This window comes from Glandiceps talaboti, chromosome 16 (genome assembly GCF_964340395.1).
Source record: "Glandiceps talaboti chromosome 16, keGlaTala1.1, whole genome shotgun sequence".
Taxonomy (NCBI): Eukaryota; Metazoa; Hemichordata; class Enteropneusta; family Spengelidae; genus Glandiceps; species Glandiceps talaboti.
Window position 1 is genome coordinate 12,750,747 of NC_135564.1, and position 144,179 is coordinate 12,894,925.

General features: G+C 35.2%; 5 protein-coding genes and 1 long non-coding RNA gene across 9 annotated transcripts in view; 4 read left to right on the forward strand and 2 right to left on the reverse strand.

Annotated features, from left to right (window-relative positions):
* Nucleotides 1-17,493, forward strand: part of LOC144447343 (uncharacterized) — a 17,582-nt gene extending 89 nt beyond the window's left edge. The window contains exons 2-11 of the mRNA XM_078137311.1: nt 6,178-6,316; nt 7,744-7,825; nt 8,468-8,596; nt 8,952-9,012; nt 9,633-9,695; nt 11,789-11,834; nt 12,486-12,576; nt 13,085-13,157; nt 13,773-13,846; nt 14,401-17,493. Of these exons, the coding sequence (XP_077993437.1) occupies nt 6,178-6,316; nt 7,744-7,825; nt 8,468-8,596; nt 8,952-9,012; nt 9,633-9,695; nt 11,789-11,834; nt 12,486-12,576; nt 13,085-13,157; nt 13,773-13,846; nt 14,401-15,864 (2,222 nt within the window). The 3' untranslated portion in view covers nt 15,865-17,493. The remainder of the gene's footprint in view (nt 1-6,177; nt 6,317-7,743; nt 7,826-8,467; nt 8,597-8,951; nt 9,013-9,632; nt 9,696-11,788; nt 11,835-12,485; nt 12,577-13,084; nt 13,158-13,772; nt 13,847-14,400) is intronic.
* An 8,068-nt stretch (nt 17,494-25,561) lies between these two features.
* Nucleotides 25,562-26,636, reverse strand: LOC144447287 (uncharacterized). Its single transcript, XR_013482010.1, has 3 exons — nt 26,545-26,636; nt 25,930-26,069; nt 25,562-25,612 (listed from the first exon to the last, which is right to left on the reverse strand). It is a non-coding gene; the product is annotated as an uncharacterized LOC144447287 (long non-coding RNA).
* Nucleotides 26,637-33,981: 7,345 nt separating this feature from the next.
* On the forward strand, nt 33,982-54,294 carry LOC144447442 (exocyst complex component 2-like). 2 transcript variants are annotated; one of them, XM_078137472.1, is made up of 26 exons: nt 33,982-34,091; nt 35,041-35,280; nt 35,998-36,168; nt 36,629-36,764; nt 37,139-37,182; nt 37,955-38,024; nt 38,867-38,991; nt 40,843-40,920; nt 41,736-41,881; nt 42,407-42,488; nt 43,468-43,570; nt 44,200-44,312; nt 45,117-45,238; nt 45,503-45,553; nt 46,307-46,479; nt 47,032-47,153; nt 47,839-47,909; nt 48,761-48,844; nt 49,166-49,225; nt 49,653-49,717; nt 50,365-50,419; nt 51,198-51,314; nt 51,699-51,840; nt 52,241-52,481; nt 53,039-53,098; nt 53,548-54,294. In XM_078137472.1, exons 2-26 carry the CDS (start codon nt 35,163-35,165, stop codon nt 53,657-53,659), a joined length of 2,661 nt encoding a protein of 886 aa, XP_077993598.1. In that variant the 5' UTR covers nt 33,982-34,091; nt 35,041-35,162; the 3' UTR covers nt 53,660-54,294. The 2 variants fall into 2 exon arrangements, with proteins under 2 accessions (XP_077993598.1, XP_077993599.1); XM_078137473.1 differs by lacking the exon at nt 33,982-34,091 and having other exon boundaries at nt 35,242-35,348.
* A 1,041-nt stretch (nt 54,295-55,335) lies between these two features.
* Nucleotides 55,336-75,132, reverse strand: LOC144447386 (low-density lipoprotein receptor-related protein 12-like). 3 transcript variants are annotated; one of them, XR_013482021.1, is made up of 11 exons: nt 74,891-75,132; nt 73,446-73,496; nt 72,901-73,045; nt 70,600-70,796; nt 69,314-69,454; nt 67,250-67,587; nt 66,324-66,462; nt 65,232-65,348; nt 63,597-63,836; nt 60,366-63,086; nt 55,336-60,271 (listed from the first exon to the last, which is right to left on the reverse strand). XR_013482021.1 is itself a non-coding variant. In XM_078137389.1 (10 exons), the coding sequence occupies exons 1-10, from the start codon at nt 74,973-74,975 to the stop codon at nt 62,218-62,220; spliced, it is 2,319 nt and encodes a 772-aa protein (XP_077993515.1). In that variant the 5' UTR covers nt 74,976-75,132; the 3' UTR covers nt 55,336-62,217. The 3 variants fall into 3 exon arrangements, 2 of the variants coding, with proteins under 2 accessions (XP_077993515.1, XP_077993514.1); XM_078137389.1 differs by having other exon boundaries at nt 55,336-63,083; XM_078137388.1 differs by having other exon boundaries at nt 55,336-63,086.
* Nucleotides 75,133-90,701: 15,569 nt separating this feature from the next.
* On the forward strand, nt 90,702-103,677 carry LOC144447524 (E3 ubiquitin-protein ligase znrf2-like). Its single transcript, XM_078137570.1, has 5 exons — nt 90,702-91,208; nt 99,039-99,134; nt 99,709-99,814; nt 102,611-102,673; nt 103,068-103,677. The coding sequence occupies exons 1-4, from the start codon at nt 90,854-90,856 to the stop codon at nt 102,666-102,668; spliced, it is 615 nt and encodes a 204-aa protein (XP_077993696.1). The 5' UTR covers nt 90,702-90,853; the 3' UTR covers nt 102,669-102,673; nt 103,068-103,677.
* A 5,876-nt stretch (nt 103,678-109,553) lies between these two features.
* Nucleotides 109,554-144,179, forward strand: part of LOC144447038 (ran-binding protein 9-like) — a 37,216-nt gene continuing 2,590 nt past the window's right edge. Inside the window, exons 1-12 of the mRNA XM_078136909.1 lie at nt 109,554-109,749; nt 129,373-129,484; nt 134,346-134,398; nt 135,247-135,414; nt 135,851-135,873; nt 136,360-136,461; nt 136,640-136,722; nt 137,947-138,059; nt 138,979-139,593; nt 141,836-141,987; nt 142,761-142,872; nt 143,659-143,812. Coding sequence (XP_077993035.1) covers nt 109,554-109,749; nt 129,373-129,484; nt 134,346-134,398; nt 135,247-135,414; nt 135,851-135,873; nt 136,360-136,461; nt 136,640-136,722; nt 137,947-138,059; nt 138,979-139,593; nt 141,836-141,987; nt 142,761-142,872; nt 143,659-143,789 — 1,860 coding nt within the window. The 3' untranslated portion in view covers nt 143,790-143,812. The remainder of the gene's footprint in view (nt 109,750-129,372; nt 129,485-134,345; nt 134,399-135,246; nt 135,415-135,850; nt 135,874-136,359; nt 136,462-136,639; nt 136,723-137,946; nt 138,060-138,978; nt 139,594-141,835; nt 141,988-142,760; nt 142,873-143,658; nt 143,813-144,179) is intronic.

Sequence of the window (144,179 nt, forward strand, 5' to 3'; positions counted from 1 at the left end):
TGTGTGTGTGTGTGTGTGTGTGTGTGTGTGTGTGTGTGTGTGTGTGTGTGTGTGTGTGTGTGTGTGTTTTGCACAAAAGACCAGTCTCAGGTCTGTGGCTGTACATAAGTGACTGCATATATATATATGTGTGTGTGTGTGTGTGTGTGTGTGTGTGTGTGTGTGTGTGTGTGTGTGTGTGTGTGTGACATTACTGTCACAAAACATGTAGAAAGGTCAGTGACCTTACAATGCAAAACTTAGAATACATAAAGATTACAAACTAAAGAAGTTACAATCTTGATAACACTGGTAACATTTCATGTCTTGAACACTTTAAAAAAAAAATACACAGACAGTTTTGAGACTATGTCTTTGTCTTTTGACAACAGAAACTGGACAACCAGTCGTATTTGTTATGTACATATATACATTACGATGTACATTTAAAATCAAGATCTTATAATCTTCAGCATTCTAACATTGATTCATGATCAATAGGTTTCATCCATGGACCATGAGGGGTAACAAAGAAAGTTGTTGTGTGTGACATTATCACCACTGTTGTCAGGGTCAATTGTTTTCATAGCAAATACCCCAAAAGGGATGATGGGATGGAAATACCAGTATAATACAACGCCCTCTTGTGGTCATATGACAAGTCTATGTCCTTGAACCATATAAAGCTGGAAAACGCCGAGTGATTTAGCCAAAATATTCTAGGTAAATTATTTATGCTCAGAGTTCAGAACTGATAAAAAATCTGTCACACAAACTTACTTGAGTGGGTTCTCATATTCACTATCAACACTATATATACTGTCATACACTCTTACTTTAGTGGATCTCAATATTCACCATCAACACTACATGTATATTTACTGTCACACAGACTTACTTGAGTGGGTCCTCATATTCACTATCAACACTATCAGCATCACTGTCAGCATCTCCCCTCCATGCCTGGTCTACCAATGTGGCCTCTCTATCACTGTCACTATCACTAGCATACTCTGAAAGTTTTTAAATACACACAAATACTGAAATCATCAAAATTAAGTCATTGAAAACACAATATTCTTAAACAATTGAGCGTTTTCATTTCAATTTTTTCATGCTCTTCTCAAATAATACCAAAGAGTTAGAATGAGATATGAACAAAGCAAAACAATACTTGGTAACCATGTTTGGTTAAATTGCAATAGGGGAAGTTGCACACCAGCCATCTTGAATGGAGCATTGTGGGAAGTAGTGTTATTCCCATTATTTACATCAATCAATCACCGCTGTAAACAAGGTCACATTGTTTGTAAACATGAACAACCTAGTCTGGGTTACATGACACTCGCCAGAGGGCTCTACTTCTGATCATCCCAGAATAGGTATTACCATAACTAGAAATTATATAGTCTGGGTTACCCAGACCCTCTCCAGAGGGCTCTACTTCTGATCATCCCAGAATAGGTATTACCATAACTAGAAATTATATAGTTTGGGTTACCCAGACCCTCTCCAGAGGGCTCTACTTCTGATCATCCCAGAATAAGTATACAGTAAACTACAAACAATCCCAGTCATTGCATCTGATAATCAATATTTGATCCCAAATAAAAGCATTCTGACACAAAGTCTGACCTGTAAAACTTTCTAAGCTTGGAGGAAATTTCCTTGCTAAATCTGAGTAATGAAATGTCGTAGGCAATGTAACTTAACATGATACACATACCAATAAGCTGCCCAGCTTGTGAGGGTACAACTTCTGGTGGTTGTTTAGATGACCCAGGTCTATAGTAATCTAAATGTTGTAAAACTGTCTCTGGATCATCGCTGGGTTTTCTCTTTCTACTGGCTTTCTGTCTCCACATTGCTGCCTTGCGATTGTGCTCTCCACAGTACCTGTAATGTTCACAGAAAACACAATGCTAGAAGAAGTATTCAGACCAAGAGACCTGTTATTAACACATGTACCTAGTGAAACATTTCCCTAAGCTTGAAATATATGCCAGGAACTGTTGCTTTATAGCCATACTTCTGAACATAAAACATAAGAATACCGTAAGCTATGCTTCAATGGAGTTTGACAATAGCCTCAGCTGTACATAGATGGAATGGATGAAGTAGAATAGTGTCCACACATTTACATATGATACAAACCTCTACCCCTACAATCCTATTCAGTTTCATGTCCCTACCTAAGGAAGACATAACTCCACGACATGTACAGGAATAGTAGACCTACAAGTACTGTACTTATTGTTTTGTACATCTAAAATTCCATGTTCTTGCCAGCTTTGGAATATTACGTGCTTACCTAACAAGTTCTTGACAGATTTAGAAAGCATGACCCTCTCCCATGGGGGTATCATGTTGGGATAGGTGACACATAAAAATTGTGGATATGAAACCACCACAGTCAAACCTGAGATAGGACTTACAAGACTTGTTTGTACCCTGTGAACAAGGCACTAGTATGGAGAGAGGATACATCGTAAAATACCAATAATCTATGCTACACACTTGATTAGTTGTAGTATGTGTGTGTAGCATAGGCTGTTGGAGCATCATAGTCAACAGCAGCTTACAATCTACAGAGAAGGAGGATAATAAAAATACAAACTTTCCAAAGTATCAAATACTCTGCACAAAGACACTGTAAACCTGGATACTTTTTATCTTAGTCTTCAGCTAGTTCAGACTTATATTTTACTAATTACCAGACTGGTAAATGTGTATATCTAAAAGAAGACATTTTACTCACTACTTATTTTTGCATTTTTATTTTCCAGCGAAATAAGTGAAAATAAAGCGAAAATTTCCAGGTTTACAGTACATAACCATATGATTCAGTGTATAAACCTACCCATCTTTCTTGTCTACCTTTGGTGCAGCATTGGTACATCGTTTACCATTCTTACTAGATACAAAGTGACACTGTTTAAACGGTGCATTTTTATCTTCTAAGATATGTTTTATACAGTAGTCATAGCCTTCGAGATGATTCTGCATACAGTTATGGTGAGAATAATTACAGAACACACTTTCACTTTTCTTTCTGCTACTCAAACTTTGCTTTGTCCGAATCATACTGAGCTGGTTTGTCTTGCTCCTGTTAAGTAAAAAGAAAACATATCACAATCATTTTGAAACCAAAATTTTTTTTTTTAAATTAACTTCATTATGGAAATCACCACAATTTATTTTAATGAAATAGGCAACATAATATTTAATTTACTTTTTGAGCTTAAAGCTACTGTTGCAGACATGAAATGCCTTAATACATGTAAAGAAAAAATATTTTATAGCCAGACTGTAGTCATATTACATTTTGAGAGATACTAGTATTATACCTGAAGTGGATACATGTTATATAACTATACCTGGGTTTTTTTCATAGAATTTTTCTTCTTTTTTAAAACATAATAAATGTTATTCTGCTTGTTGAAGTAAACAATATCACTGAGTAATCATACCTTATCAAAAACCCACAAATTTACAATTCATTGACGGTCCATACTATGATACTACTAGTTATCTGTATTGTTTTTAGCCAGTTTATGTCGCCATGGTATATTCCCAATCTGATTAAAATCCAATGTAGTGTACACTCGCTATTTCTTTTTGGCTATCATGTTTACTGTCATGTGTTCTTTTGTGAGCGCTCGTTACATATATCTCTCACAATACCCTCGTTTTTCCTGAGTGAATTCACTCAACCAATGAAAACGCATAATATGTTGAAACACACAGGTACAGAACTTCAGAGCGCTCTGTTCGAAAAAACCATGAGCACAGAACACAGACAATGTTATCATTATTGTTTGGTCATTCTCTTTCTTTCAATTTCGAACGTTGAGTTTTAGGACGGATTCTGGTTGGCTACTCGTAAGTACGAGATTGGGTTCAGGAAAACCTATGGCATTGTGTCAGATGTATGTAACGAGTGCTCACCAAAGAACAAACAACAGTAAACATAATAGCCAAAAAAGAAATAGCGTACACTACATTAGATTTTAATCAGATTGGGTATATTCCATTCAATCTCTTGCAAGTTATGCGAGATTGAACATAATATACTCTAAGCACTGTAAACAAGCTAGCATTGTTTACACATGGACGTCAATAGTGTACACAATATATCATGATTTAGTAGATATGTAATTTCGCTAATTTTAGAAAGATTGAACTATTGCTGGTGAAGGTTTGGTGTGTGTTTTCAACACCAAATCTAGGAAACTGTTACAGCTAGCCTACTCAAACATTTTTCTGCCACTTTTACTAATAGTCTACCAATTTGCTTTAAAGACATCATCATTTATTTCAACAAAATAAGGTCACGAAAAAAAATCATGATTTTTTTTCATTATTGGCATTAAAAAAAACCAAACAGTAACATAATAATGATGATTGAAAATGTGAAATATTGCCAGTATTCCATAGACTGTAAAATCAAACTGCAACACAAAGTTTTAGTGATCCTAAATAGACATGGCAGAATAATCTGAGAGCACCAAAGTTACTGTGACTTAGCCAAAATATGAAATAAGGAGGTATAGCAGCACTCTTGGCTAGCATCTACACCATAAATGAAATTTTCTGTTTGGCTTCAAAAAAATAATTTCTATTTGAAGACATCATTAATATAATTTTTTTTCTCCAGAAAACAAGGGAATATTATTATAACACATTAAACAAACAATTTATTGAAATATATAGATATATGCATATATGTATATATATTTACATATACATTTCAATAAACTATTTGTTTAATGTGTTGTTTTCTGAAAAAAAATACCGTTATGTGTCTGTGTGTGTGAAATTATTTGTCTGTGTCTTCTAGGTTTATTAATTGTAACATTTTAACAATGGTAATATTGTTTTGAAAAACATACAGTATTTGGAATGAGCTATTTGATAGCATGGTTTGGTAAATAATTGTTACATATTTCACAATTTGGGAAATTGTATTTTGAAATAATCACAAGCATCTCACTGTATTATATTATCGCGTAATTATTAGTACAACATTGTGATCAGAAACTGATTTACTATTAACTAGTTTCTGGGTCACATTGCTAATTATACTGTTTTCATTGTACTAATGTTTACCAATACTGTCATTGTTTTTGGATATTTCTCATTTTACACATATTTCAAAATTGTGTACATCACAACAGCATAAGACAAAGGCTAACATGTTTCTTACAGTATGTCTAGTGTTTTAACAGTAAATGTACTAATTGGTTGACACAGGGATGAACCCAAGAAGAATTTGTTACACCATGATGGTTACACTAGCACTCAAAATGTTTAGGTTGGTTGAGAGATAGACAACAACGGCTTGATCAGCTGGTTGACCTGTTTCAAAATTCAAGTCTCACTCTTTGAACTGAAAAATGTGTGAAAAACTCACTTGACATGGAATATGAATTGTTTCTTCGATGTATTTGTTGAGACAGAGCAGTCCTAGCAGTGGCAGATATGTCTGTGACCACGTTGTTGTACAGTGGTGTGTATGTGTATGCCAAGCCTATTATCTGCGGACGGTATAATAAGTTGATGACGTCTCGTTTGATCACATGATGGTGCATATTTGATTATGCCCACGTCGCCATTAGTATGTTGAGTCAGCTCTGTCCAAAAATGTTTGTCCTGTCACAACCAGGACATGAACATGCACAAAATCTATGCAGATCACAACTTATGTCGACCTGGAATGATTTTCGTGGGTTACTTACACAGATGGATGGATGCCGGTGTAATTTTTTGGCGAATTCGCCTATCCTTTCTCACAACGGGAAACCTGCCCTCTGTGAATTCTCGCAATATCTCGCAAAAATTGCTGACTCCGGCAATATTATCGCGGTATTATACGGGAATTCACGTGGAATTGGCGATTCTTCCAGGTATCTAACAAGTATTTATAACATTGGTTTTGATTGGTGAAAATCATTCGCGTTCTTTTGGATTATATCGATGAATTTATTTATCGGGAAAATAGCTGGATTTATTATCATTCATATTTATTGATTTGAGATGGCTCAATATGAAGTGAATTGCTATATACCCTATTCTCAACATACACAAACCGAAAAGGTTGACAACCTTACTATGAAGGATGGGCCAATCAGAGGGCCCGTTATGTATGGGAGTTGGGATTACGTCTGTGTGTCGCCATACCGGGTCTAATGGCGGCCGACCCTGCACGATGGTACTTCACCAGAGAACAACTTCTGAACGGTCCATCGCGGAAACATGGAATCGACCCGGAGAAAGAACTTTCCTACAGACAACAGTCCGCCAACTTAATTCAGGATATGGGTCAACGGCTCAATGTGTATCCTTTTCAAAGTGGAAATCAGGGTTTGAATTTGAGTATCAAAATGGCGTCACAGTCACCGCGTGTTGTCTTGCATTTTGACCGTAAATTTCCTCGACAGTCTAGATTTATTGTTGATAGTATGCCAATATTTCGTGTCCCGAGATTCTTTATGTACTAAGTTTGATGGTGTAATTGGTGTTGTGTAAAATGGAACATGTTAAACCTCATAAAAGTGCGTTATGTAAGTGACCTTGAAAGTCATGTGACCTCTAGGTAGCTAACACGTAGGGCTTCCTAGAAAATGAATGAAAATGAAACACTCACACAGGTAAATGTCTGTTAACGGTAGGCCGACCTTCTATTTCAATATACTCATAATTTGTTTTTGTATTTTAAGTAAATTTTGTAATGATTACTAAAAGACAGTGTTGGTGTTGTGTGAAATGGTGAGTTAAGTAGGCATGCCAACAAGACAGAATATTTGTGTGAATATTTCGTAAATTAATGGTTATCGCTCTTTTTTAATTGAAAAATAAGTACAGTTATATTATATCCAAGAACAAGTATGAAACCCTTATCATTGTGAATTTAAATACTGGGAAGTGAAGTGAACAAATGTAATAAGCAGTAGTTAGTGAGTATGGTGGCAAATCTATCATTTATTCTTTGTTTTCCAGTAGGGTAACTATTTATCATTGGATTTCAGTAAATTCTTTCACTGTACAACACTATTTGGTAAAATTATTCTCATTATGTTGATATACAAATCACATAGTTTGCATATTACTATTTTATCCCAGAAAATCTATATTATGAGTACCTGATATGATAGTAAATCTTGTTGTATTTTGACATCCCATTCTCAAATTCTGTTTTCAGTCTCTTTATTGGTAACAGGTTCATTAATTCAGACTGACAACAAATCATCTCCTGTTAAATTCTCTCACTCTAAAAACATTTCTTGCCAGAATATTGATAATTATGCAGTTTCCTACAGCATGAATGTTTTCCTACTGTGAAAGAGCTTCGATTATTCTCATAGTTTATGTCATGAATTTATGGTAACAATGGTTGCATTGAATTTGTGAGAGACTGCAAATAATACAGCTTTTCAGATGCGAGTTTCCTGTGAAGTTACAATGTAAAGCCATGTCATATTGTGCCTTTGTATAGAATGAGTATAAAATGTCATGGTAGTCTTGTTATAAAGATATTCACAAGAAACCAGAGCTTCAATCAAAAGTACACAAGTTGTATATTGGAAATCTCTAGTTTATTTTATTTTTTGTTGTATTTTTTTTGAGTGCTTAATCTTATAGAACATACACAGCTGTATTTGTATGGTGGTCACAATCAAAGAGAGTGGACTTTTGTTTTGTGCCTGGTTTATTTTTCATCTTGTTTATATCTTCATTGTTTATGTCCTTAACCTTTACTAATAGCTCTCAACTATGCATCAACACCGCCATAGTTTACATGCATCGCTTCTATGTGCTTCATTCCTTCTCTAAATTCCACCGCAATGTAAGTATGTTTACCTTCAAATGGAAATTTATCTGTATTGGTAAACCATAGTATGGAATTGAACTTCATTCCAAATACAAACATGAACATTTTACCAGAAATATTTCACTGTAATACACTTCAGTCTTTGTCAACAGATTGACTCGCTATTCCACACACTTGACCTATATGAACATGTGAGGTGATTAAGTCTAAAATTTCAGGTAAAATTTTCCTGTTTGTGCTTGGAACAGAAGTTCAATTTGATACTACTGTAAGTATATATACATTTAGTTAAAACTGTTTTGGTATGATTTCATGAAATCATCTGTCTGGTACAAATTGCCACAAGTATCTTCTTTCAGTGCTGTGTGTGTGTGTGTGTGTGTGTGTATGTCTGCCTGTTTGTGTGTGTGTGTATGTCTGCCTGTGTGTGTGTGTGTGTGTGTGTATTCCTAATATAATTACTTCAGCAGGCTTGCATCAAGTGTGAAGTTTTTGAAAATGCACTATATCATCAAAGCTGTGAATTATGAAAACTTGTGTATTTTTTGTTCTTAGTGTGTTTCAGTGAAAGTTGTCAGTTGAGAGTGGAACATATGTCAAAGTATCCTATTCTTTATACATTCATCTAACCATGGTTTCACATGGCTTGACTTTCAGAGCATATCTCCAGCATGTCTGTTTTTAGCCGCCAAAGTAGAAGAACAACCAAGAAAATTAGAACATGTAGTTAAAGTAGCACATATATGCCTCAACAGGGATGCGCCATCACTGGACCCACAGAGTGAGGTAAGCTGCAGAGGTTCAAATTTAAAAAGGCCGGATAGATTTTATCATTTGTCAAGTATGATCATATTTAATTTATATCTGATCAGTAATGTCAGTCGTGAGAAATTGAATCATTAATGTCTACAGAGACAACAGACAATAGCATGTGATGTCACAGTGCTAGATTTTACAAAAGTTAACAATCCGCTGCCATGACATTTGTTCATTTCTTTCCCTGTTTATGATTATGAAACTTCAGATTTTTTTTATTTGTGGAAAAGAATCTAGCCATATCAACCAATTCTTATCATTTCATGATAAAACTGCCATTTTTACGTAAAAATTAACTCATTATCCTATGTTCCTATTCTTACAGACCTACCTGGAAAAGGCCCAAGCGATAGTTATTCTAGAAAGTATATTATTACAAACTTTAGGTAAGTAACTGTTGATCTTTTAGTTTTGGTTTCAAGGACAAGATAAAAATCAAGGCCGAATTTGATAAAGACACTTGTTTGTGGTCACATTAGGGTTGGCAAGGGGTATGATTAGGGTTAGCCCACCATTAATTAAAACCCCAATGTAATGTCAACAGTGACTCAACAAATTGAACATGGGCAAATAAAAAGTATGAGATGTGTAATTTGGTCAATGAAACGCTTCTGCATTGGTACCACAGTCCTCAAAATATAAGTTAGAACTTCAAAATCACAATTTGATTTCCTTATTTTTCATTGATTAAAGTTGTGCATGTATGATTAATTACTCCAGAGCTTTTTTTCATTCGTTCAGGTAGAAAATACTTTTGACATAAGTGTGTTGTTACTGCTGTTCTTCCACGAATAGTGATGATGCGTCTTAGTTTACTTCCGTTGCTGAGTGGAGACATATATTAGGAATTATTTTCGGAAAGATATGAGGCATTTCACTATTTACAGAAAATATAATTGTAGGTCAAAGCCAAGAATGATTCTGGATAACTTGGGATTGGAGTAACTTCAAACTAAATATTCCAATATTTGAAGCTAAATGTGAATATTTTGTTTGTATTTTTCAGGTTTCAATGTTGCAATAGATCACCCACACACGTACGTAGTCAAGTGTACCCAGCTTATACGAGGTATGTGTACTCTGACTGTCATCTCTTTCTCTTTCAGAGGATCTAATTCTCCTTTGTTTCTTGTTAGCAGGCAAATATCGTTGCTGAAATCTTGCATTATCTGTTCAGTTTGATTCATATCAAAGAAAGCTGACAATCATTATAGAACATTTCAAAGTGAGATTATTCCATGTAATTCCATGAATGTTGTACTGACATGGCTAACAAAACATTTGCCAGATGAACACCTCAGAAAGTTAGGATCCAAAAATGATTGCACCTCATGATGCCTGAGTGAGCGTGTACTTGCGTTATTTACACGAGTTCGTGTTCTCTGTAGCCATACTTTCATGAGCAAATGAATGAAAATGCAAGAGAATGAAAATTTATTGTGCAAATCATGGAATTAAGTCAAATTTTCTTACTGAAAAAAAAGACAATCTTCATGTAAAATCATGTCGTACCTCTGGACCAAGTTCAAAAATTGAGTTATGCAATGTTACATAATGTGTAATGATGTCAGAGCATACTCCTATGGTTAGGTATATGATGAATATATGTATGAGTACACAAATCAATACATCGATTGCAAATCTCACTGTATATGCATGAAACCAATAGACATAACATTAACTGGAAGTATGGAAGCAAACTTCCTGCTAATATTATTCCTATGGGCTTCACACATGTACAGTGAGGTTCATGTGATTGTGAAACAAATTTAGAACTTTTGACAGTGTAGCTGTTTACCCATTAATTAATTCTTGTTGCAAACGTTATGTGCAATGACATTTGCCAATGAGTGCAAAGGTTTCTGCATTCCTTTATTAAATCTTGTATTAGATCATAGATGATCTTGGTGCTATGAAAATCAAAGAAAACAAAATTGTAATTGCCAATATAAATGTGAGCAGTCATCTTGTAACATTCCATGGTAGTATGCTCTGAGTCAAATCGCTTAAATCACATGATGTCTTGGTATATCACCACTCAACTAAAGTACTTTGTATCGACTTCAGTAATAAGGGTGTACAGTTCCCCTCAATTTAATTCAACCTTCTTAGAAGCCTCATGGTGTGGCCAAATATTCACGTTGTTTTTTGTACTGAATTACCATTAGAACTACAGATGTAGACATTCAAGTATGCATCTTGGGGTGTGTGTTTTTTAATTGCAAATTTGCAAGTACAAGTCTTGGTGATATAGAGATGCCATTGTGGTACTTTTGCTTGACAAAGAATTGATGGCAGTGGTATATCAGTCAGCATGATAGATGTGATTAGCAGGAATGTGTCTGTTATTTAGAAGAAAAAAAATTGTTTTGTTCATATGCAGCCAATAGTTGCTGTGAAATAGACAAGAGTTCACTGAATTGCAATTGAAATCACAAACCGTCACTGTTGAAATTTAATCCTGATTCATATCAGAATTTTTCAGAACTGCTATCACAACTATTTTCATACTGACAATAACTCTTCTGAGTTGTTACTCAGAGCAGTGCATAGGAATTGATAGGTTTACCATGTTCCATGTGTCAATTCTGACAAATTAATCTATAACATTTCAAAAAAATAAGAATACTGTTTTTGTGTGATTTAAGAGTCACATCAGATTTTGTGTACAAAGTATGAAATGCTTACAACCCCCCCCCCCCCCCTCAAAAAAAAGGATGTTTATGTGCAATGTGAAAGATTTGCACTGCTTAGACTTGGAAGAGTTACACTTGTACCAATGCCTCAATTCTTGGCTTTTTTGGTATAAGTATTTTGGGTTGACACTGCAATGATGTCTTATATACCTCTGTGTTGATGTGCTGTCACTTACTGACCAGTTTACAGTCATATGATTACCCATGTTACATAGTACTATACACAAATTGAGTGCTTACACCAACTCTTTCATTCCCATCTGACTTTGATGTAGAGCTTGTTGTAAATGCTGTACATCAAAGTGAGATCGGATGATGAAAGAGTTCAACAATATATGAAAGTGTGAACACAAATAGTGTGGATATGATTTATTTCAGCATTATATACCTCTTGCTAATTGTTTTCCTTTTTCTCCCCCTTGGTGATTGTCACGGTGTCTGCTGTGGTCTCTGCCCCATGGTGCAGCGAGCAAGGACCTGGCACAGACAGCCTATTTCATGGCGACCAACAGGTGGTGGAGCCTTGCTTGCCTCTTCTTAGTAAAAATTGTCAACGAAAACCCTCCCGGAAGTACTGTTTGTGCTGCCCACCAACTCATCATTCTTCTACAAACACTTTCCCTACAGGTTTCATGTTTGGCCCTTCCCAAGTGACAGCCACTCACAGTAATCCTGAGGGTCTTCTAAAAACATAATATATGTGTTGAGTAGTCTTGTGAGAATAGTTAATAAACTGTAAATGTCTCAATAAAGGGACCCTAAAATGTCCCTAAAAAGAGGACCATACATGGTCAGGGAAGAGACAACATTAACATGTCCCAGTACTGGGACTATAGTGTATCCATTTTTCTTTTTTCATTTCTGTGAATGTTTAGATCTATTAGAGATTTTCAAAGACAGTTGTGTAGATATAATGTACAACGACATTCTGTATGCCACAAATGAAGTAATCACTTCAGCTGGAATATTTTGTTAAAATACTGATGTTTTTGTTATGAAACATTTAAGTTTTTATTTCCTCTATGAGAATGGACTTGCTGTCTTGGAGATTTGACACTCTGAAAAGTTGATACAACTGTACACAAGTTACACAAGTCACTATCACCATAGTGATATGTATACAATGAAGTGATTTTTGACACAGGTATAACTTTGTCTTGCAGCTTGCACCTGACCACTTTCTGTCTTCAACTAAAACCCACCTGGGTTGCCTGTGTGTGTATTCACCTTGCTTGTAAATGGTCCAATTGGGAGGTAAGGCACTTCTCTCATGTAAAATAACAGAACCCCATGACATGAATGCCAGTGTGGAGTTCTCAAAGTGCTTGCTGTGTTTTCTGCAACTGTCCTTTCACCTGCAGAGTGAATGAAAATGCAGCAGAAACACTGCTTGCGCAGGTGCAAATACCCCTGAGTACCCACTATGGTAATTATGCATCATGGGGTACTGTTAACTGTTACATATGTTTATCTGTAAGAACAAATTTCATGAAATATAGTACAGTACGGGTATGTAATCAAGTTTTCATTTTGATGCATGGACTGATGTTCTGTACACATCTTTCCTTTGATAAATCTGACCTAGTAGTTTCAGAACCGTATCATGTTGTCAGCTCTGTCCAAATAGTAGAATTTCTCTTCTCACACTCATAGGGTCAATCAATCCTAACATAAAAGCAAACAAGACCTGTTGAAACAAAGTGGCAGTTACTGGACCATCCATAAATATTGGTTATTTACTGTATTAATTGTTTTCTTACAGATTCCACTGTCCAGTGATGGCAAACACTGGTGGGAGTATGTAGATACTACTGTAACTCAGAAAAAATTAGATGGTAAGTGAACTTGCAAGTATCATCAAATATGGATTGCGCTCTGTGAAGGATTCACAGATTTGTAGAGTGATGTGGTGTATTAGGTTCAGTGTTTCTGCAAAGGTTTGGGAACCAATGTTGTGGGGGGGGGGGGGGAGATCTGGTAAAACTTGGATATGATTTTCCGTAATTTGTACTATAATTTTGTTTTGGCATCTTATTGCAATAATTGGGGAATTTGGGTAGACTTAATGTAAATAATAGAAATGGTGTGGTTGATGAGAATTTACATCCTAACATTGGCACATAAAGCAACGATCTTCAGAGTGATGTGATGTGATGTGATGTGATTGTGATGGGATGTGATGTGATTGTATGTGATTGTGATGGGATGGGATGTGATGTGATGTGATGTGATTGTCAGAGATTACAAGTGGAATAACGCAGCTTTTGCAAACTAAAGTCAAAATTATGTAAATGTGTTATTGTTGCCTGCTTTACATAAAACTATCTAAACCAAATAAGCCTCTTCCATTATGAAAGTAAAATACATTGTTCTTATTTATGTCATAGCAAGTTTGCCTTCCTCATACTGGCTGTTTTCTCATCTCAAATCTTTACTTTTTTTATTTCTAGAACTCACGTCAGAATTTGTACTAATAATGGATAGATGTCCAAGTCGACTCAAACGGAAAATACATATTACAAAGGTAAACCTGGAAAATGAATCTTGCATTAACTCGTCTCATTTTTGCAGTCACTAAACACATTAGTTGCACTATAACATACAAATTGATAAATATAACATGCAAGAAATTGGAATTCAGGACATTGTAGTGGTTAGATTATGTAGATACAGGTATTACAGAATAAACATCCACCTATCTAAAATTGTTAGTTCATGTAATTGGGCGTCAGCCGTACAGAATTTAGACATGAATTGTTGAGTCTTTGCATGTGATGACATTGTAATTAATTCTCCATTGTTAGAGTATTCTTTCATTGGAACTTTTAAAGGCTGTCCTGTCATGTTCAGTGTCAGCATGGTTGTGTTTCAAGTGAGCTACACAGATCTGGAAGATATACCCCGGTAGTAAACCATGTGTTTACACAAGAGCTGTGATTTTCAAAACTCGTGTTCACTATAAATTTGCACCTTTACAGACCATTGCATGTGGTGTGTAATGTGAAATTAACTAGCAAGAATACTTGAAAGGTCACACTTACCAAACTTACAATGGTTTGTTTTTTGTTATTCTTTCAGGGGAGCAGTCTACCTGGCATGCCTAAGCAATCAAGAGCTGAAGTATCATCCGCAGAAAGTTCTCCTGGTCTTACGCCAACAATGACCTTAATATCCTCGGATAAACCACAACCTTCAACATCAAGAGCCAATGCTGAATTCAGCAACCATGATAGACAAGGAAAGAAGGAAGTTGAGAGTAAAGAGGGCAAGGGAAAATCGGAATCACAAAAGACTTACCGGGAATACAGAGAGATGAAGGAACGTGAAAAATTAAGCAAAGTGAAAAGCGAGTCAAACACTGCCCATCCAGAACACAAAGATTACAAACGTAAAACTGGAGAACATACACATAGACTTGAACAAAAATTGCACCATTCAGAGAGTCGACCACACTCAAAGGAACATAGACAAACTGAACACAGGCCACAGCAGCCAAAACAACATGGCCAAGAACATCATAGAGGTGTTTCTGCTTCCTCTGACTCACAACGACATCACAGCTCCAGGCCAACTAGTGTTGAACAACTAAGTATTGGAGTTGGTGAACACCTCAGGCCGCCGACTATGGAAAACCAGCACCATAGATCTAGCGGTGAACACCATCACAGAAGTGTAACAGAGCACCGACAACCACCTACCAGTGGTAAAGATAGCAAACACAGGGAGCATAAAAGTCATAATAAACATCCCACGGAAGCTACTCCAAATGGAAACAAACTTCTAAAGGAAAAGGCTATCCATGTTAAGGGTGAGCATAAAGAAAGACCATTGGGTATGAATCCACATATTGATTTGCGTCCTGATAGCCACCCTGGGAGTAAAGAAAAGGAGCGACACCATCATCACCACCATCACCATCGACAACAGCAAAAGCACCACAGTTCTAGTGAGAGACATACTCCACAATCTCAAAAACCTCATGGTTCTGGCAAACGACCACACAGTCCATCTCCAGGTTCAGTCCGAATGGCTCGTTTGCAGCAACATGGGAAGTTGTCAGAAAGTCACATGCCATTAGTGTCTCCAGCTAAAAGGATAGCTCTGTCCAGTGGTTATGAAAGCTCTCCAGCCAAATCAAGCAGCCTTACATTACCAACCAGTCAGTCTCTTCTGAGCCTGCCGATGCCACCGGAACCAATGATGGCAGAAGGTGATATCTTACAGCAAGCCTTCTCAACGACGGTTATGAATGAAAGTGTCACTGAAGCCATGAGGAGTGAACCAGACCTAAGTACATTTCTGGGTCAGTTCCACTCAGATTCTGATATGTACAGGCAACTACAGCATTCACAGCATTCACAGCAACTACCGCTCTACGCACACCACCATCATCATCATCATCAACAACAGCAACATCGTCATCAACCACCACTGCCTACTGGTGATGCTAACCAACCACCACTACCTCCAGGACCACCACCACCACCTCTTCCAGCCAGTGCACCCCCTCCTCCACCACCACCACCACCACCTCCAGAATAACGCCAGTGAGGCAAGACGGACGGTGATAGGCTCACTTTTGCCAAAAGTGTAGGATTATAAAAAAGAAACTGAAATATACTGGAGCAACATATTACATTTACTTACAAGAGTTACTATTGATATTGGATAGATAAACAAAAGAGCATTGATTGTTTAAATCGATGAACATATAGTAATTATGATAGGAAATACCACTAGATGAGTAAGGAAATCACCAGAAGATGGAGGAACGAAGCCACTGCTCAGTTCAAAATAGAGGACATTTCTTAAAATGCAGTCTATGCGTAAACTAAGCATTTGTAAAAACAACTTCTGAAACTTCTGGATCAATAATGTTTAAAAACAATATACATAGATAAAGGCACTAAAATGCACTCAGTAAGCTTCCAAAGCAGTGTTTTTTTTATATTGAACCTCGCATTCAAAGTCAAGTTTTTACAGTGCTTTGAATAGACAAGTGTCTTTGAAAAATGTAAACATATATGACAAACTTATCATGACTTAGTAATTTGAAAGAGTATTTATGATGATGTGGTTTTCATGCATCCTTCAAAGGGACATTTTTTGGTAAATCATGGAATCATAGTGTATAGTAATGCAATCATGTTTCTCTTTTTTTTTTTCTTTTCTTTTTTTTTTTGTCAGTGTTTTATTTGTTGCAGCTGGTTGTTTGTTCTGTACACTTTAATATCAAAGTTGTCACGTTTTAAACAATTCTTTCTTTCCCTCTCTAAATGTTGTCGCATTTACTGTCGGAGTATAAACATTATAGAGAATCTCTTAATTTGATATACTCATTAATTCAGTGTTAACAGCTAATATCTGTTTTGTGTTAAGAAAAGAAACTTTTTGTCCAAGTTTTTTTTATCCTCTTGGCTTATTATCAAAGGGGATCATCAAAAAACATTACAAAAAAAAATTCAAAAATAAGATAAAAGCAAAACTATACAGAAAATGTGATTTGATGACATACAGATACACTACAGAGTAGTAAACTAGCACTTTGTATATACTCCATTCTTTAATTAATGACTTGCCAATGTACCGAAAGACATATAGCTAGGGAGTGTGCTAAATGGTAAAAACGGACACTTTGAGAAGGTATAGAGTTTTTTGGTCAAAGGAGACAATGGCACAGAAAGTGTCATCAGATTTTTATTTTGTAAGTAGTCGAGAGAGAGATATCAGCGCAATCATTCACATAGCGGTTAAATTATTAACGTAATCGTCATCACAAACTTTTACAAAAATCTAGTGTTGAGAATATGTATATAAAAACTTTATCTCAGGCAAAAGTGTAGGGGTCATATGCAGGTCAACTGAGAGATGAGAGAAACACTGAGCTGCACCTCAGACAGTACCTTTTGTAAGAAAACATTTTTTTTGTAATGTGACTCGTGCTTTACAGAGTAAAAAAAGAAAAAATACTAAAAAAAAAAAGAGAAAAATCCATATATGGGAGGAAAAGATGGTAGGGAAAATATGCAACATTTGCATATGTTTAAAGTCGAGGAATTTTCCCTGTGCATTTTTCGTCATTTCATTTACTATTCTATTAAGTTATATATTACCCATTATTTTGTATCCAAAACTAGAACAGAAGAAATGGGTGAATAAAAATAAAATTAAAAAAACTGCAAACAATTTGTCATGTCATGTTTTATGATGTATGTAAGGCTGTGTGGTGGGTACTGATTATAAAACTCAAACTGGTGTAACTGGACACCTTAATCTTCATATTTTCAATTTGATTATGTCATTCACACTGAAGCTTGTATGATTTTATAGAAATCAAAATGCTAGTGATGTCCCAGAATTTACAATTTACACATGGACATCAAGCCAGTGTACTTGATTCATTAGGGACTACACATGGCCGTCAAGCCAGTGTACAGAGTAACATCATCAACTAGTTTTCCAGTAAGTGTTGGGTGTATTTTACATTGGCAAATATCAATCCCGTGCTGTCATAGTTTATTGTGTACAAACAAATACCCCCCTCCCATCCCAGTAGAAACAGGATTAACAAAATCACTACCCAAAGTTGGTTGCCACTGATTAGGTGTTGACTTATTTCATCAAAAGGGCAGAAAATTAACCATGAATTGGAACTATGTTTTTTACAGGGGTTTGATTCTTGCTCACTTCTCTCGTTGCTTCATCAAAACACTGGAACCCTCTTTTATGTGATACAAAATTAGAAACATACTCATTACAAATATATAACCATGTGATCTATTTGAAGATTTGACAATGGTTACATTATGCTATGTTTAGTTGCTTTCTCTTCTCTCTCTTCATACATCATTACATGTCTGAGATTAAAATGTACGTGAAACGAGGATCGTCTGTTGAGCAAGATGTTTATTTTGACATAATAATATAACATACTTTATGATAGATAAAACACATTACGAATTGAGTGAAAAATATCACTCCTGGCCCTTCCACCACATACCTAGGGTTTCTTCCTTGTCTGTGCTTACACCGAGCTCCTTGGGGAAGTACTTCTCATTTGCATATCAATCAGAGATTTTGGAAAGTTGTGACATCACTGCAGGCACAGACAAGGCTTCCTTCTAGAAACTCTGCCTGTTGATCATCAACAGTATGTATCAATAAAGTCTATATATGTAAATAACAGTGTTTTGAAGATCTCTGAAATTAGAATGCAGTCAGACAGTCGGCGCTTAACATGCATTAAACTATTGATGTTAAAGTGGCCATACGGATGAAGATTGGGTATCTTTTTTTTTTTCATTTACAAAACAATTTTATCATCGCTTCCTACTTGAAAAATCAACGTGATACAACATATACCAAGTCCTTGTTTGTAACTCAATAAATTGCAAAAGCATACTAAATGTGTAAAATATTTGTTATTAATAACAAACATTTTACACATATTTTGGCTTTTTGCAATGTCATAAGTGACAAACACAGACTTAGACAATGTTGTTTCACATGATTATCTAAGTAGGACTCCATGATAAAATTGTTTGATAAATTAAAAATCTAAAAAGAAATACTCAATCCTCATCCCCATGGCCATTTTAAAATGTAAAAAAAAAACACATTCAAGTGACTACGAAATAACATTTACATATTCTTTTTAAAAAACTGAAAAAATGACATTGTACTTTTATTATCTTCAAGATTATACCACCAAAATGGGTAGAGTTGACTTTCAACATCTAGACATTCACAAAGTTGGAGTCAAAATATTTTTAATACAATGTATGCATTTTATAAAGTTGTCATCAGAATCTGATTATAGGTCACATAAACAGATTCAGATTGTAGGTCACATAATCAGAATTGATTCTCACTCTGGCATCACATCTGAAATATTTGGTGTGAAGCAAAATTTTTACAGATCTGATGATGAAAGCAATATAAGTCACCATCGTCAGATACTGTGAATCTAAGGTCATTTTTAGCTGATTCTGATTCTGATGCACACTTTCACATTTTCTGTGAGTCTGGGTACTGACTGCGAATCGCTCAAAATTCAACTCTTACCAAGCAAACTCGTACTCCTGCCTAATACATGTATATGTATTACATTGCTGCAATTACTCTTACAAGTGTTACTAAGGCCTAATAAAAAGTATGATGACATTACATGCACTGTCTTTTCATATTACACTTCGTCACAAACACTGATTAACTTAAAAATGTTACAAATTAGTCTAGTTCATATACAGTATACTCACAGTATAGTCAAAGTTGTTTAATATTCTAGAAGTTCTGAGATGCATGAGATGCAATTTAAAATTCATCCACAGCCACTCACTCAATTTAGTACACTGTAATGTTTGAAAGGTCTAGTACTAATCTGGTTAACAATTCAGTACACTGTAATGTTTGAAAGGCCTAGTACTAATCTAGTTAACAATTCAGTACACTGTAATGTTTGAAAGGTCTAGTACTAATCTAGTTAACAATTTAGTACACTGTAATGTTTGAAAGGCCTAGAACTAATCTGGTTAACAATTCAGTACACTGTAATGTTTGAAACCCCTAGTACTAATCTGGTTAACAATTTAGTACACTGTAATGTTTGAAACCCCTAGTACTAATCTGGTTAACAATTTAGTACACTGTAATGTTTGAAAGGCCTAGTACTAATCTAGTTAACAATTCAGTACACTGTAATGTTTGAAAGGTCTAGTACTAATCTAGTTAACAATTTAGTACACTGTAATGTTTGAAAGGCCTAGTACTAATCTGGTTAACAATTTAGTACACTGTAATGTTTGAAAGGTCTAGTACTAATCTGGTTAACAATTTAGTACACTGTAATGTTTGAAAGGTCTAGTACTAATCTGGTTAACAATTTAGTACACTGTAATGTTTGAAAGGTCTGTACTAATCTGGTTAAAAATTTAGTGTACTGTAATGTTTGAAAGGTCTAGTACTAATCTGGTTAACAATTCAGTACACTGTAATGTTTGAAAGGTCTAGTACTAATCTAGTTAACAATTTAGTACACTGTAATGTTTGAAAGGTCTAGTACTAATCTAGTTAACAATTTAGTACACTGTAATGTTTGAAAGGTCTCGTACTAATCTGGTTAACAATTTAGTACACTGTAATGTTTGAAAGGTCTAGTACTAATCTGGTTAACAATTTAGTACACTGTAATGTTTGAAAGGTCTAGTACTAATCTGGTTAACAATTTAGTACACTGTAATGTTTGAAAGGTCTAGTACTAATCTGGTTAACAATTTAGTACACTGTAATGTTTGAAAGGTCTAGTACTAATCTGGTTAACAATTTAGTACACTGTAATGTTTGAAAGGTCTAGTACTAATCTGGTTAACAATTTAGTACACTGTAATGTTTGAAAGGTCTCGTACTAATCTGGTTAACAATTTAGTACACTGTAATGTTTGAAAGGTCTAGTACTAATCTAGTTAACAATTTAGTACACTGTAATGTTTGAAAGGTCTGTACTAATCTGGTTAAAAATTTAGTGTACTGTAATGTTTGAAAGGTCTAGTACTAATCTGGATAAAATTGCAAAAAACAGTAATTACAGTTGTCATGCAGGACTGTGCTATAGAAATATTGGTCCAGAAGAAAAGAATAATTTGGTGTACTCCTTATGGTTTCACTGATAAGACCACACTAATACAACCCATAACACCAAAGTAAAGCGTTTTCTGTATGTACCACAATCATTTATAGCATCCAAATCAAGTGTACAAATATATTGTTTCATTTGCTAATTGACTACATTAGAAAAGCCACATGCTAGGTTCATAAATAAACCAATTGAAACAGTATACTTTTACACTTGATATGAATGCTATAAACCAGTGTAGTACATAGAGAAAGTGCTTTACTTCAGTGTTACCCATTTTTAGGTGAACATGGGATTAAAACCCTGGCCTTTAAGCTTCTGGCAGTGGTGTAGTTGAGAAAAGTGAATATAAAGTAGAACATACATCAATATGTTATTAAGTATGAAAATATAGTGAATACAATACTGGAAAATTGTAATATGCGAAGCTCGTGGCAGTGGCATAGTTGAGCAAATGTATGTAAATGAAATTGCATTAGTGAGTGAAAACACCTGGCGGTCATACAACATAGAAATAGCCTGTTTATATCCTTATATGTGAGTTTGCTTCACTGGCTCACTAACCACCTTTAATTCTAGCAATGGCAAATGATTAATTTAGCCACGCCCCAATGTCAGTTATCAGCATGCCTGTTTGTAGATATTTACATAATATTTGCTATATGTAAATTATGTTGCTCTTGTGCTCATATCCACAAGGGCACATTTACATATTGATTTAATTTGAATATAGTCAATTAGGCTGACATATGTTATCACTCCCCATTGTGACCAATCAGTTTTGAGTGCATTTTTTTAAAGCAATCAGTTTGAATGTATAATTTCAAACAACATTAATTGTTTACCATTGCTAGAATACAAGCAGTCAACAAAACAGTAGAGCAAAAATACAGATCATGTAAAGGCTAACATAGGAAAAGTAGTACAATACATTAAACGTAACTACAAGCATTTAATACACAACTCTTATCACTTATCACTTAAGAGCTGTCTTGGAGTTTTTGTATAATTAACACTAATTGTTGATTTTCAAATGAATATTTAGAAAGTAAAAGGTTTTTGATTAATAAATGTTCTCTAATAGTCAGTATTCAAAAATCACCATCCAAATCCTGTCTTACACTCACCAGATCAGATAGACTGCCAAGATACGTTGTGTCACACTGCCCTCATCAGCCTGTTCTAAGCGGTTGACTGATGTGTGAGGGCACTCCGTCACAGCATACCTTACAGACTACAGATTGGATAGTAGACAAGCCTGTGACTGGACTTTGGGCTTAATAATTACAATCCAGATTTTAGTAATATAAACAATATCCCAATTAAAACTTTGCCATTTACTTTTTATAAATGTTAGTAATATATGATATATGTTATCCCTTGATCTGAACAACTGTGTAAATTATATTTGTATTTAAAATGTCAATTTCCAAAAACTATATATCTACTTGAATATATCAACAATATCACTTTTAAAATCATGATTAAATTGAGTTGTATTTTACCCATTAACAATTTAGTTTTTTTGGTTTTGATATTCTGCTGTATTTCTTGGCAACCTTGGATAATTGAGTCTGTTACTGATAAAAACTTAGCTAAAAAGTTCCTGATAGATACAAAAAAATATATTAGTAGGTGGAAGCATATGATAGTTGGATAATGTTAAAATAATGAAGTAGAACCTCATCTGTCTTGACACAAGCTTATTTAACATTGCAACATTTTACTGTCTTGCTTGACAAAAATCTTGTTACATTTTACTGCCTGGCTGGACAAAAATCTATAAAAATTGCTACATTTTACTGCCTGACTTGACAAATTTTTATAAAAATTGCTACATTTTACTGTCTGGCTTGAAAAAATCTAAACACTGATACTTTTTATTGTCTGTTTGAACAAAAATCTATAAAAATTGCTACATTTTATTGTTAAGCTTAAAAAAAATCTGGTCAACATTGCTATGTACATTTTATAGCAACAACATTTTTACCAACATTGCTACAGTTGCTATGCAAAAGCTACCTATCAGTGATATTGCACCCTTGAAAGACTTAAAATGGCAAAATTGTACTAAATCTTATATTTGGTCAAAAAGCTAAACAATATATGAAGCAATGTTTAATGGAAGATTTTTGTTGCGTTTGACAATGTTTTGTTTCAGGTCAACTGGCATCTATTGTAGTAAAGAAACTATGTAAATAGCTAGACTGTAAGATGCATTTTGTCAATCTGACCTCACTGGCTTGCTGTGAACTGATGTGTGAGGGCGCTCTATTATGGTGTACCTTACAGACTAATAAATATCATGAATACATGCATGTCTTTCTTATCAAATCATTTGTTTGATATTGTATATGTATAGGCTATTTTTGTCTTTCTTTTATTTCTCCGATCGATACCATGACATCTTTCTTACCATTTCTCCAACTGTTGCCATGGCAACTACATCTTTCCTTTATACAAGATGCTCATCACATTATCGGAATTATTTTGTGGCAGATGTGGATCCTATAAATAAGACAATATGAAAAAAAATGCTCAGTCTTCACCATGGCAACAAAACAGACAAGATGAAAAAAAATGCTCAGTAAGTCAGATATTAGTGTCTTCACCATGGCAACAAAACAATAAACAGTACAAATTATGAAATTTAAAGTGTGCAGTCCACAACTTGACAATCATACATAATTATTGTGATGAGTACAGTTATATCAAACAAAGCAAAACAACAGAACTGTATTTGTGTCAGAATATTTATATAAATATGCTTTCATATATATACTAGTATTATGATGTGTGTATGATTGTGTGTATGATTGTGTGTGTGTATATATATATATATATATATATATATATATATATATATATATATATATATATATATATATATATATATAGACTTAATTGTAAAGAATGTGGATATGTTGTTACTCATTATTCTTTTGAATTAGGTCATTAGGTCTATAATGCTCTGCTATTTATTTTTCATCAAGCACTGTTCTCTCTAGTGAGACACTTATAAGTTATATGAATATGTATATATATATACATTCATATAAGTGCATGTCTCACTAGAGAGGCAATGCTTGATGAAATATAAGTACCAGAGCATTATATATATATATATATATATATATATAAGATAGAGTATACATTATATATTACATATTGTATTTTTTACTGGCATGCTGGTAACAGGATGAAAGTTAGACTGTGCAATATGTGATGTCATCCAACCCTTTCAGTTCTCTATTTGCTGGCTGATTGGTGGACACATAGCTTACAGATTAGAAGAAAGCTAGTCAGGAGTGTTGGTAACCTTTGGAATTAATACGTTTAGATGAGATATTTTTGTTTTGATATCATACATATAAAAAGTGTAAAAGTGTGTTTAATACATTCTCTAACTATATGCATAATATGTCTGTGCCATGGCGGTGTATGTATGTGTCCCTGGTTCACATTTCCAATACTAAACTAAATATAACATTGTACTTACACGTCTACCACCTGCTGTTGAAGAATTTCCTTTTGCTGTACCCCGGCATCTTTCACCAACACATGCTGTTAAAAATCAAAAGACAAGAACACATTCTATGTAGTCTAGAGTTCTAAACTGGTACAGTATTACGTATTACTAATACCAGTCTAGTCAAGATGGTTGTTCAAACACATATATCTGTGCTCCCCCCAACCGTGTTCATATAAACACGATGACGTCGCATCACCACATGATTTTAGTTTAAACAGACCGGAGGTGGAGTCCTGGTTGGACATTTGAATATCAGTGCAGTCCGTGAAACGTTAGAAAGGTCAAAAACGTTTCTGTATCAAATGGATATTAATGAGTGATGACGACAGCCTGTCAGTTTGCGATGGATAATTACTACTGACACATGCCCTTTGCGCTTCATTCACCACAGGGGAGCACCACAATTTAACACCTTTTGTAACCATCTTGACAAGACTGGTATTAGTAATGAAGTTTTTAATACGTAATACTGTACCAGTTTAGAATTCTAGACTACATTCTATGCAAATCAGATGTTGTGCATACATGGTATATGTTATCCTAAAGCCATTTATGAAGTACAGGTCAGTGTGCCCTCTACGCACACAATTTCTAGTGACACACCAAAATTTGGTGTTCCCCTATCTCTTACTATGTGGTGACTCACAAGAAATTAAAGTTTTTCTCATTTTGACTCTCAACAACAAAATTTGGCTATCATTAGCGGGCACTCTCAGCCAGGTACAGGTACACATAAAGCTATAGATCATGACATGAGATTGCAAACCACTTGTTACTATCAACTTCCCTTTTTAACATAAGAATAATATTTATGCAGGAAAATGTCTTTTTTCATCTGTGTAAAGGCATAAGACTACATTTGTTAGATTTTAGCCAAATTAATCTCTCTACAAGAAATATACTGACAACATATTAATTTACTCACCTCTGTCTTCAATCACAATACCAGTTTTTTTCTTTGTGGCCTGACTACGCCACAGCCATGTCCCATCTTTTTTATTTGCTGGTGCAACTCTCACTATCATTTCATCCTCATTAAGTGGAGTTGTCGAATCAACAGGTTTCCCATTTGAATCCAGGAGAGTAAACCATTCCAAGATAGCCAATATATCATCGGAAGAAGAGATCTGAAAGAAAGAACAATTGATTGGTCATCTAAGAGTACTTCTCATTTTACAGTAAGTTGGGCAGTTGCAAATGCTACAGTCTCTACAAGCCTCACTCTGTGGTTGTAAACTGTTGACTCAAGTGAAATAATTATATGAAACCTTGATTATTCTAGTGTAATGCATGCCTTTGGCAAAATAAACATTTTTTTTTTAATTTTGCCTAATAGTAAACATTCTGTTGGGGACCCCCTTACCATGTACAAGTGACTTGGAGGACCATTTCTGAGACAGAACCATGATATGGCTGCCTTTAAGACGCTGACATATTAACCTACCTTTGATGACAGCCTTCGTGCCAGTTCTTTGTACGTTGTACCCTTTGTGCACTGTATGTCACATGGGAATAGTGATTTAGATACACTCTTCTTCAACATCCATTTTTTTGGAAATTCCACTGTGACAACGACTTGTTCTTCTGAAATATTAAGAAAAAAATCATTGTTTTTAAAATACATGATTCATGTCTTCATTGACACATTTTGTTTTGTTTTAGTCTGTGCATAACCCACATCGTGGAGAAGCTTAGTAATCGGCAGTTGATTTGCTCTTTTGTCCACAGTTTATATATATTCATAAATTTATCTTTGAAATAACACCTTTTTATCTCAGATTATCCTCACCAGAGACATCCCGTCTCACCTGACATATTTGCTACGGTCACAGCGACTCCACCAACTATGCTAAGGTATAGTTTGAAGAGATAGGCTATTGTCATCTGAGATCAACCAAGCAGTCACAAATGAAGAGATAGGCTATTGTCATCAATCATACAATCACAAATGAACAACTGAAAGAAGCATGAAAATATTTAATTTCAAATTTCAAATTTCCAAACAAGAGGGGTTTCCAAATTAGAAGTCAGCAAACTTATATAATAAGAAAATCAATACCTTTGGAGGCTTTGGAAAGTACAAATGGCACTGTTTGTACTGGTTCTGGAGATACCACGTTGAATGTTTCCTCTCCCTTGACATCACCAACTGTATATTCCTTACCAGTGTGTCCAATCCATGCATGTGCCATTTGATATGTAGATGGATCAGTGGCACTGATGGATTGGTGTTCTGAGGGAGAGCATGATGATGATGGGCTGACTGGTGAAATATGTTTCTGTTCTACGACTGAAGACAGCACAGTTGTAACCTTGCCACTGATTGGATTGAATTCATGATGTGATACCTTTTCGTCACTTTGTTGTTTGTGAAGTTCGTCTATATCATCTGCAGCTTTGAGAAGGCGCTGTTTTAATTTCTGTTGGAAATCTTCACTTTCATCACCAGAAGTTGTATCATTTGGTTTTACATCTTCTTCTTTGTGTTCAGCCTTCTTATCAGCCTTCTCATCAGCCTTCTCATCAGCCTTCTCCTCATCTTTCATACTGTCTTCTTTCTTCTTCAAATCACCATCATCAATATCTTTCTTCTCCTCATCTATGCCCTTCTCATCACTTTCACAATCCATTTCTTTGTTCAACCCCTCGATCTTCTTATATTTCATCACGTCTTCTTCCAATGTCTTCATCTTTTCTTTCAGTTGATGAATTTCTTCGATTTTCTTCGCTAGCACACCATCCTTCATAGCTGACTCAGTTTTGATCCTGGCAATCTCATCTTGGAGGATACTGGTTAGTTTTGATACCGCCATGTCTACCTCAATATTTCTATCCACCAGCCCTCTTGGGTCATCTTTTAACTTCAGAGTTAAGCTTTCGTTTTCTTTCTCCAAGAACTGACATTTCTCCATCAGCTTCTCATTGTCATTTATCAACTTCTCTTTCTCAGACAAAACTTTTGTCACCGCTTCCCTAACTGCTTCATCCTTGTCTTCATCTAATGATGGGAGTTCTTTCCGTTCTTTCAAGATTTGCAACTCTGCTTTGGTAACTTTCAGGAATTCTTCAACCTGTGAGCATCTAGTCTCCACCATTTTTTGCACGGATTTAGACCTGTATGTACTGTCTTCCAACTCTTGCATATTCTGAATAAGTTTGAAGTTTTCATTTTCCAGTACTTCCATTTGTTTTGCTATTATGTCATTTCTCCTTACTTGTTTGTCCAACTCAGCTAACACTTCTGACTTCTGTATCTTTACATCTGTAACTGTCTCAAATCCTTCAGTGACGTGTGCTTGATGTAGGTTTGTTTCTGAAACACTTTTTCTGATTTTTTCTGTGGAGCATAAATAAAATACAACATCTATTACAATGAAGTTTCTAAAATATAAATTTTTATTACAGCCTGTTTATTGTTTGAAAGCATATGCAGGGAGCTTGTGTGGTTATTATGTCTGTCTGTCTGTCTGTCTGTCTATCTATCTCTGTCTGTCTGTCTGTCTGTGTCTCCATCTCTTTGTAATCCTTTGTTTAACACTATATCATAACTTTGTAATGAACAAAGATCTGCTGATGGGACTAAAAAAAATCACAAGTGGGGAATGAAAGAAATACAACATTTTAACACCTTCCAAATACAAAGTGTAAGCTTATTAGTGTGAAGTAAGATCATTATCTGTAATTTTAAAACAGTCTTCTAATATATTTGAAGAAGATCGTACCCATAAATGTATGTCAAAGATTATGGATTGTTGAAATACACAATTTCAAAAATATATGCTAATAAAATAACAGCTGTCATCTACAAAAAACCAAAAACAAAAGTTAATTCTCTTATTCAGAATAAAGTCACACCAAAAAGATGTTAACAAGCATTTTTTTGGAAAGTTTTTAAAACACCGTTATTGCATTTATGACAGTGCTAATAGCTACAGTGTAATTTCTTTTCAAATGATTGATAAAATTTGAAAACAGTTGCAAGTCCTACCTTCTTCTGGTGATGATCCAAGTTCAATCCAGCCATCCTCATCATCCAACATAACAGCAATGACATTCAATGAAGTTAACCTTCGAGTCCTCTCTGTTACCATGGTTTTCACCTTTTGGATGATGTCACGATCTGGTACTTGGAATGTAAGAATAACACTGCCTGGCCGGACACCAACCAGGTTGATGTATCTTCTTGGAATTCCGAGTTCTATTTCCAAGAATACCCGGAACTGCTCAAGTGTCATTCGGTGAAAGTTTGCCAATTTTCCAGCAAATCTGAAGTTGACAAATCTATGTCCTTTTCCTGAAAGTGGAGATGAATAATTTCAAAACTATTAAGGAGACCAATTTTCCTGAAAATCAAATTTCTTAAAATCTCTCCAAACCTTGCCATATGAAAGCTTGTTCACGGTATTTGTGAAATAACAAACAAAATTTTGAGATGCAACATTTTGTTGTCAAGGAAATCATCAGTCTTTTATTTTGCCATGGTTACACCATAATCGGCAACCATGTTGGCTTATTATTCACCTCATTTAGACTATTTCAAAAATTTATATAGTGATGCCTGATTTTTCGTCTTTGATTTCAAATGAGAATGGGTTCTAGTTTTCTTGGACAAAGTAACAGCAAAACTTAAGATTTTTAACTCCAAATCACACATTAAAATGAAGTGGCCATGTGCTGCACATATTTTCTTCCATAGTTCATATATTTTGGAGTGCTCACAAAGAAGAGTTTAAAACTAAAAATCAACGGTTTCTGTTCACACATGTAACTTTCATAATGTTGAAATTGTCAAACCATAAATGATTCAAGATTTCACAAAAGTTTTTGAGAAAAAATTATTTGCTTTTTGTCCCGATTACTTTCAAACACAGTAACATGTCAAACAGACAAGCATCAGTCTGTTGAAATTATCCAGTATTTCATGGCCAGAATAAGAATCAGAAAAGAGAAAATGTTTTGTGACAACCTTTTGTATATACATTTGTTTCAATCTATTTTTGTTTTGTACAGATTTTTTTTTCACAAATTATGTATGAATTCAATTTTTTATGTAAGATTAAAAATAAATATGTAAGACACGTTAACTGTAATGTGTAAAAATATGAAACTAAAGATAACAATGCTAAGAAAATAATGTAGTACTTACGTTTGCGTTTATTTGGTAGATGGAAACATAATGCATTAGAAATCTTCCTTGCATAATCCTTAACTGTTTTGAACAGATCACCCCTCTCAATTCGCCATAAAATGTACTCTAAATACAACAGGTTATTGGGTGATAAATATTCCTTTCTTTCCAGACCACGCAGGAATTCTGTTGTCGTTGTCATTCTTTCAAGCAATGCGTCAGGAAAAGCCACCTCACCAGAAGAGAGAGGGTCTGCAATTAGAAGGACAAAATTTTAGTTTGAAACTTGGCATTTATGTCAAATGTACTTTATAATAAATTTAAATACACCATGTGCTGGTTATCAGAAAAACAAAAGATTGCATAATTTGGCCACTAGGAGTGCTGTTCATAAAAAGCTGTTGGACCTAAAGTGATGGCCATGATAGTCCTTTGAATGTATCAAGTTTTTCCCATGAAAGTCAAAATATGATGATCTTTTTTTTTTCAAAAGAGGCTATAGTACTTTACTATCCAAGAAGTGCTTCAAAACAGTGCCCCAAGTGGCCAAACTCTACAAACTTTTGTTTTTCTGATAATTGGAACATTGTGTATCGTGAAAGGACTATACCTGTAGATGTAAAGTTATAATATGAAAGTAAGGCTACCAATAACCAACGTATGGTGTGCTGTCTGTATGCATATATATATACTTATAAATATGATATTATAATATGTAAATTACTAAATTATTCATTTTTCTTCCTTACCTTTGTGAATCAGTAGTTTAGCATCTTCAAGATTATTAGCAGTCATCCCCCTACTTACATCCAGCAACATGCCATTGTAATTCATATTTGGTCCTAAACTCTCGTGGTTATCTGCAGTTTGTTCATCAAAGTCTGAATCGCTGTCTTCAGACTCGATGACATCATTGTCATTGTAGTCTGTTTGACATTCGGCATTAGTGTATTTACCATTAGTCTTCTGAGCTGCTTGTAAAATATGAAGCTGTTCTTGTAACTCCTTTGAAAATTTTTTCATACGTTCAATCTCTGCATCGAGATGTTGTACGTACTGCTTACTCAGTCTGGCCCCCATGTCGAAGTCTCGGTAGTTGAAAGCTGCAACTTTTTCCTGAAAGTGTCAGGATTCAGTCATTGATGTCAAAATCTATTTGTGGAAACAAGTATGAAAACTCTACATTAAAAATATTTTTGAAAAATAAAATGAAGAAACATCAATTTCCATTGACAAAATTTTTGTTAATTTTCAAAATGTGTTCTGATAACCCTGTTTACATTGTAGTGGTAATACAGCTTACATTAATCTTTGTTTTTCAAGCAAGACTACAAATAAGAAAATTATCAATGTCAAAATAATAATGTCATAAACCAAACCAAAAATTGACTAATTTAAAACAGAGTGTCTCTTTAAAAAATGGTCATTTGTGCAGGTTGTCATGGCAACAATTTTATCTCTAGATTTGAAAACACAATCGTAACGTCATATATTTTTTTAACTAAATCAGGAAGCACAGTTTTTGACCACATCACACTAACCCTAGTGCAACTTCACTGGCTTCCAGGAATTCATCCAGCCAAATTTTATACTTTATTTTATGGTGGAAATGAATATGAACGATGGACACAAATAGCCAGGGAATAATAGGTTTTTACAGCGTTTTACATAATGCGTATTTTGCGTTCCCGATTGTCGTACTTGCACTTGTAAATCACATTGCAAAGATCTGCATAATTTTGAAAGGGATTGAGACGAGTTGAAAATGGGGGGAGTTAATATTGGGGTGAGTCGAAATGGGACAAGTTGAATTTGGGGCGAAGTGAATCGCAACCACAAGTAGCACAACCCATGGAAGTACAACCCAAGTAGCAAATTACACGGACGGAGCACATATTGCCCTATCAGTGTATCACTAGCTGTAACAGCCGCATGGGCGAGAAATTGTCAGTTGTCAACTGCCGTTTGTTGACATGAATCTTTCATCATGCTCTACTATGTATATTGAAAACCGTGGGTAGAGATGTCTCGCTTTGTTCACGAAGGAAATAAAAACGTTTATGAACACAAAGCAAACATTCGCACAACAAAGAAAGAGGAAATTACTCCATTGCGTACCAGGGTTGCGTGTACCTACCCTCCTTCCAGATGGTACAAATGTTGTCCTTCTTTTGATCGAATGCCCCCTTCACCTCTTCTTACGTCATCACAGTGGAAGTTTAGTAATCAGAATCAGACTCGCAAAACAAAACTACGACAAAACGTCCGTCAAAATGGGCACTGCACAGGCTGTGAACTCAGACGAGACGCGAACTTTACAAAATGTAATTGTAAGGTCAATCAACGATTTCAAACCTACCTTGTACCCCCGTAATATACGTGATATACCGTCCGTTCCTATCTTACTTTGTTGACATGCTGTTGTCTGAAAGACTTGCAATAAAATAAAATCGGTTTATAGTAAGGGACTATATCATAACATGGCGCAATAAAAATTGATATCAGTTTCGGGGATTTCCCAAACCATAGGAAATGGTCTGATCTGCTGATGACGGGGAATTTCTTGCCGAGTTAAAGCGCCAACACGCGAAGAGAATAAGAAAGTGTCTTTCTGCTAATCTATTTTGACCCTCTCCAAGCAAGTCCTTTCAGCATAAACTTTTCGGTATTGTCTGTGATTTTTGCTTGTTTTTTGTTGTTGTTGATAAATTGATTTATTAGCACACATCGCCAGAATAAATTTACTCAGAAGATTTGTGATCTGTGAAATAAGAACTAAGGCCCACATTGTAAACTAGTCAACCAACCATGTACCAAGCAAGTTTCTACTAACTAACCAACCAACCAACCAACCAACCTACCTACCTACCTACCAACCAACCAACCAACCAGCCAACCAACCAATCAATCAATCAATCAATCAATCAATCAACCAACCAACCAACCAATCAATCAATCAATCAATCAATCAATCAATCAATCAATCAATATTAAAATCTAAACTGAAGATTCAATTAATCCTGTGTTTGCTGCTTCCCTACTCTTAGTATTGCTAATTTTATTCTATTCTAGGGAAAATGGGGAGAATTCTAAAAAGTAACTGTATCATTGTCGACGGAAAGCCATGACCGGTAATTTGCAATTGATATTCGAACACATCTCCCATTGGATATATGGGAAGCAAAGCTACCTACGGTGAACGGATCGAACGGACGAGATGTGTTCGAATATGAAACGCACCTGAACTCGCGATATTCTGTGAGACTTTGAGAAATTCGAACATAGTTACCATGCACAACGAAAGTTGTCAATGTAAATAGAACGTGGAAATGCCGACTGTTTATGCGGTGATAGCAATTTGAAAGTTGTATATCGTGTATATCCACTTTTATTACCATGAAAATTATTTTCCAAAGACGAGCTTCTTTGTCAATGTTAACAACATATACTAAGGTAAGATAGAAATCTCTTTTCTTGTCAAATAAGACATCCAAAGCTATATTATATTTTTTCAATACCGAATTCACACATTTCCTGCATGTTGAGGTGTATTGTTTGGACGGACAATTCATTCCCTTTGAAATAGTTGATTAGAAATACCATTAAACAATAGGTTTTGCATCTTTTTTTGTTGTTAAATGATATTTTTCAACATTAATTAGTTATTGGTGAAAAGGGGAATTCGAATAAGACGAAATATTCATAATTCGTCAAGCACATCATTGTTTAGAACTAAATATAATAGTTTTGTCTTTTCAAAGGCATTGCACAGCATCTCTTTCAATATATATTATTAAGAGTACGAATGCTTTCTGGTCTATATTTTTTATTTGTTTTGAAAGAAATTGTCAAGTAAAAAGATTACACTTGTTACTTTGAGAAGCGAATTTAATCATGTTCTTCCCCTCTCTCTCTCTCTCTCTCTCTCTCTCTCTCTCGCTCTCTCTCTCTCTCTCTCTCTCTCTCTCTCTCTCTCTCTCTCTCTCTCTCTTTCTTTCTTTCTCTCAGCGAGTTACACATAACAACGGTTACTGCTACCGACGGCATTGTTCGGTCGTGTAACAATATACAGTATGCTACGTAACTGGTGTGCTGACGATAATGGGTTAAAAAGGAAGATTACAAAACATTAGTAATATGGTCAGAAAACAAGATTCCAAAGCTCAGAAAAGTACGAATGTTGGACTTTTCAAAAGGTTTTCTATACTCAAATTTTGCAGTAGTAAGTTATTTCTATACCTTTACTAGTGGATGACACTAAGCAATGTCGTCTTGTCTAAGATAGAGGGCGACATCTCCATGTGTTTGTACTTGTTTATCATAATAGGTCTTTCAAAATAATCATCAGGTTCAAGACACCAATCAGAACGATGTTGTGGTGATGGCTCTGTGATGACAACATATATTGTAGAGAAGCAAGAGGAAGTGGGGTAAGACGTCGACTAATTCTGTGTGAGACTGGAATAAAGATAATTCAGGTAAGTGTTTCTATCGTACACAACAGTTTTGAACGTATGTCCAAAAACAAATTTGACTTGAGTAAAAGTACTTACATAAAACCTAGTCCTGCTTGCATACGGAGGAATTCGGGACTCGATTCTGACAATTGTCCCTCCCCCTTAGTCAAGTCAGTAATACAGACTCGTGCACCGTCATGGAAGCAGGACTACATAAAACCATACTATACACAGTACTGTACTAGTAAGTAGAATATAGGTACATTTCAATCTTCAGCAATGATTCCGTCCCAAAACGTATCAACTCAGCTTGCACCCCTTGAAAGATTGTATAACATTGTCTAAATTCTGTTAGCGGTCCACCTATTGTTATGAATATAGTGTCCATATTTCATTTTAAAGACATCAACATTGTGTGCATTTTATTTTGTATTTATTGTATCTTTATTTTAATACGTATGGATCCACGTCACCGTAATTTCTCTACGTGAGATAATAAAGTTTTCTTGTATCTTGTATCTTGTATAATCAGTTACTCTTATAAAGTGCCATTTCCCACTACGATTTCGGTTCAGAGACGCTGCATAGTTATAATGATCTTTTCACCTGCCATCACCCCATTTACATATTATCCCATCACGTGACTTCATAGGGAAGTGCATCATAAACATGATAAATATTTAGATATAGACGTATACATTCTGGTTTATCGAAGACGAAAATATGGTCTGTGAAGACGGTGTCTGTCAAATTTCAAGGTAATATAAAACAAGGAATTTCATTTTTTTTTTTTGCATAATCTTCTAGCTTCAAGAATAAATAAAACGTTTATGATAATACGAATGTGTAATAAATTGATTTATTGTATTCGTCAGCAAGAAAATTCCATAGTATGAAATTCTGATGTTCAGTCATTACGTTCATGTACAGATATGTTTACAGCTCGATTCTTATGTTTGGACATTTCTAGATACCGCCCTCTATGGCATATATATAGAAAGTAAGGTCAAATGTCAATAATATTAGTACAGGAAGTGGATCGAATCGACCGAAACCTCGATTTTCAGTAGATGACAGGCACTGAATAATAATATGAGGAGAAGCAGAGAACCTCCGAAAGTGACAGGTTTATCCCCAAAGGAAGGACCACCGGGAACAAAAGTCACGATTCGTGGTGAAAATCTAGGCGTCAACGCACGGGATCTTATCGGTAAATACATATGAGCAATTAAATCGTCTGACAGTGGCACTGACACTCAAGTGACAGACGAAATTTTGGTATGTTTGATACATCTCCGATACCGCAATTTAGTATAGCAATCAATGAATCTAAAAATCGGCAATGTGGTCGCTCCTCACAGTAATTTCGACAAACACAGTTAGCTCTTTATCGGCAAGCATATAATATTCTGAACTCTATTAATTTTTATGAGACAACACCTTCTGTTCTGGCCACCGTGTTGATGCAAAGTACGTGAACATGAGAACCTATACATATGGTGTGTAAAACGGTGTATGGTACCATAATTCAACAACAGTCACAGGAACTACGACTTATCAACATAATGATGATATACAGTTTAAAAGTAACTGAAGACTCCAGTCAGTTCAGATACACAATACATTATAAAGGGGACATATAGAATGGAGAATTTGTATTTATTTTGGATAAATTGTTCATGATAAAACAATTTTACTTTCATTTCTTCATAACCTATGCAATGTCAAACAACATCTAGTTTGTGTTTATAACTCAATAATTGCAAAAAATCTAACAAATGTGTTATTTTGTTTACAAAATACTTCCTGTACTGTTCATACAATAATAGTCTTTTTCCACATTTTAAAATTTGAAACATTTGAAAATGTTCTTTGAATATTTGTTGGTTTTATCAGCACACATTCACTCACTTTGCTTACTTTATAGGATTGACAATATGTGGAATGAATTGTTTGATGTCAGCTGAGTGGATTTCACCTAGCAAGATCATTTGTAGAACGGGATTAATCCAGGGTAAAGGTGATGTCATCGTACAGACTAGATCAGCTGGTGTAGGAACTTCTACCGTCACATTTGCTGGATATATGGTACAAGTAGGTAAGTTGAAGACATAACCAGTGAGCCCTCTAGTGTTGGTGTTGGGAGTCAAAATGATTACCACTGGCATTTCTTGTGAGTCACCACATGATATGTGAACACTACATATTGGCATGTCACTAGAAGTGTGTGTCAGTGGTATGTCAAATTGACTTAGAGGGTAGACTGGTCAACCCATCACATAGTAAGAGATAGGGGAACACTACATGTTTGCTTGTCACTAGAAATTGTGGCACGCATCAAACTGACTTAGCAGGGAGACTGGTCATCACACAGTGAGAGGTATGTGAATACTACAAATTTTTTTTTTTTTGGGGGGGGGGGGGGGGGGGTTGTGTGTATCAGTGTTGCACCAAATTGAATTATGTACAATAAATATAAGTATCGTGAATAGTCAATTGTGTAATGTGTTGACTTCATCCTGTATAACACAGTAAACAATCAATCTCATGTATTCTAGGTCCAGTACAAGACTCAGCTGTATGGATTGATGAGAGTCGAGTGACAGACGCTAGATTTCCTGCCGTACACAGACCATCATCTCCTGGTTTATTGGAGGAAGAAAATCCATTGGGACTTGCTGATGATGGAACAAGGTGTGTAGAGGTGATTTCAATTCTATTTGCCCATCAGTCTGACTGTGACTGACTGTGATTGATATGCTTGCTGTATGTGACTACTGTATGAACGACTGTCACTCTGCCACTCTGTCAGCAAGCAACCACTTTGTATGCTAACTTATGAAAAGTTATATAACTTATAAGGACACATGAATGATTTACTATTAATGATTTATGGAAATAACAGGGACACATAATTGTGAACTTATTGGTAGGAAATTTCCTTTTTATTAGGAGAAAACAGGTTACTATATTTTAGGATAGAAACCAGAAATGGCAATCAAAATATATTGAATTTCTGATTTTTTTTCTCTTATTAATTGTTAAATTTTGATTCAATTGTATTATAGGGGTCAAATAGGTCATGAAGAGTTGATGGAGCTATTTCCACAAGGTAGGTTCAATAAATATTACACAACAATATGATAAATTTGTACAACCTTACCCTAGACAGATCCATACAACCTTACCTTAGACAGATCCATACAACCTTACCCTAGACAGATCCATACAACCTTACCCTAGACAGATCCATGGATTCATGGAATGCAGAACACGACTTCTCTAAAAGTAGAATACTAAAAAGAGTTTGTATGACATAGAAGAGAGACATGATATAGATTGGGGTGAATCATCATGGGATAGTGAACACTGATAGGAACTCCACATTGTTTTGGCAAGGTTCCAAGCGGTGCAAAGCTCCTAACATCATTTACTTACCCATGATGCCTCAGCCCAGTGTAACACAGAGCTCTTCTGAAAAAGATTTGATGGCTTTGGTAACTCTATGTCAGAGAGGTTGCACAGGGTAGGGTCAGTGACAGTTGGCATTCCTCTCTCTCAAAGCATTAGTCTAGCTGGTAGATCCCTGGACAATTCTGCCAACTTGAAATAGTACCAAAGGTGATGTCAATTGCCTACCTTAAAGATTCACCCAAAGGTACTGTCATCCCCAGCTTCTGTTCAGCAACTTTCCGAGTGCAGATATGAGGTCTTACTGCAAGACTATGTAAGTATAAGAAATGCTGGTAAGACGAAACCAGCCAAACGTTTTGTTCTCCTTTGAAGTTAACAACAATAGTATTCTACTAAGATTGAAGGTTTCTGAGTTTTTTTGAACATTCATAAATTATTTTTAAAATGATTTGATTTTTTTCTATGAACAGGAAGTGACAATATTGAGGCAGACGATTTTCTTCCAGTTCGATTTTTACTCCAAAACCACCAAGGAACCAGGTAGGACAAAGCAAGTCTAATCTACCTAATGACAGTACAGAGTTGGATATTTAGCTGTGCAAATTGGATTGCTGAACACGATACCAAGTTATGGTTATCATATTCAGAGAAACAACTATGACATCCTTATCATAAACATACTATAAAGCCTTTTAGTAGCTGTGTTCAGAGTCTCAGTCCCCATATCATAACTACTCACTTCTGACTGTGGACCATCGTGTCTTGGAAACAATTTGTAATAATAAGTTGTGTCCTGTTGTTTTGAAGACACCAAGTCATGTTTTGTGACAATAATCTATCTGATACAGTAATTTAGTCTAACTTGTTCTGAGGGCTTCCACACAGTGGAAAGTCCACAGCTGTATAATAATTCACTTGTAAAAAAAAAGTTGTATATAATGTAGGAGTACTGTGCATAATCCATCATTCTCCTCATCGATGGAGATCTTAAGTCCCTTTGTCAGAGTAATTTTATTTACGATTATTTGTAGGTGTACATGTACAACATATTTTGTTTCTGCAATTATTTCCAAAATAATCATGTTTTCTGTATTTTGTTTCCCTGTTTTCCTCCACTTTAGACTGTAAACATCTCTAGAATTATTATCTAAAAAATAATTTCATAATATCTCAGTTTTATCAAATGATTACAAAATTTTGTTTACATCGTAAAAATGTTGCCATAGTTTTGATAAAAGAATAACAAAGTTTTGAAAATTTGGGATTCCCTTCCCAAAAAGTTTTTTTTTTTGACTGCGAGTAGAAATTTCATTTGAAACTGTGTTTCTCTTTACCAGTAAGTTGATTAAAGTATTTATGTTTCTGATTTTTTGATCTGTTAGTTTTGATGACTTGAAAGCAGGACTTCAGTACTTGAAGAGAATATCAGAGCAGAGATCAGGGGGTCCCCTTGCATTTATGAAAGCCAATGTGAGTGCTTTTATGGACTGCCAGGACTCTTTAACAGGTAGGTGTAATTCATCAGAAATTGTTGAAATGACATTAAAAGACTAGTTTGCTGTTGCCAAGATGTATTGTGTGTATCTCACCATGCAGTACCATGTATTCTGTACATGCAGGGACGTTTGCATACACCACTCAGAGGAATGGTTGTCATCTGACCATTTCCTGGGTTTGCCAGTAAAATCCTTCTCTGTCATAGATGGCGTTTAGTCTTTGTTCTATAATATCACTCACAATTAAAGAGGTCAACATGTCTTTCCATCATTTCCTGATAAATATGTTATTTCAAACCCTAATAAAGACGAAACAAACCTAAACGTAACAACATAAATGATGTCATCTCATACAATGCATCTTGGAACTGGACTCACTAGAATCATTCACACGTGATTGAAAGGAGAATCAACATTGTAATGTCAGTGTTATAGACAGTTATATCAAATCAGTCCACTGTTGTGTAAAACTATCATACAGGTCAGTTAACCTGAATTATATTATACCAGTATATTGATGGTGGAAATCGAGGGATCTGATTGGTCTAGACATCGAACTAGCGCGTCTAAAACGAGTGATAATGCACTGCTGGTACGATAATGCACTGCTGGCACGCGTCCAAATTTTGTTCCTCTACGAGCGTTGAGTTGTAGTCCGCCGTGATACTGATAGTGAACTCTTCGAATTGTCAGAGGAGGATTTTCTCTCAATGAGACAATATTTTATGAGAAATTATGAAGGAAATTTCGAGAGCAACCCAGTCATCGCGTATTTGTTCAAACCATCGCCTACTACATGTACTAAGGTCAAGGCGCTATAGCGCTAGGCATGCACGAGATCGGTCCCAGCCTCGGCGCGGCGGGGTTGGAGTGGAAACATTGGTGAGCTGTCCTGTCCTGTCATAAAAATGAAGCAAGTGAAAGAGGTTACACTGGCCGACTTACCATTAATCTAAATAGAAATTTGTCTGGGATCCTGTCCTAGAGTATCAGTCATCAATCCGAGAGGGAAATCCTCAAACCCGAAAATCTACTGACGTAACTTCCAGTAATATAAATACATTGTAAATATCAACCTGTCTATCATCATTTCACCGAGTCGCGAATTCAGCCGGGAACGATCGAAGCACGCTGTATTCAATAAACCACTTCAAGTTTATACCTTGAGTCAAACAGGTTGTTTATTCATCACTGTGCACTTTTAATGAGCCGATCAATGTACAGATTATCCCTAGAAACGACGAGCAGATAAAATAAATCCAGTCGCTGCACGACGTTCACATTGAGGCCAAGATCAGCTGTCTTGAAAAGCAGTGTTATTGTTATGCAAATTAGACACAGAGGCGCATATGAAACGAGAAAACGTTATTTCTTATCTTGTTTCCGATATTTTCAATATACTGGTATAATATAATAGCGATAAACCACCCCTGGGGAAGGTATACCACTCGGTTTTGACCAGTGAACTCAATATATGCACTCGCTATCGCTCGTGCATATATTGAGTTCACTGGTCAAAACCTCTTGGTATACCATCCCCAGGGGGTGGTTTATTGCTTAAATATATTCATAATACTGCTACAGGTTATCGCTACTTTGGTCTACAAAAATCTGACAGTCATTCATTATATTGTTTGTTTGTTTGTTTGTTTGTTTGTTTGTTTGTTTGTGAAGAACTAGGTCTTTTGTCAATGATCACTGATTCAGATTTCAGTAGAGATATGACTTGACATCAAATACTTCAACTGTAATAGGCATTATGTGATTATTTGTGCCAACTTTCTGTTGACGAAATGACTTACATTACACCTTAATGTGTTGTGTCTTTTACTAAAATATCACATGAATGAATTCTTTGACAGCCATGCATACCAAATTGGAAGGAGACGATGTGTTGGGAAGTCCATCTATTTGTAGTAATCTACAGGAGATATTAGAAAGTAAGTTATACAGTCTTTGACAGTAATTCTATGCTACAAAATAAGTTATGCAGTGTTTGACAGTAAAGACACATTGACTTCCACTCCACACGCTACACATACATTACCATAGATATGTATAAAAGTGGACCTTCTTGTAAAATGCTGTTGAAAGTACCAAAGCCTGTCCTAGAAGTAGGCCCTACTCTGTTTGATAATGCAAAGTCTTTTATAGAAAGTTAGCTATAGTAGGTTTGATAATTACAGTCAGTTGTAGAACATAGTTATGCATGCAGATTGATGCTTCACTTACAGTTTGTTTGATGATTTACACCTTATTTTAGAAAGTAAGTTTCACCAGCTTTGATTCTCCAATACCTACTTTATACATTATCTTTTAGTTTACCAGTCTCAAATTAGTTTAAATTTGATATGAAGTCTTGCTATGTTTGATAATCCATAGTCTTTTGTAGAGAGTTATTGATAATTATACATTATCACCATATTATCTATTATAGGATGTAATGATAACGCTGATAAACTATTTCAAGACGTTTGATAATTCTCGGTCTATTGTAGAGAGTTATTGATAATTATACATTATCACCATATTATCTATTATAGGATGTAATGATAACGCTGATAAACTATTTCAAGACGTTTGATAATTCTCGGTCTATTGTAGAGAGTTATTGATAATTATACATTATCACCATATTATCTATTATAGGATGTAATGATAATGCTGATAAACTATTTCAAGATGTTTGATAATTCTCAGTCTGTTGTAGAGAGTTATTGATAATAATACATCATCACCATATTATCTATTATAGGATGTAATGATAATGCTGATAAACTATTTCAAGATGTTCTCAATCGTAAAGATAAAGCTGACTCCACAAGAAATGCATTGAATGTTCTCAATAGATTTAAGTTTCTATTTAATTTACCAATCACAATGGAGAGAAACATCCAAAGAGTGAGTATTCTTACATGGCTAGTATTTTAGATAAAGTGACTTTGGTTACAAAGAGTGAGTATTCTTACATGGCTAGTATTTTAGATAAAGTGACTTTGGTAACAAAGAGGGAAGTTGGGTAAAATTTGTACAGAGATTTACTTACCGTGTACCTTGTATTGATTGGCATATTATGCACCATAATTTAGGTTGGGAATCCCAGTAAGAAAGGGGGGGGGGGGGGTGTATGGCAGTAATTTTGTAAAACTTGCATAGGTTTCCATATTTTGTATTAATTTCCATACCGTTTACCATAAAGTTTAGTTGGAAAGCCATTAGTTAAAGAAACTTTGTAAAACTGAAATAGATTTTCATACCATGTACCATAGCATTAGTCAGAAACCTGGTAAGAAGAGAGAGAGAAATTTTGTAAAACTTGTATTGGTTTCAGAATTTGTTGTTAATATGTTGATATTGGTAATTGATGTGATATTCTAAGCTGTTGTAACTATGTTGTAACCATGACAACCTAACTTGAAATTTCAGGGTGACTATGAAATAGTGGTGAATGACTATGAAAGAGCTAAGTCATTATTTTCAAACACAGAAGTCCAAGTATTCAAGAAAGGTAAGGAAGAAACAGTATCATGTTACCATAGTAACTTGCTATAAGTAAGGTTGATGGCCTTGTCTTTAGGAAAAATATGCTGGAAGAAACAGTATCATGCATGTTGCCATAGTAACATAACTAAGGTTGACTCATCTTAGGAAAAGTATGCTGATGTCATCAATTATAAACTGGTTTTGAAGAGAAATGTAAATGAGAATCCTATAATTCAGTATGATTTGTATCACTGTTTATAGCCTGAGACTTGTCTATCAGGTTTGATGATGATGATGTTTCTCCCACAATGCCGAGCATCATGTGATGATCTGCAGTAGACTTCAGCTGTACAAATGCAAAAATCTGGTTTTTGAACTTTGTGTGTTTACAGTCGTCATGTGACAAAAATAAACACAATATTGAAGATTATGACAATAATTTTTGAAAATTCATTTCATAACCTTTCTAATGATATTTAACATACATGTACAAAATTGAGATTGAAGACAACATCTTGCAGCAAAGTAGACAAGTTGGGTACTATGGAAAAAAGGTGTCTCACTACCTTAAATACATGCACAGGGTTTGAGTCTTGGCTATTTAGGCAAACAACATTGTCAATACTGATAACCAAGTCTACGGGCTATATTTGTGTTTAAAATAAAAACTATGTACATGACTTATGTTTTATGTGAAGTATGAGATTTTGACATTGACTGACTCTTAATAGGGAATTTGCAAACCCGCCATGTTGAATGTTGCATCATGGGAAATGTGATAATAAATACTAATCAATTAGTATTGTAAACAATGTTGTTAAATTGTTTATAACCACCAATGATCAATTCATATTTAGCTTGACCAGTATGGGAGGTTTATTTCATCGGTAGCTCCAGATAAGACATTACGATAACCACAGATAATCCCATAGTCCTTTGCATCTGAGCATGCTCAGCCTGGATTGCAAGATCCCCATTGATTAATCTATTGTATCTTGATACAGTGTACCAAGAAGTAGAAAGTAGAGTCAGTGAGTTGAGAAAACAGTTAAAAGAACAGTTAATGGCATTACCAGCTACTTTGGATGATCAGAAGAAAATTATCAGGTATGATAACAATTACAATAAACCACTGACATTTTTGCCATTAAAAAATTTGCTATTTTACAGTCTTCAACCATTTCCCAAAGATCAATTTTTACTAATTTGTAATCCTGGTGTAATGTGTTTATATACAAAAAAATGCTTTTTATCCACTACATATTTTCATGTTTTTTGTTTCCCAGCAAAATAAGTGAAAATAAGTCTTTGGTGAAAGTTTTGAGGTTTCCAGTACCTCTTGAATTTAACATGCCCTCTGAGTCTTGAACTTAACACAGTATGTACCATGGAAATACAAGTCATAAACTTTTTGCTGTTATTTTGCTCAAGAAGACACCAACCAATTCTCAGTTGAAATCGAGTAGAAAAATTAGAAGAAAATTTACAGATGTTAATCAATCTTTACAAAGTCCACTAAATTTTTGCTCAACACAAACACAGTTTGTTATACAAAGAATGACACAAGATACTTGCAAGTTTTCCAGACATTACAATGATTTATAACTGAACATTTTTATCTGCAAAATAAAATGGAGCCAAATTGTGAAAATGTTTGTGTTTCTGCTAAATATTTTGTGTGTTTAGTGGTATGTGAGATTACTGTCACGTTTTACAAAAAACACATGTATTTTCAGATATTTAGTAGATTTAGAATGTGGTGGAGATCCAGCCTGGGAATGTATTCAAAACCAAAAGAAATGGTTAACTGAGTTATTACTACAATGTAAAGATGAATATTTACAAGTTGGTAAGTGTAATAATAAACCAAACATTCAATTGTACTTGTTATTAGTACACCTATATGTCTAGTCTGTAAAGTACGTCGTGACGGGGCGCCCTCAAACATCGGTAGTGTCTGTGTCATTATGTTAATGTCATTATTGCACACAGTACTGACCAGTGATTACTTTCACTGTGTATAGGTGTGTGCATACTGGTGGTATTTGCACTGTAGTGTGCTGAAACATTACAACCCATAACACCAAAGTAAAGCATTTTCTGTTTGTATCACAATCATTTATAGCATCCATATCAAGTACAACCCATAACACCAAAGTAAAGCATTTTCTGTATGTACTATAATCATTTATAGCATCCATATCAAGTACAACCCATAACACCAAAATAAAGCATTTTCTGTTTGTATCACAATCATTTATAGCATCCATACCAAATGTAAAAGTATACTGTTTCATTTGCTAATTGACCACATTAGAAAGGCCACATGCTAGGCTTGTAAATAAACCAATTGAAACAGTATACTTTTACACTTGATATGAATGCTATAAACAAGTGGAGCACATACAGAAAGTGCTTTACCAGTGTTACTCGTTGTTTTGCATACCTATATGCAAGTGAGCACATACCACAGAGTGCCATTTACACAAAATCATGTTCATAGTTGTAAATGCTTTGATAAAAACACAAGTCAAACATTACAACTGTTTTTACCCTCTGTTTCTTCAGATGCCAGTTTTCAGAGATATTGTAGCCATTAAATTTCAGGTTTTATGTGAAATATTATAAAAGTTTTATTTTTCCAACTTCCCAGAAAAATTTGACTCCCCACATAAAGTGGCTTTTCTTGAAGATTTGGTTGAAATCATGGAAGACACAATACCGGAATTCTGGAAACTCGGACAAGCCTACTGTAGTGGGGAACTGTATGCAGAGGTAATTATTCAAATATATATTATTATGTTAATATATTCAAATTATATTCAAATATATGCATATACATCAAAATGGATGTCCTCACCAAACTTTGGCCACCACCATCAACATATAGTTACGATATATACACATATAAGTGATGGGTACATATGAGATTTTCAAGTTGGTCATAGATATTGGTATATACCGTAATTAAATTATATTGTTTTTTTTTGTTACATTTCTAATTCTAACAATATATGAATTGATTTGTTACGTTAACAGAGTGGTCTGAAGTTTGTACAGTCAGACACAAATAGAGGAACTCTGTTCAAGGTAAGATTTCAAAGTAATGTAATAGTGTGGTTAATGCTAGCCAACAGATGCTGGGTTTCATATACAGAATATGCCAGATTATGAAGTTTGTCTCGTATGTCTGTTAAGTAGAAAAATTGGATATTATCATGATTGGGTGATTTTATTTCTAATTTATGGTGAAATTTGCAGTTGTGATTTGTGGAGTGGTTACAGTTTATAGTGGTCTGGGTTATTCCATTTTACAGTCTGGGTTATTCCATTATACAGTAGGTGTGTAAGGAGTAATGATTGTACACTTCTTTGCACATGTTGTAAGAAAATGTAATACAAATATATGCTACAGTTTAATGGCTGTTGTGTTGCTATGGTGAATTTCTGATATCAAAAATAAAAGTGACTCTCATAGCATTAGTATAATAAACAAATCATATATACAATAATTTATATTATACATTGTTAGCAAAATCCTGAATTCAATCAATCAATCAATCAAAAGACTTTATATCATGCCAGACTCCAAAACCATACTGTGAGAGGGGGTGACCGATGTGTGAGGGTGCAAAACCATAGTTCTTTGAGAGGGGGTATTAGGGTGCCCCATCATGTCGTACCTTACTGACTATGTTCAGTGATGCCAAAAAAAGGGGTCAATCCATGCCAAATGCTTCTTTAGCTAGATATAGCTTCAAGTTTTCCCTGAAAGTGTTCAGATTTGATGCTTGCCATAATGTCCGTATTTTTAATCCTAAATTCTTGATCTTATTCCACTAGAAAATGATGTCTGAAGTATTGAGATGTTTTGCGTATCTAGTCAGAGCTGCGTTTTTACCGCAAACACTGATCAAACTACGTCAAGAGGAACGACAGAAATTTGGTATTTGGAAACCTGAGAAAACACAGGATAGCAGCTGTGCTTGGTTACCTCACTGTGTCCGTATAATGAGGTCAGGGTCAGATTCCTTTATGAAAGGTTATTTTGATTGGTTAGGAAACAATGTAAAGGAACGACATGTGTTGCCTTAAGCTGTGTTTACAGTGATTAGGATAAGATCTAGTTGTGTATGTTGGGTTGTTGATGGTCAAGTGGTTAGCTTGTGTACTTCTCACCAATACAGTCTAGGTTTGAACCGACTCAGCCCTGGCTGGGTTTGAACAATAAAAATGAACTATGTCTGTATATTAGAAGGGTACGTTTTACTCTACTGAACAATGCAAGTTTTCTCAGGATACTCTGAGTTTCCCCTGCTTTAACACTAGGGCACTGCTCAGTGGCGACCATTAAGCAAATTTCTGAATTTACTTGGACCAATGAATGTTATTATTATTATTATTTTCCAAACAGCAAAAACTTTCATTTCATTTCACCCTGGATCTAACATTCACTAATTATTCCCAGAAATAAAAAACTTGTGTTCACCTATTAATTTTAGTAAAACTACATTTTATATTCTTATTTTTTCCAATATTAATGCTATGTGTTTTGTTTTGATTTCCAGATCACTATTGAGTTCATTTAATAGTCTAGATATGCCAACAGAACCACTGCATCATGTTCAGAATTTAACACTAGCTCTGAGATCTCACTGTATGACGTCTGTATTCCAACAAGCCACAGAAGGTAAATATTATTTGATTTTACTGTCAAACTTACACTTGCTCAGGTCTCTCAGCTTTTTTCATACTTTATTTGAAAAATTAAAAAAACACAACTTGGTTCTTTTGTATGAACAACAAATAAACATCTCCTACATGCACCTAAGTACAAGCTGGAATCTTATGGAGGAAGATCGTTTTCTTCTGCTGCGCCTCGTCTGTGGAATGAACTACGAATTGAAATTCGTGAACAAGTTACAATTAGCACTTTTAAAAAACACTTAAAGACTTACCTGTTTTCTAAAACATTTTGACTGTACAGCGCCTTTGAACTCTTGTCATAGTGGAATTGGCGCTATATAAATTGCATCGATTGATTGATTGATTGATATGAAATGACAACCTATGAGTGAGTGATTGTGAAACAGTGAATGTGTAAACTAAGAGACTAAAGTATAAAAAAAAGTTGAGGACAACATCTTAAAGAAGTGAATAACAAACTTAGTAAGACAGTGAGATGCACCATGAATATTCATTGTTCACCTATTACATATGAAGTTCTGCTAATTGCCATGAAGTATTATGGCCCACTGCAAAAATCCAGTTAACTTGGGAGATTACAGATCAAAGAATCAAATTTGTGTTTAGTTTGAAATTCAGTCATGTTGGATATCCTGTCAGCTGATGACTTTTTGTGTTTGATATGACAGATATTAAAGCACTTTATAGAAGAGAGACTTGGTCACTACAAGTTGATGAAAACAGTGGAATTACAACCTTGGTAAGTTAACTATCTTTCAGTCCTTACTGTCCAACTCTAAATATGGTGTGTCTAACTCTAAATATGGTGTGTCTAACTCTAAATATGGTGTGTCTGGTCCTTACTGTCCAACTCTAAATATGGTATGTCTAACTCTAAATATGGTATGTCTAACTCTAAATATGGCATGTCTGGTCCTTACTGTCTAACTCTAAATATGGTGTGTCTGTTTCTGATAAACCATGGAATCACAAAAACCTTTTACAACTTTTTGCAAATTACCATTCCATTTCAAAGTGTATCAAAATTTATAACATATCATTTTCATGTAGCCTTCAGTGATTGGCTTAGATCATATCACATGGTATGGACTATTGACCCATAGTGACCTCAGTTTGCCTATAGGGGTACTAGTCACATTCTCTTTTCCCAGGGGTAATATTCATGTGGTATGGAGGTCTTATCAGGGATTTGTTTTGACTATGGAAAGAATGCAATGTATGTGTATGTGTATGTGTTATAAAACACTTATATTACCTTGCCTCATTTGGGCACTAGTTGACGCCATATAACCCCTCATGCTGTTATGTCACCCTCAGCTTTCAGTTTCGGGAAATAGTTGCTGCATAACAGCCCTCATTGTAATAGACATCTACTAGTGCCCAAATAGCCAGGCAATAAGTATATAATATAACATAGTATCAACTATAGCATATGGAATTGAAATTGAACAAGTACAAGGTGATACTGTTTTGACTTTCTTGTGGTGGGACATGTGATACTTTGATTTATTGGTGTCCTCTTTGCTGTATAAAATAGTCAAGAAGTCAAAAATAGATAAACAGTAATAAATGTTTTCTTGTTACTTTCAGCCTCTTTTGTATGAAAATATCGTCATAGAAACTGTGCAATTATTAAAAGAAGTTGTCGTTGAATGGAAGGCTGGGGCAGCTGATGTAAGTATATACATGTAAAACTTTCAGCTGTTGTAGTATCATCAAAATTTGGTGGTGACACCAACCCTTAGATAGGAAAGAAAGTATGTTATCGTATACCCAGTATTGATTCCAGTGCAGTTCAATGGAGAACCACGCATCGAACCCAGGCAGTAATTTTCCATGTCATGCCCGGTACACTTTGCCCAATTATGGCAAATTACACACTCATCGATATCCATTCACTCAGTGATTTGGCTTTGTTAATTTCTTCACTATTTTTATGTTTTGCGAATAAAGTATTCTACCTTCGATAACGACAGTTGATACCTTTGTCTTCAGATTTTCAAGGACCCAGCAGTTCAGAAACAGACAAGTAGACTATCCATTGAAATGTTAAAGGTATGTGTCATCTGTTTAATATTTCATTTATATGCTATTGATAGCAGGGAGGACAGCCAGGTCTTTAAATTTTGTGAAAACAATAGTGCCCCCCCCCCCCAAAAAAAAAAAAAAAAAAAAAAAAAACACACCCCAGATACAAGTTTGAAAATTTACACCCTGGTCACCTCTACATCATTGCTTCTGTGGTGCAAAATATGAGTCAAAACATCGACATTATTTTCACAGATCTTACAAAGCTATACTGAGGTAGTTATTTCATTTTCCTATACTTTCTTTGTTTAGCCAAAAAATAATCGTGATCTAAGGTTCTACTCATCTTTGACTCGTAATGACAAGGCCCCTTAAGTCACTCATGTTTTCCTTTGCTGAACAAAGGAAACTATAGGGAGTAGTAGTAAATACTCTGCAATGTCTTTCTTTGTAGGCGTTTGCAACGTGTCTGGAACAATTGACGTTTAAAACTGATGTTGAAGCCGATTCTCAGCAAGAGTAAGTCATCATTTTAACTACAATTTGTACAAAATGTGTCCCACTAGGAACAGAATCCCTAATATTTTGAAACTTTTATAGTACTATGCTGTTTTCATAGGATATTTTCTCATCACTGAAATTTTACAGATTATGCCGTACCACAAAAACATATGCCGGAGTCAGAATTGACTAAACTATCATCAATATTATACTTTAAAAAAATCAAAATTGTTGTAAAATAACCAGCAATGTTGATTTCAATTTTGTATCACTACCATTGATATAACAAGTGTATTGATTTATGGTCAAATACACTAGAGTGTGATATCAGAAAAACAAAAGATTTTAGATGTTTGGCCACTAGGAGTGCTGTTTGCAAGCAGTTTTTAGGACAGAAATTAGCACCGTGACAATTGAGTACTCTGATTACTGTGTTTCAGTTTTTAGTAACTCACAGAGTTGTTATAGCCAGATTTTGTTTGACTGCTTCATGTAATGCCTAAGGGTGTTAGCCCTCAGTGACATTTACAGAAATACAAGTATATTTATAGTCAAATTCCATAGATGGCTCAGGTAATGGACGACTGAATGTCTTTCAAATTAAACTTTTATAATTTACATTATGTAGGAATTGTTATGTGATGTGTTTTCTTTTTTAACCCCAGAAACCAACTAAGTTACATGGATAGTGCATTGACTGTAGAAAATCTGCCAACAATGGTATGTATCTTATGTACGTAGTAAACCTTACTGATGACAGGGTTGTAATGCATCGCTATGATTGTTATATTAGTATGTAAACATGACTGATGATGACTGTTATGTACATATCACAGTGGCAAATAGCATGCTGTCTAATGATTTTTGTTTTGTTGTGAGTCACCACAAGGTTGCATTTCTTGTGAGTCACCACATAGTAAGAGATAGGGGAACACCAAATGTTGGTGTGTCGCTAGAAATTCTGTGCATCAGTGGCATGTCAAATTGGCTTAGAGGGCACACTGGTGGCAAAACGTGCATAGATTTACATACTCTGTATCATTAGTTTGGTGGTGAACCCCAGTAAATCTTCTTTGGAACTCTAGTAGATTTACCGATAACAAAGACACTGGTTTGGAAGAGCTGCGAAAACTAAAGGGGAACACTACTCCAGGAAATAAGGGCTTTTTCATAAACTGTGGTTTCTAGAGTGCTTTCATCATTTTACATTACCAACAACTACTTGCAAATTCAGAGAAACATCAAAAAAAGTTTATCATAAACCTTTATAGGGTATCTTTGCTGTGGGCCATTGCATGATGGGAGTCAGCAGAAATAATATATTCATGGTTGCACAATGAATATTCATGAGATATGTTTTAACTTTTTCACTGAAAGGAATGAATACTCCGGACTCATAAATATGAAGAGATGTAAAAAATACTAACACAAAAACCATAAGAGATGCAGACATTCAAAATCTTTTAGTAAATGAATTTATGATATTGTTTGTTTGTAGGAAGAAAGACTGGTGATTGTACTAAGTAATTGTAACTATGTAGCCAACCAGGTTATAACTCGTCTAAGGGAACATTTTGAGAAAAATGGCTACCCTGACATGAAGAGAGTTGAAACAGTAAGTGAAGTTTGGATGAGAGAAATATCAGAAATTGAAGAGTAAAAGTTTATCTTCACAGATTAGAAAATGTTTACTAGGTGGAGTACTCGCTAATGCGCTGACCTGGGATGGAAAATGAGCTTTTTAATGGAATTCCTCATATCATGTTAAAATAAATGATTAAAAAAAGGAGTGATAACTAGACATATGGAGAGTACTCTGGAAAGATTTCTGTCACTGTTGTTGGGAACTAGTGAAATTACGGTGCACTTAAAATGGTACCAAGTGAAGATAAACAGCCTTTGCAGACTATCAATCAACAAGTGATGTTACAGTCTTTCATTTTGGTTGAGTTCCAAAGTGTAATTGTACATTGTCATTTCTTTTGTACATTATTTTCAGACTGTTCAAGTAGCCTTCTCTGAGCTAGATGATAAATTATTTGAAGCGTACACAGAACAAAAGTCTGACCCAGTGGTAGGATTATTAGAACAAGGCATGTATGCTGGTTACTTTGATTGGAAGACATTGCAAAGACCCATGGGTAAGTCAGTGTATGCTATATCTGATAGAGGGACTGTGTTGGATCTAAATGTTGTCACCCCGTCACTCGGTACCATCCATTGGGAGGTCAGGGGTTTCTGTTATATGAGTGATGGATCAGAATAATGTCTGTGGTATTACTGATTGTCAATCCTGAATTTCAAACCTAGTGGTTACTTGTAACGGACAACTATAGTCATTCTTAAGTGGATTGTTGACCAGAACAGATTAAGAGATTGACAGATTGGATGATCGTTTGACTGACTTTAATACTGATTGGTTGGTCGGTTGGTTGGTCGGTCGGTCGGTCGGTCGGGTCGGCCAACCAGCCAGCCAGCCATTATGTCTCAATTATCAACAATAACCCATACTACTTGTTTGATTTTTTGTTTGTTTTTCAGGTGTTAGGCCATACATCAAAGAAGCCATTATGAATGTAATAAGTATTCATGCTGAAGTGTATGCTATATCACCAATGTTTATACCTCGTATTATGACAAAGATAGTAGAAGCTCTAGCAGAAGAGATATGTCGACTGATTAGCTGTGTTGGAGAGTTTAGTCCAGCTGGTGCTTTACAGGCCAGAATGGAGTTACTAGCATTACAGGAGTCACTGTCTACTTACAGCAATGCTGCCTCCAAGTAAGTTAATGGAGTTACTAGCATTACAGGAGTCACTATCTACCTACAGCAATGCTGCCTCCAAGTAAGTTAATGGAGTTACTAGCATTACAGGAGTCACTGTCTACTTACAACAATGCTGCCTCCAAGTAAGTTTATTCTGTACACCTGCAAAATGACCTGCTCACAGAAGCACATGAAATTCTCTCTTGCTACATACAGGCCTATGAACAGCATTTGAAATTAAGGCCAGTCCTTCAGTCTGGGACCGACTAATTTGCAGAGTTGTCAGTTGTGAGGAAATTAAAAGAATCAACCACATATGAAGAATGAGAATCTTCCTTCATATTTATCGAAACCATACACATTCCTCATTCTGTAATTAAAAAAAAAACTATATTAAAATATGACCCCATCTAATCTTTATGCTCCACTGAAGATGACACTAATGTGAGAACCTGGGATTGAAACATAGCCCTTTAACCTTTGAACTTGATCTAGACAGTTTGAGGTAGCAATACAATCTTAGTTTCTAACCAAGTAATACATGCTTACATTATTTTGTGTTCTCTTTGCAGCTCATCATTCCAGGAAGCATTCAATTTAATTCCGCAAATAGCAAGTGGAGGAAATAAAAAGTAAGTACCCAACAATTAAACTCTTTGCCTCCATATTTCCATATTTTGTAATGTATACTCAATCGTAAGAAATTATTTCTAGATGTGTAAAAATAGAAATTAGTCTTTTTTCTTTGTCCAAATGTATCTTTTTGCCCTGTATGTAGTCTGTTAACACTGTATAGACTACTAGCACAATAGCAAAAATGGACATTTTATTTCAGTGCTGACTGTTCACAAACTCAACTCTGTGTATTTAGACATGTTTCTCTGCTGCCCTCACCAGCAGAAGACTTCCCTTCAATTGCGCCCCCACATGGTGATTCAGAGAAAACTGGTATATAACATACTGGTTTTTAGTGGATGATTACTACTCTTAGTATCTGGTTTCATTGTTTCAATATTTGACTCCTGTCTCTATTCTACCTCTGCACTCTCCAACTGGAAATTTATCTCTCTTGCCTTTACAGAATTCTAGAGGAAGAATTGAATAATTTCAAGAGTAATACACGATTTCAGTTGGCGTGTTTCCAAAGCGATGAAGCACCTGCACTGTTACATTATCAATCATCCAATCGGTGATGTCCTGGACTATGACATCAGGTACAATCAACCAATAAGTGTCAACCTGGACTGTGACACCAGATGATACCAACCAATCAGTGACTTGCACTGTTAATAGTTCCAGTTACATGTACCACTTAACTTGTTGATAAAGTACCAGTCACATTTATCACCTAACTTGCTGATGGAATACCAATTACATTTACCACCTAACTTGCTGCTAAAGTACCAGTTACATGTACCACCTAACTTGCTCATAAAGTACCAATTACATTTACCACCTAACTTGCTGATAAAGAACCAATTACATTTACCACCTAACTTGCTGATAAAATACCAGTTACATGTACCACCTAGAAATGACACACTGTTATGGAACATTTTTATTAAAGACGGTGATAATAGTGACTTGAAAAAGTGTCAGTAGATCTGAGAGAGAATGTTTTCTGGATCTTTCAAATGTTATGAATAAACAAGATTCCTAGATTTAACAAAAGTCCTTTTTGAAGCAGACCTCACTACATGAAAGGCTGACTGAAAGATATAAATTTTGAAGGATGTCTTTATTGACCAAATCAGATAATGTTATTGCTTCTAAGGCTGTTCTCTTGTATCTTGCTAAATCATCTCATTGTGTGTAATGCTGTCTTTATTTAAGATGTTTGTAGTATAAAGATAGAAACCATATAACATAAGTATTTCTTTCTGTCTCTTTACCCTAGCATTGTCTACTACATAGCTATTATACATAGTTCCAGTATTTACAGAACAGTAATGGACATTTATATAAGTGTATGTATGTATGTGTGTATGTATGTATGTATGTGTGTGTGTGTGTATGTATGTATGTATGTATGTATGTATGTGTGTGTGTATGTATGTATGTGTGTATGTATGTATGTATGTGTGTGTGTGTATGTATGTATGTGTGTGTGTGTGTGTGTGTGTGTGTGTGTGTGTGTGTGTGTGTGTGTGTGAGAGCAAGTTTTGAATGGGTGTATATTGCCGCATATAGATCATTTTTTGATGAAATCTAGTATTAGTTTGCTAATGCTATAATAAAGTGCAATGATGATAACTCTGTTGTTTCATTAATATGTTTCCTCTCCCTGTAACCAGCTGGCCATAAAATCTCTTTACCATGGCAGTCTCACAGCTGATGCAGTGACTTCCATTAACTGTAGAGTTGGACACCTGTAGAGTTGGACAGCTCTTTTTTGTGAATCCTAACTACTCAGTGCCTTCTATTCATATATCTGAACTATTCTGGTCCAACTTGTGACTCCTAAACAGCTTGTGAACAGCACTCCTAGTGGCCAAACCATGAAATTGTTTACCTCTCTGATAACCAGAATGTGGTGTTACACCATGTCAACCAATTGCTAGAATCCTCAACAGGAATGTGATATAAAAATGACACTGTGTGATTTAATAGTTACTACAAAATTTGAAAACAAATCTACCAAGCTTATTTACGCATTCATTATCACATTTGATCCACTTGCATTCATTTCAAAATATTAAAATTTAACTTTAAGTTGAGTTCATTGTGTTGGCAAAAAACAGGACTTTAGTACCAACTGTGGCACTTCAATATACTATCAATTTTCAAAATCCAGGGTTAAATTAAATTTACTGGACAAAATTAACTACACAATCATTTTATACTCCATGTCATGTAAAGTTTATTTATTTTATTACAACTTGTATACAAAAACCAAATGTCTGCTATACTTGGCAAATATAACACAGATATTTTTAATACCATTGTTATTCATTTACAGGTACATAATGATTATATTAAATTTACAAATTCAAAATAATACAATCTACTGCCCTTCACAATCCTGATTTCAATAAATCCACTAGTAATATACAAATGAACCAATTTATATACAAATGATTCACTGATATACAAGGAATCATGGATTTGCAAATGAACTCTTTGATACTCATGGTCCATTCACATGTTAATGAATCTATTCATATACAAATTAATTGATTGGTATGCAAATGAACTTGATATACACATGGTCCATTCACATGTTAAATGAATCTACTAATATGCAAATGAATGTCCTGATATACAAATGAATCCACTAGTATGCAAATGAGATCCTACATATACAAATGAATCCACTGGTATGCAAATGAGCTCATGGATATAAAAATGAATCCACTAGTATGCAAATGAGATCCCACATATTCAAATGAATCCACTAGTACGAAAATGAGATCCCTACATATACAAGTGGATCCACTGGTATGAAAATGAGATCCCACATATACAAATGAATCCACTGGTATGCAAATGAGCTCATGGATATACAAGCAGACCAAAACGTAAGCGTAAAAAAATATCTTGCAATGCACGATACCACGATAAATTTCCAAGATATAAATTATCTCTATAGGAATCATCATCTCTATGCAAAATTTTGATAGCAACCAAGCAAAAAACACGTGTATCCATGGAAGCAAAATATCCCCAAAAATGTTGTCACTAAATGGCATACAGTAAATGGATAACTATACTTGAAATGTCTCACCCTGAACGTTCCTCTACAGTAGAAATTATGTGTAAAATGTGTCTATTTATTAATTGATTGGATCTGTATGTCTGTCTGTTGACATACTTCAGGAGGTAGCTGATGACATAACTTGTGAGGAGCAATATTTCGCAAAATGTCGTCTACGAAGACATGAAAATCCTGAAATATACACATCTAAAGAATTCACCAGATAAAGCATGCATATTGAACAGGGAATTAGCATAACGGATGAAAAAATTAATCCAGAAATGCAACTTATGGCCTTTTCACAGTTGTAGCCACAAACCCTAAGGTGTAGCACGCATATAAATAATTTACTGCTAGCACAAGTTGATCATTTATGTATAAGCCATGTTTGCTAAATAGTCTGAGTTTTATGATATTCTGACCCAGAATGACCTGAGGATGCGTCATCATTGATTGGTATAGACGATGGTAATGGAGTGTCCATCTACCCGGAGAAATAGACAGACAAACCAACAGACAGATAGACAAGTATTAAGCAGGCAAACAGGCAAAAGAACAGACAAGTACCATAAGTAGGTAAACAAACAGTTGTACACAAATGTACTCAAGCTCATAGACAGACAAACAAGTGAGGTAAAATAGTCACAGAGAATGACAGAGAAGTAGCGAGGCACACAGATAAGCAGCCCAAACAGAGTGACACATAAGCAGGCAAACAAAGACAGACAAGTAAATTAGAAGGCAAACGTAAACAGAAAGACAAGGGAGCAGGCAAACAGAGCAGGTAGACAGGTAGCAAGACTACATATAGTATAGGCATGCTAACTTACAGACCAACAGACATACACACAACCAATAGAAGCACAAACAGTTCTGTATCGACATCTACATTTACCTTCTTGAATAACAAAATTATCAACGATGACAATATAACAACAAAACAGAATTCAAATATAATTGATCCTGTAATGCCCCAAACATAACAAACAAACAAAACAAAACTATGTAATAAAATATAAATTCCTTCTAATAAAAGTTACACTACAGACAAATAAACTCATGACAAAGTAACTGCATAACAAATTGACAATATCAATTTTACAACTAGTACACTGGGAAACCTTCCTGCATGAATATAAAAACTTTTAAAAATATAATTCTGAGTATTTAGTCGGTTTTCTTTAAATACAGTCAGTGACATACTACTTTATAATGATAACCTTTGACAGCATATACATATATTAGGACTCCCTAGATCCATGATTATTTTCAGTAAGACAATACATACATAAGGACTCCCTAGTTTCATGGTTAATTTCAGTATCACAATTAAAAAAAAATACCACTACTTCCAAATTTGTTAATTCTAAAAGTTGAGATATGTAGAAGACAGTGTGAATATCATGACATTAACAAAAGTATTCTAATTGTCAGTTTGTAAACTTTGTGTTTAAAATACAGTCTCAAGTTACAAGTATTTGTTTATCCTACACATGTTTATGTTTTGAAATAAATAGCAGTAAGCCTAAATGTCCGAGTTTGTTCTGCCAGTGACACATACAGGTTGCAGTGTGTATTCTGAAGATTAAACTGGACTGTATTCTGTATATACTGCATACAAAATACCATGTATTCTGTCGTGTAGTATTCTGCAAAATACAGGATGTATTCTGTATTTTAGTGTACTGCATGCAAACTACAAAGTGTATTCTGTACTCGAGTAAACTACAAAAAGATTAGAGTTTATGCTGTAGTCTAGTATTCTGTATGCAAAATACTGTGTGTATTCTGTAGTCTAGTATACTGCATACGAAATAGTGTGTATTCTGTAGACTAGTATACTGCATACCAAATAGTGTGCATTCTGTAGTCGAGTATATATACTTCATACCAAATACAGAGTGTATTCTGTAGTATAGTATACTGCATACCAAATACAGAGTGTATTCTGTTGTATAGTATACTGTATACCAAATAGTGTGTATTCTGTAGTATAGTATAATGCATACCAAATACAGTGTGTATTCTGTAGTATAGTATACTGCATACCAAATACAGTGTGTATTCTGTAGTATATATACTTCATACCAAATACAGTGTGTATTCTGTAGTATAGTATAATGCATACCAAATACAGTGTGTATTCTGTAGTCTAGTATACTGCATACCAAATACGGTGTGTATTCTGTAGTCTAGTATACTGTATACCAAATACAGTGTGTATTCTGTAGTCTAGTATATTGCATACCAAATACAGTGTGTATCTGTAGTCTACCGTAGTATACTGTATACCAAATAGTGTGTATTCTGTTGTCTAGTATATTGCATACCAAATAGTGTGTATTCTGTAGTCTAGTATATATACTGCATACCAAATAAAGAGTGCATTCTGTAGTCTAGTATACTGCATACCAAATACAGAGAGCAAGCTAGTCTAACCTAGATCTTTGAATGTTAATTTGAACACAGAAGGCATTCTTCAGTCTAGTTCATTCTGGGTTCATAATTACAAATGAAAATTTCTACTCACGGAGTCAAATTTTTTTAATATTTTTCAATGCACGAATTAAAAGAGAAATTGACAGTACATGTATTAGTTGTGTTAATCAAAGTGTGTTTATGTTTCAGAGTTTGCTTCCTTCATCATCTTGGTATATATTACACTATTAAGTCTGGAAAGTTCAAAAAAATTGAATATTTCACAACATTATGATTTTTCCTCGGTAATCTGTCTCCTTGATAATAGAGTGCCATTATAAATTTAGTTAAATATTAATATACTAATTCTAATGAGATAGAAAGATATGTGATAAATGAGTAGAATTACTCCTTGTTATGGATAGTGATAGTCTGCAAGGTACTCCTGAACAGAGCGCCCTCACACATTGATTAGTGGATGTGTGATGGCGCCCTATCATGGCGTACCTTACAGACTAAAGGTAGTGAGTGTTGCCACTATGGCTGCTTGCCATAAAACATTTAGACTTGCTATATATCCTGGGTCTACATTTTATATTTCCAAAAAATCTCTCAACTTGCAATTTTCAGCCTATGCATTTATTTTATTAAACGGATTAGTTTTGGACATAATATTGTATCAGAACTTTAACACATTCCCTTGGTGAATTAATATGAAATGCGCCTCGGAAATAAACTGTTTAAACTTCTACTGTTATTTTGTTTAAGAAAACAACCCATTTTCAGTTAAAATTAAGAGAGAGAAATCAGGGGTCACCATCCAAATTTTTGAAATCACTGTCAAATTGTTATAAAAAAGAAGCCATTTTAGAATCCAATATGGCGGCTAAATACTGCATTACGCCTTATAATGTATGTGCTATGAGAAAATATAAGATTGTCGATTTCCTTGAAAATGAGACAGTGGACCCAAAATTTCTTCTCTTATTTTAGAAGGACCTGAAGTAAGTTTTCATATGGAAACATTTGGACAGAATTAAAGAACACTGATTTAAATTCATTGCAAAGATGACTTTCTACCTTTAAGTAGATTATATGACCGATGAAATAAACAGATATTGGATGGTTTACAAAATCTTCAAAACTGTCTCAAAATTTCAAATATTTCTGCTAGATTGATAAAGTTATATACATGCTTATATATATATATATATATACAGTGGTCCAATGTGACAGATTTATAAACTGCCTGAGTGTATAGCGACATTATTATCATTTTGTATAGAATTATCAGCCATACAGATTCCAAATTATGTTATACTTCACACGTCAAACATAAATGGGAAGATCAACTTAAAAGCCTGAATGGCTGTAGCTTTTTGCTCATTTTTTATAGCATGTTTTTTCCTTGTTGAAAAATGCACCAAATTAACATGAACTGCTTCAATTATTCTGCTTAGCTGAATTACTGTTCTCTATTGGATATTGATGGTACTGTGTACACTGGCTTGATGTCCATGTGTAAACAGTATGAATCAACTGATATACCTATCTACTAGTCATTGACGGTACTGTGTACACTGGCTTGATGTCCATGTGTAAACAGTATGAATCAACTGATATACCTATCTACTAGTCATTGACGGTACTGTGTACACTGGCTTGATGTCCATGTGTAAACAGTATGAATCAACTGATATACCTATCCACTAGTCATTGACGGTACTGTGTACACTGGCTTGATGTCCATGTGTAAACAGTTTAATAATTTCAATTAACTGATATACCTATCTACTAGTCATTGATGGTACTGTGTACACTGGGTTGATGTCCATGTGTAAACAGTATGAATCAACTGATATACCTATCTACTAGTCATTGACAGTACTGTGTACACTGGCTTGATGTCCATGTGTAAACAGTTTAATAATTTCGATTAACTGATATACCTATCTACTAGTCATTGATGGTACTGTGTATACTAGTTTGATATCCATAAGTAAACATTAACAAAATATACCTCATTTACTAATTTGTCAACACATTTAAATTTGACAAAGGTTGATCACTGGGTTGATTACACAAAACAATGTAACCCACTTCAGCAAGTATACAACATTAATAAGTTAAAGCAAGCAAGAAATTTTTTTTTTAAATAATTGTTCCAGTTATAGCTGCATATGTTTGCCTGATAATTATCTTTGTTCCAAAATGTACAGAATATTTGTTGTTTATTCATCACACAGTGTGGAATTCTACTGTTTGCATCTATTACAAAGCCATGGCATCACAGCAATCTAACCTTTGACCCATCTGATTAAGCCATGACATCACAGCAAATCCAACCTCTGACCCTGCCACTTAAGCTATGACATCACAGCAATCTAACCTCTAACTCAGCAGATTAAGCCATGACATCATAGCTACTTAACCTCTGACCCTGCCATTGAGTTGTGACATCACAGCAATCTAACTGCTAACCCAGCAGATAAAGCCATGACATCACAGCTATTCAACCTCTGACCCTGCCTTAAACTGTGACATCACAGCAATCTAACCTATAACCCAGCTGATTAAGCCATGACATCACAGCTATTTAACCTCTGACCCTGCCATTGAGTTGTGACATCACAGCAATCTAACTGCTAACCCAGCAGATAAAGCCATGACATCACAGCTATTCAACCTCTGACCTTACCTTAAACTGTGACATCACAGCAATTTAACCTCTAACTCAGCAGATTAAGCCATGACATCACAGCTATTTAACCTCTGACCCTGCCTTAAACCGTGACATCACAGCAATCTAACCTCTAACTCAGCAGATTAAGCCATGACATCACAGCTATTTAACCTCTGACCCTGCCTTAAACCGTGACATCACAGCAATCTAGCCTCTAACTCAGCAGATTAAGCCATGACACTTACATATCTAATTGCCATGGTTATGTTGTAACAACTAATCTGTATATTATGTTAGTAGTTATACAATCTGATTAAAAATCTTATGTAGTGAACTTGGCACGATTTCTTTATTTACCTCCTACTTTTATTGTCATTTGTTCTTTTTTGTTCTGTGAGCACCTTGTACCTACATCTGACACAATACCATAGGAATTCTTGTACTTATGTCTAGCCAATCAGAATCAGTCTTACAATATAACACTCAACATTCAAAATTGAAACAGAGAACCACCAAACAATAACAATAGCATTGTTGTCTGCACTCTAGTTCAAGCTCTTTTCAAGACGCATTCTTAATGGTTGAGTAAATCCACTCAGCACTTGATATTTGTATGAGAACTCCTACGGTATCTTGTCAGATATAGGAACAGGCACTCACTCACAGAACAACAAAGAATGTAGGTGAGGCGTAAAAAAACGAAATCACACAAAGTTCCCTACCTTAGATTTAAAATCAGATTGGTAGTTATATTAGTTGTAACATCTAATATAACTTTAATGTGTATGAAAACACCAAACAGCCTCTTTATATATCATTGTATGGCCACTACACAAGACCCCTATACAATGTTAAAGTTAATACAAACGTTAGTAAATAATTAAACTGAAGAGAATTTGCCTCAGTATGTAAATGCCTGATATGATATAAATTCATTGTCTAGTACTGCTAATTGTTCAACACATGTTTACATTGTGTGAAGATGGCAAGAGACAAGTAGTGTCATTGTCTGACTGACTGTCTGTCTCAGAGTCTTTATCATTCTCTTCGTGGTTGTAACTTGGTGGCATTGTCTCTGCCTGACAGTCATCACCATCTTCACTGCCACCTGGTGGCGCTGTTTCCCTTTCACGAACATTACTATTTCGGCTGTCACTTGGTGGCACTGTTGTTTCCCCCTCAAATTCATTATTTTGGCAATTGCTTGCTTGTGTTGTCTTCCCTTGACATGCACTGTTATTTTGGCTGTCACTTGGTGTCGCTGTCTCCTCTCGTACGGCATCGTTTGTTGAATTCTCTTCACAAGGGCTAATTTCTTGTAAATGTTGTATGTTGACAACAGCATTAGCAATTTGATCTTCCAAACAATTGCCATGACTGGCTGCTCTGTCTGTTTCAGTGTCTGTATCGACCTCCTCGTTTCTATTTTCAATATTTTCTGAGTCACTAGTCACAGTGTTGTCTTCTTCATTATGTTCCTGCCTTTCATCACCATTTGCAGTAGCAGCTCTCTGGGCACGGTTTGATTGTCGCCGACATCGCCTAGCTCGTCTAGAATGTGCAAGCGCGTGAATCTGTTCCATAAGTGCCGAATTCCCTGGTTGGGTTCTATCTGATGCTGCCATGGATGCGGAGTACGATGGTGGTGCTTCTCGTCGCATAAATTCTTGTTCAACTCTCGTCATTGGCGAGATGTCGAACGGTGCACGTTGTTCATTAACTCTCAAAGCATAGAGTTTGCATGTACAGCCCAATGCAATGACCAAGAGTAGTCCACAGATTAGGGAGCCTATCACTGCTGCAATAATGACACGTGTCGACACTTCTATGAAAAAAAATATAAAAATTACATCAGTTTCACATTTAACTGGCAATGAGTTGTACTTTTCTTAAACAAAGTAGATTGGTCACAGCAAAAGTTTTATTATATTCGGATTTCAAAAGTACATTTAGTAGTGGGTGAGCCTTAAAGTTGCCATATGGATTGGGATTTGGTATTTATTTTGGATTTTTAATTTATAAAACAATTTTATCATGGCTTCCTTCTTGAAAAATCAATGTGAAACAACATAGACCGAGTCTGTGTTTGTAAGCCATTACATTGCAAAAAGTTTAAAAAATGTGTAAAAAGTTTGTATATTCATATGATTTACATATGCATTTTACACATTTATTAATCTTCTGTAATTTATTGAGTTACAAACAAAGGACTGGACATATGTTGTTTCACATTGATTTGTCAAGTAGGAAGCCATTTGGTACATAATTTAAAAATCCAAAATAAATATCCAATCCTCATCCATATGGCCACTTTAAGTTGTATGGTATTACTTACGTGAACAATTCAATTCGTCTGAGTTGTCACCACAGTCATCAGTTGCATCACACTGCCAGTTTTCATAGATGCACTGTTTGTTGCCACACAAGAATAACCCTTTATCACTATTACAAATGTCAACATTACAGTTCCGTTCGTCTGCACCATCAGAACATTTATTTTTGCCAGTACAGTGATCTTTAATACTGTAACAAGTCTTACCAGACAAGCAAGAAAACTCAGTCTCCTTACATTTACCTGTAGTAGGAAAGAAATATTAAATGATCTATAATCCTGATGAATTTGATTTATTTTATCTTTTATTAATTACACTTCATCCCAGGCAAGTCAAAATTACACAATAAAAACAAACAACAATAGATTACAACAAGACAGGAAGATCGTAAATATACCTAAAACAATAGCAACACGCAAACAATAAAAATACAAAAAAAAAACAATAACAAAGATAGCCTGTAAAGGGAATGGACAAACAGGTGATAAGCACTTCAACTACTGTCCACCAACAAATTCATTATAATTGATCTAAACTTCATGAATTATTGAACAAAAATGAGCATTTCAATATCAGTTTCAATGTCTATATATCTGTGATATGCAAATTAATAGCAATTAAGAATATTGGTGTCAATCAAATGCAAGATTCTGTCAATTTATATTCATATGATTTGCATATTTATCATCAGCATATCTACCATCAATCATGTATATCTCTCATTTGTATCTTCAGATTGTATATTTATGATTTAATATGAATAATTATGCTTTTTATATATTCATAGTGTCATTTGCATATTTATGTTGTTTATATATTCACAGTGCTGATTCCACACTAACACTGTCATGTGCACATACATACACTTTGCATATTCATGTTACCTTGCATATTTGTAACAATGCATATTAAAGGCATAATTTACATATTGTAAAAAAATACTGTTATATGCATATTGAGGTAAGATTTACATATTTGTAACAATTACTATCATATGCATATTGATGGTATAATTTACATATTTATAACAATTACTATCATATTCATATTATTGGTTAATTTACATATTTGTAACAATTACTATTAATTTGCATATTTGCATATCATTTGTACACTGTGCATTTCTGTAAATTTGTAACAATTACTATCATATGCATATTGATGGTATAATTTACATATTTATAACAATTACTATCATATTCATATTATTGGTTAATTTACATATTTGTAACAATTACTATTAATTTGCATATTTGCATATCATTTGTACGCTGTGCATTTCTGTAAATTTGTAACAATTACTATCATATGCATATTGATGGTATAATTTACATATTTATAACAATTACTATCATATTCATATTATTGGGTAATTTACATATTTGTAACAATTACTATTAATTTGCATATTTGCATATCATTTGTACGCTGTGCATTTCTGTAAATTTGTAACAATTACTATCATATGCATATTGATGGTATAATTTACATATTTATAACAATTACTATCATATCCATATTAATGGTTAATTTGCATATTTGTAATAATTAATATTCATTTACATATTTGCATATCATTTGTACGCTGCACATTTCTGTAAATTTAAATTTTTGTCCTTGAATGTATGTATACATACCGCAACCCATTTCATCCTGACCATCTTCACATTCAAACTTTTTGTCACATCTTTCAACATTTTCATAATAACAATTACTAAGATCACTGCATTGCACTTGATCAACTAGACAAGACCCTGAAAAGCAAACACAACACAAATACTATTACTTCACTGAAAAGATAAGAAACTAAAAATAAGTCTGAAATGAGAATGAAAGTTACTGAATCTGTTTATCTACCCCGTAGTCAAACAACAAATTGAGAAATTATTAGTATTATATTCAGAATCACATTGAAATATAATTACCTTTACATTGGTAGGTAAAGTTGAACTCTTTATCATTGTGTTCAGATTCAAATTCAAATATGATTACCTTTACATTGGGAGATAAAGTTGAACTCTTTATCATTGTGTTCAGATTCAAATTCAAATACGATTACCTTTACATTGGTAGGTAAAGTTGAACTCTTTATCATTGTGTTCAGATTCAAATTCAAATACAATTACCTTTACGTTGGTAGGTAAAGTTGAACTTTATCATTGTGTTCAGATTCAAATTCAAAATATTATTACCTTTACGTTGGTAGGTAAAGTTGAACTCTTTATCATTGTGTTCAGATTCAAATTCAAAATATTATTACCTTTACGTTGGTAGGTAAAGTTGAACTCTTTATCATTGTGATCAGATTCAAATTCAAATACGATTACCTTTACGTTGGTAGGTAAAGTTGAACTCTTTATCATTGTGTTCAGATTCAAATTCAAATAAGATTACCTTTACGTTGGTAGGTAAAGTTGAACTCATTATCATTGTGTTCAGATTCAAATTCAAATACAATTACCTTTACTTTGGTAGGTAAAGTTGAACTCTTTATCATTGAATTCAGAATCAGATTCAAATAAGATTACCTTTACGTTGGTAGGTAAAGTTGAACTCTTTATCATTGAATTCAGAATCACATTCAAATAAGATTACCTTTACGTTGGTAGGTAAAGTTGAACTCATTATCATTGTGTTCAGATTCAAATTCAAATACAATTACCTTTACGTTGGTAGGTAAAGTTGAACTCTTTATCATTGAATTCAGAATCACATTCAAATAAGATTACCTTTACGTTGGTAGGTAAAGTTGAACCCTCTATCACTGAATTCAGAATTAGATTGAAATACCACTAGAAGTCTACTGCCAGTTGATTCTTTGACATTTCGAACATCCGTGCTGTCTGCATTCAGATGAACAATTTCTTGCTGTAAACAAAGAGACAGTGGATTATTCCATTAATAATTGTTTGTAAATGTATATGTGTACATAGTAAATGTTTATGTGTACATGATAAAAAAAATCATATGTATTTTGTAATATGATTCTGTCATTTTACAATGTCATGATGCCCAAATACCAAAGTAGATGACCTTTGACCCTAGCTAAAATCCCACATAAGTTAGATGGTGATATGAAGTCATATTATCTTTCAGCCAAGTAAAATACCAATGACATAAGGGGCCCTGTCACCATGAGTCATTGAAAAGAGATGACAAAATGTTTGACTCGTATTTTGAGCACCACAGATCTATGGCTTAGATGTGCATTAATATGAACGTTGACAATATAAATCTTGTCTCTTCTCTTAAAATATGTAGAACTTAGGCCAAAAAAAAGAATTGTTTCTGGTCAGCACACACATCACTTAAATACCCTTGTGTTGGTCTTTTTTTCTGTGTGTGTTTGTCCTGCCCAGACAGTCTGCAGATCCGGGGGAGAAACACAAAAATATCCCTCCTATACTTCAGTGAAGCCAACTGCAGAGACAATCATGAACAAGCAAATTAATGACATCTGCCCCACACACATTTGCTCTAAAAAAAAGTACTAAATAAAAAGAACAGTAACTGCCATATATAGTCGACTGAGTGACAAGTTTGTTGAGAATAAAAAAGAATTTGCATCGTCCCACCACTTTAGAAAAACTGTCCTGACCAGAAACAATTCTCTTTTTTTTTTGCCTTAGTTTGCACATGGCATAATAACTCTCACCTCAACAGTGCTGTCTCCATCATAAACAATGACATAATCAGTTGAGTGAATTTGGAAATCAACATTCCGTAGCTGTATGGTACTCTCTTCATCCGTTTCAATCGTCCAGGAACACCGACTATTACTAGCATACTGGTTGGGATAGTTTGGAGAAGTGAAATAACCAGTTTCCGCATCTAGATAGTGATTGCAGTATTCACTGCAATCTGCTTCATCTGATCTGTCAGCACAGTCCCATATACCGTCACATTTACGAAACTCTGGCAAACAGCCGAACTCATCCGTATCATTAAACTGGCATCGAAAGTGATGAATTTCACATTCATCAGGATGTTTACCTGTAACATTTGAACACATTTGAAAATGAGTCCTTATTATCATCATCATATTCAGGGGCATGTTTGATTTGCTCAATCATGATTGTGATTAACCTGACGTCGTTTCTCAAAACGAAGTTGTAAACAAAATACTCAATCACGATCATGATTACTTACATGTAAACCTTTTTAAAAGTTTCACACATTTCCTATAAATTAAATGATTGAACATCATCAAAATGATTACAATGGTAACAAATTACTAATCTCACCGAACATACTGTTTTCAATCATTTCTAACTTGCTGTCAGCCACGCGCATGTGATATTATGATATTACGTTGTCCGCCATCTTGTAATCACGTAAATCATGGTTCGGGGCATGATTACTATAATTACCAATCATGATTGTGATTGGTACTTATCAAACGCAAAATCATGATTGTGATTGATAAATCACGATTATGATTATGCAAATCGAATGTGCCCCTGGTTACTGAAGTTCCGATCATTTTGTATGTCATCACCACAAGAGGGCGCTCCAAGATTTGTGGCTAGAATTTGGTCACAGTTAATGAACTTAAGGTAGTGCCACATTAAGAAATAGACAAAATGTGTATAAAGGAACTCTGTATGTTCTTAGAAAGCATTACACAAGTGGTTAGGCATGTTTTGATAAACTATAGTTGCTAATAAAAAAAGTACAATTAGAACAACATCAAAAATGGTGCCAATGGCATTATAGCACAACTGTATTTTGCTGTTGCTGTCTCTGTGCTACAATAGTATAGTAAACTATTGTGGCCCTCACTTCTGGCCTCAAAACGACTTGTGAACAGCGCTCCTAGTGACCAAACCATGAAATCTTTTATCGCTCTAATAACTGAAATATGGTGTATTGCTGTTGAAAGAAATTTGACTATTTAGGTATGATAGTTAACATTGTAAGTATAATAGTAATTAGGTATGATGATTAACATTGTAAGTATAACAGTAATTAGGTATGATGATTAACATTGTAAGTACAATAGTAATTAGGTATGATGATTAACATTGTAAGTATAATAGTAATTAGGTATGATGATTAACATTGTAAGTACAATAGTAATTAGGTATGATGATTAACATTGTAAGTATAATAGTAATTAGGTATGATGATTAACATTGTAAGTACAATAGTAATTAGGTATGATGATTAACATTGTAAGTATAATAGTAATTAGGTATGATGATTAACATTGTAAGTATAATAGTAATTAGGTATGATGATTAACATTGTAAGTATAATAGTAATTAGGTATGATGATTAACATTGTAAGTACAATAGTAATTAGGTATGATGATTAACATTGTAAGTATAATAGTAATTAGGTATGATGATTAACATTGTAAGTATAATAGTAATTAGGTATGATGATTAACATTGTAAGTATAATAGTAATTAGGTATGATGATTAACATTGTAAGTATAATAGTAATTAGGTATGATAGTTAACATTGTAAGTATAATAGTAATTAGGTATGATGATTAACATTGTAAGTATAATAGTAATTAGGTATGATGATTAACATTGTAAGTACAATAGTAATTAGGTATGATGATTAACATTGTAAGTATAATAGTAATTAGGTATGATGATTATTAACATTGTAAGTATAATAGTAATTAGGTATGATGATTAACATTGTAAGTATAATAGTAATTAGGTATGATGATTAACATTGTAAGTATAATACATTAGATTTACCAGATGGACACTCTGCTTGGGTTTCATCAGAACCATCTCCACATTCATCCATACCATTACATTTCCAGTAACTCGGTATACATTTCCGGTTTCGACACATAAACTGGTCCATGGCATCACATGATATTGATGGTACTTCACCTGTAATAATAACAACACATCTTTCAGTATGTAACATCGGTTAAAATTACAAGTCTGAATCACTAGTTGTTTGGTTGGGTTATAATAATAATAATTAAATAACACTATATAATAAGGTACATTATATAATAATGTTGGTTTTTATATAGCAATTTCCTATTCTGTGCTCAAAGCGCTTTACAATTATTACCCCTGGCATGGACCTATAGCAGCACAACATTTTGTATTTTGGTGCAAAAAATAATTTTTGTGGTTGCTACATACATTTTGTATTTTGATGTAAACATGAGTTTTGTAGCTACATACACTGTACTTTAGTGCAAAAATCTTCTTTTTATGTCACTACATACACCGTGTACTTTGGTGTCAAAATGATTTATGTTACTGCTATGTATATTGTGTACATAGATTGCAGAAATCATTTTCTTTAAATACTTTATACCTGATATTGCCATGTACTGTAATCACTGTCTAAAAGTCTTAACTACTAGTATTCATCATCCATCATACAGCAATAATAGGGAATTTGGAAACCCGCCATGTTGAATGTTGCATCCTGGGAAACGTGATAATAAATACTAATACAATGTTTACAACCACGAATGATCAATTCATAGTTACACTGACAATTGTGGGCAGTTTATTTTATCAGTAGCTCCAGATTAGGTATTACAATAACCACAGATAATCCCATAGTCCTTTGTGTCTGAGCATGCTCAGTCTGGATTGCAAGTTCCCTATTGGTTGACTTAAAGCTCCACTAGCTGCAACTTCAACTTTTTTTTAACTGGTTGGTTTGACATAATGACTAACACATAACATTATATATGCTGTGCAGTATTGTATCACCTGTGGGTAAACGCTACATATATCCAATCAAATTGATTTTTGGGTCCACACCCAAAAATCAGTGCCCCAATAAATCACAATTTCAACTTATTACTATACTACTTATAGATAAAATAGACCTCTAATTGATATGTACAATGTCTAATTATTGGTACATGTCATATTTTAAGAATTTTCAGTAAATATCTGTTGGTTGTCTGATCAAAAAAAAATCAATACTACATTTACAGTTTGTGCTGCTTTAATATTAATACCAATACCTCATACCATATACTACATATATGTGTAATACCCACCTATGGTATATTGTAGTAAAAATCCAATTCCTTCCCCACTGCTACCTGTGTGGAACTTCAGCCAGACATGATTTCGTTCAGAAATGAAGGGTTCTGGTATTTCACGACCACAATAACTTATACTGCCTTGGTTGCCATTAACGACTGGTCCAATTTCTAGGTAGTCTGAATCACAGTTGACTTGAAATTCTTCAAAACTAAACCAAATAAAAAGTTTTGTAATTAGTAAAATGTTCTCTCAACATAGAATGCACCTTAGAAATAAACTCTTTCAACAACTGCTGTTACTTTAGTCAAGAAAATTTAGAACTATTCTCACACTCAAGAAGAAGAAAATTGGGGCCACCTTAAAATTTCTCAAATAGAGGTCAAAATGAAATCAAAATTTAGTCATTTTAGAATCCAATATGGCCGCCATTTTAGAATCCAATATGGCCGCCAAGTATGGCAATGTTTGAAGAGAAATGAAGAAGCCTACATTAATGTATGCAGTTGGCTTTAGGGTTTTTGCTGATCATATGCAAAAGATATATTGATCGGGTTTTGTAAGAGAGAGTGGTATGCTTGTAAAATCTTTAACACAAACATGTTCCAGTGAAAGAATACACTTTGAGTTACGTCTAACGTTTTATATTTATTTGATAATACACTATGATACGTCATTAAAAATATTGTCCTCGGCATTTCTTTTATGTTTTCTCGAAAGGCTTATATAATGATTTGTTGACAGTAATTAATTGCATGCTAACAAATACAATGTATTAGTACATAAAATGCATGGATAAAATGTCAGTAATGCGTTCATCAAATATTTTACTTTACATTTTATGAGTGGTTTATCAAATTGTTTGTTGCGAGAAAAGAGCCTTCATTCTGTATTTCTTGGGTATGCTATGATGTGTTTGTTTAGGAAATGAGGGTTTCTATTAATAAGTAGACTTGTTCATTTTGCAGTTACATAAAAAAAAAGGTAATGCAAAAAAAAAGGTAATGCTCACGTAAAAAAAACAATTAACGAGCATCACCAACATAACTATGATTTTCTGGGAAATTTGTAATGAAGTTTTAAGTAGTATCAACTGTATTAGGAACAATTTTTCCTACAGCAAAGTTTAAGGCAACATAGAATTACTATGATTTTGAAACAAATGATCCCTGAGCATGTCACACTGTCTTAAATGCCTTGAATGTTGTAAGTCCAATGAAAAACATTATTTGTCTTTTCTAAAGGATACAAGACATGAATTTTGCTTTGAAGTTTAATAGATTGTAAGCTAACCGGGGAGTTGAGGAAGTTATATAGGACAGTTGCACCAATATATATCATAGATTCTTAGTCTTGTAAAAAACCTTAGAAGATTGCTCATCAAAAGCCGAGTATGACAGTACCTCCGGTGCATGTCAGACAAGCCCTCAATGCTATGTGACCTGTGGTTGCTTTTTACACATAAGTTAGGAGAATTGCTTGAGGGTCTAGATTCTACAGTCTGTGTCAGTGGTAATAATTATTCAGAACTATGATCACTACGTCCATTGTGGAAAGGGGCTTCATCAATTTGCACTATTACATTCTATGGATTTCCTGTTATTTTATGCTTCATTGCATATCATGTGTCTTTTGTCTGCGTATCATGTGTCCTGTATTTCTTTTGTTCTCACTTCTGTTTTTTGGAGCTTCACACACATACATACACATATTTCTCTTTTCTGACAATTTGTTGACAAATGATATAATGGGCCGCAAAGTTTACTTGTACTGTTTACACATGGACATCAAGCTACAGTACACAATACAACAACAAGAAGACAGGTAATTCAGAGAATTTAGACTTTTTTCGGTGAAACTTTAATTCATTTTTCAACTATTGACAAAATAAAAATGAAAGTAACCACTACTTGTGCTGCAATGAATAAGACTCTTTTGAAAATGACTATTGAAACAAAGAGCACATCAGTTTTGGCATACTGTTTTGGCGAACTGTTTTGGCATACTGCTTTGGCGAACTGTTTTGGCGTACTGTTTTGTTGTATTGTTCTGGAATACTGTTTTGATGTACTGTGGGATATTTCATTATCAATTGGAACATACTACTCTTGCAATCAAGGTCTCGGTTTACTAAGAGTGGCACAAACAAAACTGTCTTAAGCAATGACAGCACTTGGAGCAATGTCTTTCCCAGTGACAACATTTGGAGCAAATGTCTTACCAAATGAGAGCCCTTTATACAAAATGTCTTACCCAATGACAGTACTAGGTGCAAATGTTTTACCCAATGAGAACATTTGTTACAAATGTCTTACCTTATTGTAATGATTTCACCATTTTCATGATTGCTGCTAATAAACCAGCTGCAGTCTAAGTTGGGGTTGTAAAGACTTGGGTAACCGGGAGATGCTATCTCTCCGATAGGACCAGATCGTTGTTGACCACTGCCTTCAACACATTCTTTGGATAAAATAGCATGATAATTCACAGCATATGAGCTTAATTGGTGATACCAGTAATCAATTCTTGACTAAACTTACATTTGTTCATGTGTTAATAGCAGAGGAAAGAACAAGAAGGTCAAATTATTCTCAAACGCATATACAGCAATGTCTGTGTAACTAACACTGGAGTGGAAGACATGGAATTGACCAAGAAAACAAATTATTATTTTTATGTCGCCCCTAAATGATGAAATTCTATTTGTGGTAAGAAGAATCTATTGTGCGGTCATTCACTGTTCTACATTACTCTATACTAGTCTTGTCAAATCTATTCTGTCAGACATCTTGAACTCATCTGTGTTTGAATACAGTAATGGTAATTTGACATGATAATCAAGAATTGTTGTCTTATTTACCTTCTTCCTGCCTGTCAGTGTCTGACAGTGATGATCTCTTGGAAACATCCTCTATGGACAAAATTATAAAATGTTCTCATGTGAGACAAGCTTGAACTAATGAACATGTAAACAACAACAACAACAACAACAACAACAACAACAACAACAACAACAACAACAATGATGCCTTATAAAATTGGCAACATGTCAGGGCTCGAAATTAACAGTAGTCCCATGTCCACAAAATACCAATTCTTGTCATGGGGCTACCATAATTTGCTGCTGGTAGCCCACTCAGGCTACCACTGATTATGTGATGATTTAAAGGATGGAAGATTTACAGACTGGAAAGTATTGTCATAACACACATATTTCTAATAGAGGAACTCTGTTTCCAGTTCAGGAATATAGGACTATTGGTCACCATCCTTGGGCTACCACTTTTCTGAAATTGGTAGCCCACTAAGACTACCAAAGAAAAAAGTTAATTTCAAGCCTTGAATGTTAATGTTTTGGTCTTGGTCGAACATTTGAAAAGGACAATTTTCAAAAACAAAGGTAATTCTAAAAGTGATTACAGCAGTCCACTACATCAGATTTTAATCAGATTACCTCCAACCATTTCTATCTGACATACTGGTACCCTTAGTTTCTAAGATACAGACATTCGTGCCACGCTCAGCCAGCACTGGTTAAGAAGCATGATAGTGCTTAACAACATGACGTATCTTACAGTCTCTAGCACCACTTCAATTTCAAGATGCTTATATTTTATGGAGGTAGAACACCAAGCTATTCACGTCATAGGGTGAGGTTTGATTATTCAAGTATTACATCGGATCGGCCATTACATGTATTCAACAACATCAACCCCCAATCTTGAAAAATTACCTTCACCGATGATAATTTTATGGACTCGTAAAGAAATAATGTCACCATCGCCGTTGTTTACATAAATCACAATATAACTGTACTATAAAGTATAAAGCAACCCATTATCACTTACACGTCATTGATAATCGACGCTTACACAATAGAAGAATTGCTTTTATTAGAACGGGTTTGTCGATGACTTCATTAAGTTATGAAACAACAAAGAAAACAAAAGTGTACGCTAAAATGGAACTACCATATTACGAATGGTAAACCAATGGCTCGTGGCCAGGGGAAACACAGCAAAAAATATGTATTATTTATCCGTAGCTTCCACATACACCAATGTTGTCACGTACGGAAGTCAATTTCACAATGGAGACCGTGAACTAATCGCCCCTCAAAGCAAACTACATAACATTAGCCTTGATTAACAACGAAAATATATCAAGGTTACTAATTGTGGCATCTGAACAGTGACAACAACGATGCGTTGTAAACATAGGTGAACAGTGATCAGACTGTCAATATAAAGTAATGACAAATTTTACATTTTAAATAACTATGAAGAAACACAAGAGTGCACTCACCTGACCGGCGGAGGGTGTGTTGTGCGGCGAAGTTGAACAAGGAAGCCAAAAGGAAAAGGTTCAAAATATAAATTCTACTGCTCATTGCTGTGTTCTGTAGGTTTTTTGTAGGAAGGGGTGTTTCAGTAAATATTTTTAAATCGTAATTTAAGGGTGACTGGATGACGACGACACGTTCATGAATCTAGAAGTACCAGGAACTAAGTGGTGTTGATTGGACTCGATTGCGAATCACTCGCCATTTTTAAGATCCCCTAAGTTGTGGTGATTTCAACACAATCACTAAAACGTTGAGTTAGGGTGTATTGCTTACAACCTCGTGGGCTCTAGAGGGCGTCAGAACACTGGCGGCCAACAAGATTACCATGATGCATGACAGGATACTGAACGGGCTATCTGCATACCACCTCCTATATTTCGGCTCTTCAACACAGAGTAGAATACTCTGAACGAACTCAATACGCATGCTCTCTAAGCAGCTAAATGACAAATAATAAATCAAACACAGACCATGTAACTAAGCAGCACAAAAGATTTATTTAAGATTTTAACATCCGTCATATCATAAAATAATATTACAGACGGTTCTAAAGGAGCGACCAGAGAGACATAGTTATCATCAATGTGTTGGTCAAATTCATAAAATATATACACAGATGTTTATTTTGATTCAATGGTAATAAAACCCAGGAAGTTCTGACTAATTTCTTTTCTGTCATCATTTGAATGGCTTGTAGTAGTCAGAGTTGAGTCGATACACAGTTTCTCGCATGTAAATATTTTTTCAGCTTCTTCCAAACCTGACCAACTCTGCGTTCAAATAGCTAGAAATACATTATACTTCTTGCACGAATACAGATGAAGATTATATGAATATCAATATTTACTGAAGGGCAACACCACTAATTGACTTGAATTAAATTGACCATTCCACCTAATACTATAGCGTATTGCCATCGATATATAATAATTGCCCCCCCCCCTCCGCCCCGATCGACCGTGCCCTACATAATAATAATAATAATAATGTTCGGTTCTTATATAGCGCTTTCCCACACCGTGCTCAAAGCGCTTTACAATTTATTACCCCTGGCTCGGATCAGAACGGCACAACAGCCCTTTAGTCTTCCTCAACTCCCCGGGGAGCATACAATACATTGCAGCCATTTAAGCGCATAGGATTAAAGCCTTCACATTGCAACCTACATCCTACAATTATACAGCTGGGTTGACTGAAGCACAGTCGTGGTTCAAATTTTGCCCAAGTGCTCCAAAACTTTTGACTGGCTTACCACAAGGACTTGCCCAAGGACTTTAGCCACTCAGAAACAAACAGCAAGCAGCGACAGGGCTCGAACCTGCAACCTGTAGATTCCAAGCCAGTCACGCTAACCATTCACCCATCATGACTCCACATGATATTCATACTCGTGTACACAAGTACCGTTTTAATAGAACTTAAACTGGAAAACTAATATTGTTGTCCATTTAACTGGTTTCATTTATTTCCTTCCTTCTCACGGTTTCTTCCACTTCTTTGATGTGTGTATATATTACTTGCAATTGTTGGCTGTCCGAAGAAGAGTACATATCGCTTGGTGTCTACAAAATTCAAATCCAGTAACTGTTATGTTTAAACAATCAAGCTTACAATTAATTGTGGAAAAGGTTATCAAAAGCTAGCTTAACAAATAAATGCATTGCACAGAAAATATTGTTGACGATGTACGATATCCTGTAGCATTTTTAATATTGAGGCAAGTATCGATTACGTAACTACGGATATTACATGTAGCACCATTCCCCATCTGACATTATTATAAAGAATTTCTATAGCGCCAGATTCCAATAGATAAGTTCTGTTCAATTGCGCTTGAAAGGTTCAATCCACACAATATGCTAGTTTGAAAAGATGTACTTTCAATTTGTTCTAAAAGTTTCCAGATTTGATGACTGACGAATTTCTTCTGGTAAGCCATTCCAAAGTTTTGGAGCACAGTTTAAAAAAGCACGGCCGCCACACACCTTGTTGTTAAATGTTGTTGAGACCAACAATTTAGTCGTCAATAAGTCACAAGTTTAGCCCCATCCTCCTGGCAACGTATTAATGCTAGCTTGAATATTTTCATATTCTTCAAATAATGCACACGGTATGCTTTTGAGCAGAAGGTAAAGTTGGCTAGGCTACATTTACATAGGCCTATAGGTCAGTATTACCTTCGGAAATCTCTTTTGAAAATAAATGCCACCAGTTCAACCATAGACCCTCCACTGTCTATGGTTCACCCATAGACCCTCCACCAGTTCATCCCTCCATATTATGATTTCTATGTCAATAAATCAAAATATTGTACTCCCCTCCCCGTGACAATATATTCCAATGCTAGTTTAAATATATATTCCAGATGCAAACAGTGTGACGCGATATTAAAGCTTGTAAGCCGTAGACTAGTCTATGGATATCAACGTAGTTCCTATTGCTAACTAATGTGAGTGGAGGACTCAGGTGTAAATCGTAACCATACCGTATAGGTACTAAGACTAGCTGTAGACTGACAAACTCGGCTACATATACGTATAGGTCATTATTACCCCCAGAAATGTCCATTGAACCACATACTTCTGTTATTAGATATCAAAAACTGTATATGTTCATGTATATATGTATATGCTGTACTACACTATAAACAGGTGTACATCTTCATTCATTCATCAAATAATATTGACGTCAAATTCGAAGCATGATATTGGAACTTTGATGTCGAGTACAAAGGAATGCCTGTTCTTCTTCTTTTTTGCCATTTCTATTATCTTCAAATCACTGCGAAACGTACGTATGGGGGTCATATGTACTTTACATATTGCTCCTGTTTCGTGAATACTCGCATTCATCAACGAGACAGTCACGTGACATTCACGTGATTATCATTATTACGTATCTAAGAAATAATTGCTGTTACTTGGAATGTTATTCAAACAATATGACGTAACATGTATTAAACCAGTCAATAAATCAAAGAAAGAGCCTCAAAATGCAATAAATGGTTTGAGGGGTAGATTTGTCTGATGCTAAATGTTACACAGTGTATATAGGTAGTTTGGGTTGTCATGACGACAACGACGCCATGGCTACGATTGTGGATCGATTTACGTTGTTTTACATTTATAAAGAGTGCACAATAGAGGGTTTAATTGTCAATGCTGTGGTACACTTTGCCTTATTGAATTCTTTTCAGTCAAGGATAATCCGTAGTACCGCGTGCTTTATGTCAAGCCTTTATGTTGACAAGTTTGGGACGTCAAATTCCTGTCGCGGTTGCAACCGGCCGGTTTGTTTAAAGACCCAGCGTCCAGTTTGTACACATTTACCTACCCGGCACATTTGAAGTCGATGACACATTTGAGTGGACGTCTTCTGAGGATGAACTGAACGTTATACTGTACATACATTCAAAGTTTGTTTTGGAGAGGGAGTACGTGCCCCTGTCCGACATAATAACGGGACAAGACAGTTCAATTACCATCCGAGTGGGTTTTGCATCTCATTGCCCCAAGCTAGTACAGTACAAGTCACGGTTGTGTTTACAGTACAACTTTCAAACATAGACTACTGTATAAGTTCTGAACGACTTAGAAAGTGAACTCAGTGGCAACGTAAACATGGCGGAAAAAGTTAGAAAATTAGCCCGAATATATCTGAAAATGTTACATTCATTGTACAATTTGTACAAAATGTTAAAAGTTCAGCTACCACCTCGCAGTATACGACTGGAATCAAGCATGTCAGCTCTAGGCATTTTCTTTGAAGACCTTAGCGAAGTTCCCGACCTCGACATGACACCAGGTAAGTTGTCCAATAAAACTCGATTCATTCTTGTTTGTGCCATCTTTATGACTGTGTGAATGGTGTCTGTATATTGATGACACTCTTTTGTGTATTGTGGTGTTAGTCAGTTTATTCAGGTCGACCTCATTTAAACGACACCTAATAGAAACATGTAATAAACCACTGGGTCTATCAATAAACTCGTAAAGATATACAGAATATTAGACAAATTTATGAAGATCATTCAAACATTTCTGGACAAGGTATCTATGATCCCTTAGATACAAATAGTGCACGCCGGTAGTGATGTACCCTTTTCAGCTGTTGCGAGGTGGTTATCATATTTTAACATGTAAATGTACATTTTGATTTAGCGTACCATAGCACTCGTTATCGACATGCTTGCAATTAGAACATTCTTTCCCGACGTCAGGTACAGTGCTAATCATGTTGAAGATGAATTCACTCAAATCATGAAGGCCCCTTAGAATGTGATATGTATCGTCTTTGTCTGTAGACAACAACGTTGTTGTTGATGTTGTTGTTGTTGTTGTTGTTGTTGTTGTTGTTGTTGTTGTTGTGTTAAGACGTTATAGTCAATGTGATCATTTCATGAACGTCTGTTACGTATACAATTATCTAAATTAAATCATTAGAGGTAAATAGACTGTTTTTCAAACTCTGATGCTCGACTCGGACAGTAAACCCAAAGTGCAGAGAGTGAAAATTGATGTGTGTCAAGGAGAGCCAAATGCATGTCTTCATTATGATTCTTATGTCTATGCATTCGTTTTAGATATATATACCATAGAGTTAGAAGTTCCTTCCATGGTTATACCCTTGATTAGTTCGCTAATACAGCTAAACAATGGTTGGCAAATAGTATAGCAAAGCCACAGGGGCGTATAGTATTTCTTAGATTGTTGTTTTCCTTGACTACGGACTAAACATAACGTTTTGACTATAATTTCCTACCTGTGTTATATCTACTAGTATAGAGATTGATACATTTGTAGCAGCAGGATTCGTATCAGAAAACGGCAACCTAAGCAATAATAGGTACCCCTGTGAGCAAAGCTGGGTACACGTGTACACATACCTACGGTGTTATCACTTGTTTTGACGTAACCTTAAGACACCTGTCCGAAACATGATGAATCAGTTCATTCTATCGCTATAATTACATTCCAGTGTAGGCATGTGAAAACCAGGAAGTGAGATAAACTTCAGACATGTTTTACAAAGGTTGCATTAACGGGTTCGGAATCTACATTTGTTCAAGAACCAAGACACAATAATAGTAAATTTGTGCAGTATATTTATAACTATATAATCGCTGAAACCAACAAAATAACAACCATTCTCACAATTTAATTATTCACTAGGGATAAATAATAACGTGTCTATATCAAAAGGGAAAAACTATTCACTCTGACTATACATTTCAATATATGTGAATGCGGTAAACTTTACCAATTAATGTAAAGGGTGTCGTAAAACCATTTTTACGACACCCATTTATACACTCTCTAACCCTTGATGTGCTGCATGTAAAATGCATATATTGATGTCGATTTTGAATCTCCGAAATACTCGTTTTTAGTTCTTTAAGTGAATATTACAAAATTCATGAAGAAATGTATTTACCGTAAACGATATCTAAATTAAATTATCATTGGCAAAAACTCTCTCTCTCTCTATCTCTCTCTCTCTCTCTCTCTCTCTCTCTCTCTCTCTCTCTCTCTCTCTCTCTCTCTCTCTCTCTCTCTCTCTCTCTCTCTCTCTCTCTCTCTCTCTCTCTCTCTCTCTCTCTCTCTCTCTCTCTCTCATTTTTTCCTCCAGTCATGGAAGAGATAGTAACTTATAACATATACATTTTTTCCATTTTGATTATAGTTGTCACTGCAAAGTTACGACAACTTCGGGTAAAGATTGAAGAGTTAGGTCGATTGATATTTGGTGTTGGTATGAATGATAGTGATATGGTTGGTGATTTCATGACAGGACAAGGTATAGAACTTGAAGAGAAGGTCGATCAAATCACCATACTTAGAAAGGTACAGTAACCATGGTTACACATTAATCTATCACCTGAATGTCTCCGTGGATTGTTCTAGAGATGAACTTTCAAACCTCAGTCAAATTATATGAAACGTCATAATTTCTTTTCAAAACTCCGTAGAATCATGACATGTCACGACTTCTCTGCTTTGGGATTTGTTTTATTTGGGGTGCATAGGAGAGTTGTCCTAGTGAAAAAAATAGTTTCAATAATCGTCATCGGGTTATTTCTATGCCTCGTGCTGTGAACTACTGATTGCAAAAGAGATACATTTCGATTATAAAATGTAAATTATTTTCTATATACAATTTGAGATAATTTTATTCATATACTCTGTGTATTGGGGATACTTGTAATACTGCAATGGCTTCTAAATAGACACTATCTGAGTCCTGGTCCAAACTAAAGAGCACAATATCAATTCTACAAATACACAGTCAATTGTTGATGGTCTAGGGTGCCACCGAACCTATGCTTCTTTTGTATATTGTTCTCATTTATTTTAATTTTCATTGACAGGAACTGTTCAACGTTGCTACTAAAGAAGTCGTCAACCCAGCTGCACGCCAAACAATCCAGAACGAGGAAGGTACGTTGATTTGGCATTTTATTCGAAAACTGTGTTAGCTTCCAGACAGACAGACAGACAGACAGACAGACAGACAGACAGACAGACAGACAGACAGACAGACAGACAGACAGACAGACAGACAGACAGACAGACAGACAGACAGACATATAGATAGATAGATAGATAGATAGATAGATAGATAGATAGATAGATAGATAGATAGATAGATAGATAGATAGATAGATAGATAGATAGATAGATAGATAGATAGATAGATAGATAGATAGATAGATAGATAGATAGATAGATAGATAGATAGATAGATAGATAGATAGACAGACGGATAGGCAGGCAGGTAGACAGGCAGGCAGGCAGACAGCCGCGGACATATGAAAGTATGTGGTTTCCAAGGGTGAAAATAACTATGTTCTGCGTCAAAAGGTAGACCGCTGTGTGTAGATAAAAGTTAACGTGACGCTGACTTACAATTTTATATCTACCCGTGAGTTGTAAATTTGTTTATATTTCTCTGTTGATGTTTTCAGCTCAGATTGTGTGGGAGCAATGCTATGGAAGTAGTCGACAGGTAAGGAAGTATACTTTGACATCATAATATCATCTCTATAGTGACACTCGAATTTCAATGTTTTTGGGTGACACTAACACGAATGGAAACAAATGACAATATTTTAATGAAAACATGAAATGCCACCCTTTGCTTTATTTAGTATTATAGTGAATGACACCCTCTAGTACTAAAGTAGTGACGGGGGAGGGGCTCGCGCATGGATACCAACAATACTAACCACGGCAAGTGAAGAGTCGTGCAATGATTAATATGACCTCGAGGCGTTATACAACACAAAGTATCATTGATACTATGTGCGTGATTTTTTCATACCACTGTCGTCTCGTCTATGTAAAACATAGAAGTTGAGACGTTTTTATCATGTCTCGAAAATATGTCCATCTCTGTAAAAAAAGAACAAAGAAAAAAAGAACAAAGAAGAAGATAAATAACGAACAATAAATATGAACAAATGAAGTTAGACTAGTATACAGGAGTGACGTCATAATGTGTCTGATATTGGATGACGTGCTTCCTAACTAAACAATTATGTTAATTTCTCTTTAGGTACGACTGAAAGCCTTTTATAAGAAAATGAGAGAAATATACGGCGGCCCACTACCCTGTGGTATCGATGCTTTCAAACCTTTCTTCGTAGGTATGTACCTGATATTGTTCAAAGGTTCATTAATTCCTTAAAGGGGCACACCACTCCAGGAAATAAGCATTTTGTAAACATTCGCTTCTTTATTGAATATTGACAAGATTCACCAAATTGGACTTTCTTCATCTTCATTGTTCTGAGAGTGGTTCAGTGTTGCATCATGGGAGTCAGCAGACATGCATATGTACTAAATGAACAGTGAATATTCGTGACTCCCAATGGCTTATTACTTTCTGATAAATAGTCATGAATATGCATTGTTCATATATAATCGCAGCGAAACGAAACGCAATGCAATACAATACAATACAATACAATACAATACAATACAATACAATACAACACAACACAACACAACACAATACAATACGTATACAATAAAACAATACAACACAATATAATACAACACAATACAACACAACACAATACAATACAATACAATACAATACAATACAATACAATACGTATATAATACAACAATACAACAGAACACAACACAACACAACACAACACAACACAACACAACACAACACAATACAATGCAATACAATACAATACAATATAATACAATACAATACGTAAACAATACAATATAATACAACATTATACAATACAAATTAAAACAAAATGACACATTGTTTTCCGTGTTTCTTCCGTGAATATTCGTGGGTCTGACATTGATGTATTTCTTTATTAACAGGTGACACAGTCAGCTTAGAAACTTTTGATACCTTCGTAAATATAACAAACGCCAACTTTGTATACGCTGCCAGTGATAAAGTTTTAATTGGCAACGGACGATCAGTGACGAACTTCATTGCCTTACAACGAAAACTGGGCCATTTACATGCTGCATTGCTTCGTGAGCCTGAAACTAAACCCCAAGAAACACCGCAAAAACGTGGGAGAGCTCGACAAAAGGACAATGGTAAAATACCCATCACCTCGGTGAACAGAGCGCTTCATCCGCCACCTCCGACCAGTATTTCGATGTCACCTGATTGGGAACCAGAACCAAAGACAGACAAGTGGTCATGGTTGAGGTCAAAGGTCAAAAAATGGATAAATTTGGTATGTGAATCTATATTTGTCATTTTACATAATAAGACACTTGGATAACAATTTTTAAAAATGATGACATTTGGCTGAAGATTCATTGTAGTTTAAAAAATTATTCTTTGAAAATGTGTATCGTAGATTTTTGTTACATTGGTGATGTAGTCACTATTTCGATAAGAAAACTCACAGCATCTGACGAAAGATGTCATAGGTTTAACGAAACCGCTATTAACAGCTTTTAAACATTTTTTTTCCGTTGCAGGCGGCAGAGCTTAGCAAGTAAGTAAAACTGAATTCCTTCACATTAGGATAGCTTTATCACACATACGTCACCACAAATAATTATACATGTATCAAGAATTCATAGTTGAAACACAGTCTTTTGGACGGTCCCAGAACAATCTACCATTGGAGCAGTCTGTAGCGTGATCCCTTCAATTCAGATAGGAGAATGTCGCCGTCGGTGGCGCTTCACCATCTGTAGCTTCACCACTGCTGATTACCTTTAGTGATACAATATCCACGCACGTCCTGTTAATCACATTCAAAATTAACTACGATAGACAATAGTGTGTATATTGTTATTTCACTTTATTTGTATTATAGTCAGACTGTGGAAGCAACACGTCTCATCTTGTCTGTGACTATTACAAATATAGCAGCCTTTGAATTCGATTCTAGGGCAAACATAACATTGAGTCTTTGTTTGTCTTTCTGTCTATCTGCCTTTAGTATGTGTGTGTGTGTGTTTGTTTGTTTATTCGTTTGTTTGTTTGTGTTTGTGTTTGTTTGTGTGTGTGTGGTTGTTTGTTTGTGTGCATGTGTATGTATGTATGTATGTATGTATGTATGTATGTATGTATGTATGTATGTATGCACATTTGTTACAAATATACAACGTTTTCATTTTCATCCAATAGATATTTCCATGGTAGCATGGAGAGGAAAGAAGTTGATGATTTGCTGCATGACGAAACACCTGGGACGTTTCTGCTACGATTTGATGAAGATAATAATCTATGTGTTTCATATGTTCACGTTGTACCGTATAAGAGAGATAATGGCTGGAAGGAATGGCTGATGAGAAAACATGTTACTCTCCACCATAATCTGACCTATAGGTGTAAGTAATTTCACATCGTTTAGCAATAATAGTTTTCTCCAACGTCGCAACGAAAATCGGTTGGTATAGTTACCACACGTGTGTGTGTGTGTGTGTGTGTGTGTGTGTGTGTGTGTGTGTGTGTGTGTGTGTGTTGTGTGTGTATGCATGTGTGTATGTATGTGTGAGTATGTGTGTGTGTGTGTGTGTGTGTTGGTGGTGGTGGTGGTGGTGGTGGTGGTGGTGGTGGTGGTGGTGGTGGTGGTGGTGGTGGTACTGTCAAATAATCACACATTCCATGGATGCTATTGTTTTTTCCGGATTCGATTTGCGGAAGGAAGGAAACCGGGTGACCCACTTCTTTATCAGTATGGACCAGAAACAAAATAAAAGAACTTAACGTTTCCTGCTCACATGCTAGGATAGTTGATAATTTAGTTATTTTACAGCACAACCTACTCATTTGTGTGATGAGTCATTCAAAATTTTATTAATATATAATTATGTATTCATGTGTTGATATTTACAGACGTGGATGGCAAGAAAGAACCGATCACGTGGGACGAGGGTTTAGTACATAGACATAACATCAATCGGCATCGAAGTAAGTCTAGTTTTGTACATATAGATATTCAGTATCATACACTGCCATTGGTGTTGTATATAATTGTTTTATTCTGATTTCCGATCTCTGTATGTGAGCAATGGAAAAAAAACCTTTGAGATATGGTATTGTGTGTAAGCACATGTGTGTATGTATGTATGTATGTATGTATGTATGTATGTATGTATGTATGTATGTATGTATGTGTGTGTGTGTGTGTGTGTGTGTGTGTGTGTGTGCGTCTGTCTGTGTCTGTGTCTGTTTTCAGATTGATTTTTTTCCTATTTCATACATTTCATTTTCATTTCCTATTTTCATCTGTAGCTTTTCGAGAACTGCAAATGTTCCTTGGTGCATGTGGTGCCATTGACCACGAGTTGGGTATAATACCAATGGACGGACAACTACCGTAAATAATCACAAAGTGACCCGGATGTACGATATCCACCATAACTCTTGTAAATCGTAACATTCAAAATCTAATGAGCTATATTATAGCTTCTATACTGACGTAGACGTAAGTCCTTTTCCACAATTAAAACATATCAAAACGACCATGGCAATCAATGTACACGTTTGAAAGTACAGTGTATATGTCAGGACACTGGTTTGTAATCTAATTGTCCAAAGTATTGACATAAACTAGACTGCTATCGAGCGACAATCCATTATAATATTTAACAAATGTATAGATATTTTTAACTATAAAAGTATATATTGATTAAAATCTATGTGTGTAACCCCTTAGTCGGTTGTATAGACTCAAATGTACATTTCTGAGAGTTAAAATGCAATATGTAATCATGTGAATTGGTAATTTATTCTCACTATATAGAAGTAATATGAAACGATGTTGGGGATAGGTTCTAGAATACGTTGATCCCAAACTACTGTTATGAACATTATTGTTTCAATACAACAATTCTTTCATTATCTATACTTATCTTGTAGGATGATGGGCGGTAGCTCTATTTGGCGGGAGTTGGGTGGGTGAGTGGGAAGGAGGTGTTACACAAATATAACCATAATTCTGAATGGAGGACCATTGCTATATCGATTTAATTGTATTACTTTTAAACGATATCAAAGATTATAGATATTATTATTGTATCGTTAAACTCATATTTATAGCGAAAGATAGTTCAAATATAGTACTTTCGATCTGCGGTCAAACCATGATGTTATGTTTTTGTCACCATAAATTGATGTTGTGGTACAATCGTAAAAACTATAATGATCTCAATTCTTAACAGACTGGTATACGTCAATGTTTAATCATGGAGAATTAGCCTGGCCACAGGGATACGTAGTATTTCTTAGATTGTAGCTTTTCTGAGGAAAATATGACATGAATTCTGCTACTACAAATGTATCATACATTCGATTATATACGTGTATTTTAGATACAAGTTGGGGAATAAATTAAAGTTACTACTTTATTATATGTTGAGTTTGTAGACAAGGAAACAACAATCTAAGAAATACTATGTATCCCTATGAACCTGACTACCTTTACAATCAATGAACACAAGCACGAAATTTTGTAATTAATCCATAGACATTTGAATATAATGTATGAGTGTTGTTGGCCCTTTACATCCATCAGGTGTTCTTGACATTTCGGGAATACCATGGACAATCGTGTGAATTAGCAATATTTACAAAGTTAGCTTTTCTCAAATATTTTGTTCGATGACACCATCAGCGATTTCGAGAATGTTATGGCATCGATTTATTTGTGTGACTTGTATTAGCATAGCCTAGGAAACGATAAGACAAGATCTGTATTAACATAGCCTAGAAAAGACATGTATACAAGACCTGTACTCTTTGTGTGACATGCATTAGCATAGCCTAGGAAACAAGACAAGACAGGCCTGTATACTTTTTGTTAAACTCAAAAAAGTTAATGATAATAAAACTTATTTTAACAGTACGACAGCGTTAATTGTCTGCTCGAATGATTGATTGATTGATTGATTGATTGATTGATTGATTGATTGATTGATTGATTGATTGATTGATTGATTGATTGATTGATTGATTGATTGATTGATTGATTTGGTTGGTTGGTTGGTTGGTTGGTTGGTTGGTTGGTTGGTTGGTTGGTTGGTTGATTGATTGATCGGACTGACCGAATGACTGACTGACTGAGTGAGTGAGTGACTGATTGATTGGATGAAAAAGTGAATGAATGAATGAATGGATCATAGCCCTCCCCTTTGGTGGAGGTTCTATGAATGAATGGATGAATGAATGAATGAATGAATGAATGAATGAATGAATGAATGAATGAATGAATGAATGAATGAATGAATGAATGAATGAATGAATGAATGAATGAATGAATTTGCTACAATCCACTTTTACTTTCTTGTCAGTAGTAATGATGACTTTAAAATTCAGATCCTGTATGGAATGGAAACGTATAAAGAAGAATACTTGTATTGACCAAATAAAGTAGTTTCACAATGTGAAAATCAACACAGCATATTGGTTATATACAGATCGGGCTTGTCTAAAGAATAATATCGTTGGCGAGACAGTGGTCATTGCTTTCATACACCGTCATGACTTCACTGTTGAAAGTATCGAGCGCCACCAACGACTGTATGTTACAGGTCATTGAACTCGTCAGTCATTGCGACAATAACATTTTCTACCACTGGTAGGTAATCTACAACGATAGTCCGCTGGTGTATGTTTTATTTAGATTAGATTGCTAGACTAACTACAAAGTTAGGAAAAATCGCTGTAGATGTCGGCTAATCGTTCATTGCTATTTTACCTTCGTTATTTTGCCTGAATTGTCCTTCTTGGTACATGTTTACATTTTTTATCCTGATCGCCTCCTCTAGAGGAGTGTAAATATGTACCAAGAAGGTCAATTCAGGCAAAATAACGAAGGTAAAATAGCAATGAACGATTAGCCGATATCTACATCGGATTTTAATCAGATTGTACCTGTATATACGTATGTTGTCGTCATCAACTGATGACAGAGATGTTACTAATTGCTGATGTTGTATTGGTTATATGAACATACATGCACTTTGATTTGATTTGATTTGATTTGATTTGATTTGATTTGATTTGATTTGATTTTGATAACACAAATGAAAAAGTTTAAAATTACTGTATTTCCACTCTGAGTCTCTTTTAGTCTGTATTTAGTAGTCTGGACTCCAACGTGGTCTCTATTAAAACACAGACAAGTAAGAATTTTTTTTACTTGTCTGTGATAAAAACCACCACAGAGAGATCTGAAAGGATAGCACTACAGACTAGTAGTCTGTCTGTCTGTAAGGTACGCCGTGACGGGGCGCCCTCACACTCGGTCATCCCCCCTAAATCTTTTGAAGTTTCCAGCATACAAGTTCAGAGTGATACAGTCGGGTGAGAGGAGGCCGGTGAGGACAGAACGGCACGACACATCTTACAGTATACAGACTGATGTGATGTTTAAGAGACGACATTCGTGCCACGCTATTTAGCCAATGGTTGAGAAGTCTGAGAGGGTTGAACAACAGCAACACGACGTATTTTACTCTCTAATCCTCTTTGTAATACATTTAAAAAAAACAACTAAAGAATAATCGGAAGACAAGACTACAAATGATTGAAACGGAGATTACATGTAAGACTATTGGAAATATAATACTCACTTTATTTCTGAACATCTGATAGTTTCTAACTGTGGTGAAAATAGAGACATTTGAAATAAAAGATTGGTATAACAATTAATTGAAAAGGTTGTTGTCCACAAGGTGTAAAGTAACGGATGCTGTCACACAAAAATGACAATAAACGGTTGTTGTTTACAAAATACTATAGTGTGTAAACAAACGAATGGTGTAAATCGTAACGATATCGTATAGGGACTAGACTATTCACTTTCATTAGAGACCACGTTGCCATCCAGACTATGATCTGAACATCTCAGTGATAGTTTCCAATGGTCGTGAAAAAAGGAACAATGGGTGGGGAAAAAATATTGTTACATGTAAGCGGTTAACGTTTGTCATAGCAAGTTTACTGTACTGACATCGTCGTAAACCACAGCCTCTTTTACGGCACTGTCCAAGCCCAGGGGGTTATCGTCTTAAACCACAGCCTCTTTTACGGCACCGTCCAAGCCCAGGGGGTTATTTCGCATTGTCACGGAAGAAATAAACAGTTCTGGTTTGATAGAATGTTTACTCTCTGTGACTTCCATTGCTGTCGTCTTCTCGTGATGAAGTGTCAATAAACGGTTGTTGTCTACAAAGTGTTCGTGTAAACAAACGGATATGCGGATGTTTTGTCGTGCAGAAATTGTCAAGTCAAGGAAGTACATTTCCTATTATAAATTTCACACTTGAGTGACGTTGATTTTCACAAGGTCACTACATCCTGGATGGTGGAGTGTTTGCTCTGCATGTTTCTACGTGTTGTGATTGTGACGATGCTCCCTGGGGTGATGCTTTGTTTTCCTGGTGAGAGTGCGTGCGTACCAGCTCAGACCAGAATAGTGGTCTGAGGTACCAGTCACCTTTATACATTCACCTGTTCTAGTACTGTAAATCTGTCCACGTGACAAACTGAGTCAATATAAAATTGGTTCAAGTGGATTTACAACTGTTGTTACTGTTAATTGACCATAAAAGTCACATAAATAGGATTTCCAATGTATTTGGTTCCTTTCTACTTCTACTTCTACCATAGTGTCGGTGCAGAAACATGAAAACTGGTTTGGGCTCGAACGACTCCCAGGGAATAACTTTGTTTTATAAAAATTTCACAGAAAATTCTTCCGGCACTCAATAACTTCCAACAAAAGGTTCCCTAATTTTAATGATTCAAGGTTTTACGATTTAAGAGCTGGAGGAATATATTTGATACAGCAGTGCTTACCTATTCCTCTAGATAAAAGAGCTGACTCGTGACCTGGGTGCAATTCATTCAGGTAAACGACGGTCATTTAAAGTTGTGTAACTTTAAAAAAGAAACAAACAAACACTTTTTTAACATAACTTTATACTAACTATAATAGGGGATGTACGAAACTGAAATCACTCAGTGATTTTTTGACCGTAAATTCCAGTTTTCACTTATATATTGCTTCGTGTTAAACGGATACATATCCCGGATACATACATTACTTTTACGTGTATACATAGATGTTAAAGTACGTCTCTGAAGGTGAGAAATGTAACAATGTAAAATAAAGGCCCATTGCTTTCCAATATTTGACCAATGCCGCCAATCGATCGATCAGCGCACTGTACTCAGGTGCCTAATTATGCGTATTAGGTGTTTTGATTGGTCGCTAGTGGACTACGTCACAGTATATTTTGGTCACAACAGACATGATAAACCAAGATGGCGACTACGTGTGATTGCGTTACTACTTCACTGTTATTTTCACCGTAGTTTTGGATAACTCCTCTTGCACATTACATATATTTGGGTGAATTTCGATCTCAAGGTAGTTTTTCTACAAGGAGCCACGTTTGATTACAAGAGCAATGGGTGCGAAAGCTAGCACAGGTAACCACCGGAATAGCTTCTCAGCCAGTGGTGGCACAAGCAGTGGCATTGGAGGTTCAGCTGGGTCGGCATCTGGAGGACTTACGTTCGGACACGGACATCCTCACCCACATCACCATGTTTTTGGTGGGAACTCTTCAAATCACCGGGAACGGGCAAGATCTTTAGGAAGCTTTCAAAATGGCTTCGGACAGCAAAGGATGAACATAGCTGGCAATGGCAGTTTTAGCCCAGACTCTGACAGCAGTTCTCCAGACGATGGTTCTAATCATATGTTTTCGTTACAACCTCAGTCATTACCAGCACATCTACTTTCACCGTCGTTATTGACTGGTAAATTAATTTGTTTACTATTATTTAACGTTTTTTGGGGCAACAATAGCAACCATCATGCAGTCGTTGATGTCATTTGATTTCCATTTAAATGCAATAACAACATATGATGACATAGCGGTCGATTCATCTCGGTCGATCAACATGCCCATGTTTCATTGTGTATAGTGTAAGTTACATAATCGCACAATATTCCATAGATCATGTAGATTCACCTGTGTGAGCACGTGACGTAAGTATAGCTCACACAACAGAAGTGTCTTTGTTGAACCACGTGATTGTCACATGCACGCGTCAAAAAAACAAAAACAAAAAAAGTTGAAGGAGGTGAAACAAAGTTCACATACATTCATGTGTGGTGAACTGAAAGCCAATCCCATGTATGTATGTGTGTGTCTATTGATAGACCCTCCACCAATGGGGGTCTATGGTCTATTGCAAGGAAAGGTCACAATGTGATAATCTTAGAACTCAAGACTTCATGGAAAGTAAGGTCAGTAATATAAAGTTGCAAGTATTTACACTCGTTCAAGGTTATGCCAGTTCAGCAATCAAGTTTATGTCAACATATGGTCTATTTATGTAAGATTGGCATTGCTCATATATCACCTTGTGTTTTTAATATGTACCTCTCAGCAAAGGGTCAGTGTTTTGACACTTTCACACATCACATAATTCTTTTGGCAAGTACAAAACAGCAGATTGATTGTACAACCAGTCTATATCAAGCCAGAAAATTGGAGTCAAACAGTTTGGAAAAATATATAAATGGGCGACTCAGAAAACTGCATTCTCAAAAAATATCACAGAAAAGTTTGAAAATTGGCAACTATGGGGTCCAAAGTTGTATCGGCATTCAAAGAGGAGTCAAACCTTTAAATAATGCTTTAAAAACATAAAGAGTCAAAAGTCAACATGAGTCGAAGGGGAGGGGGGTGTACGAGCCCCCCTGCACCGGCCTCTACAGATTTACAGTTTCAAGTAAGCTAGTGGGTCAGGGTATGGTTAGGAATGACAGTGGGAAAAGTTAAGTTGGGTAGCTAGACTTTTAACATTAATCTGTTATGTGTATTTACTATAGCCATACTCTCAGTCTGTTCTATACATTCCCCGGCCCCTTTCTTGTTATAAAACATCCTTGATAAATGAGACAGGGGAATTGTTAGTTTTCTAAACACAAGACGTCAAAGCTGGTCTTTGTATCGTATTAACAGGGCATGTCAAAAAGTACAAAACGCAATACTTTCACCAGTTAATCTTTTGTTATGGGCACACCAATGATACGTTTGTTCTGTATTGGTACTAGAATCTTATACCAGAGTTGAGTCTGTTTACATTGCAATCTGTGATTTTACTTTGGCTGTCTCACTAACCTCTTGTGTTACTAGCCACATCAAACAATAACGTTGTTCGAAAATCATACACTCAAACTGATTGATGTGATAGAATGCACTCAAACTGATTGGTCACAATGGAGAGTGATAACATATGTCAGCCTTATTGACAATATTCCAATGAAGTAAATATGTAAATATGTGCCTTCATTGAGATGAGCATTTACAAGTAGTGAATATTATGTCAATATCTACAGACAGGCATGCTGATAACTGCCATTGTGGACATGGCTAAATTAATTGTTTGCTGTTACTAACATTACATTTATAAGTGGTTAGTGAGACAGGAAGTAAAGATACAGTTTGTGATGTAAACAGGCTAATACCAGAGATAATGGTATATTACATATCTTAACTATACAACTGACAAAAAATGACATAGATGCAAGTATACGTGTAAGCATTCCAAGATCTAGGAGAAAATTATTTCTGCAAAGGAGAAGTCCATGACTTCTGAGTTCAATGAATATGCACCAGTGATAATGAATTACTGTACTAAATTTGCATATAGAAGCTTTGCTCATGATATAATTAACATAACTAAATACTAAATTGTGCCTAGATTGTGCACTAGATCATTCTCATAAGCAGTGGTATAATCAGACACTTGCTTGAGATAGATAGCATGGTGTGATGTGTCATTGCCTTGTCACAGTAGGACAGACTGTATGTGTACATATGATGTAAGACAAAATTATAGATGGCGTTAAATTAAATTTTGTGCAAAGATTGCCCATGACGCATGGACCAATTGATTGAGGATTTTTGGAGAAATCTAATTCTGGTGCTGGATTTCTAATATCCAGCACCAGAATTGGATTTCCCCAAAAAATCCGCAATAAGTGTGAAGAATTTAGAGAAGACATTGAGTTCCAATCTTCGAGGGAAGCCTTCTTTGTTGTGTGTGTGTAGTAACTGGCTTATTAGTATTTTGAGAACTGCTAAGTGTTGGCAGCGGTATACACACAATTGAGCCCCCCCCCCCCCCCCCCCCCCAGTTTATTAATGGTATTAAGCTATGCAGCATAATCCTCATAACAAGGTAAAGCCATGGGAAATCAACAGAAGGGAGAATGCTGTTGTGCAAATACATCTCTATTGTCATGGAAATGTAGCCATATTGTATGTAATGCAGGGGTCTCTTAAACCATCATGAAAATAATAGAAATGCATAATTATTTTCATGATGGTCTAGAAGACCCCTGCAGTTAACATGTCATGACAAAAAAAATGCAAAAAAAAGTCCAAGCATTCCATGTATTGTACCTTGACATGTCTATAGGTTGGACTAATTTCTGGTAATTAGACAGAGACTAGAATAATATAACTTGGTAAATTTGATTCTATAGATTGGTGTGACAGGAAAGGTTAAAAGAAAAACCTGTATACATTCTAGATAGCTGACAAGATTAAGTGAGAGACAGACATATCTTTAAGTGTAATAAAATGTAAGTAGAGAACCAGAATAACACAAATAAAATGTAGTTAAATATAAGTAAAGAACCAGAATAATACAAACAAAATGTAAGTAAAGAACCAGAATAATACAAATAAAATGTAAGTAAAGAACCAGAATAACACAATAAAATGTAAGTAAAGAACCAGAATAATACAAATAAAATGTAAGTAAAGAACCAGAATAACACAAATAAAATGTAAGTAAAGTACCAGAATAACACAAATAAAATGTAAGTAATGAACCAGAATAACACAAATAAAATGTAAGTAAAGAACCAGAATAACACAAATAAAATGTAATGAAGTACCAGAATAACACAAATAAAATGTAAGTAAAGAACCAGAATAACACAAATAAAATGTAAGTAAAGTACCAGAATAACACAAATAAAATGTAAGTAATGAACCAGAATAACACAAATAAAATGTAAGTAGAGTACCAGAATAATACAAATAAAATGTAAGTAAAGAACCAGAATAACACAAATAAAATGGTAATTAGGCTAAATGGAATAACACCCTAGATAGATATACATGTATGTCTAGCAATGACACTTAAACTGTCTGCACTTATAGAAGGGATCTTTCCAAAATTATCATTCTGGTCATTAAAGGGGCATAAGCTGTGTTTATACTTTTTGGATGGTAATGTTTTCTGCATATTAAAAGGTACCTGTGTTCTATTTAGTCATTACTTGCTATCGACAGAATTCAAACCTGGTTTTAAGGCATACTTAATACATTAACAATTTGATGATATGATTTAGTACATGATATGCACTCAAGGAAATACCTATTATGCTATCATTATCAACTGTGCTAACAACATCAGCAAATTGATACATGTCGACATTAGACTAATCAGTGGACTGTGATACTGTATCAATATGGTGCTAGCTGAGTTTAAATTATAATGTGTTTTATTCAGATGAAAGTACTTACATAAAACCTCAATTAAAGCTACAATCGTTGCAAATAGAACATTTTTTGAAACTGTTTTGTTAGAAATAATGATTTATTTTAATATTGTTCACCATGAGATGTATTGAATCCCATGTAGGCAAGATACATAATATGGTGCAATATATCAAATCAAAGTTAATTTTGGGTCCATACCCAAAAAATCAGCCCCCAATGAATCACAATTTCTACTTATTGCTTATAGATAAAATAGACCTGGAATTGATGTGTACAGTGTCTAATTATTGGTATTTTAAAGAATTTTCAGTAAATGTATTTTTGGTTGTCAGATCGGAAAAATGATTTTCAGTCACAGCTAGTGCAGGTTTAAAATAATGTTTTATGTCAAATATATGTCAACGATAAAGTCAATCTGATTAAAATGTGATGTGGTGAAAGTGTCTAGATGTCTTTATTTTCTATTACACTGGGTCAGATGTGGGAAGGTGGCAGTCACCTGGAACAAAACAAACGACACAACACAATTGAAATAGAGGTAAATAAAGACATCTAGCCGCTTTCAACACATCAGATTTTAATCAGATTGTGGTATGTGAATAGATGATTGTGATCCATATACATAACATAGGAAAGAATTCAAGATATTGTCAGTGCACAAGCCCAGGACAATGAATGTTGTCCATCAGTACTGAATCACTATCATTACATATATGTACGGTGATACTATGAACATACATAGACTTAAACATAAATGAATAGTAATTAGCCTCTGATTGTGTACTAGATGGTTTATACTAAGAATATAGTTAAAACCATGTGTCATGCAGATAAAAAAAGATATCATCTTTAGTCAGAACTGTGGTATGAAATGATACATGTTTGTATATTTGGCTAGTTAGTTTTCATTTATATCTACAGTAAGAATTATACTATCAAGGAATTTACAGCGCATAAGCTGGGAACAATGAATAATTGCCAATTGAATTTGCATACAGTGGTCCTATTTATGAATAAATTAGAAATATTAAGTGGCCTCAATTTGTACACAAGGTGCACAGTCTGAAGCATGTCCTTGACCTCCCTAGTCTCAGATACCCAGACCCCAGGGGGCGCTATTATGAGACCACCTGAACGAGAGTCTGGGAACACATAATCCGAAATCCTCTGTGCCTGATCTCTCTCTCTCTTAGAGCAATGTATTCTGGGGAATATTTTGTATCCAACATTGCTTGCTGAACAATTCTGGTTCCTTCACACCAGGTTTGTATGTCTCAAGCGACTGATACATCTTAATTACAAAGAACAGGCCTCACAAGCCAATTTTCTATGACTTGGAAGTTGGAATAGGTGTGGTGCCCGGCTTGTGGTGCCATGACTTGAGATTACCCTTACTCAGACTCTCGTCTTGGTGGTCATGTAGTAGGGCCCCCACAGCAATGAGAGTCTGGGTAACTGAGATTATGACTTCTTCCTCTGACTTCCTTCTGTATTATATTAACTTTTGCCACGATAACGTAACCTCTTGTTTGTTCATTTCAAATGGTTAAACCTCAGCCCATGACACACAAAAGAAGTACAGTTACTCAGAGAGGAAACTAAAAGTATTCACAAGACACAATGGAAGAAAAGATTGAGTTGTCGTTTTCCTTTAACAAAATCACCACAGCGTTTCAACGATTTAAATACAAACAAGTGTTATATTCACGATAGTATAATGCAACATTGTTCACATCCCATTGTGTTACCAGCCAACAACCCCCTAACCATATCTAAATTTGAAATCAACAATAGAACCAAGGTCACTACTGTCATTACTGTAAAGATAATGAGGGGATTCTATGATGGGAAGTAACTCTATGTTACATCAGGTCATATGTGTAGTAGAATGAGATATACTGAGAAAACAAAAATTAAGAATCCTTCCAAAATATAAATTTGGAAGAGCAATCGATCTACCTGACCATGCAAGGCTCGTCTGTTATGGTTGCCTCCACTACAAGACTTTTCTTTGTTCAATGTTGCTGCCACATTTTGTCTTTCCCTTCAAGATGTAAATAAACTGTTTGATGATGAGGGGTCCAATCCCTAACCTGAAGCTATAGCTAATTTGGATTAATTCTCTGAAGGTGATTATCAGGGAGGGGTAAGGGGGAGGGTTGTTTGGTTTACCTCTGGCTTCAGCTTAAACATTTGGATTACCTTTGTGATGTTGGTTATAAAGGGGGGGGGGGCAGTTTTTCATACCTTTTGCTTCAACATGTAGATACACATTTTGATGGTATTAGTAGGGGGGAGGGGGTGACTTGTGAAGTTGTCCCATCAATACTTTGTGAGAAGTGAAAGCAACAGCTATTCAGTAGATGTTTTACTATAATTTGGAATGTATAGTATATCAGAAGCTTGTCCATAGTCAGTGAGAGTTGGTTCTCTAACAAGATACACTCATGGCCCAGTGTAGTCAATGAGGGTTGTTCCCTAACACCCATGGCCCAGTAGTCAGTGAAGGTTGGTTCCCTAACACTCTTGGCCCAGTAGTCAGTGAAGGTTGGTTCCCTAACACTCTTGGCCCAGTAGTCAGTGAGGGTTGGTTCCCTAACACTCATGGCCCAGTAGTCACTGGGGGTTGGTTCCCTAACACTCTTGGCCCAGTAGTCAGTGAAGGTTGTTCCCTAACACTCATGGCCCAGTAGTCAATGAGGGTTGTTCCCTAACACCCATGGCCCAGTAGTCAGTGAAGGTTGGTTCCCTAACACTCTTGGCCCAGTAGTCAGTGTGAGTGTTGGTTCCCTAACATTCATGGCCCAGTAGTCAGTGTGAGTGTTGGTTCCCTAACACCCAATAAAGTATTTATTAGGCTTCAATTCACTTCAATCAGGTCAACAACCCAGGTACAAAGACAGTAACTAACAATACAGACATACAAAACAACACAAAATATCTAGGGTATATTCCAAGGTCTGTCTTTTTACCCATAACAATATGTTGTTAGCAGACACCTATTGTATATGTACAGTAGTTGTTCTATGTATATGAATTATTGAATAGCTGTAGACATTTCAATTTGTAACACACAATGCAATTCAATATACATGTAGTATATTACTGTTTGTATTTCACTTTTATTGGTAATGTTAACAATATAAATCCACATGGTTTCTTAATTTCTACATATAAGTCATAAAACAGAATAGTGATTAATAATGAAATAGCTATAGAAGAAAAGCTATGCATACATGCATATAAAATATTAAATTGTGTTTATCCAAGCATTAAAGTGGACTGTAAAATTTATTATCAGGAGTGTCCTTATCATCTCTCTCCTTATATGGGAAGGGATGAGCAGATTGGCCACATTGGCTGATTTTCAGTCTAAACATTGAGATACTTTAGTGTCAAATTTGGGTGGGTGGGGTGGGGAGGGGTATGTGTGTCATTCGAACCTTGAAATGAAACTTACAAACAGTTAACTGTAATGAAAACTGTGATTAGTCATACGTAGCCTCTGATAAGTCTGTTCCACATCATCTAATGTGTAGATGTTTTTTGACTCCTTGTCCTAACTTTGAAATAGAACATATCCAATCTATACAAGTTTACCTGCTTTTCCCTTCCCATCACACATTATATGTATGTTAACAACTCTCGTTACCATCTATACAAGTTTACCTGCTTTTCCCTCTCATCACACATTATGTATATTAACAACTCTCTTTACCATAGAATTTTACCACCTAAACATTTGGTATAAATTAATGATCATTTGATTTCTTAGTCAGAACCAAGGTTTTCATTTCTTATGCAACACTTGTATTACTATACATTGAAGGTATGCTTAATAAGTTGATTTTGTTCTATTTTGGACCCTGTAGTTTGATGGAAAATGATATCACAGGTACTGAGAATGATTTCAATTCCTATGCTACACTAAGGTGCACTTGACAATAAGTTGAATATCTTGTTCTATTTTGACCCTCTAGCTTGAAGGAAAATACTGTCACAGGTACCAAGAATTTTCTGCTTTCAAATTTGTTAAAATTATTGTATTATTAACTTTCAGGTATAAAGTGTCCGGTCTGTTCAAAGTTTGTTCCTCCTGATGATATTGAATGCCATCTTGTTATTTGTTTAACCAAACCAAGAATTAGTTATAATGGTAAGTCAGAATTATGGGATCAAATAGTAAGTACAGCCGCTACAGCTTGAGCATGCAGTTTTGATGAGATGAGGTATCAAGCTATACTGGCTACATGGACATCCTTCCTGGGAACAGTTATTGTAAAAGTTAAAGCACATTGAAATAAGGAAAAAAAACATTCGAAGTTACAAGTATACAAGGTTACATGTAGCTGTAACAAGTGTGAGCATGCAGTTTTGATGAGATGAAATATCAAGTGAGACTGGCTACATGGACATCCTTCCTCGGAACAGTTATTGTAAAAGTTAGAGCACATTGAAACAAGGAAAAAAACCATTTGAAGTATACAAGGTTTCGTGTAGCTGTATCATTGTGAGCATGCAGTTTTGATGAGATAAGATATCAAGTGAAACTGGCTACATAGACATCTTTCCTGGGAAGTTATTGTAAAAGTTAGAGCACATTAAAATAATGAGAAAAAATCCCACTACGTATAATAGGACACTGCAGTGCTGTAGAGAATCCTACATATGTTTAAATACAAGAGGATTTAGCAAATGATAACTAAAGTGTAATTCCTGTATTTTTACAGAGGATGTTTTAACTAGTGAATCAGGGGAATGTGTCATATGCCTTGATGACTTGGAACAAGGAGATACCATAGCACGTTTACCTTGCCTATGTATTTACCACAAAAGGTGAGTTGAGTCGTCCCAACAGAAACCCTCACTGTGATGACAGATGCATAAAAATATACATGTAACACATTTACCTTGCCCATGTATTTGCCACGAAAGGTGACGAGAAGTTTTGACAGAAACCTACACTGTGATGACAAGTGTGTAACAGTGAAGTAGAGTACATGTATATAATTTTAAGAAATCACCCGCCAGTTGACAGTATGTAGTGGAGACTTGTCAGAAATGTCTACTCTGACAAATTGGCAGAACAGAGTACAATATTTCTCAGAAACCCCCAATGTACATTGCATTTACTAGTTTATAGCATGGAGTACAATTTCTTAGAAACCGTTACTCTGATCACAAGTTTAGAGCATAGAGTTTAGATTTCTACTTACACAAATCCATAGTACATAGTAAGAACTGCTCTCTGAAGTATTCATGAAAGTGACTGGGTTATCCTAAAAGGTCAATTCAAGACATGATCAGTCATTTTAAATATCTGTTAAAAATCAGGTCAGTGTTGTCCATGTATAGTCATTTCAATAAATCGCTGACTCGATGTTTTGTCATTGTTTTCACCTGTGAGTATTAATGTATCTACTTCTATCTGCATGAAGTTGCATAAAACGCAAAGTTACACCATGCAGTTAGCAATTTCACTTCATGACTAGCATACAATTAGCCTGAGAGGGAGCTGTTCAAGACACTTGTTGAAATCATACGTCCAATGCTTATTGGAATAATAATCTTATTAGAATCATTTGTTGTTTTGGGGACATCTTACTGGTGTGAAGGTCAGCTCATTTCCGTTCTGACATGATTTGACAAGGTCAAAAACACCACCTGATAAAATGTAAACAAGGCTCAGAATGTAAATATTGTAATCCAGCACTTATTTGTTATGGTGTACTTCAGAATAAGGTCATGTCCTTGGCATAATTAGTTACTGATTGTCAAACACAGGTACCACAGATGAAATATGTCCAGTATTTTATACCAAAGGATCTCAAACTAGTACTCTATACCCATTGTTGAAATAAATATATTTTCAGTATTTTATACCAAGGGATCTCAAACTAGTACCTTAGTGCCATTGTTGAAATAAATATATTTTCAGTATTTTATACCAAGGGATCTCAAACTAGTACCCTAGACCCATTGTTGAAATAAATATATTTTCAATGTTTTATACCAAGGGATCCCATGTGAAACTTATATACCCAGAGCCTGCTGTTGAGATAAATATATTTCCACTGTTTTATAGCAAGAGATCCCACCCATGTCAAACTTGTATCCAGACCTTTTATGTTAGTTGATAAATTTGCAGTGTGTACATGCTAGGACCTTGGAATTGGATTAAAGATCTTTGTTGCCATTATTGGGGTTTCAATCAGCTCATAGACTGTTCGCCTTACTTAGCTGAATTTGATCAGTGATGAATGTCATTCGACTACCCAGTGATCCCTTGCCAAAGTTTGTTGCCATTGGGGTTTCAATCAGCTCATAGACTGATAGCCATAGATATATTGTTGTGGATGAATGTTTTTCTGTCATTTGAATACCAAGACTTCTAAGAGTGATCTACAGAATTTCCTTAAGTTTAACCATTGATTTATGGATTGCTGTCTCAGGGAAAGAAAAATGTACAGCTGTCATAATTTAGAGGCGAGAAAAAAATGAATTATTGCTATACACTGGTCCCAATCAAGTACTTCCCATAACAACTGTCGTGGCCAGTAGACATGGTGACACAGTTTAGCTGCATTATGCATACATGGCTTTATGTAGCTTGCTCTTATGCTTACACCCATCTACCTATCCCATGTTTCAAATTTGTACCAAGTAAGGGTCAATCACACAATTGTCACACAAGCTCAGTAAACGAACTTTGTTTGTTTAGGGGGAGGGGGCTGGTGTCAATGCAATTGCTGAACTTCATTTTTGCACTTCTAATCAAATTTCGAAACTCTTTTATGCATTCAATGATAACAGGTTCTCTATTTACTACTGAGATGTTGATAAGTTGATAATTACTTCTCATGTGATATACAGTGCTGGGTTTCTGGTGTTTCTGGTAGTGTTTACCGTCATGACATTGCATAGATCATAGAGGTGTGACGGCTACAATTTTCATCATGGTTTACATCATATATAAACATGTTGCACTAGTGAACATTCATGTAGGGGGAGAGGGAGGGGGTTTTCTCCCGAACAAACAAAATTCATTTATTGAGCTTGTGCAACATTGTGCGATGGTCCCTAAAGTCATCATAAAATATACAGCATTGATAAATAATTTTGAAGTACATTGTTACCATAAGAATTGAATAGGATTAATCTTTTGTTCTGGACCAACTTTTTCTGTAGCTCTGCAAGACAACTTTATTTTTAAACATAAATTTTGTTTCTCATCTGGGCCTGTATACAATTGCTGTGTGCATCATTATCAAAATATAACTGCATTACTGCTTTACCAAAAAGCTTTTCAAAATAAACTTTAATTCCATGAGAACAGGTTTCGTGCAAATCTGTGATTATACCGTAAACATAGGGTGGTAAAGGGTTAAATGTACATTGCCTTGGCAACATTGTCATGACAACTATGGCAAGACAGAAAGATATGGAATATACCGTCACTGTGACAGGTTGCAGTCAAAAGCTCTCTTCTTATCAAATCATGTTCTGTGTATTGGTTACATTTCTAATTCTTATACTATAGTGTGACTTCTATATCCTACAATCAGTCAGACACATATGGTACTCGTAGTGTATTAGTAATTTGACAAATGATGTTATTTTATCTTTTGACAGTTGTATTGATTCTTGGTTTGAAGTCAACAGATCATGTCCTGAACACCCAAATGATTAACTGTGGTAAGTGTAAATTATAAATCATGATTAACTGTGGTAACTGTAAGTTATAAATCTCTGAATGTGGCATAGTGAGAGGGTTTGTCTGCAGCCAAAACTTGTAGCACTAACATCATACTGTTCTGCTGCTATCTGCTGACTCTCTTCTGAATGTGGCATAGTGAGGGGGTTTGTCTATAGCCAAGACTTGTAGCACTAACATCATACTGTTCTGGTGCTTTCTGCTGACTCTCTTCTGACTCTTTTCCTACGTAATAAAAATCTTTTCTTCATTAAAATTTCACCGACACTTCAATCTCACGCAAGAGACCTTCTTCAGGGATCTAAGAAACATTATGACTTTTGTGATGTCCCAAAACTGACTCATTCTATTGTTTATTTTCATTATATATTATAGGTTTGGAGTACCAATACGATATTGTGCCTATTCAAGTGGTGGAGTGGTTGTCATGTGTGTATCAAAACCATCCCAATAATACAGTGTGATCAGAATATGATAAAAAAAAATAAACTAAGACGCTAAGGCTGGGACACACTGCTGATTTTTATGCCAGGGTTTAGACAAATATTGAAATATGTAGCTGTACAGTATATTAGCAGGACACAATGTACTAGCTACACGTTGATATTGCTCTTACAGAATACACTGATCAAAAGATACTTTAAAAAGTCAACAAATTTTACGCAGAGTCTATACTGTCTGTAGTTTTTGATATTTAATGATGAAACTTTGAAGACCCTACATCAATGTTTTATTTTGTATTGGACGTCTGATCTAAGCTGTAGATTGGAAAAAATAATCATGAAACGTAATATGTATTATATAATCATCGCCCTCTGATTTGATTGGCTGACAAACATGCTGCCAAAAAGTGACCTATATAGTAATATGCCATGCCAGTCTGGTTGATTTTAATTTTGGAGAACGTAATTGTTTTGGTGTTTCTTTCTTTTGTAATCACTGTTCTGCCAACCGTATATGTACATGTAGGTTAACATTGTAATTAAAGTCATTGTATAAATATTCAGTTTAATTTGTAGCTTGTCCATTGTTTATTGTGAGTAGATAATGTGAGTAGATGTAATACAGCTGACATCAGACTGCTGACTGACTGACAAACGAATTAACGAACGAATGAATGAATGAGTGAATGAACAAAGGGAACCTGTTACAAACAGGGAAAGTAAACAACTCAGTTGGATCAATAACACTTGGCTCAGCATGTTGGAACAGCAGAGACTTGTATTACACACCATGGTTTAATAAGAATAGTTTTATGGTCTCTTTATGTGTACATGAAATGCCAAGGGAACTGGAAATTTGTTTATGACGTGTGAACTATTTTGTAAAGTTGCCATAAAACTGTTCTTATCAAATAATGGAATGTAATACAAGTCTCTGTACTTCCGACATGCTGTGCCAAGTGTTATTAATCCAATTCAGTTGTTTACTTGCCCTGTTTGTAACAGGTTCTGTTTGTCAACGGTTTGATGTCAGCAGTTGTATTCCACAGTGGTTTATTCAGCCTAGGAAAATACTCATGACACAATACAATAGGGCCTGTTACTTTGAGTGGAAGGGGAGTAATTACAAAATGCTTGTGTCATTATGATTTTCCAGCTGAATGAAGACATATAGTGTCAAATTCATCGTAAAGTAGTTTTATCTGTGCAAGACTAATTCAAGGAAATAACAGCAATTGTAATTGTTTTGACTCAAAATTTTGAGCACTGCTGAACCAGGGATGTAGAAGCATGCTGTTGTGCCGTCGAATGAACAGGGTATAATTTCTATATTTTCTGTTCAAACATATACAACGTGGTTTGCGCTTCATAGATTGTAAGATATAGTCAGTTGTTTTTTATTTGATAGTCTATGCTCCAGACATGATATGATATCAAGCAGACTGTGTGTTTAGAACTTGTTGATTCTGATATCATCTGTCAATCTTGAATGGAAATTAATCCATTTGATTACAACGAATGGCATAAAAATCTAAACATATGATGACTTCCTGTTAGATAGCATTCATGTTCAGAGCAAAGGCATGCAATAGTCAATCTCACAGACAAAGTCATTGGTTGGAATAGAGAGATCAAACAGTCATACAGGTGTGTGGGTGTGTGTGTGCATGCTCGCGTTTTTGCATGTGTACATGTGTCTGGGGTTTTTTTTGTGTGTGTATGTGTGCATGCTAGCATTTATGCATGTGTACATGTGTGTTTGTGTGTGTTTGTGTGTGTGTGCATGCATGTTTGTGTGTGTGTGTGTGTGTGTGTGGCATAGACAAGCAGGACACCAACTAATGTAATTTACAATCTGAACGGTTTCTAGAATTTGTCATATGTAAAGTAGCATGGAATTCATATCTTTGACACAGTTAGACATCTTGACTTACAGGCATGGCTTCTTTGAAGACTTGTCGTCTATATAAGGAAGTCACATTTTGTACAAAACCCACAGCGAAATACTCTCGTACAAATTCAGCTGACATAATTATCAAAGTAACCAAGCCAGTATTGTGATGCAAATCGGATTTATGCTCAGGAGCCATGTGCAAATCCCAAAACTCCAATAGCTTTATGACACAAGCAATATGTGTGTGGTGAATGAAATGGTGTGTTGCAAGAAACAGGTAAACATGAAGAAAACATGTTTTAAAAATACAACAAAGGTGGAGGAAAGAGGAACTGAGCCAAACTACTTCTGGTTGTTAATGTTATCTACTGTACTTGACATACATAGTTATGAGGAAGAAGACAAAACATCTGTGATGTTATCAATGTCTTGCATAAATTATCTCTGAGTTTGCATTCATACAGCTAGGTATAGCAGGTATGTTAGAATTGTATACATCCATCAAGTTCCTGGACTATTGCTACTAACTGTAATAACAAACATCCCCTAAATCTGTTCAGAGACTTGGAGGACACACAGAACTATTGAGTTCAAATATCAAAGGCTTGGTTTCAATCTTGGGTTCTCACCTTACAGTTATCAGTCTAGTCATAAAGTTTAAATAAGAACATTATTTTCTTCTCGGCCAAACTTTCCAAAATTCTGCCAGACACTTGTTTTTTACACCTTATTCTTAATCCTGACCCAAATCGAATGAAAAAACACAGGTAAGTCTGAAATAAAACAAAATGTACGTAGAAACAATTGACATGTATTGAAATATTAGTCAGTGCACAAGTATGATCAATATTAATTATGCAAATTACCAGTCTTTATGCAAGCCATACCTACTCAAGTACTTTTAGCCAATCAGATCTCGAGCTGAGTGGCCTGTTTACTGCGCGAATGGGTTACATTGTCATTCTCGCAAACCAGAGCACATATTTTTCTGCAGAACACCTCTCTGGATGGTGCGTCTTTGACGGTGCCGTAAAACAGGCTGTGGTTTACGACGACGTACATTGTTAGCTCTCGTAATACCTCCTAGATTTCGCATCCCCCATTTGTCATGATTACCGTTAAGGCGTTAATAGGTTGACAATTACACGATGACTTCTGTGTATTCAAAAGTGGCGACTTCTGTTCGATGTACAATTATACAAAATACTGTGAATCGAGAATTTTTTAATGGATTAAAAGTTCAAGAAGAACCTCATCTCTATTAGTTTGAAGCGCAACCATGAAAAAACAAAGTATGTGGTGAATTCCGGACATTAACTCCCATATCAGACATTATTAAAACACCTTCTATTGAAAAATCCATAAACTTCTTGAAAATGCTCACTATATTATAGGTGTGAAACAAATCGAAAATGTGTTAACCCCCCCCCCCACACACACACACAGGTACAGACACACACACGCACGCACACACACACACGTACGCACGCACGCACGCACGCACGCACGCACGCACACACACACACACCAACAAAGTTAGATCGCAATCCAGAATGAAATTACAAAAATGTCAAGTAGGTTAATACATTTATGAACATTTGCAACCCTTTAAACTTATTTTAGCCCCAGCGTTCTTTATCCTGTTTACAGACTAGACGGAGTAAATTGAGACCTGACTCAGAATCGAATACCTAGTTACTCTGTCTTCAAGCAGTACTCACTAGTCTGGGCCAAACTGTCTACGACATATGAAATCCCAATGGGTCACTGGATTCGTTCACAATAAACACAAACGTATATCAAATATTATATAAATTATGTTCTGAAGCCAACGTTGTGTTTGGCATACTCGGTGTATTTTGGCGTCACGATATCGCATAAATTCAGACCAAGAAAATATTTACACAAATGTAATACAAAAGAATCATAAGAGCATAGGAATTGACCTATATGGCACCCCGTCTAAAACACAACGAAGTTTACTACCATTTTTTTTACCGGCGTGTCCAGATTGCATTGTAGCTAGTCAATACGTAAACTTATTTATGTCACAGATCTGTAACGCCGCTTCTGTTTGCACTATCTATATATTAATACAGTATAGTGAGGGCGAATCGGAATTACAGATCCTTGACGTAAACTGACTACCAAATAACTGCTGTGTCATACGATGACTGGGCTAACTAGACTTTAATCTCAGCGGAGGGCCACTGGCCTTGCAGAAGTTCAATGACCTCACACAGAGTTACAGCCTATCCAGGTTGTAGACAGCCGCTGACCCTGCAAAAAGGTGAACTCATTACCCCCTGGTTGCAATGTTTACAAGGATCAATGTATCAACCTGGAAACATATACAGTGGAGTAGAGAGAGTCCCAAAAATATCCTTACAAGTTACAGTGACTTTTCATACCCAGAGACGGATGATAGTGGTAGTTTGGGCCGACGGTAGTGGGCGCGGGTGGACATTAATCTTAGGATAGGGCAAAAGAAATAAAGCCAGTCTGCAGAGCGTTAACCTTGTAAATGTAACAAAAGAAACACAATATATAAGTAAAGGTAAACTTTGGACAAAGGTAGAAACATGAACAATGCTGCAATTGGCAAACATACTTCGTGTTTGAATTTTGATGCTTAAATTAAAGTAATGGAAAAAATAGTGATAAGATTTTTACATATACTCGCATGAATAAATTACTATATATTTTTCACATATTGAGGCCATCATTTCACTATACACAAAAGAAACTAGACGACAATACATGTACTTTGTGGCCATTCTTCTAAAACTGGAATCGTCAGAATCAAACCCAATGGCTTGTCTCTTGACAGTAGACAAAGTAAAAACTTCTCCAATTACAGATCCTCAATTTGTTCTTCATGAATTATAACGCGCTATTTAATTAAAATGCTATTCAATTATAGTAAGAAGTGTCGATTTAATCCAAAATGCAATTGTGATTAACTAGTGAGATCTCCATCCAAATTTTGTTCCTATGAATTACATTACTGGGTATGCCCCTACCGCTTGTCAATGAACTGTAGGCTGAGACTAAGCCTGAGTAGGTCCTATACGATGTGTTTTTCCCCCAGCTGAATATGGAAGTTGCCGCAATTGTAGATATTTTTTGACGATGCGTAACAGACATTGAAAAGTGAACAACAATAACAACAACAACAACAACAACAACAACAACAACAACAACAACAACTACTACTACTACTACTACTACAAAACAAATAGGTTTAGGCTATTACAAAAAAGTACGGACAATCCTGAGTCACTTTTATGGACATAATTAATACGAAAAGTAGACTTCCCCTCCACCAGTCCTTGGAGGATTTGTCTTCTTCTTTTATTTATCTCACTTTCTTCACATATTTTGAGTTTGTTATTTATTTTTAGTTTTGTAAAGGAAAATGCCCTGAACTTTTAAACAATTCCAGTTACTTGTAGTCTTTCATACGCTCTTATTTTAGGCGTTCATCCGACTGTTTCGCAACCGCTCTCGCAGGTTATCATTCAGCACAAAGAACACAATAAATTGTGCACTTAAAGGCCCATTATCGCAAACCAGAGCTGTTATTTCTTCCGGCGACACTGCGAAATAACGAACCTCTTGGACGGTGCCGTAAAAGAAGCTGTGGTTTACGACGATGTTAAGGCCTAAAAAATGTTTGGTTTCGAATACCCGACGCCCCCATCCCCTAATTTTTTCACTGCCGACCCTTAACTTTTTTTGCGTAATCGAGAATATGAAATCACGAAAATTGTGAAGTCTCGCGACAAATAGTGGATGAGGAAACTGACATCAACTTAAAAAGACAATTTCAAACTCATTCTTCCAATCTGTGTGCATCTGATATGAGAAGTAATCAATACCACAGAGACCGTATGGAAAACAACGGAAACCATAACTACCTGAACTAGACACTCACATTATAAAAAAATATATATAATAAATAAAATAAAAAATCTACCTACCCCATCTCTTCTAAAATTGAGCGTAATCGGAACGACACATTATTTTAGACCTATTAAACAAATTTGTTTTATTCAAATAACTGGAGCAAGTATATACGAAAAGTTGAAAATGTTGAGTTGTCCCATACTGACTAGCATCATCATGATCATGGTTTTATTCATGCCTTTGTTTTGATTTCATAAACGCACATATTATATACAGATAAAAAATAAATGCAATTTTGTGTCATTTTCTTGGTTTGTTTTAAGGTTCGGAGAAATATTTAACTGTATTAATTGTACGTGGTCTACTAAACTGTGCCAACTATAGCCCATTTACATTTGTAGCACCGTATTCGAAATTTTGTGATAAAGATTTATTGTTTTATTTTATGTATTTATATCTATAAATTATATTTATATTTTAAGTGAAAAATCCAAGAATATTTAGTAAATTTCTGTTGTATTTAAAATTTGAGCATCTTACGTTTGCAGGAACGCAAATCGCGTGAATGACTAAGTAGAGAATCTTTTGTGTACAGCAGAAATTAATAGATTCAAGATGGCGGAGAACGGTGATAGTATTGGTACCGGAGAAGGCAGCAAAAACAACGGAAATTCTACACCAGTAGACCCTCTAAAACTCCTCTATCCAGCCGTAAATGAAGACGAGACACCATTACCAAGATCATGGAGTCCGAAAGATAAATACAACTTTATAGGATTGTCCCAAAACAACTTGAGAGTTCACTACAAAGGTAGGAAATTTTATCGTATTTCAGTTTGCTTGACCATTGACGTAGAACTTCATTCTATTTATGTATTATGTTACATCAGCTACGTCTGGAAAAACATCATAAAATCATGTTTCTACTTTTAGATATTCGTCTTGGGATCGACAAATGCTAAAAATCTAGTCTAAAAGGAGAAGCTATATTAGTCATAGCACCAATCAATGGTAAACCGTCGTAGTGTGACTCTCTGAGTCATTCTCAGTTTGTTTTTATTTTAGTCAGATTATATGTACACATACAACAACAGCGGTGCTTTGTTAGGTTTGGCCTCGAAAGTACTAGCGGAAACAAGATAATGTGTATAAGAATAAGAGATTATGAACTTGGATTTATTGTAGATTTTATAAATGCAGATTTCCTGCGAGTGTGGTGATCTCTAGATAAAAAAAATATAGCATTGGAATGTAGTGTTAGTTATGTGTCCTGTTTATACTGTGACTTGTGTTGAGTTTTGGGAAGGTTCTTGTGTTGCTAGTAAAATGAATATAGACTGTCACGCAATCAAACAATGGCAGGAGTGTCCTTGACTGCCCCATGAAGTGATAGAATTGTTCACTGGTGAATGTGTCACCTTGAATAAATAAAATCTTTATGATCAAACTACAGGTTAAATCCTAAGTGACACCCAGGGCAACAACAAGCATATCATAATAAACATGAAAATAACAATACAATTATTTTGTAAAGTTACCTGTAAATAACAGTGTCAAGTTATTCAACAAAGGAACCAGTTATCGTGATTGAAATCAATTAATCAATCATTAATGATTAAGTATATGAAAAGTCAAGTGTACACGCATAGACACACTCACACTCATATCTATGCATGCACACACACACACACACACACACACACATATACATATACGTGTGCACGCACACTGTTCTCATAGAGCCATTCTTGCATATGATACATTGGTGTGTGTCTGAAATAAAGTTATGGAGTGATTTGGTAAATTTGGTACAGAAGAAGCTGTACACTGGGGCAAGGTATTGTTGAAACTAAACAAAGTTCAATAGTTTCTCATCTCTTGAAACAATTACATCATCATTATTTTGGCAAGAGTTCAAGTGGTGCGAAGCTCCTTACTTTGTTTACTTTCCATGATATCCTGCCCCAGTGTACCTTCTGAGCTAGATTTGCCAATTCTATTTCATAGAGGCCACACAATGCAGTGTTGGTAGAAATGATGTTTGTTCTGTTTTGTAAGCATAAGAAATGCAGGTGAGATGAAATCACCATCAATTGTGTTCCCATATAGAGTATGGCTTTATACACACACACACACACACACACACACACACACACACACACACACACACACACACACACACGCACAAACACACACATACTCATACACGCTACATATATGCATACATACATACATACATGTACATCCATACATACATACATACATACATACATACATACATACATACATACAATTTACATACATAAAGAATACATACATACAAATACATGCGCACATACATAAATGTACACAGACACAAACACAGACAGAGCAGACACACACAGACACAGACAGACATACACATACAAACAGATACACATACACACACACACACACACACACACACACACACACACACACACATACACACTCTGCTTTGCACTTGGCCCCCCTGACTAGTCACTAAGTCAGATTTAGATGTTGACACAGCAAAAGCCAGTGCCTGTATGGATTGCAATCTCAAAATTAACATTAGCATGAATAAAAAAGTAGAACAATTTCTTAAATTTAAGTCAGAGTTGTAATTTGATTATAAATACAGGCTACTTTGGGTCCCATTTATCGGTATACACAGAAAGTTGTTGAAAATATTAATCGATAGAACTGCTGTCTTTTAACATGACCCCAACCTATATAATCTTATGCATTCATTAACCCACAGTCCCTTCTGTTTGTGGAGGAAAGTATGTCATAGGAAATATCCAACAGAACTGCGATTGAAAGGATGTATTATACAAATCAATAGGTAGTGTTTATCAAGCTCGGTTCGGTCAAGGTTGAATTGGGACAAGGACAAGATTGGCCTTTTAACAAAAACTGACTGGATGTCTGCTAAAGTGTATCATGTACATGTATGTGTGGCAGTGTTTGCAACAATTTTATACCAAGTGATAGGTTTGCTCAAGTGGGATTTTTCTATTTTCTTTCCAATGAACTACAATTTAGTTCAGTCTGAGGTGAGATAGCCATAGACTGACGTAACTTTGTTAATTTGTCTGTCATTAGAGTTCTTTGTTTTAAATTTTATTATCTCTGTCACATTTACATGATATACATATATAGCTGTAGTTTGAAAGTGTGTCTGTCAGTAGAAGTAATCTGGTATATTAATGTACAAATGTATCTATGATGTATGTGATACTTTAATGTGTATGTCTCTATTGCAGTCTGTCTGTACATGTAGCGTTTTAGCTCCAGTTTTCTTTTCATTTTGCCAGTCTATAGTGACTTGTGTATTTATTTGTAGTACCAGTAGTACTGTAATATATGGGTCATGCTGTAGATACTCTAACAATACGTATGTCTGTCTGTAGCTATAGAATCCCACTTGTCATTATTTTACCAGTCTGTCACTACTTGAAGAAGCGCTGCCAGTTTTTCTATGCCCCCTTCAGTCAAGCAACAATGCTATCAAGCACCAGTTTTGTCATATCCGCAACATGTAATCATAGCTAAGTCTGGCTTTAACCATAGACCCTCCACCCTGGGTGGAGGGTCTATGCTTTAACTTACTATCATTACCTGTTCAATCAACATGTCTGGCTCCATGAGGGAACTGAATAGTTTTGTCACAGCTTAAAAACACAAATGAAACTGGATGGTCTCAACTAATCTCAATTAATTTTCAACAAAGTCTGACTAGCTTTCTCACCCTGTTAACAGAGCATTGGCAGATCATCACAACAATATTAGTACATGTAGGCAAGGTTGGCCTGATGGACAGACAGCTTTATTACTATTAGCATTCATCCACAAGTTACAAATTTATGTAAATAGTTATCATGGCTTGAGACAGCTGCTGCATGTACATGTACATTAACCAAACTTGTATGACTATTATTATACATTATACATGTAACCTTACCTAGGAGTCAGAAATGTTCTGTTATGTATCAGTTTTATGTCAAGTGTGTTGTATATCCTCTCCAGGGTCAGCCTGGAATCCATGCTCCCTCTAAGACATGGCATGTCCGTTATAAAACAAAACAGCATGGAATCCAGGCAACCTGTGTGTAACTAGAGTAAATGTAACTGGTTTCGTTCGGTTAGTCTACATAGTACATATGTCTTTTATAAATGTCTACTAACATAGGCTCTCAGCTTTAGATTCGTTTGACGGTTTGATAAAAAACTGTCATTCATTTATATAATACAGATGGAAGGTTAGATGTGAGGTATATGTACATGTATGATTTTTACATGTCTAAGTACATTTTTGTACCATTGAATGTGTAGATGGAAACATGTTATTACTCACTATCTCAGTACATATAATATGTGCTATGTGTAGTTCAGCGTTCTTTCTGAACAAAATAACAAGGGTGTCAAGCCCCCTTGTAATTTCTGAGAGCTCTCTCGATGAAATGAAAATCATAGTCCAAACCACTCCATCATGTGCAAAATTGGTATCAAAATGACCACCAGACTGAAGAGTCACCCAATTCTCATATCCAACTGGCAAGTACATGTACTTTAATAGTAGAGCGATGTTTCTTTTCTGTCAACTCCCTTATAAAAAAATTCTCTGGAGGTCACTAGAGTTCATGTGTTACTTTATAGGATTGACTTACTGATTAGAATTAGATTGTTCAATTGACATTGGACAGGAAATAATGAAATTACAACAATAAAACACTGGAGGGGATTTGTTGAGAATTGCACTGAATTACATGGTAATTTTAAATATAGCCTCTGTTTTCACTTTGTTGGTCATTATCACCACAATCTATAGCTATAGATGAATGGATGAATGAATGAATGACATTTATTTTACCAGATAACAAAATAAGCTACAGTTTCAAAGAAATGTATGATACCAATATACAAAATGAATACAAAAGAAATACACAATTGTTATCTTATGTGGACCATGGAAATAGTCTTATCCATGGCCAGTACAATTTTCTACATTTCAAATTGATAATGGACGCAATGAACTTTCAGAAGAAAAATAAAACAAAAGTACCCTCACGCCATACACACACACACACACACACACACATACACACACACACACACACACACAGAGAGACACACACACATACACAGACACACACACAGTGACACACACACATACACACACACACACACACACACACACACACATGCACCCAAAGAACTTTGGTACATCTTTGTATTCCCTGTGATGTTATTCCTTCTGTAGGAACAACACTGCCCAGATATTCCTGCGAACAATTTCCTTAGTCTGTGTCATGTTATCAACTCATGGTTTAGAAGCCTGATACGGCTGAATAACATAATGTATCTTGCAGTCTAAGTTTTGCTGTTCTTGGTTTTTGAGAAAGACGGAAAGATGTACCTGTAGTTTAGTTGTTTGAAGGGGTTTTCTGTATTTCTTATGGACATCAAAATAGGTTTGGGAAGTTTTTTCATTCAAAAACTGCACTGGAAATATCCATACAGCCTTGCTATTTCCCTGTAATGGAGGACCATAGAGTTGAGAGTGGAATGGATGGGTTGGCAGAGGGAGTGGATTGGTGGGATTATAACATTAATAATCAGAAATATTGTTAGGTTAGTTATTATCACTTTCACACAATTGTAGATATTTGTTCAATGAACTTGAATTCCTACGGTGTGAAAAAGAGCTTTTAAAATGTTGTATCTATTTCGACCACTAGCGTATTGGAATTTACCTGAAAACATTATTTATTCCCCAAATAACTGTAATATAAAAGGTTAATGTGATTTTACTTATGTAACTAATATGTAAAGATCTGTCCACATTACAAAATCTAATCTGGATCTGATTCGATTTACCTGTCCATACTTGTGGTTATTTTGTATTGAATGTGACTGATTCAGATCGAAGCCTACCCAGGTGCTCTGGATGGTGGTTTCGATTCAAATCAAAGTAATTTGAATCAGATCGCGATCTAACATATACATCTTATGTGTGACTCACCACATGATATAAAGAGATGTGGTAATGTATATCAATATGTACATCAACGTTTGTGTTATTGTACATGGAAATTGCTTGTATTCTTATTTACATAACAAATGGAACATATGTAAATAATTTGTTTTCACGAAGTAATTGGGTATGGGGCACATGTTGTATTGATGTACGCAGTAGTATTATGACTCATAAAAATGTAACATATGAAGGGAAAAAATGATTCATTCAAATGTACAACATGTTCACAGTATGGTTGTTAGCTGAAAAAATTACCCATGAAAGAGCAGTTTTGTCTCAATTTTTGAAAGATTTAATAATTTCATATTTCTTTGATGCTAATATCAGGAGAATATCACGATATTAATGGTAAAATTACAAGATGGTGATATATATTTGATATATTGTATGAAATCCTTAGTGTGTTTTACACATCATCTCAAAACTAAAAGTAATGTTATTAGTTTCAAGTTAAAAGTAACATCATCATAAAATCTCCAATCTATAACCCACAGACTCTGTATTTATATATTTTTCTGAAAACCAGGAAGCACAACAAGGAAGTAAAAATAGAACAAAAATTTGCATGAATTAAAACACAATAATAAAAGTGTGAAAATGAAGCTAGAGACTGGTTTGTTGTAAAATATAAAATATAAAACTCAAATTAGTTTATTTAGGATTTGTTGTGGTGGTGATAAGACACAGCTTACAGGTATTTTGGAGTAATGACAACATATGTCTATCAGATTATATTGACATCTTTGACTTTTAGCTTGTGTTTGTGATACCATGGTAGTACTAGTTGTATGTGTTTGAGGATTTCTAAACTTCTAGCTACATTTATACACAAGTTCTCTTCGGACAAATCACTTGTCCTTCTTCAGTGTCTAACTGGATCTGATAGAATGATCCAACTTTACTGGAGGTGTTGAGTCACCAGAGGTGTGAAAAGGTTAGCTTCAATATATGTAAATTCGGGTGTGAAAGTACTTGTCAGTTATGTACCTGTCCATCTTCTGTGATGATGTCACTGTAGATAGGGGGAATTCCATTTTTCCTACACTGGTGACTTATTGTTGACTTTGATCTATATGGCCTGCAGTAGGCTTCATTTATCTTGCTGTATAACTGCTTGGTGTCATGGAAAGTACAAAATATTACATGTAATAAAGGTCAAATGAGCATCATAGTTTGTTTATTAAAGTGTCCTATGTGGACTTATCAAATGATAATACAACAGTTCAGTATAGTATACAAATAAAGAACCACATCCAGCCCTCTGGCTTATAAGACAACAAGTATACAGAATTAAATAAATATCATCACATGTCTCAATTGTAGATGGTGTGTTTCCTGAGATTGAAATCCTTGTGTAGAAACTTTGTATATAGTAATAATCTATCTAGTGTTCTCCCCAGTCTCGTTGGGTGATGGTCAGTAATTGATATTCATATTGATAATATTCATGAAGTTAAAAGTAATGTTTATGAGATGTCAAGTGTAGGTCGGCATTTAAATGCATAGATTTCTGTACATGTGAACAACAGCACTGAGGATGAAGAGTTTGTTATCAGTTAGACATTGTTCACCTGCAGTTTCTTATCACATTAACTCAAGAAGTATGAGTTTTAAGCACACTTGTTGTTAGCTGAAAATGATGACAGTGGCTTAGTGGTGATAACAGTACCATACAAAATACCATGGCAATGTGTCAAAGATTGAAAGAAACATGGTGCTCATTTTTAGAATCTTTAGTTTATCAAATATTGTATCATTATAACATATAGAATGCCATGTGTTTCCTGTATGAGTAAATGGATATCTGAAATAGACTGGTTCACTGTGTATATGAATTGTATGACTCAGTAACATTTGGCCTATCGTATGTATGTGTGACAGGTTTACATGTACATGTACATCTCAGTCCTGTACATGTCATTGATATGGGGTCATTAGGTTGCATAATAATGATGCCAAATTTGCATAATTGAGATGAAAACAAATTTGTATCTCAGTAAGGGTTATACTACAGAATTTATAATTCATTCTTTTGATCCATCGTATTACATGCATTTAAATGTGACCACTTTGATAAAGACAAGTTGCGCGAGCTATTACAGGCTTACATCTTGTATGTGGCATATATAATGTATTGCTTGTATGTATGTATGTATGTATGTATGTATGTATGCAGGGTTCTCCACAATTTTGAAAAATACAGGGGCGCCCTAATTTGCATATTTATTTGCATATCATTAGCATATTTCCAGATCATAATATTAGGAAGTGAAAAAAGTTTCCAAAATCAAAAACTCCTATTTTATTCATTCAGCAAACTAAAATGTACTGAAATGTATTGTAATCACCAATTTCCAAACCTTTCACATAATTCACAATGTAAAAATTTCAGGAAGGAGGTTGACAGTTACACAAACGATGTTATAGTAATGTTGGCAAGCATGTTTTACACACAGGAGTGACAACACATGGCATTGTTGATGTACATGTATGCACCTCTAGGCTAGCTATCACTTAGTTTTGAGTTGTTGGTTTCACCTTGTAAATGTGCATGTCATTCATAAAAATTAATTGAAAACAATTCATTTTCCTTTATTTCTCTAAAATTTGATATCCTTTTAATTTTCATGAATGGAAAATGATTTTTCATCCAAATTTGCCGGAAATACGTACATTTTTAATGTGACGAATTTGGGCCAAGAATAACCGAATACGTTCAGTGCAAATGTACAGTAACAAACATGGCTGCCACATCGGAGCTACCTCGTGGTACTACGATCGCGATTCACATCCAAACGTGATCATTTAGGACATAAATTTTACCATGGAACCGTACCGGAGTAGTTATTTCTAAAGAACATGTATAAATTTTAGGATTTTGTTCGTATTTATCGATACAATACGAAAATTGCCGTGACATCGTATGCGTACTGTATTACGTATACGGGAAGGCTTGGAAATTACCGGCTTGATATACCCGGCCATAGAAACTACCAACGTACCGTCTTCTACGTTACGACGGTACTACATTTACTGTTTTTGTTTCGGCTACCATTGTTATAATCAAGGCGATAAATAAGTTCATAAATGATGATAGACGCAGTGTCGCTGTTCACTTCCTTCATTAACGGCATTGAATAGAATCTCTTGAAGACGTTCACACCAAAACAAAGGGGCGCTGAACGCAAACAGAGGGGCGGTTCTGTAAACAGAGGGGCGGTCCATGAAAACAGAGGGGCGGTGCGCCCCTCAAAAACCCCTCGTGGAGAACACTGGTATGTATGTATGTATGTATGTATGTATGTAGCAACAGCGAGTACCAGAGGCACGATCAACTGTTGTTCCTTGCTGCACCCTCACACGATATAAGTAAGAAAATTTGTACTGTAGAATGTTCGACATTGGGGTCATAGTTCACAAAGCTTGTCAATCAAATCAACATGGCGCGCCAGAGTCACCAAGCGAGATGCATTGGAGAAACTTGGATACTCACACTTGAAAGACTTTCAGAGAAGAAAAATTATATGTATGATAACAGGCCATGATTCGGGGCCATTTGAGCTCCTTCGACTCGCATCTAGCTAGTACATTTACGAGGTCAAATTTGCATTGCAGTGTACGTATACATTGTATATACGTTGAATGTTGAGTGACCTTACATTGAACTGTATGCAAATCATACGATAGAGTAAAGACTAATTCTATGACGTCACATCATGAATAAGTAATAGAAAGGGAGATCCTATAGATGCTATAACAGTCGCTTGTGCCTTTGGCACTCGCATGTCCTATCAGTACGCATTAGTATTCAGTGCTACGGAGCGAGGCGACAACTTTGTTTTAGATGAAATGTAGCAAAAAAGGCATGAAGGACTGTTGACAGTCTAGTATACCTCCTGTTACAATTACTTCCACTCTCTCATATAGTCAAAGTCATTGCTGTAGCACAAAAATCTGTGCTACCCATGACAACATTCATTTAAACATGGCGTTATCGCGTCCCCATGTGATTTTAGTTTCAGACTGGAGGTGGCGTTTGATTACGTACTAAATTCATGCGATAGTCAAAACAGCTGTACTAATTGAATATTATTATTAATGCGCAATGTCGGAAGGAAATAACCAATTACTACTGCCTTGTCAATTTGTGATGGATTACTACTCATATGCACCATTTACCCTTCACCCAGCATGGGGTTTAGTCAGCTTAATGGTTAAATCTTCTACTTTGACTATACGAGAGACTGGATGTAATTGTAACTTGTATCATATATGAACTAGACTAGTATATGAATGATAACAATAGTTTCAGTGAAGGCAGCCTAATGCACCTAAACTTGAGTGAGTACTTCCTCATTGACTGCAAAAATATAACTTGTGTACATAGAGTAAATGATCTCTTAAATGGCCTAAGTACAGGTTCAACTTTACTTTACACAAATATATCATCTTTATTTGAAAATTGAGAACCCAACCTTTCTACAAATATAGTGTTTTGGTTACATTTGTATAATATACAACAATATTTATTTTGACTACTACTAGTCTCAAAGTAATTGATGGAATGTGATATGATAATTGTAAAAACTCTCAAAGAATTTAGTGTGTGCATAGATAAATATAAAGCTGTCCAACTGAGAAAATAACCATATTGCATTGTTGTGATTGATAAGGTTCACTGCTCACTCACAACATGTATTATTGTACATCTAAGTTTAGATGCTATTAGTACAGACAATTTGTTTCAAAACTGAGCATCTAGCCCCAGAGACTTGGCTATCTGGATCGACTTCTGGTACTGATGAGAGACATGTGCATACCAGATAGCATAGTCTCTGGGTTAGAGAGTGTACGGTACCCAAGTAACAACAATGTGATGTCCACAGGATTTACAAATTCACTTTTTTTTTTTTTTAGTTAATGGTTCATGTGGACCACCAGTTTTGATCATGTGGCCAATAACTAAAAGTTATGTAGTCACTATTACTAGCTTAGTTTATGTCAATATCCTGTTTATTTTGTCCTGGGGATTTCCTCTTTTTTTCTTTTCATTCACAACAGTATTTACATGTCCTTTCAACTATCTCTACTTATGTTCCAAGTAAATTTCCAGCAGCCAGGTTGAATCATCTTAAAAGTTAAAGGTAACATTTTGAGCGTGAAATAGTCCCAAGACTTAGCTATATCTGGCTTGATAATTCTGTTTGCCAGAGTATTTTGCCCAATAACGATGTCTAGCCAGATACTGACATATCCAACTCTCTCAGGGCCAATCATGAAGCAGGAATATGGAGAGTAAAACTTGCAGGTAAATGCATATCATGATGGTCACATTTCAATGTCATCAATTTAAAACCCCTATTGTTGATGTTTGAATCCTGTGGTCTATACTGGTATTTTATCAGTGAAGCCGTAACAATTACATATTGTCATTCTTTTGTTCGGTGTAAGCTCAGTGTAGCTCTACTAAACAGTTGATTTTCAGACCCCAATTTTAATCCTGATCTGGGATTTCATCATTTGTAAAATATATGGGCTATTTGTTTGAGTTAGCCTGTCTACATTGCTGATCTGTGTCTGCGATAGCTCTTGCCTACACCATGGTTGAAGTGAGAGGTATCATAGACACAGATCAGCAATTTAGACACAGGCTGGTTCGAATTATAAGTATGAGTACAAAATGACCTGAGACCTTGATGTATGTACTACAATATCAATAAAAGATATGTTACAACTGCAGACATCAGACCATGGACGAACAAAGTAAGCAAATGAATTGGATTAATAACACTTGGCACAGTATATATTACATTTCATCACTTGATAAGAACAACTGTATGGCCTCTTTATATAATAATTTACGTTCACAAGCAAATTAAAAGTTCCCCTGGTATTTCATGCACACATAAAGAGGCCATAAAACTGTTTTTACCAAACCTTGAAATGTAATACAAGCCTTTGCTGTTCCAACCTGCTGTGCTAAGTGTTATTAATAATTGAATTTATTTGTTTACTTTGCCTGTTCTCCAAGTCTGATGTTTGAAGCTGTAATATGGGAAGTTGTTTGGTGTAAATTACATCTAAGATGAATGGGGTTGTCTTGATTTCTTGATAAGTCCTAATTTAGAAAATCACTTCCATGTCCTGGATATGGTTTTTACATCAAGCACCTACGCATAATACTGTAATTGTGCATTGTGGGAAGGGGTGGCCATGGCATTATTTTGTCTGTGGGGTAGGGAGTTCCCCAGCATTCCATGCTTTACTTGAGAACAATTTACATATGATTATGAGCATGGCTTTTGATATGTAAATTTTGCCATGTTACATCACTAGTTTCTTCAAATGATGGGGTTTAGTGCTGGGAAGGATGAGTTAACCAAAGGTGTTTTCACAGAAATCTGAAGGAAATGTCCCCATCCTTATCTACTCTATGAGTCTATTTACCCAGCTTCATGTCTTGTTTTTGTGATTATGTGCACATACGATGCAAAGAACAAATGTACTGTTATGTATCTGTTATCCTGCCAGGTACCTCTTAAGAGCTACATGAAAGTCCATTATTGAGTTGGTTCAAAATTTTGTTTATTTATAGAATTCACACTCCAGAACTGATCCATAGTGCGTAAGTGACTGTCGTTTAGTCTAAGGCTGCATTTGCCCAATGATGTTTTCAAATAAAAATGCTAGTATTGTTTTCATTTTAATGCATTTTCATTTGTTTACAACAAACGTGTTTGACCGTTTACACAGAAATGCCGAAAGTCACAACAATTCAAAAACGATGTTGTTGCACATGCACACACGTAACGACACAGTTTAAGTACATCATCAGTGGGGTCAAGCCTGAGGTCAAATTTGTGTGTTTTTGATTTGATACTTTTTCAGTCGTCTACATAACGCCGTTTTCGAATCTTTCTGATTTTGTCACTTTACACAAGCTCAGTTTTGTAAGCAAGCCACTTTCGACAGCATTTTCAAATTGTTATGTTGTTTTCAGGTGCATTTTGTAATTTCCTTGTAAATGGTAGATGCAAACACAACAAAATAGTTTCTCTTTCATTTGATAATATCATTGTTTACTAAATGGGGCCAAATACACGTAAGCAAACCTATTTACTTGAATTTGTACAGTATACTTTGTAGGGCAAGTGCATGCTAAACTTCTAGCATTACAAAAACATCATACATTCATTAGCTACTTAGTAATTTGATATAGTCAATGCATAGTCTACTGTCAGTGAACAGCCATAAAATGGAAGTTTACTGTGTTAGTTTCCATAGCAACAGTATTTAAGAGCTGGCATTATAATAAAACAAATCAGTCATTATATAAAATGATATTAAGAAGAAGAGAGTGGAGGTCACTGCTTCTACGTTCAACTAATGTATCGTGAAATTAGGTCCTATCAGTGTTAACATGAGTTCCTGCTTCATAATTTTGATAGCCGTTCTCAATTCTTGTATCTGCAGTACATTGTACTGCTTTGCCTGGAGGCCTTGTGAACCCTGGCTAGTTTTACAATACCTCCTTCTATTAAAAGTACAAGTAATTAATCCAGTTAATGAGAATGGGCCATGGAGAGGGTCATATACTGTGCTCTCAATTTTAAAAATAACAATTAGTAGCAATTACTGTCCCATGTGTAGAAGGTATGCTGGCAGTAAAACAACATAATAATTGTGTGTAAATTCTACTCAAGAGAATTATTTAGAAATCAATATGGTTGCCATCAGTGTCAACTTCACACATTTTCAATGAGGGAAACCACAAATAGCCATCTGCCCATGTTGTATTATCATTAATAAAATGCTTTTGAAATGATCGTATTTTATAGAACTCCATTTTTATTTGTTTTGTGCTTGCAGCTTTTTAATTCCAACTTTGGTAAGAAACTGAGCCAGTGATAGATCTGTTACAGTTAATTTTGTACATACAGCTGTACCGGTACTATTAATTCTAATCATGGTAAGAAGCTTAGCCAGTGTTTTATTTAGGACCCCAGCCTTGGTACAGCTTAAAATAATTCTCATCGTGATGAGAAACTGAAAGCATTTTATTATTTAGGATCTGTTTTTTGCATTTTTGTGTTAATTTTAATCGTGGTGAGAAACTAAACCAGCACATTTACAGTGCAATAACTGACCTGTGCGCAATAACCAAAAGGTGTTTTATGTAGAATCATGCAGAAGTAGAGAAGGGAGGGCTCACCAGAAGACTGTGTGTACATGTAACATACATACACTTTTAATACTGAATAGAACACAATCATAATTGAGGGGGTTTCTTGCTAGCTGAATTCGTATAAACAAAGCTCTTTCCACCATTACAACCCTGCTGTGTCCAGCAAGTGCTGTTACAATGTATAGATATCAAGAAAAACAGCAACCTCAACTTGCCGAATTATCAGCTTTGATCAGAGACATATACAGTTTTCAGGTGAACACTTCCTTTCTGCATTGTATTTTAATCTGTTGATAACAACGTTTGTTGTAGAGATTGTGATCAGTTACATTTGTAGGTGATGTAGCTCCATCACAGCTTGATGTGACAGTAATCATCTGATTTGAATTTTGGTAGATTGTGAGCATATGGAAAAACCTAAGTGTTATAAAATGGAGTCATCTCTCGATCCCAGACAGAGATAGCCTGACTACTGGCTGGATGTGTAGCCTGTTATCAGAGCTGATGTGTTACTCTGATAACTCTTGTATTGTCAGCGTGTTCAATTATGGTTTGGAATTATTCAACAAGTGAGCTGACTTGTTGCATGCAGTTGGCAGTTTATGCAAATGAAGTCATTATGTAAATGAACATGTGTAACACTGATGAAGACAAGAGTTAACATTAATGCAACACATGGAGTATTTACATATCATTAATAATTTACATAATTAACCTGTAACTATGTAAATTTAACATACAGATTTGCTGATAACAATTGTTACATGTCCATAGGAAGGTATACCATGCACAAGCCAAGGTGAACAAAAAATATGGAATATATACTCTGGTCATTCTATGTCACAACAACACGCATCTATGTCACGATAACGCGTGTCTATGTCACTGGTTCTGCTGTGTTCGAAATAGTCAGAATGTTCAAAATTGCCATTACTTTCCCCTGATTGTAGTTTGATATTACTGGCGCTGGTATAATTATGTTATGCTCCAATGTTTTTCTTTATTCAGCTGGAAAATACTCGTGACCTATGGGTTGTCCCTACTCATCTAGTGACTCATAGTGACAAAGTCCCCTTAGTTCACTCATATTTTCCTTGGCTGAACGAAGAAACATATTGGGGAATAACATGTAATTGTCAGAATCTGTGTGTAATTGTCTAATCAGTATAATACCTCTGTCATTTGGGATTTAATAGAGTGTTTTATTATCTGTTTCGTTTGGCTTTTGTTGTTTTTTCCATTATCCGACTTTAATTTTTATAGTCTGTTGAATTTAAAACGCACACACTATGAGTAGAAGATCAATAATTGGTAGTGCATTATAGATTTTTTTTGAGTTTAACAAAATGTAAAGTACACAAAATGAAAGATACAGGTATGGTAATTGTTATTGGTGGCAAGGGTCAGATATTGTTATTTCAAGAGTTAGTACATACAGGTTTTGCAATATTAAAAGATGCAAACTGTCTGATGACATTAAAACAGCAGCCTGTAGCATTTAACAGATGTATGGACATGTGATGTATATAGGGAAAACAGCATCATTCATTCATTCATTCATTGTACGGAGGTTCTTTCCGATCGATATGTTGACATGTTTGTTGTATATCCATTTTAGATAAGGCCTAGAAAAAAATAGTTTGGTTCTGGTTACCCGACCCCCACCTAGTTTTTTATTGCCAACCCCAAACTTATTTTACATGTTCAAGAAAAAAATAATGAAATAGCGAAAATTGTGAAGTCTCGCCAGAAATATTGGACGTGGAAACTGATGTCAACTTAAAAAGACAATAAAAAACTGTTCTTTCTATCTGTAATGGCTGTGCATATGATGGGAAGAAACCAATAACACAGAGACCATATGGAAAACACATAACTACCTGACCTAGACACTCACACCTGAAAAAAAAATATAATAAAAATAAAATAAAACATCTACCTACCCCACCTATTCTTAAATTGAGTGTAATCGGAACCACAATATTTTTTTTTATTAGGCCTAATGTGTCATTTGATGTTGGCAAAAGATATTGTTTAGTTTGAAATTTGGCATTGGTATTCAAGTTGTGCAGTTTGATATTGTGCAGTTTGATATTTGGTATAGATATTGTGCAATTTGATATTTGGTATATAGTAGATATTGTGCAATTTGATATTTGGTATAGATATTGTGCAATTTGATATTTGGTATATAATAGATATTGTGCAATTTGGTGTTTGGTATAGATATTGTGCAGTTTGATATTTGGTGTAGATATTGTGCAATTTGATATTTGGTATGGATATTGTGCAATTTGATATTTGGCATAGATATTGTGCAATTTGATGTTTGGTATAGATGTGCAATTTTATATTTGGTATGGGTATTGTGCAATTTGATATTTGGCATAGATATTGTGCAGTTTGATGTTTGGTATAGATATTGTGCAATTTTATATTTGGTATGGATATTATGCAATTTGATATTTGGTATAGATATTGTGCAATTTGATGTTTGGTATAGATATTGTGCAGTTCGATATTTGGTATAGATGTGCAATTTGATATTTGGTATAGATATTGTGCAGTTCGATATTTGGTATAGATATTGTGCAATTTGATGTTTGGTATAGATATTGTGCAATTTGATATTTGGTATAGATATTGTGCAGTTCGATATTTGGTATAGATATTGTGCAGCTTGATATTTGGTATAGATATTGTGCAATTTGATATTTGGTATAGATATTGTGCAGTATAGTATAACATTAGGCATAGATATTGCAATACATGTATTGTACAGTTTATTCGACACTGATTAAACGGATTAATTGAATGATTTCTGATAAATGTACCATAGTTTCTATAATAATGTAAACATAATATAGCGATATGATGGGTGAATCAATAAAACATATTAAGTGTTAATAAATCCTATTGATCAATCATGAAAACAATCACATGATTATAAGTGGAATTTATACAATTGGTAGTAATAACAATAGCGATAATAATATCATGTCATAGATGACAAATTTAAAGTGATTTGCAACTAGAGTACATTAAATACATGGGAAGGTGATATTGGTGAACAAGACCAATGAATGGTTTCTGATACCTGTAGTTCTAAAATTTATATGTCATGTGGGATGAGTGCTGTTTTATAGATGTGGGGAAATAAAATATTTCAGTTTCATAAACTGACAGTAATTAGATTAGATATTTTTACTGGTAATTTCATTTCATGTATAGATACACTATATATTGTGCATTGATAAGACCATCATAAAGGAAAAGTAAGAACGAAAACATGGTTTGTGTTTGTTCTAGTGGACAAAATGTTCTCATTAATTTAGGTAAGGAAAACACTAGAGACTCGTTATTAAGAAGATCTTGTCACCAGGAGACAGGTACATGTAGGTATGTACTACATGTACACACTCATGTCATTAGTATTTACTCAGCTGAGCAAATTGAACAATATCTAGGAATTATGTAATCCATCTCTGACTGGCCTATTTTTTGAGAACATTAGACTTAGAGATGATATATTGGATAATGATATGCGTATAATGTATTTATTTATTGCTAGAAATGAACATATTATAATCTTATGTGCAAATGATTCGTAATATGTTACTAAATTTACAAATTATCATCTCATGTACAAATGATTCATAAAATGAAACTAAATTTACAAATTAATTTATCAAAATTAGAGATAATTAACAAACAATTTTTATGTGTAAATTAATTGTAATTATTGATAACCCATATAGTTAATTTTTTGTGGCCAGGACCACAAGAAACATTTCGTGGGAACTAGTTGAGCTTACAACCCCAAGAAAGATAGTTGAATGATTTGGGTGGACATGTAGTGTGTATTGGTATCGTATTCTTAATACAAATATAAACTTCGTGAAATTTCCAATCTTTGCACCAAGATGTTACTTAAATACTAAAGACACATACAAGAAATTTATTAACGCTATCATTACTAGTCTATGAGATGCAATGTTTCATGTCACCCTATCTATCAGTAAACAGAATCCTGATTAGTGCTCAACAAGGCAACATATCTTACAGTCAATGTCCCTACCAAGGTGATTAAAATCCGATGTAGTGTACACATTGTGATTTATTTTTGTCTGTTACGTTTACTGTCGTTTGTTCTTTTGTGAACGCTCCTTACATACATATGACACAATACCATAGGTTTTCGCGAGCCACACATGAGCGCTGAGTGAATTCACTCAACCAATGAAAACATGTAATACGCCATAACATATGGGCACAGTACTTCAGAGCACTCTGTTCGAAAAGAGCATGAGCTCAGAGCACAGACAACGATTTGTTATTGTTATTGTTTGAACGTTCTCAATTTTGAACGTTGAGTGTTAAATTGTAAGACGGTTGCTGGTTGGCTACTCATTTGTACGAGATTGGGTTCAGGAAAACCTATGGTATTGTGTCAGATGTATGTAACGGGCGCTCACAAAAGACCAAACGACAGTAAGCGTAACTGCCAACAAGAAATCATTGAGCAATATATGTTTTGAAAACCAGGATTTGAATTTAGCAGTGTTCTTACTCCAGTGACCAATTTGAATTTTCATTTCGGAAACCAAATTCAATGTGCAGTGCAGCCCTTGTGGACCATTATTGATTTTCAACTGCTGTAGAATAAAACTGTATTGTTGATTCATAATCACAAATATATACATTGTCATTACTCATTGGCAACTGAAATTTGATTCATCATTTTCAATATTTCAAAGCAACGGCTGGTTAGTTCCGAAGTTTTGAAGATTTAGTCCTACAAGATAAGATATACAAAAATAGCAGATAAAATGAATCTGATATTGATAGTGACTAAAATATTGACCACCAACATTTCACTATGGACCATCAAAATCTTAATTAAACCGATGGTCTGTATTGACCACTTACTAAGTGGGGTAAATTTTGAACCCAGGTTTGTCTCTAGACTTGCTGTGTACACGCATTTTAGTTTTACAATTACATAATGTCTAATACATGTATACGGTATGTCACATGATACATGTACATTTCATAATCATAAATGGCGTATCAGTCAGTAAAAATGACCTTGTGAATATGTGAACAGTAGAATATGAAAATATGATATTGAATTACAAACAACTTACAACTGTGATTCCGATTCATACTGTGCAACCCCTTGTAACCTTTTACTATATATACACTGTGATAAAACATTTGTAGAAATGAAGGAATGAGATTTTTGACAGGAAGTGTATAGCTATAAAACATTGAGGGTGTTATATTAATGTGATTGATATATATGTAACCTATTGTCTGTCTCTGTGTCAAACATTAGTTTATAGACCCCAACAGGCCCAAAGGTTGGGTCAAAAGAATGAGTGGCTTGCAATCTATCCTGTTTGATGAATTTAATAACTGTGTTGTCTAATACACAGCATAACTGCTAAGTGAGTGTATGGCCTACAAATAAGTCTCAGCCAACTTCCACTGGCTAATTTCCACAGGCGATATTCATTCAAACTTTGCACAAAGATGATCTGTTGATTTGCATATTTCAAACTAATAAACCGTAGCAGAATGATGCTATCCTGAGTCTTCCTGACTTAGTCTCATTAATATGTGACTCAATATAATCACCTTCCATGCTAACAAGTTCAGGGAAAATGCAGCTTTTCACATGGCTAATTTCCATGGGCAAGTTTTGTTGAAACGTTACACAAAGATCTATAATATTTTGGATTGATTTGCATATTATTTATATTTCAAAGTGATGAAAATCATGGCAGAATGAAGCTTTTGGGACTTTGTCTCATTAATAACATGTACACATATAAGCTGCACATCCACAGGGAAATCACAGCTTCTTACAGGCTACTAGTACTATCCATAGGTTCATTGCATGCAAACTTTGCACAAAGATGATATATAAATATGTTAACTTGATATGAACATTGCAAACAGTGACTGGTAGCAGAATTAGGCCTTTGTGACTGTCTCATTAATTAGTTACTCATCATCGTGTCTTTATGTTCTTGCTTACAGGTACAGGAAGGCTAATTTATAGGTTAATTTCATTGAAACCTTACACAAAGATTATCTATCAACATGTTAGATTCAAATACCCTTTGTATACTGATGGCAGAATAAATCCTGAGTGACTCATTCATAAAATACTCATCATCATGTCTTTATTTCCTTCCTTACAGGTACAGGGAAAACACACAAAGATGCAGCATCTGTACGGGCAACTCATTCTATTCCAGCCTCATGTGGTCTTTATTATTTTGAAGTGAAGATAGTCAGCAAAGGACGAGATGGGTATGTCACTTATTCAACCTCCATTCACAACTAAATTTAGTGAATTTTGCAAAATGCTTGAAATCCCCAACAATAGAGGGGAAAATCTTTTAAAAATTATATCGATATTATAATGACTTAGACCATAAGTTTGGAGGACAGTCCCTGTAAAATATCTGGAGAATTGAAGTGTCCGTGTAAAATATCTGGAGAATTGAAGTGTCCATGTAAAATATCCTGAGAATTGAAGTGTCCCTGTAAAATATCTGGAGAATTGAAGTGTCCCTGTAAAATATCTGGAGAATTGAAGTGTCCCTGTAAAATATCTGGAGAATTGAAGTGTCCCTGTAAAATATCTGGAGAATTGAAGTGTCCCTGTAAAATATCTGGAGAATTGAAGTATGTTTTATATCCATGGATATATGTATTCTACTTCCTCAATATTTTGACCCATGGCCATGGCTAATATTATCGTGTGTTGGTGGAGTCACAAGAATTAAATAAATGGGATCATCTTTTATTCTTGATCCACATTTTAAATATCTCTGCTGGATGCCAGAAAGGTATTTTTTTTTTCACACTCCTATGTGTAATTCTAATCTGACACTGCCCTTTAACGAAAATAAATTTAAATTAAAATGCTTATCATTTGTAAAGTTTGACATGAGCACAGATAAGTATTACAGAATAATATGTTGTATTTATATCAAGGTTTGAAATAACCACTAGTCTCATGGCAACTGAGTAATGCCAGCTTCTAGGAAACTAGAGCATTTACAAAACCAGAGTAATTGTCGGTAACAGAAAGTATGTACAAACACACTGCTGATTTACAGTATTGGTCTTAGAAATCTGAGCTAGTGTTACAAATGACTTGCTAATGTATTTCAATGTACTATACTTCAACACCTGTTTTCATTCACAAATACATAAATGTATGTAATAAACTGCAACACCTGTTTCCATTGACAAATACATTTGTATGGAATTTGTAAATGTACAAAACCTGGATTCATTTATATACATCAACATTTGTTTACCTACACTATTTTGCATTAAAATTTTGGGAAATGTAAAAATAAGAAAAAAATACCCATTTTCTTCCTATTGTAGTAAAATGGTATTCCATATTACATTACTACAAAAATATAAACAAGTTAATTTACAGCTAGTCTGTAGTTTATTACAATGACATCTGCAAAATTTGCCCTTTCTACAATATTTGTCGAGATAACATGAGTTTCTTATATTGTTAGTCTAGAATCCAGTCGTAGGGGAAAGGGAAGAACCAAAAATCCCTGCATGACTTGATTTTCAATCTAGTCCCTATACGGTATTGCTATGATGTACACCTCATGGTTTAGAGTCATTGACATCCAGACTACGGATTCTAAGCTAGATATTTTTAGCACATCTGAAAAATATATGAGCAAATTCATGATACTCAAATGAGGCCTAATAAAAAATTGTTTGGTTCCAATTATGCTCAATTTTAGAATAGGTGGGGTAGGGAGATTTTTTATTTCATTTTATTACCGGTATATATTTTTTTCATGTGTGAGTATGTAGTTCAGGTTTTCCATTGTTTTCCAAATGGTCTCTGTGTTATTTATTTCTTCCTATCAGATGTACAGCCATTACAGATTGGAAGAATAGTTGGTATTGTCTTTTTCAGTTGATGTCCGCATCCACTATTTCTCATGAGACTTCACAAATTTTGCAATTTTATCATTTTTTTCTCGAATATGTAAAAAAAAAGTTTAGGGTCGGCAGTGAAAAAACTAGGTTGGGTCGGGTAACCGGAACCAAACAATTAATTTTTTTTGGCCTAATCATGATGATAAAAATTGCTATTGTAAACTGAGTCTATTGACTGTTGGTTTTACAGCAACATCATGTATGTCAACAACCTATCCATGTCTATACCACTGGTTCTGTAGTGCTCAAAATATGAGTCGAAACATTCCAAATTGTCGTTATTTTTCCGAATATTTAATGAATTATGCTTGAGGAGGTATAATTATATTATGTCCAGTAATATATTTTTTCATTCAACCAAAAAATACTTGTGACCTAATGGTTTGTCAATACTCATCGATCGACTTGTAGTGACAAGGCCCCTTAGGTCACTCGTTTGTTCCTTGGCTGAATGATCCAAAATATTGGAGAATAATATGTAATTATTTCCTAATATTTTGCATCATTCAGTCAATAATAATTATGAATGACATATTTGTTATACTATGCATCAATGATGAGTGGTGACAAAACCCTAATGTCATGATTGAGTATTTTCTTGCTGAATGGAGAAAGATTTTGAAGAGTGGTATAATCATACCTATAAGCACGTTTGGTTTAAGAAAATTTTGGAAAATTGTGGCTGTTTGGAATGTCTTGACCCATATTTTGAGAACTGCATAACCATTGAGAAATATATTGATTAACTAAGATAGACACATGAATGACATAGATACACATTAATGCACAACTCTTAACATAGACACATCAATGACATAGATACACAAATGACATTGACATAGACACACATCAATGCACAACTCTTAACATATATGTAGATAGACACATCATTGACATACATTGTAGATACACATTAATGCACAACTCTTAACATAGATAGATACATCAATGACATAGATGCACATTAATGCACAACTCTTAACATAGACACATCAATGACATAGATACACAAATGACATTGACATAGACACACATCAATGCACAACTCTAGTTGTGTATGGTGTAATACTAATAGACATGACAATTATTATACCATGACATGTGCCCAGGTACACTGTAGTTATAAAACATTTTGAAAGTGTTTGACTGGATAATTTCAAAGATTTAAATGAAGTGACTGCAGTTGTTAACATTGGAATGACATGACATGGTAGATACGTTGAGTTATTATGCCCTCTGGATGGGGTTGACTGATGTGTGAGGGTGCCCTGTCATGGCAAACCTCACAGACTAATGTAATTCTGTCAATTCTGACTTGTAGAATTTAAAAGCAGTCCTCTTTTTTATAGCAAAATAATTCATGTGTTTGGTGACATCTACAGCAATGTCACCAAATATATATAACAGTTCTTCAATAATGCCACACTGTTCCCTTGTATTTTGATTCAAATTTTACCTTGTATTATTACTACCTGGACATATTACATGTAAAATACCACCAGATAGTATAATTCTTTTCGTCCTTGACTTTTTCACATCGCACATAATTTGAGGTCAACTCCAGTCATATCTAGTGTGGATGGCAACATGATCTCTGAAAGATGCGATGAAGGCTAGCACTAGACTACCAGTCTCCTAACAAATGAGTACCAACATTGTTTACACATCCTACATATTTTCAATGCTGTTCCCATGATAGAAATGCTGTGTATTTATCTATACACTATTTCTACTATACTTATTTTGAAATGTTTTTCTCTGGAAATCTGTGATGTTATTAATGCTGTACTTTTGGCTCACCTGCTTTTTGTGCTTTCATGCACATATTTTTGAATTTCGATTATTTTTATTCAGTTCATATCTATAGTTTAATTGGAGACAAAAAAGTTTTGGTGTGAAATTTGTTGGAAATTGCAACCATTTTTGTTTCACAATTAGTATTACTACAGATACATGTAAGCCTTATTAGTTGGTGCCAGGCATGTATCAATCAAATATCAAATTTCAAATTGTATAAACTAAGACCTGTACAAAATATGTTGGGGGTTATACCAGTATGTAGGACTCAAACATCACACACAGTGTGAGACATGATTTCAGTATTAATTATAAAGATGAAATATGAAACTAAAACACTAGAAATTTCGAAATTTTATAGCCTCAGTCAATTTGAATATTAGTTGACTGTAATCAGCTTGTATTCATTCACGCATTATCCCCCCCCCCCCGAATAATTTTATTATACATTGGATAATTTGCATATCATTTGCATATACACTGTAATGTACGTAACACATAGGCATTGCCCTTGATGGTTATTTTGATTCAGTAAGGATGTGACCTTGGTAGGTTGTAAAAATTAACTCTTGTAATTAGGGGTAATGGCATTGAGATGTATGGCTTAAGGATATCCTTAGAGTGTGTCACAATAGGTTGTCACAAGTACGATAGGGTAATTCAGATTATATAGGCAGGAAATATATATACATGTATGTATATGTATATACCGGTACATATACATATACATATACATATACATACATATACATAAACACACATACATATATATATATATAACCACATTTTCGTCTGGTGTATTCCATTAATGTACAGTTTGGTTACACAACTTAAAGACATGGTAGTAATAAATCTACATATTTTCATAGTTCTTCTTTCCTGCTTTAAAGAAGTAAAATTTGTTATGGTGAAAAATATTCCCAAGACTAAATTTTGTGTGGTATTGAGTCTTTTGCTTTGTACTGTGTGGTAATGCACAAGATGTACACAGTTTGTCTTTGAAATATGCATAGTTACTTATTTTGTGTTTCTTCTTTCCGCTATGGAATAAAAAGAGATTGTCATTAGCAAAAATGTTGAGGCCTACAGTATAAAATTCCAAGTGTGAAAATGTCAAACATGACAACCTTAACAAAGGTCACATACACATTATGACATAGTCTATATTTGGTAGACAAAAAAAATTATTTAGCAGCTTTTAGGGGGTGATGACAGTCAAGGTAGTAGTTATTCATTGCTTGATGCAAGTAATGATGAGGGAGTGATGACAGTAAATGTAGCACTCATTGAGGGAGTGATGACATTTGTTGATTGTGTAGCCTTCATTGAATACAACTCTTGTGTATATATACACTGTTTAAATTGTTTTCTTTTGTTGTTTTGACAGGTACATGGGAATAGGATTATCATCTCAGGGTGTAAACAACAACAGACTACCTGGTAAGTGTAAATAACAACATGCTTCCTGGTAATGTTTGTATATATATAAGAATGAGTTTTTCAGGGTGTAAATAACAAGTGACCTGGTAAGTCTGTTTCCAAGTATTCAGTGAAGTATTTCAGGGTTTGATAAAAACAGACTTCCGGGCAGAGTAAGTCTCTGTCTACAAATCATGTACATTACTAGTATCTTTATGTAAAGAACACCTGACTACCTGCTACATCTCTTTGTATGTAGCAAACCCCTAATGGGTATGTAATGTACATGTAGTACTTGAGAAGCTTTTATGATTGGTTGTGTACAGCTGTAGCATGACATGCACTAGCTGATTTCATTCAAACCTGTTACAAAGCTGAAAAACAATAGTAATAGACCCATGCAAGGGTTTTTTTGCTTCTTGTATATTTGGATGAGTACGTACAATGCTGCTACAGAATTCTGTAACTTAGACTAGTGTATGTTTAGCTAGACAATATATAGTCTCATTATAACAAGACCTCAGATCTGAGCTCAAAAGATTGCTGAACATAACCCAAGGGTGACAGTACCTCTGGTGTGCAGCCATAGATGTGCACCTGTAGTGCAATGTGACGATAGGTCACCTAATATCAAAAGAAAGCCCTGTGGTCTAGCAGCTAGACTTTACAAAGTATTGAATGCTTGTATTTTGTATGGAACTAGATACAACAACAGTGATATTTAAATGATGTAGACTATGGAAATATATATCTTTGGTGAACTCATTCTGTGTTGCATGAGATGCACTACAAGCCTGAAGGAAGGGCGAGTCTAAACCGTTTTACGGATAGATACCACTTTGTAATGTACCACATTTTCTTTGCTGTAGGCTGGGACAAACATTCCTATGGTTACCATGGTGACGATGGTCATTCGTTTTGTTCATCTGGAACTGGTCAGCCATATGGTCCAACATTTACAACAGGTGATGTGATTGGTTGTGGTGTTAATCTTATCAATGGAACCTGTTTTTACACCAAGAATGGACACAATTTAGGTAAGTTAACTGACTATAATGAAGCAGTAGCTAGTACCCTGGTAGGAGTACAACTATTACGTGGAACACTTCAATTGTAAAGCTATGTGATGGACGCAACAAAAGATTAGTTGAGACAAATTTGATGCAAGTTGAACAGATTAAACAAGAGAAATAAAAAACAAACACTGTAAGATGAATTTCTAATGTTATATACTTTGTTTAAGCATAATAAATAATGTGTGTGTGTGTGTGTGTGTGTGTGTTTGTTGGGGGGGGGGGTAGTAATGGCTGATGTGTGTGTATGTATGTGTTTATTGGCTAGTACTTTGTGAAGTATTCATTGGTCCAAAAACACTCAATGAACCAAGGTAGAACACTGCTAGATTCTATGTAAGAATAGCATAGACTGATCACAACTAACACTGTTTTCATTACATCTGTTCTTTCTCTTCAGGTATAGCATTTACAGATTTACCGGTGAGTGATTTTATTTACTATCTTATGAAAATAATAATTGTAAGAAGAAGAAGAACAGCAATTATTATTATCATTACTAACTAGGCCACTGGCCTTTCTATACATGACTTTTAAAGGAAAAGTCTACTCCAACTTATTTCTGACTTATATGAAATGCATTTACCATCTGATATTTGATACTGATGGTAAACTCTACAAGCACTCGTATACCTTTAAAGTTATTGTGGTGAGAGAGAGATATCATTATTGAATAAAAAAAATTTCAGCAATGCTTAACTCTTTGTTGATAATACCATTTCAAACCCATCAATAATAAAAAATGTTTGATACAGTTTCATGTTGTGAACTCCAATACAAATAACATTCACATCTTAACAACAGTGTTGATTGATAGAGTTTACATCTAAAGAGTTTCAGAATTCCACTCATAGTCTGTACAAGTTGGACCTGGTAATTGACTACAGTGTTGTTGTTTATACTTTGCAGTCTAATTTATACCCAACAGTAGGACTACAAACTCCGGGAGAAGTTGTAGATGCTAACTTTGGACAAAGTCCATTTGTTTTTGACATTACAGATATGATGAAGGTAAGTACTGACTTAATGTCATTTCAGGATTCCATACTATGAAAATCTAACCAGTAACTATTGACACTCAAATAAAAATTTGTGTGAGTTATGAAAGACACTCCATGAAGCACGAGGCGACATTATTATGTAAAAAAAAAAACTTCTTAAAGAGAATGATTTGTGTTTTACTTGACAGGAAATGAGAAGTAAAACCAGACTAAAGATAGAAAAGTTCCCAGTAGCTGACAGTAAAGGTGAATGGCAGACCACTTTACAGAGGTAGGTTTTTATAGAGCCATTGTTTTAATAACTAATGTCATAGGTCACAGTCAGTGCTATTGGCACACTATCACAGCTTACAGTTAGTAACCCATGTGTGTCATCAGCATTGACTAACATATGGACAGTCAGTGTTCATGTCACTCTGTCACAGGTTACAATCAGTGGTGATGTTAGTCTGTCACCGTGTACAAACTGTTGATGTCACTCTGTCACAGGTTACAATCAATGTTGATGTTAGTCTGTCACCGTGTACAAACTGTTGATGTCACTCTGTCACAGGTTACAATCAATGCTGATGTTAGTCTGTCACCGTGTACAAACTTAATGTCACTCTGTTACAGGTTACAATCAGTGTTGATATTAGTCTGTCACTGTACAAACTGTTGATGTCACTCTGTCACAGGTTACAATCAATGCTGATGTTAGTCTGTCACCGTGTACAAACTGTTGATGTCACTCTGTCACAGGTTACAATCAGTGCTGATGTTAGTCTGTCATCGTGTACAAACTGTTGATGTCACTCTGTCACAGGTTACAATCAGTGGTGATGTCAGTCTGTCACCGTGTACAAACTGTTGATGTCACTCTGTCACAGGTTACAATCAGTGGTGATGTCAGTCTGTCACCGTGTACAAACTGTTGATGTCACTCTGTCACAGGTTACAATCAGTGGTGATGTCAGTCTGTCACCGTGTACAAACTGTTGATGTCACTCTGTCACAGGTTACAATCAATGCTGATGTCAGTCTGTCACCGTGTACAAACTGTTGATGTCACTCTGTCACAGGTTACAATCAGTGGTGATGTCAGTCTGTCACCGTGTACAAACTGTTGATGTCACTCTGTCACAGGTTACAATCAGTGGTGATGTCAGTCTGTCACCGTGTACAAACTGTTGATGTCACTCTGTCACAGGTTACAATCAGTGCTGATGTTAGTCTGTCACAAGTAACAGTCAGTGATGATGTAACAGGGTCACAGGTTAACTCAATGCTGATGTCAGACTGACAGGTTAGTCAGTCAGTGATGATGTCACACTCACAAGTAAAAGTTAGTGATGACGTAACAAGGTCAAAGGTTAAGTCAGTACTGATGTCACTGTCATATGTTAAAGTTGATGCTAAATGTCACTCACAACAGCCGATGTGACATAAAATACTGTGAGAGGTTGTAACTGTGTATTTGTTGACAGTATTCTTAAATTTCTCTTTGCGTCCATAGAATTGTCTCCACATACCTAGTTCATCACGGTTATTGTGCAACAGCGGAATCATTTGCCAGGAATACCGGCCAGTCATTTGATGAAGAGTTGACTTCCATTAAAAACAGACAAAGTAAGCAAATATTAAATAATATATATGACAGCTCCAATACGAGTTACATGTGGAATTAAAGGTTAAAGGGTGACACCACTACAGGAAATAAAGGCACTTTCTTAAACTTTGGGTTCTCAAAAGTCAATTCATAATTTTATACATCACATACTTTACACATTATTGCCAAGAAACACAGATTAAATTTGTCCCACATTCATTGTTCAGTGTATGTTACCTTCAAATTGAATAATGCTGACTATTAGTATTCTGATATTACACATTTATGTCTGGTGACTCCATGAGACAATGTGTGTCCGTGGCAAGGACCTACACTGAATAATGAATGAGGAACAAGTTTCAGTTTGGTGTCTTGGAAATCACACGTGCGTACATGTAATTTCGATGGTGAAAAATCATGAAATGACTGTCCAGAATCAAAATTATGAAAATGTGCGTATTTCCTGCAGTGGTTTCTCTCCTCTTAAAGTAAGTGCCAGGTTATGATAAGAAAGTGTGTGTAAGTAGATGTACAAGCATGTCTGAGACTATGACAGAACCCCATGATATGTAAGTTTGGCGTACTGAGGGTTTTCTGTGACCGCACTTTCATGTCATTAGTGAGTGAATGCAGCAGAAAACACTGTAAGCTTGAGTACAAACACTCTCAGTACCCAAATAATCATAGCACTTGCACATCATTGGGTTCTGTTATTATTATTGTACATGTTTATTTGAACCAGTGAAATTATGTAGATGCTATGCGATTACACAATTTTGTATACATTGTCCCAAATGCACACACTGGTATGCAATAATGTTTTCAGTATTGCAGAGTAGTGCAAGTACCACTAGTATGTGTGTGTGCACTGATGCTAAGTAATCACTGGTATGTGTGTTAAAATAGATATGATTCACTAACACTGTGTTTTCTTTATAGGAATACAGAAATTAGTATTAGCAGGTAGAATGGGAGAAGCCATTGAGACAACAAAGACACTGTACCCAGGATTACTAGAACGAAGTAGTAATTTACTCTTTATGCTCAAAGTGCGACAGTTTATAGAAATGGTTAATGGCACAGACAGTGAAGTAAAAGGTCTACATTCTAAACTATCTAAAGCAAGTACAAGTTGGTGCAGTCCTTCAGTTAGTCCCAACCGAAGCAGTATAGCAACACAGTCCTCAATACACAGGTCGCTTATGAACCGTGACAGTATAGCAAGTATATCGTCTGGCAACTCCAATGCCAGCAGTAATAGACAGTCCCCTTCCAGTCATGAATTGATCACTGCTGAAATGAACGAAGCCAATAGTGCCCATCTAATGAATGGTGCACCCAGCCGAGTTATACAGGACAGTGAGGAAGACATGGACATTGGATGTACAGCTGAACAACAACAACAACAACAACAACAACAACAACAACAACAACAACAACATCAACAACAACAAGACAATAATGTACATGTATGTAAGACTGTCAGTAATGGCTCAACTTCACATTATATGAATGGAAGCTATTCCGATGAAGACATGGAAACTGAAGAAATAGGTAGGTCCAAATGTGGATACTGCACTTTGCACTTGTGATTTGGTAGTATTTATAGGGACATTCCAACCTAAAGAACGTCATCCATCAAAAAATGATTTTAGTTTCAACAAAACCTAATTTACAGGAATGTGTGTACCTGATATATATAATGTATTTTGCAAGTTATTAAAAATCAAAAGATAGTAAATTCTGTCACCAGGAGAGAATGTTAGTGCATGGATGCCAGTGGGGATTGATGTAAGATAAACCTTACGTGCTTGGGGCAAATACATGAAAATGCGTACAGTGTAGAGAGAGAGAGAGAGAGAGAGAGAGCTATCTTGCATATGCAATAGTGTTGTACATAACTTAGTGTCATGTCCCTCAATGGCATGTTTAGGAAATGTATCTATTCACATCAGCTTACCGACACTAAATAAGTTACATGAGGTAACCCCGAGACTTGGCTGTCTGGTTTGAAAATGTCTTTCACCAGCACATAATATACCATCACGCCAGTAGGTTGAGTCAAAAGGCAAGTCTCTGGGCTAGGACTAAGGCAATGCTATAATTATAAATAAGAATGTATCATCAGGTTGTCCTAGGGTATGTTGATACAATGCATTGCATGTAAATGTATAGTCTCATTCCAACACTGATTGTGTAACATGTCTGTCACTATTCTAATAACCAATGGTTTTGAACTCCAAAATAGACTTGACTTATGACCTAGGGAATAAATTGATAATAAGGTACTGTGACAGGTGAACACATGGTTCCTTCAGGTCACCATGGGTGTAAATAACAAGTGTATAGCATCAATTCAGTTTAAAACCTCCCAGATATACTTGAATTTATCAACCATCCTTGACCTGGAATGCTGAGAAATGATGGGTTCAGAGTAAATGAAACAATTCTAAAATAGTAGAAGTCAAACAGAAAACTGTTGTGTTTCTATTGGGAATAAACTATGTAGTGTACAGTGGTATGAACATGGGTATGCTAGATGTGGAGTCTTGATGGCTGGAATGGTTAGAAAGGCTGGCTTGGAATCTGCAGGTTGCAGGCTCTAGCCATGCCACTGCTGTTTGTTTTGCATGAGTCCTTGGGCAAGATTTGTACCACGATTGTGTCTCAGTCAACCCATCTGCATAATTGGGGACCTGGTAGGACAGAAGTATATATATGAACAATTAGTCATATGTGCTTACATAGGCTGCAATGGAATGTGTGCTTCCCAGGGAGTTGAGGAAGTATACAGGGTTGGTTGTGTCTCTATTGCCATGTCAGGGGGTAGTAAAAATACTTTGAGCAGTGTGAGAAAGTGCTAATATTGTATTAAACACAACTTTATGATTATTATTAGATTTTGATGGGACAATGAAAATGTTCATACTACACATCTGCCTGTAAAATAAATGAAAGATATACATTACCTGTATACACAGACATAATACAGTACAGTAAATCTCTGATTATCTGAATGTTCCAGAGGACTTGGATTTTGTTCAGATATGCTTGAACAGATCTCATTCAAAGTTGGCATTAGGACAGTGTTCTATGACATACATGTGCATATCCATTTTCGTCATGATATGATCCAATATGGCTGCCTGGCAGCCATTTTGTTTGCGAATTTTCCATGTCCAACGCCATAACTCAGACATGCTTGAACAGGTCCCCCCCCCCCATACCCGACCCATCCTTTATTGTTGAATGTATTATTCCATCACGTCATCTTGAAGAGTAGGGATGTCCCATGTCCAATGAGGAGATACAACATGAGTAGGCATGCTCCATGTCCAACGAGCAGACACAACATATCTAAGTCTGTTTGATTTAGGTTCACAAGTGTTGTTGCATGATCAGAGTAGTGATATCAAGAAAATGACAACATAAACTGCCAGTTCCTTAAAACCCAATCATAGCGGGGACTATGTCATTCTCAATGACTTGTTATTACATATGTTTATCTGAAATGGCAAATTTCCATAGGTCATCTAGTGTGATCACTTGATTTTGTGTGTAGTGAACAATTGCGTCCTCATTTGCGTATCAGTTGCATGCAGGTATGCAATAATGTTTTCGGTACTGCACAGTAGTGCAAATAACACTAGTATGCACACACACCAGTGTAAGTAATCTCTGGTACATATGTAATAATTTAGTCTATGTCTATTTCTGTAAAAGATACAGTCTAATGTGTATATTTCTGTGTATATTTCCATCAAAGATACAGTCTAATGTATATTTCCATATTTAGAAATAGAATCGAAATCTAAAAGAAGACAACTGTGTGGAGGCAGTGAGACAGCAATAGAACGTATGTTACAATTTGGTAGAGAACTTCAAGCTATGAGTATACAATTGAAAAGAGAACATGGTAAAAATGAAAGCAATAAAACTATGTTACAGGTAAGTAGACACAGTACTATATACTGAGAGATTTACCATTATGAGAACTCCATATCATGCTGCCACTTACAATGTGATGTGGAGTGCACACTTACAATGGATCTGCCTGTTTTGTGCAGTCCTTATGTTATTGAAGTAAAAAAGGTGTTCCCTGTTTGCTCACACAGACTATTGTGAGTGTTTAGAATGTTAGTAATATTTACCATGGTGAAGTTTTCATGACAGGAAATCTTATAACCTTAGTTAGGGAGCTTGATACAATGGTTGTCAGTCTTTTTCAAGAATGACCGTTTTCTGAGAATTTAGGATGCGATACTGTTGATTTCATGACAGTATTGAGATTGGCACTTGACATAGACATACTTTTTGTTGAAAAACAATATTTTAGACACAAGTAGAGATGACATCAAAGAAGTCCATAGTAAGCAGATGGAACTACATTTGTACAATGTTGGAATTTTGTGAGATTTCCTTCAATGTCATAGCCTATCTACATGTACTCACTGGATTTATGACACCACAATATGCAATCACTAGCTATAACACAGATCCAATGAGTAGATAGGATATTCAAGTTAGAACATAGTGTTTTTCACTTCAGTCACTGTCATCAGAAGGAGGCTGTATGCCCCCAAAAAATAGTGCAATTATCAAGTTAATCTCAGAGTCCTACTACAAGAATAACTATATATAGTCAGATTTTGTTGTACAGTTAACTGTTTAATGTGCATGTATTGACAGCACTGAAATAATGTATCATGTTTTATCCTCAGAATGCATTCAGTTTACTGGCATATTCAGATCCATGGACTAGTCCAGTAGGGTACCAACTAGATGCAGTACAAAGAGAACCAGTTTGTGCAGCTCTAAATAGTGCTATTCTTGGTAAGTTTATTGTCAGCATTACAATGTAAGATAAAGGAAATGGCTAGTATTACTGTGTATATGCTTCACATTAATGTAAGGGCGTCAACAAAGTTAGATATGTATTCCAAAGTTGATAGTGGCTGTCTAGGATTCAGAGAATTGGGGACAAAAATGACATTTTTACAAGCATTGTATGACCTCTTGGTGAATACATTCACAGAGCAGCCTCACATCCCAAATACTAGAATATTTTATTAAGAATATAACGGTACCTTGGCCAATTGACAGATGTATGTTAATAATTGGGTTGCTGTAAATCCAATGCCAAATTTATAGACATACTAGTACATGGAAATCATTGCAGTCATCGAGATCTTCAAACACACACACAAAGAATTACTCCAAGTTTTCAGTTCCAATACATTTTACTGTAACTTAGTAGGGGAAACTGGCAAGTCTAAGAAACAGGGCCTAAATTTGTTATATAAATTTATTATATAAATTTATATATTGTGTAACTTCGCTTGCTTTGTAACTCAAATATTGTGACAGATGAGTAACAGTAGGACTTTGCATATGTAACAGCAAGAGTACAGGCTAGGTTGATAAAATTCTAATTGCATGGACAGCTTGATCCAGTGTTCTTCAGGTATGCTTCAAAAAATTGGTAATTATTGGAGAATTTAGGTAGATCTTACCAACGTTTAAATATAACACACAGAGGGTGAAGACACTATCTTCCAGTATTTATATTTTGTGTCTAATCTGATCATATTGACTCATAATGATTTTCTTGTCTTTCAGAATCTCACAACCTTCCAAGACAGCCCCCTCTAGAGTTAGCATTAGGCCAGGCAATGCATTGTGTTCAATTGATGTCCAAAGTGGGCTTAGGATCCTGTTCATTTGCCAGTATAGAAGACTATCTACACTGACACTTTTCAACTTCAACATCAAGGTAAGAATTGTTTAGGAAACTAGAATATACTGACAAACTAGATAGCAAGAGGAATATAAATAATGTACTTTACAATGTCAAGTAATCATCAACTTGGGTAGTCAGTCTGAATATTGAGTTTGTGCATGTAAATTTCTTTTGTTAAACACATTTATTAAAATTAACATATTAAGTGAAGGCATAAAAGGTGTGACCATTTTCATTAGTTTCCATGCAAATGTTCTGCATGGCTTTCAAGCAAGTCAGGTGAAAACATTATCAAATTACTTTTTCCTCTGAAAAATACTGATATCTGAACCGATGAAAGTGGGTATTCAGAACTTACCAGCGGCAATTCTACATTTTGAAAATGAGAGGAAATGTCTTC

Excerpts from the sequence above, each read along its gene's own strand:
- LOC144447524 (XM_078137570.1), top strand. The coding sequence starts at position 90,854 with ATGGGTGCGAAAGCTAGCACAGGTAACCACCGGAATAGCTTCTCAGCC. Across the intron at positions 91,209-99,038 it reads TTCACCGTCGTTATTGACTG|GTATAAAGTGTCCGGTCTGT; the intron begins GTAAATTAATTT and ends ATTAACTTTCAG. Across the intron at positions 99,135-99,708 it reads ACCAAGAATTAGTTATAATG|AGGATGTTTTAACTAGTGAA; the intron begins GTAAGTCAGAAT and ends GTATTTTTACAG.
- LOC144447386 (XM_078137388.1), bottom strand. The coding sequence starts at position 74,975 with ATGAGCAGTAGAATTTATATTTTGAACCTTTTCCTTTTGGCTTCCTTG. Across the intron at positions 73,497-74,890 it reads ACACACCCTCCGCCGGTCAG|AGGATGTTTCCAAGAGATCA; the intron begins GTGAGTGCACTC and ends TTTTGTCCATAG. Across the intron at positions 69,455-70,599 it reads TTTACTACAATATACCATAG|GTGAAGTACCATCAATATCA; the intron begins GTGGGTATTACA and ends TTATTATTACAG.
- LOC144447442 (XM_078137472.1), top strand. The coding sequence starts at position 35,163 with ATGAGGAGAAGCAGAGAACCTCCGAAAGTGACAGGTTTATCCCCAAAG. Across the intron at positions 38,025-38,866 it reads CAAAACCACCAAGGAACCAG|TTTTGATGACTTGAAAGCAG; the intron begins GTAGGACAAAGC and ends TTGATCTGTTAG. Across the intron at positions 48,845-49,165 it reads GGAAGGCTGGGGCAGCTGAT|ATTTTCAAGGACCCAGCAGT; the intron begins GTAAGTATATAC and ends CTTTGTCTTCAG.